Source organism: Vigna angularis, chromosome 2 (assembly GCF_016808095.1).
Source record: "Vigna angularis cultivar LongXiaoDou No.4 chromosome 2, ASM1680809v1, whole genome shotgun sequence".
In the NCBI taxonomy this organism is placed as follows: domain Eukaryota; kingdom Viridiplantae; phylum Streptophyta; class Magnoliopsida; order Fabales; family Fabaceae; genus Vigna; species Vigna angularis.
In genome coordinates this window covers 37,110,010-37,235,712 of record NC_068971.1, presented here as the reverse complement: position 1 = coordinate 37,235,712, position 125,703 = coordinate 37,110,010, and the positions used below count along the sequence as shown (strand labels likewise).

At 30.9% G+C, this 125,703-nt stretch overlaps 5 protein-coding genes and 2 long non-coding RNA genes across 9 annotated transcripts; 2 read left to right on the top strand and 5 right to left on the bottom strand.

Moving 5' to 3' along the window:
- Window positions 1-15,049: 15,049 nt before the first annotated feature.
- LOC128195607 (uncharacterized) lies at window positions 15,050-15,906 on the top strand. Its single transcript, XR_008247282.1, has 2 exons — window positions 15,050-15,199; window positions 15,370-15,906. It is a non-coding gene; the product is annotated as an uncharacterized LOC128195607 (long non-coding RNA).
- Window positions 15,907-39,970: 24,064 nt separating this feature from the next.
- LOC108328874 (ferredoxin-dependent glutamate synthase, chloroplastic) lies at window positions 39,971-68,945 on the bottom strand. 2 transcript variants are annotated; one of them, XM_017562756.2, is made up of 33 exons: window positions 68,479-68,945; window positions 65,769-66,096; window positions 62,374-62,816; window positions 62,165-62,296; window positions 61,304-61,402; window positions 59,035-59,105; window positions 58,312-58,408; window positions 57,643-57,735; window positions 55,585-55,730; window positions 53,395-53,554; window positions 51,787-51,897; window positions 51,467-51,682; window positions 50,187-50,344; window positions 47,820-47,949; window positions 47,057-47,115; window positions 46,791-46,896; window positions 46,041-46,137; window positions 45,749-45,864; window positions 45,472-45,669; window positions 45,213-45,323; window positions 44,385-44,624; window positions 44,213-44,311; window positions 44,004-44,099; window positions 43,711-43,908; window positions 43,549-43,623; window positions 43,266-43,394; window positions 43,069-43,167; window positions 42,294-42,436; window positions 42,119-42,212; window positions 41,488-41,726; window positions 41,123-41,201; window positions 40,585-40,668; window positions 39,971-40,448 (listed from the first exon to the last, which is right to left on the bottom strand). In XM_017562756.2, exons 1-33 carry the CDS (start codon window positions 68,737-68,739, stop codon window positions 40,287-40,289), a joined length of 4,869 nt encoding a protein of 1,622 aa, XP_017418245.1. In that variant the 5' UTR covers window positions 68,740-68,945; the 3' UTR covers window positions 39,971-40,286. The 2 variants fall into 2 exon arrangements, with proteins under 2 accessions (XP_017418245.1, XP_017418246.1); XM_017562757.2 differs by having other exon boundaries at window positions 65,769-66,081; window positions 68,479-68,943.
- A 9,691-nt stretch (window positions 68,946-78,636) lies between these two features.
- LOC108328402 (phosphatidylinositol 4-phosphate 5-kinase 5) lies at window positions 78,637-82,609 on the bottom strand. The gene is made up of 8 exons (XM_017562268.2): window positions 81,344-82,609; window positions 81,062-81,229; window positions 80,626-80,791; window positions 80,419-80,535; window positions 79,999-80,192; window positions 79,587-79,717; window positions 79,406-79,478; window positions 78,637-79,191 (listed from the first exon to the last, which is right to left on the bottom strand). The coding sequence occupies exons 1-8, from the start codon at window positions 82,546-82,548 to the stop codon at window positions 78,912-78,914; spliced, it is 2,334 nt and encodes a 777-aa protein (XP_017417757.1). The 5' UTR covers window positions 82,549-82,609; the 3' UTR covers window positions 78,637-78,911.
- A 1,626-nt stretch (window positions 82,610-84,235) lies between these two features.
- On the bottom strand, window positions 84,236-85,740 carry LOC108328603 (uncharacterized). Of its 2 annotated transcripts, none has more exons than XM_017562486.2 (4): window positions 85,570-85,740; window positions 85,266-85,389; window positions 85,068-85,140; window positions 84,236-84,597 (listed from the first exon to the last, which is right to left on the bottom strand). In XM_017562486.2, exons 1-4 carry the CDS (start codon window positions 85,598-85,600, stop codon window positions 84,340-84,342), a joined length of 486 nt encoding a protein of 161 aa, XP_017417975.1. In that variant the 5' UTR covers window positions 85,601-85,740; the 3' UTR covers window positions 84,236-84,339. The 2 variants fall into 2 exon arrangements, with proteins under 2 accessions (XP_017417975.1, XP_017417974.1); XM_017562485.2 differs by having other exon boundaries at window positions 85,266-85,393; window positions 85,570-85,729.
- Window positions 85,741-93,657: 7,917 nt separating this feature from the next.
- Window positions 93,658-98,651, top strand: LOC108327539 (amino acid transporter AVT1A). Its single transcript, XM_017561229.1, has 12 exons — window positions 93,658-93,848; window positions 94,625-94,899; window positions 95,253-95,467; window positions 95,582-95,605; window positions 95,701-95,881; window positions 95,966-96,185; window positions 96,323-96,458; window positions 96,546-96,562; window positions 96,661-96,809; window positions 96,974-97,017; window positions 98,172-98,234; window positions 98,562-98,651. Exons 1-12 carry the CDS (start codon window positions 93,658-93,660, stop codon window positions 98,649-98,651), a joined length of 1,605 nt encoding a protein of 534 aa, XP_017416718.1.
- Window positions 98,652-106,425: 7,774 nt separating this feature from the next.
- LOC108328429 (sigma factor binding protein 1, chloroplastic) lies at window positions 106,426-107,203 on the bottom strand. Its single transcript, XM_017562296.2, has one exon. The coding sequence runs from the start codon at window positions 107,028-107,030 to the stop codon at window positions 106,584-106,586; it is 447 nt and encodes a 148-aa protein (XP_017417785.1). The 5' UTR covers window positions 107,031-107,203; the 3' UTR covers window positions 106,426-106,583.
- A 14,328-nt stretch (window positions 107,204-121,531) lies between these two features.
- LOC128195575 (uncharacterized) lies at window positions 121,532-124,936 on the bottom strand. Its single transcript, XR_008247226.1, has 2 exons — window positions 124,542-124,936; window positions 121,532-121,783 (listed from the first exon to the last, which is right to left on the bottom strand). It is a non-coding gene; the product is annotated as an uncharacterized LOC128195575 (long non-coding RNA).
- Between the last annotated feature and the right edge of the window lie 767 nt (window positions 124,937-125,703).

The window sequence follows — 125,703 nt, the reverse complement described above, 5'->3', positions numbered from 1 at the left end:
TAGACTTGCCTTTCTAGATTCACCTCATTTAATGTCAAAGTTATAAATCTCAGTCTGATTTCCAATTCTCTTAATATTAAAATATTATATTTAACAAATACAAATAATCATAAAAGAAAAAAAATAATATTATTTATGGTCGTTAAAAGGGGCAGTATAAGAAAATATATTTTCAAACTACAACATAATCAGAAGCATTGCCTTCCTCCACTACAAGAGAAGACTAAAACATCATGGGAATTTCTGAGATGGGTTTCAGCTTCAGGTGTAAACCAGAATCCACCAAAAAGGGTCCCACACAAACCTCAAACTCCTCACACAAGACACAAACTTAACCTCAGTGATACTTTTAACATCATGTTCTGATGTTCTTAACTGCTACACTAATTCAGTAGGCATGTCATTTATTAACTTCAAATAAAGGAACTAATGAACCTAACTAAACACACTTTAAACATATGATTTGGCTAAGGACATGAACACAATCATGTTTTTAATCAAACCTGCCTTTGACACTTATACAGTGAATTACAGTTAACGTGAAAAAAGACATCTTTTTGCGTCAAGGAGCTTTGCATGATTAAAGTAACTTCATATTCAACTTACTTCCTTTTCTCACCACTCAGTGAAACCTAAAGTTCCTGCCTTTACGTGCATCTATAAATTTTTGTCTCTGTAAATATATTTATATGTTTAGGAGGTCAGAGGGTGTTAATCTTGTTGGTTAATGTTTTTTAAACAAAACAAGAGAATCTTTTATGTTCAAGAGGATGGATACATAAATCAATGATACTGTTTATATATATATATATATATATATATATATATATATATATATATATATATATATATATATATATATATATATATATATATATATATATATATATATGATATGAGGTTGTGAAGTGGTTATTTTATTGGGAAGCCACGCATTGATGAAGTTTTAGTCACAATGGGCCAAATTCAGACACCACTTCCTCTTGTCCTAACGTGTCTATTTTATTTTGAAATCATTTGTGTTGGGAAAGTTGCAGAGAATTAGGTATGTTTGGTGGAAGTCAGAGAATAAAATGAAATATTATATATGTTTTTTTTTTCATTTCATATATTTCATATTAAAAAAAAATTGTTCCTTATTTTCCAATGATAAAAATAAATTTTAGGAGAATTTCTTAGTCTCATTCTTTGCGAGTACTAATCCATTTTCGTGTTCAATTTTTCTTATTTTTTATCATAAACCTTAAAACTGAAATGAGGTTATTTTAAATCAGTACTGATCATACACGTCGATGAATCATGGTAGTTTGAAAATTTGACTCAATTCATCTGCTTTATTTTATTTTTTAATTGGAATAAAATGTTTTTAAATGAGAAGGACACTACCCATCAATCAGTTACGGAAACCTTACACTCAAATCTAAAAAAAAAAGTCAAACAAATCCAATTTCATAAAAAAAAAAACATGAAAAGTGTTTGATTCACACACACACACTTCAATGAAATTGATTTTCAAGTATATTGATCAAAATATATAGTATAACAAAACCTATTCACATATATCAGGAAATTGTGCGTATCATTCAACAAGCCGGTAGTTCTCTTTTTCTTTTAATTTTTAAATTTTCTAAAGCAAATGTTAAAATTAACTATTAAACAAAATAATAGTTTTACCATACATGTATTTGTCTTTTAAGCAAAAATTTATATATCAGCTTTGTTAAATATAAAAATTTGCATAACATTTTTCTCTTCTTTTCGTATATGGGAAGCCAGAAAATGACTAAGAATAGAAAAAAACTTTACAAAATGAATTCTTGAATATTTTATTATTAAATCGTGTTAAGTATAAGTAGAATTTTATAATAAAAAAAATTCATTTTATGAAAAGCCTTTGTCTTTTTAGAACTTTTTTCTAAAATTTTTTATGCCTTCCATTTAGAAATTTAATTAATCTTTTTTTAGAGATTTGGTTAGATATGGGTATGCATTATTGTCTGGAATTATAGAAAAAATAGGTGTGAGAATTCACTAGTACAAAAACACCATATAACGTTGTTGTTTTTTGGTCTTTCACATTGAATTCGAAGACGATATCATATCGAAAAACGTTAAATTAACGTCGAACATAGAACAATTCGACGTTAAGCAAATTAACGTCAAAATTTGTCAATATTCGACGTTAATCAATTTTTTTAATTAATTATGATGCTTTTATCACTTAAGAGACCATACATATAACCACTTGTAAGCATTATCTTAAAATTCTTTCATTGTTCATCAACATATGAAATTCATCTCGTCCATAACAGTGAACTGTTTAGGACATCATATGTGACCTATACATTAAGAATCAATTAGATATGTTTTAAATCTGTTATATATGTTCATAATAAATTATATAAGTTAAGATTTCATACCAGGAAACTTTGTCAAATCTAGTTCTTCAAATTCTCTAAAAATGGTTCCAATCATCAGAAAGACGGAATATGTCGCTTCTACCAAGCAAGGCTACATAACTAGTTAATTAAGTCATATTCTTTCCCGACGCTTTACAAGTCTGCACATCAAAATGGATTAACAATCTCTAATTAGCACTACGACTGACTGTCAAGTCAGAAAGTTGAAATTGAAAAGTTGGTGCAAAAAATGCTTGATGAAGGCATAATACAACCTAACAAGAGTCTATTTTCTTCTCCAATCATTGTAGTCAAGAAGAAGGATAGATCATGAAAGGCATCTACTGACTATGGAGCCCTTAATGTTATTACCATTAAAGATACATTTCCTTTTTCTACTGTTAATGAACTTATAGATGAGTTATTTGAAGTCACTTTCTTTTCTAAGCTAGATTTAAGATCTAGCTACCACCAAATTTTGTTGAATCTGGAAGATAGACATAAAACTGCATTTAGAACCCATCATCGACATTATGAATGACTTGTAATGCCATTTAGGTTAACTAATGCACATGCCTCCTTCCACAGCTTAATGAATGATATTTTCAAAGAGTACTTAAGAAAATTTGTACTAGTTCTTTTTTATGATATTTTGGTGTTTAGTGCCATATGGAAGGATTATTTTTATCATCTGGAGTTAACATTGAAAACCTTACAACAACAACAATTATATGCTAGACTTTTAAAATGTTCATTTGGTGTGAAGGAAATTGGTTACTTAGGCCATAAATTATCAAGAAAAGGTGTTGCCATGGAAACTTCTAAACTAGAAGCTGTTAAAATTGGCCTATACCCACTACAGTGAAACAATTCAAAGGTTTGTTTAGGCCTCACATGTTACTATAAGAGATTTGTTAAGTGTTATTTTGCAATAGTTGCCCCTCTTATAGGCTTGCTGAAAAAGGAATCATTTTAATGAACTGAAAATGCATCTCTAGCTTTTGAAAAGTTGAAGGACGATATGAATTTTATTCATGTACTTTCCATTCCTAACTTTAAAGAGCCAATGATTGTGGAAACTGATGCATCCAACTCTAGAATTGGAGTTGTCCTTAGCCAAGCTCAACATGTAATTGCTTATTTTTCCAAGAAAATTTCTCTTAGAATGCATAAACAGTTTGTTTATACCAAAAAATTCTATGCCATCATAGAGGCTTTGGATAAGTTTAGACATTATTTACTGGGAAACAAGTTCAATATAACATATGAGAGCTTTAAAGAGTTGCTTGAGCAGCAGTTACAAACTCCTGAACAACAATAATGGCTACCTAAGTTTTACGATATGACTTCACTATACAATATAAGCCTTGTAATTGATAGGCTCTCTAAGTTTAGGCATTTCATTCCTTTAAAAGTTGACTTTAATTGGTAAAAGTGTGGTAGAAGCTTTTATTAATCATGTGGTAAAGATCCATGGTTTTCCCATAACCATCGTGTCTAATAGAGGTAGAGTCTTTATCAATTCATTTTGGCAACAATTATTCAAAGCTTAAGGCACAACTTTGGCGATGAGCTCAACATATCATCCCCAAAGGAATGGACAAATAGAGGTACTTAACAAGACATTGGAGATGTATTTGAGGTGTTATGTTTTTTAAAGCCTAAAGCTTTGGTACTTTATGCTTCCTTGGACACAATATTGGTACAACTCTTCCTATCATCACAACATATGAATAAGTCCCTTTAAAGTTGTATTTGGTAGGGAACTTTCTTTGATTATTCCTTATGAAGTCAATTCCAAAGATCCTCCTACTATTCAAAAGTCCTTAACCAATAGAGACAAAGTGTTGCAATAACTCAACAACAACTTGATGAGGGCTCTAAATTATATGAAACTACAAGCAGATAAAGATAGTTTTAACTGCAAATTGGTGATCTAGCATAAGTGAAATTGTAGCCATGTAGACAACTTTTTATGGCTCTTAGAAAGAATAAAAAACTATGCATGATATGCTTTGGATCATTTGAAGTGGTGGAGAAGATAGGTACGGGTTCTTACAAGTTAAAGCTCCTTGATATAACTTGAATTCATCCTATTTTGCACATTTCCTTTCTCAAAAAGTTAGTGGGAAACTAGTCCAAACAATACTTACCACTACTGAGTTTGGACTTGTCATAAGCCAATGAAAATGCTGGATAAAAGAGTTATAAGGGGTAATTCCACTGAAATACAACATGTGTTGGTGCAATGACAATCTAATGAACCTAATGAAGCTACTTAGGAAGATCTTGATGATTTTCAACAAGCTTATCCTCAAATCAACCTTGAGAATAAATTTGTTGTTAGAGAGAAAGTATTGTAACAAGTAGAATGGAGAAATCAAATTGCACTAAAAATTCAGTTAAAAAAATTAAACAAGTGGAAGAAGATCTGCAAAAAAGAAAAACATGAGGAAAAGCACAAGACCACACAAGGAAAATGTGTTTTTAAGAGATTTTGATCATTGAGAGAGATGATTTAGAGCGATTTGGAGTGTTTATTGCTTCTTCATTTACATTTCTATTGTTTTATGTTATATTTTTTTTTTCAGTTTTCCATATAATCAAAACTCATAATATTTCCATTTTGATAATAATATAATTTTTCTGTTTCAGTGTATAGTTTAAAATATTATGAAATTGTTTTTTTGTTATTTTTAAATTCAATATAATTATCACTACATATAAGATTGATTCTAATTATGAGGATTGTATCAAATTATCGATCACACAGATTCGTAGTTCTAAAATGTAGGTCAGTATGTTTTATATGAATATAATATAGCGTCGTTGTAAAAGAAAATACACGATTAATCAGATAAAAATCATTTTAAACAATATTTTTTCATAATAATATGTTATTAAAAGACATTATTAAGGCATATAAAACAGTTTATTTTTCCAAATTCCTAGTAACATTAATATTTTCCACCTAGTTTATATAATATATTTTGGTTGTTTGTATTCTTTAGAGTGGTAATATTATTTTATTCAACTGGTTTTCTACCTACCGTGAGTCACAGATGACAAGGAACCACAATAATAACAATATTATGTACTTGTACCTTTTTCCAAAGTAAATTTGAATTTTATTCAATCATTATATATATAACCAATGTTGTGTTTGGAGAGTTGCCTAAAAAATGGAAAGGTAAAAAATGTTATAGAAGACAAAGATTAGTTATACACAACGTGATGCATGTTTCAAATTTTGTAATCAATATTATTAATTAACCCTTTACCAACCAACCCAGGGAATGCTTGGCAATTAAGGTATACATACGCTTTTGGTTTTTCTCCCAAAAGAAAAAATTATTACACCTCCTGAACTACAACAAAATTTTTCATTAATTATCAGTATGATAAAATAGATTTATCAATTATATACACCAAACTCTCCCAAGTAATTTAGAGTTTCAAATAATAAGTTAACCAATCAATCATAATTATCATTCGCTTCAATTTAAAAACTAATCAAATTAAAATCTTTAGTTTCATTTCGGAAAGGAACCCAAATCTTTAGTGAACTTATTATAAAAATATATGTATTAAGTTTATGCTTAACATATTAAAAAGTTTATACTATATAATATATGTAAAGACTAGGAAAAAGGTCAGCTTCTGGATGGGTACAAGTGGCAGCAGATAATGGCACTAGTGTAATAAAGAGAAATGACATCGGTTAATTTCGTTTATAGGTAACGGTTCTGCAACCGAGACATATACAGGCGAAGTAAAAAGGATAAGTTTAATGTCTCAATTGTGAACTGAGTAAAAAAGGGATCGATTTTCGCCTCGATCCTCTTTTGAACCGAGACCGTATCTTAGAAAATTCAATAAAAAAAAATTCAAAAAACTGCTGAACCTGCTGGGTCCTTTTCCTCAAACCTTTAATAGTTCAAAAAATCACTCCAGGGATTCATTACAAAGCATCAAAGTTCAGATACATTACAGAGCATATAACAAAAGCCACTGGGATGAAAGAATCAATGTTCTTCATTACAGAGCATATAACAAATGGAAAAAAAATCAGAAAATAGAATTCGAAAATCATTATAGAGCATCAAAGTTCAGATACATCAGAAAATTAGAAAATAATAGTTCAGATACATTACAGAGCATATAACAAATGGAAAAAAAATCAAAGAAACCAAGGATTCATACTTTTGAAATTGCACACTCAAAGTACTCAATAACCTCCTCATTTTCATGCTTCAGCAATAGAATCCGTCCCAGCCTCAAACCCAGCCTCAAACCCCATTTCACAGTTTCTGAAAATCGTCAACCGCAAGCGGCTCCCGACGGCAAGCGGGAAGCGGGAAGCGACTCCCGACAGCAAGCGACAAGTGGGTGCTAGGCCAGCGACTCCACCACTGGCACGGGCCGCACCAAGCGGTCCACGAACAACACCATATGAGAAACAAAAAGAAAAGGGATCGGGATCTGGATCTGGATTAGGACCATAAAAGCTGTTATCGAGAAGCTTCTTCACTCTCAACGACCACCGCTTGCTCTTCACTCTAGAGGCGATGCACTCGCAGGCGAGGTGGAAGCCGCACTCAAAGCCGTCGCACACAACGAGGTGGTGGTGGCTCCCGATGGCGGCAAGGCGAAAGGTGGCGTGGAGAAGGAAGAAGAAAGCTATCGATGCGTGGTCGCGGCCTCCATGGAGTTTGGACGAGAACGAAGGCGTTGTGGTGGCGGCTTGCGGGTTTGCGCGTGGTGGCCGGCGACGTGGTTGAATGGCGGTGCTTGTGGCGACCGTAATGGCTGGTAATGGTGGCGGTCTGATGATGGGGTTTAGTGAAGAGGAGAAATCGTGACGGAGGGAGGGAGGCAAAGATGAGAGCGAGAGCACGAGAGATGAGAGCGAGAGTGCGAGAGTCTGAGAGAGGGTTTTTTATTTTAACCTAAGGGTATACTACCTCGGTTATATTTAAAACCGATGCCTAAACCCTTTAAGTGCATCAGTTACACAGCGAACCGGTGCCTAAACCATTTAAAATTTATATTATATGCCTCGGTTGGCCTTTTACTCGAGACAGTAACATCTATAAGCATCGGTTCAAATATAACCGAGGCATATAACTGCTCAATATTTACCGAAATGCCACGGCACTTTTATACGCTTCGGTTTCAGTAGAACCGAGGCATATATAGCGCGTTAAAAAAGTCTTTTTTTTACTAGTGTGAGATTGGGTCATTAATAATAAAACAATGATAATGTAAAGTTTGGACTCCAGACCATTTCATTATCTGAGGAAAACTTTGTTACTCTTCAGAGCCCTAGTTCCTCTTCTCTGCCTTCTCTATACCAAGTCTTTGCCTTCTATCTTCCATTTCTCTTTACTAAGCCAATGGATTTCCGATCAGGTGGCGTCCAAGCATCCGCAACGTAGAGTGCTCACAACTGACCGATTCATTTTGGGTTCTAGGCTGGTAAGTCCTTACATGCAGTTTCTTCATTGTTCTTAAACCTAGCACATGCAATCTTTGCTGGTTGCATGTGTCTTGTGCTTTCCTCATTTTCATTTTCCACTCCTTCCTAGCACTAAGAGTTGTTTCCATCACCATTTCGGTGGTCATAGGGCATTGTTTAAGTTCTTCACCGAGTAGGGTACTGTGGAAGTGGTGTTGTGAGCTGGGCTGTTCGACTTTGAGGTAAGGGGAGTTAGGATATTTTATTAAATTGGTCGTATGTGGTGTATGTATATTGAGTTCTTGTACTGCTATGTTGTTGGTGTTTTGTTTTGGTTTTGGGAAGATTGAGTTGCATGTGTTGACTGTATGATTTGTAGAACTAGAGTGTGATGCTTGTAAATTGTTTTGGATGTATCTGATTTCTGTAATTAATCTTGTGGATGGTGCTTGGGGTGAGAAATCTGTTATAACGTTGTTTGGATGGAAGCATAGTGATTTGATAGTGTTTCACGTTATTTTAGAAGAAGTGGGATAGTGAATTGGAGAGTTAGTGGTTAAAGGATCTTGTGGTATGTTAGGGCAGTCTTAACAAGTGTATTGTGACTTGCTTGAGTCACCAAAGTGGTCCAAATAGGTGCAAAGTGTTAGAATTGGGTTTGGGGTCCTCAAGCTGTAGATATTGATGTTAAGAGGTAAAGGTTGAGTGTAATCACCTTAGAATTGTAGTAGGAAGGTTTAGGAACATCTAGATAAGTCTAATTAGGTGTAAAACATGAATTAAGGGTGTTAGAAATTGGAGAAAAGACCTAGAAATGGTAAGGGTTTGTGTGAATGCATAATTCTGCAGATGATGAAGAGTCGTTATGCGAGTTGTCTCGCATAGCGAGTTCTTGTAGAGGGTGCTCTCTGTTTGAGTCATTCGCTGTGCGAGCTGGTGCGCTGTGCAAATGACTGGAAGGTGTTGCTCTCTGTCTGGTGATTCACATAGCGAATCATGTAGCTATGCGACTTGTGATGGTTTGGAAATTTTAATATTTTAATTCGAAAGGCGAGTTTGGACGCAAAGCGAGTCTTTGGGAGGGGTAGTCTCTGTCTAGGCTCTCGCATAGCGACCTGAGTGCGCTATGCGAGAGGTTTGAAGTGTGGTGCATGCTGCGAGTTAATTAACATGGCGAATTGGGGTGCGTTGTACGAGGCTTTCCTGTCTCACCTTGCGAGTAGGATGTACTCTATGAATCCTCTGAGTCCGTATTTCTCTTTTGCTCTTGCTTTGGTTCAATTAAGTGTGTGGAATGATTGAAATGCATAGTATGATGGTGGTAGTGTGATTACATTACATTGAAAGTATGTGAATGTATGAGACATGTTTGGTGGTTGAATGTAACAAAGTGTGGTTGACGGACTTAATTCCATGGATCTCAAAGGGAGGTTACATGGTGGTGCCTTATGTTATGGATGTAATTCCATGATCCTCAAGGAGAGGATCCATGGTGGTGCCCTTGGTGTGTTTTAGAATGATTTGCATGGAAGCTTAGTCTTGGGGGTTATCCTAAAACTACAATGGTCAATCATTCTCAAGTAGAGAGGATTGAACCATGTCATGAGTAGTAGAAGGAGGTCTTAGTCTTGAAGGCTTCCAGTATGCTCCAAGGCGCGGTACAGACTAACCTCGTGAGTGTGGTAGGGTGAAACCCATTGGCAACAGCTTTGCAAAGCAGTAGAAGCCATCACGAGTGCATGATCCGCCATAGCTCAACAATCATTCTAAGTCCGGACGAGTCAAGTTTAAAGTATAACATGTTATGATGTGTGATCAAGTTTACTTGAATTAAACATGAATGTTGTGTGCTATTGTAATAGTATGATCTTTGTATATCTAGCTCACCCTTGCTTCTGTGTTTGTCTTTCTGTGTATTGTTTTCTCTTTTGCGATGATCACCTTAATGTTGCGAGCTTAGGGATGCAATCTTTTGAGTTGGCTAAACGGGAAGTTAGATGAGAAGTTTGAAGTGTAGGTTGTGCTTTTGGTCCTTCAAGTGAAGAATTTTATTCTTCACAAATCTATAGTTTGTTGTATCATTATCTATGTAATGTTCATTTTAGTAGTTTCATAGTACTAAATTGGAATGTTACAGAATATATATATATATATATATATATATATATATATATATATATATATATATATATATATATATATATATATATATATATATATATATATATATATAAAAGTAAACTACCTAACATAAAAGTATATGTGAACCCCTATTAAATTCCTTTCATTGTAGTTCTTAAATAATACTTTATTCATGTGTCAAGATTATTACAAAGTTCACAAACATAAGTAGAATTATCAGTGAACTACCAATTCAATTAAACATATTGCAATTATCATTAACACGTGATAATTATACAATTTATTAAAGGTTATTCATCATAACAACAAAAATATATTATGATTGACAGTATTGAGTTTAAACTTAATTCATAACAAAAATATATAGTAATTTATACTTATCATTTAGTCATTTCTTATACATCTTTTTAAATATTAGTGACTTTTACCCAAATTGATATCATCAACTTCTATTAATTCTCTATATTCTATATAACATTCCAAAAATATAGTATTAAACTATAAAGAAGTATCATAATCAATATAATAGATAAGGTAACATGTGAAAATATAAAGTCCAGTTCCAATATCATAACCAAAATAAACAATATTATATACAACAAACTAAAACTAAACTATCTACTAGCTCAAAGAAAACTGCTTGTTCGTTGATCCTACCTCCAAAGTTTGATCTACAAACACCTCATCACTCTTTGCTCAAACCCACTAGATGATCGTAGCCAAGACAATCAAAGCACCAAGGCATACCAATGAAATATAGGGAAAAAAGTAAGCTAGATACAAAAAAAAAATTCATATTATACTTAAAGCAATGCATACATGAATCATATATAACATGAATCAAACTAAGCATATTAACATGCAAAGACCTAGACTGGACTATCCAGATTTAGTATGAAGGTCGAGCTATAGTGGATTATGCACTTGTGATGGCCTTTACTACTTTGCAAAGTCATTGTTAATGGGTTCCACCCTACCACACTCACAAGGTTAGTCTATACCGCGTCTTAGGCCATACTAAAAGCACCTAGACTAAGGCCTCCTACTACTCTCACCACATGTGTCAATCTTTTCCACTTGAGAATGAATAACCATTAGAGTGTTAGAATAACCCCTAAGACTAACTTTCCTCCATACATACTAACAATACTTGAAACATCCAACAAAAGGTTCCTCCTTGGAACTCATTTCCATAACTTTCATTTCCATATACAATTAAGCATACCACTTCATATATCACCATAGAACTCATAATAAACCATTACACACACATCAAAGAATACAAAACATTGCATCAGAAAAACACAACACCCTAAAACTAAAAAACCAAAATTTGGCTAAAGGACGCTCAACGCTTAGGAAAGGGACCCCCAGGCGCTAAACACACTAGAATGGGGCTCCCGGCGAGCACTCGGGCACCAAACCTCACTGGAATGAGGCACTCAATGGGCACTTTAGGACGCTTGGGCGAGTTCCTCTTGGCAAAAAGGGCGCTCAGGGGAAGCCCAACGTGACACCATATTTTAATCTACCTCTAATATGATCTTTGCTACCCTCTATACAAGTTTAATTGAATCCTAATACCTTCTAGACACTGAGAGACATCTGCAAACACATCTCTAACTCTGAATAGTTACCTCAAACCCAAATTGAATACTTTAAACTAATCTAAACTCTAATCTACAACTTATAATAACAACTTCAGCAAAGGAAAATATTAAACCAGTCCTATATGCCTCATTAACCAACTCCAAACTCCTCCATTTTGTCCCAACCACTTACTTCACTACTCAAAACCCCAAATATGCACTTAAAACCCTGTAAAACACCTACAGTGGACTATCCCCTGGTTCTATATCAGTTTTCAACCCATTGACACTTCTAACAAGTCTCAAATGACTCCACAATGGATTCCTTATGTCTTATGACTCCACATGTCCCTTTAGTAGAATTTGATTCCTTATGCTTTCTTTGGATGATATCACTTTTATTGTTAATAGTTTGTAAGATTTACAACAATTATATTCAACTGATAATAGTTCCTAATCCTTTGACATTATTAAGGTTTGTTTTGAGCAAGAATTGAAAATAGCTTCTAAATGGGTTAATATACTTAATAAGAGGAAATATTTTAACTATAAAAAGTGTTATGAGTCAGTTCAAAGAACAAGAAAATATGTAGGCTAAAGAAAGTTAATAGTAAATCCTTCAAAATAAAAATTTCTAAAAAGTAAAGATCTTTTTTAAATTGTGAGAGGATTTGCTAAATGATAAATTTTTTAATATGTTGAGGAATTTTCTTTTTTCCTTATATAAAAAGTTTAAAATATGAAATGATTTTCACGAAGGAAATTATGAATAAATTGTGTGGTGTAATTTTATTATGGTTTAGTGTGGTCGTCATATTTTTCTTTATTTTTTTAATAAAATCTTCATTATGAAAACTTTGTTTAACATGAATTTATTTAAAAATTAATTAATAAATTTATTAGTTTTAAAATTATATATTATTAACAACTTGATCTTTGCTAATTTTTTCTTTTACAAAAAAGAAATAAAATATATCCATTACTAATGTATGTGTCTTATTAAATCAATCAAGAGTTAGAAATAAGTTCCTAGAATACTTTATTAAGAATAAATTTAATATAGGTTAATCACAAGATTCTTAGCTCAAAGCATAAAATTGGAACCTGGTCCACTATTGGAGTTCTCCACGTTGGGAAATTATTCCTTTATATAAGGAACATTCCTAATATCCAAGAAACGATTCCTTATCTTACAATAATGGTTCATGCTTTTAAAAGAAGTACTCGTCATCATGTTTTGACCTATAGATGCTTACAAGTTGTTTATATGACTCAATGTTACCATTGATTTGTTCTATGGGAATAAAGGCACCATATATAGAGGAAGAATAAAGCAAAGGTTTTCATCAACAATTCCAGATTCACTGTGTTACAAAATAAACACAAGGAAAGAAACAGATATCATGGTGGAATTAGCATGAGTGAGAGGGATGGACAAATTAAGATTATGAAAAAAAGAATAGTTGAAGTTAAAAGTTTTGCCCATTGTCTTTAATCACACGCAGAAAGATAATACAAATATCGTGGAATTGATTATTATACAATATCAGAAAGCATAGAATTAATTAATTAAGATACCTGAGATAGTTTTTTTTTAATCTTTTATTCTTGTAGATATTTCAAGTATCTGTTATGCTCTATTAATGGCTATGTTGTATGTTATATATAGTTAAACAAAAGTAAATAATTTTTCATTCATTTTTAATAATTTGTAACAGATTGTTTATATTTAAGTCATATATATAATGGAGGTAAAAACATTTGTGTTTGAATGGCATATTATATATCTATGTCATAATTATGATCAATAGAACACTTTCGATATCTTCATTTACCATCGAAAACACATAAGAGTATTAATAGACAAAAAATATGGTATAATTATTGTTTACCTCTTTTTTTGTAAAAGTTCAATATAGATAGAGACATAATGATGACAAAGATTTTGCAATCAAATATATGTTACTTTGAATAATTGTCCTTTTTTTTAATAATGTTACATGTTTTAAACATGTTCATCCAAGAAACAATATACTTTTTTGGGGGATAAATTTAGAAGATTCAACAGTGAAGAATAATAAATAATTCATCCATTAAATTACAACAGTTTTACTTTAAAATAATTTGTAGGTTTTTCTTATTACATTTTACATTTTTTTTTGTTTTTATTCAATTAAAACTCAAACCAATTAAATTCATAACATTAAAACAATATTAATGTGGAATGCATGCATCGAAAAAGAAAATAATACAGCTTTCTTAATATTTTAAGTTAAATAATTGAATATGATGAACAAGATTTGTCATGTAGCTCCGGAAAAGTACTTTTACACAAAATAATCATTATAAAATTACAAACATGTCCGAAATAGCCGCATCACAAAATTTACGAATTTAACATGATTTTTTAAAATTTAAGTTCAAATAATAACGTTAAAAGCAATTATAATATTTTGTTGACATTTTGGAATATAAAGTTCTCACCATGCAGTGAATGAAACCAGTTTAATATTTGTAAGAAAAATATATAAGCTAAATGAGCTAAATTTGTCAAAACTCTTAATCAAACCTAACATATATTCAATAACATAATGTACAATGTAATTATCGAGAGTGATTCAAAAACATATATAATAATAACTTGTATTATTCTCGTTATCATTTCAATTGTTGAGGCATATAATGTGCTTTATCCCCATTTTGTAACATATTAAGAAAAAAAAACTTCTTTATATCTATTAAAAAAAATCCATTGCCAATGTTAAGTAGACTTAATACACCATATGTATGTAGATTCCAAACATAAAGATAACGAAAATAAAATTTTATTTTAACTAATGCGTATATTTATTATATTCTATATTTTATTTTGATTAAAAAATACTTCCTATATTTTTTAATTTGCAATGTTTCAAAGGTGAAATCGAATTATTATTTTAAAAAAATATGCATAAAGAACATAAAAAAATGTGGAGTACGACATACTGAAATTGTTAGTAAATTCTCTATGAACAAAAATATAGTGTAATAAACCTAAGATTAGAAAAAAAGATTGTGATGCAGTTGAAGAGATAAAAACATTATAAATGTAAGAAATAAGATGAAAATTAGAAAAGAGAAGTTGAAAGAGATGTGAGAGAGAATGAAAAAGAAGAAGAAAAAAAATGGAAAGAGGAAGACAGAAGAGGAAGGGCCCCATAATAGTTGTTAATGGTTGTAGGAGGTAACCAGTTAAAAGTATGAGATGATGATGTTTAATGATTCCAAATGATTTGACAAGACAATGAGTGAGTGCATGTGAAGGATGCGATGCAGACATTTGAACTGACGTTTCGAGCAAAGGCTACAATCATAATAATAATAATAATAATAATAAATAATATAAATAATAATAATAATAAATAATGAGTAATGAAGAGAGAAGGATGAGTCCACTAAGTAACTCTCTCTGCATTCTGAGACTCTCTCTGACTCTGCTCTGAAGCATCAACACCTACACAGTGCATGGGTAGCCTTTCCACCAGAAAACGGCTACCGTCCGTACCATTCTCTATGGAGACGTTCTTCTGATTGGGTTCTCCATTCGATCGGACCCTACACGTGTCCATGAGGTTCTCTCTCTTCCATCGACCCTCCCTGCTCTCTTTCATCTTCAACAGTCTTTGCTTTCTTGTATGTTAAGGACAAAGTACTATTTTGGAGGAGGGCAAGCATTTATATGTTTTGGGGGGTCTCTCATGCATGGCACTGACTTCCACGTGCATTCTCTCTTTTCTTGCAGATGCATACATTACACATAGATACATGGACATGCATCAGTGATCACTGATGAGCGATCAGAGAGAGCCATGGGACTTCTGTGATCAAGAGAAAGAGAGTACCTTTTCCATTTCTTGAAATTACAAAACAAACACAGAGTCATGTTGTGTTGTGTGGCCTGGTGTGGGGGCACCAACCATTTGCATTTATTCACCACTACACAATATTATAGAGTTTGTATGTGTGTGGCAGAGAGGTATCTTCATCAATGCTGCCTTCATTCATCATCACTCACAACTCTCACGTCTCTTCCTCTCTATCAAGATCAAGTCTCACTCATTCCTTTTGCTCTTATCTCTCACACTAAGCACGTCACTCCATTCTTCCATATTTTTTTTCTTTTTTTCTCTCTCTCAGGTTTTCGCCTGTTTGCTGTGATCTTCTATAGACCCCACAGTCCTAACTGCAGTTAAGCGTGTAGCCATTGGCTACCACTCGGGACTGTTGTTCAGACAGACACATCTCTCTCTTAATTACGAATAATACAAGCTGGTTTTAACTCCTGTTCTTACTGAACTTTTTTTTCAAATGGAAAAGTTACTTTTACATGCATTTTTAAAAGAAATGACACAAAGTAATGACCACTGACAATAAGTTTCTTTACAAACTCATTTATAACTAATTAATCCATCTCTTTTTTCAGTCATATTTATTATTATTATTATTGCTATGCTTTTTAAGCTTGAAGTTTATTTAGAAAGTTACCATTAAGGAAAATCAAAAAAGTAAAATAATAGCAAAATAATCTATGTAAACAATATGAATGAGAGAGGTTTTTTTGGTTGTAAAGTTATCACAGGAATCACAGCTCACAACTTATGATATCATTTACACTGTTCAAATTCCTTTAATATTAGATTGAGTAGAGAAAATTCTTTCATAATTTAAATTTATAGGTATTATTTTTAATTTGAAGGGATATTTGTATTTGAGCTGGATGCTTTAATTTTATACAAACCTTAATTTGTAGACGAATTCTTAAAACCATATGATCTTAATTAAATTTTGCATTATCTTTATGTATAGACTTCGACAATGAACTAATATTCTTTTTTATCTCGATGCTTTTTTTTTTTTACTTTTAAATAGTCAGGATAAACATCAGAAAATGAGTTTGTTTTACTTTTACTTCTAGGATATTCTTTTGTAACAATAAATAAATTATAAAATTATGGAAATAAATAGTGTTTCTGAAACATATATTTGAAAAAAAAATTCTAAATATGATTTAAAATTAATGTGTTCATTAACTTTTTAAAATTAATGTGCTTCTTAGATGTCTATGTTTTAGAAAGTGAATTACTGTTTTGTTAAAAACATATGTATAATATTGTCAAAAGAATGAAAAACAATATAAGAGAGATAAAGTTGTAAAGAAATGAAATATGAGTGTTAATTTTATTAAGTACAGGTGAAAAGAAAAATCATCATGGGAGGAAACATTCTTGTAACAAAGTTTCTAAGATGGTGTAAAAAATGCACATTAATGAAATATAATAGATTATGTGGGCTAAAACTTAGTTTAAGTATGTGTTTTTTTTTATAGTTTGACGTTTTTTAAGTATAAATGTTTTTCTTTAAATTTTTATCATTACAATAAAAAGTAAAAAACCTTAATAACATTTTGAATATTAATTAATAATATATAAATTTATCAATAAGAAATAAAATTATTTTTCTACTTATTTATCTCTCATCAAACAATTTTTCTCTCTACTCATTTTTACTTCTTTCTATCTATTTTTCTCTCTACTCATTTTTACTTCTTTCTATCTATTTTTCTCTGTGTGTAGATGGAAACATTAATAAAAATTCTCAATTGACTATTCAACCCCTATTCTTCCATTAGCACATATGTCTTGTCAATTTTTTTCATCTTTAGTTTTTTCTAATTTTTTATAATTTATAAGAAGTCATTGTCAATTATCAAAAATCTTATGATGTTATTAATTATAAGTGTTCAAAACTTAAATATATAATTAGTTATACATTAACTAGAACTACACGTAAAGCATTATTTTTTTTTTACTTTCTATTATCAGTGAAAAAGTCTCATTAACTATTTTGATTTATGATGTTTATCACACTAACACGATGAAATCCAAATACAATGGCATGTTATAAATACAACGAAATTAAAATTTTTAAAAAGCAAAATCATGACGGTTTTCTTCAAAACCACAGTGGAAGTTTAGAAAATCATAATGGTTTGACTTAAAACCATTGTGGAACGAAAAAATCATAACAGTTTGGTTACTTAACTATCGTTATATAGCTCACGAAAATTAAAAAAGTTTTATCTTTTCATTTTGCTACATGTGTACAGTTCTTCTCTCGTCTTCCTATTGTCAAAACCCACTTCACCACCATCATATCTTCATTGCAATCCAACTCCATAGTTTGTCACTTTTGTTTCTTCTTTCTGTCACTTCTTTCGTCATTGTTACTCCTCGTTCTTCTACATAATCACCTCATTTCATTGAACCAGCAAAGTCATCACCTCTCTTGTTCTCTTCAAAACCAATAAAGGATCCTTGTTGTCTTCACTCTAGCCTAGTGTCTCATCCACTCTCTTTAGTTCAGCGTAGTGTCGTTGTGGTATTCTAGGCACACAAGTCTCATTTCTTTACTCTCTTGACTTTTCTCATAGTGTTATTCTCCATTCCAAGGAAGTTGAATTTTTTATTTTATTTTTGAATTTGGTAAGTATTTTTTATTTTTAAATTATAAATTATGCATGATTTAGATTAGTTGAACATGTTGATATTGAGTCAATAGATGTCTGACTCTTGACAAATATTATTTACTATTATTTTTCTTGCATTATTTTATTGAGCAATCTTTAGATATACATTGATAGAAAACTAATTTCGATCATGTATATACAGAACATAAACATAGATCAAAGTTGAATTAATTTACGAAATATAAGTGATGATTACAAGAGATGATGGAAGAGTTATTACAGTTCACTCAACGTAATACTGATAATGTAGAAAATATAGTAGGGATGAAGTATCACTGTATGACTTGTTTGAATGGGAGAAGATTGGATGTTGACAAAATTAGAGAGCATCTTTTGTGTGATAGATTTCTGAAGAATTATATAAAATGAATGTCACATGGTGGGTTGTTAACATTTCAAGTGTGTTTGAAACACATGAGAGATTAGACTGGCCACATTGAGGGAAGTTGTTGCATCCATATGTATAGACCTAGCGAAGATTTCTCGGGATGCCACTAATTTTAGAAGATAAAGCGAGCTTCGATTATACATTTACCAATCTGATTTGGAGAAGATCTTAATATGAAATCAAGAGTTAACCATATTTTTTGTCGAGTTATGGATGATGTAAGTTAATTTTTAATCATATTTTTTTCGTTACTATATACAGAATGAAAATGTTATTAATGTATAAAATTTAGGTACTTGCATGGTTTGTACTTGGAAATGGGGAAAGATGATACATATGGGTTTATAGACCCTCAAGTCACGTAACCAGTCGATAGCTCCCGTATAGAAAGACGAATGTACATCAACAAAGCATTACTAGATGAAAATAAACAAATTTACATTGCTCAATATATAGTGAAGTAAGTCTATCCTTATTTAATAAGTTATATTTTAGTCTTTTAAATATGTTTTTAACTAATTTTCAATGTAGTCGTTATTAACACTTGTTAGTTATATCAATATCAGATCGCACCATTGTATGGTTTTGCTCCTTGCATAAAAAGTCTCATAGTGCATTGAAAAATGTAATAGATACGTAAGTCTATTTTAAGAAAATCCTATGACTTTATTGACTTTGAACTTAATGAGTTGTAGATCAAGCGCCACAAATCAACAAATCACATGGAAATTCCTTAAGGTATTTATAATACTATATCATTAGCTTATTATGTATTATCATATAATTTATCTCATAGTTTAACTATGGTGTACTACAATAAAAAAAATTGGTGGCTTTGAGGTTGGCTACTATGTCATGCAATACCATTGTAGAAGTTGGTTATAAAAGGGTTTGAGATGAGGTTATATGATATATCTTATTTAAAAGTATGTTGTACTTCATTTTCATATATAATAATTTTAACTTCAATTTACTTTTATGAAATTTTGTTCATGAACAACCAATGGATTCAAAAACATTATCCTATGTTCAAAAAACATGGGCAAAGTATTTTATTTGTAGATATAAGAATTTAGAAGTTGATAGTTAGATTGAGTTTAGTAGTTTTAAATGTTTAAAAACTTTATTCAAAGATTATATAATTATTACACTTGTTTGTGAACTGAGTGCATTTTTAAAAGTTTTAATAGGTTTTTGGTAAAACGAAATTGTAAATAGGTTATTTAAAAAAAAATACCAACTTCCATGAATGTTGTTGCGATAATCGTCATGATATATGGTACTTCCATGACGTTTATGACACAAACCGTTATGATATAGGCTCGCCAGAACAAAATACTTTTAATTTCAAAATCAAAAATATCATAATGGTTTGGTGCTTAACCATCATAATAATTTAATTTCTGATTTTAAATTTTTTATGTAATTTATTTGTATAACGACGGTGAATAACATTGTCATAGTTTACAAGAATCATGATTTTAGTTAATTTTTTCACGATAGTGTGACGAATAACAAGAAGGAATCTATAATAAAAAGACTCTTTTGACCATCGAATTACAATTTTCTTTTTTACACTAGTATATACAATTATATCTTGAACAATTATATACTACAAGCAAAATTCCTTTCTTAATTTTATGACATCAATATGTTGGTTTTAGCTCATCTCTTCTAAACTATTTTGTTTAATTTTGTGAATCTTAGTTTACTAAATGTTTTACCACTCTATAATATTTTCTTAAACAAAAGAAAATTTTAATGTAGTAACAAGTCCTAAACAAGAGGAATTGAATAAGTAAGTAGAATGATACTATAATATAATAGAATTGTATGCAAAAGACATGAAAAAAAAACGGTACACACATCAAACAATTCAGCATAAAATTTCACAAAAATATGATTGTTATAGTATAAGATTTATAAAAGTAATTTGTTCGCATACCGTTGCCTAATTAGTAGTGATTTGTAACAATAGTTCAAAATGATATTGTAGGTTTGATGAGAAGTAGATTCACAGGGTGACACCAATTGTAGATTCTATGAGTAAACTGCTTAATTTCTTTATTATAAAGATAGCATATATACCTCACTTATTCAATGATCACGGAAAGTTTATAACATAAAAGTTTACACATAAACTAAAACAAAAAGAGTAAAAGTTAGAGAATAAGAAAATGCTCTGGGCAGTTTATAATTTTATTTTTATAAAATGTTTTCGTAAATTTAAATTAATTTATATATGACATAAAACTAAAGATTTTAAAAAATTATAAATGAAAGTTGCTTCCAATTAACTTATATAAAAGTTAATTTTAGTTTATAGAAAAGTTAAACTGTTTTTTTCAAATTCTCCCATGAAGAATGTGTAAAGAAGCTTTTTCAAATATATTTTAATATAAGTGAACACATGTTGTTAGACAATAATATTTTCTTAACCATTTAAGCAAAAGGGTTGTATTAAATCAAAGTTAAAGGAATGAAAGTAAAGAACACCACGTTCGATATAAAAAGAATTCGGCAGTTAAAATATGAAAAAAGTGTCTAACATAATATAGATATTTTCTAATCCGCATTAATGACGACAATTAGTATAAAAAATATTTAGTAATAGATAATAGGTTTAATAATTAAGTTTTAAATTTTTAATAAATTTGAATATTTTAAGAATTTTTATTAAACATTTTATCTACTAAGCTTTAAAAATAAATCAGTTATGTATTTGTCGTTCAATATCTTAGCTAAGTATATTTTTTTATTATTTTGTTTGCTTGTCTTTATTTAAGATATTTGAGGTCATATGATTAATATAAATTAAAAAAATATTACAGTTAATTTAAAATGGTTAAAGATTATTATTATTTTAATTGAAAGCTTATTTAATAATTAGATTATCATCTTCTTCGATAACTTTCATGCAATCATCTACTGTAACAACAAGGAAATGCTAAATTATCGAAAAAAAGTCATTGATAAAAACCATTCGTGGATAACATAAGATTTACAAATTAATTTTACTATGAATTTCAGAATTCTAAATACAAAATGAAATATTTGGCAACAATGGGTGCATAAAATATATATTGAGTATAAATTTATCAATAACATCAATTAATAAAATTCATCAATAATTTAAAATGTTTATTATTGATAAAAAATTTGTCGATAGATTTTGTTAATAAAATAGACATCAAACTTTTTGCTCTAAGCTTTGACCACGTGCGAATTAGTAATTGAAAATTTTAAAAATTCATCACCAAATTCATTTGTAATGGATTTGTTTTGAAAAACCATCGATAATTCAATTTTTGTAAGATTTATGGGTTAATCCATTAATAATTGTATTTTTTTAAATATGTTATTATTTTTAATGTTATATTTGTCAAATTTAATGAAATATTTGTTATACATTAATTGGAGAAGAAGTAGATATGAAGAAGAGGAGAAGAAGGACGATAAGAAAAGGAAGGAAGAGAAATAGGAGTAGAGGAAGAAAAGAAGGTAGTAGTAACAGTCGTGGAGGTGATGTTGACAACGAGGTGATAACTAATTATGTAAGAGAAAGAAAAGGAAGAATTAATAATGATAATGATAGACTTGTCAATTTGACTCACCTCAGAGAGGGTTGGCCCTAACCCATGTGAGTTGGGGCCAAAGAGACCAACATGGCAAAAAAAAAGTCTCAATTGAAAAAAATCTCATTTCAATCAAATTTCACACATCAATCACAAACGTCATCATACAAATATCAATTATAACATGTACCAATCAAATTCAATTAAACTAGCTTCCCTTAACTGATTGACACTCCAACGGTTCTAAAAATGCTAAAGTTACTCCTACCATTCCAAGATCTCTATTTGCGCCTACAATAGTTTCATCATAGCATACCCTCATTACCATTGATCAATAGAAAGTCTTATAAAATACTCAGGCCTCAAAGAATTTACAAACCACGTACATGCAAAGAGACTAAAATCAATGAAAAAAGTGTAGCAATCAACTTACTCTTTAACTGAAATCAATCGGATAAGAAGTAAGATCTCACCTCAAGGATATCTTAGACAATTTTTTATCTCAAGATAAATGAATAGGGAGTGAGATTCGCTATAGAGATAATAGAGGAAACTTAAAAAAGAGAATTCTAGAAAGATAAAACTTTTAGATAATGAAAGTCTTGATTATAAAATTTTATTTTTTGATATTTTTAAAAGAAAAATATGAAGTATCATTATTTAAAACACTCTATCACCTCTAATATTCAATTTTCCGAGTGACTTACATAATATCTATTTATATTTATGAGCACCATTAGTTTAGTTATTCATATATAGTTATTATAACTTATGGTTTGGTTATTGATTTTCAATGCGTTCATATGATTATTAAAAAAATTATATCTTATATCTTGAAGATATTATTAATTCATTATATGATTCCTGTTATTTGTAATTAAGGATGACTTCATATAAAAGGTAAAAAGTAGATTCAACCACCTATATATCTTCAATAAGTTTAAATTGTAATGGTGTAAAAGATGTAATTTTATATTTCTTATATGGATTAACAAGGATTTAGTTACTTTTTCTCCCTTTATTGGGAAACTTGTGTAAATATGTATTTTTATATTAAAATCAATCGATTCTAAAATAATATTAAAAGGAAGAAATAATGTTTGAAAAGAAAACTATACATGTAAGAGTAGGCTTGAAAATAAATTTAACTTTGTCAATTTTGTAAGTTGTGTTTTAATTTACAATGAATTAAAATACGACTTGTTTTTATATATTTTATGAAATTTATTCTGGAAATCTCGTTTATTAACATAACTTTTGAAATTTCTAAAAAAACAAAAACAAAAAGTATGTTTGTTAGAATTATTTTTTCTTTCAAAAATTGTTTTTTAAAATATTAATTAAAATAAACATTACAAAACCCACTTTTAAAAAGAAAAATAAAAATAAATAAGCAAATTATAAAATTGTGTTTCGAAATACAATTTTTTCTATTCTAAATCATTGATCTTTGGAACACATATTTTTTTTTCAAATTCTTCTGAGATGTGTACTTGGATAAACTTAAAATGAAAACAGAAACTCGGCCTTTAAGTGCTTGATGTACTTGTCAGTTATTATCAATAAAAGTTGTGGAAAAGACTTTGTATGATTTGCCACGTCACAGAATCTTCTCCCACTTGCCTAATCCTTTAATTTATGCTTCTTTCTAAGCTCACCTTTAGAAAGTGATTATGATTCTAATGAAGTCTTTGGGTGTTGAAAAAACAAATTAGTATAGTGATGATTATATTACTAAAATAATATATAATTAATTATGCTTTAATGTGTCAAAATCGAAGTTTAAGAGCCACTTTACTGTCTTTTGGGACATAAAAAAAAGATAGAAGCTTATGAAACTTGGAAAGTAATAGGTGAGTAGGTGACACTACAAATTGTTTAAGCTTGTCCATGACTTTTGGGAACACCAAATTCTTTCACCTAATTTTGTTTAAAGGATCAAAATCAACCCCAAAGTTTTAGGGAACTTTAGGAAAAAAGCATCAAGGAAAGACCATAAGAATGGAGAGAAGTAAGTAAACTTAATTGCTTAATTGCATTGACTGAAAAGTGCTTTTTATTTTTCTCTCACTTTTTTTTTATAAAAATTTAATAGGTTAATCATTTGGAAAGAAAGGATGAAGATGTTAATGATTATTCATGCACACAATTCAATCTTACCTCTAATGAATGAGTTTTTTTTATAAATATTTTATATTTGTGTAAATTTTGGACAAAACAATATATTCCATGAGATAGACTCTGAGTGCACCAAAGAATTGAAAAAAATAATAGTATACTATTCCATAGTTAGACAGGTTTTTTCTTTATAAATTTCCTTGATTTTTAATTATATTTTCTTCTTAAACTTTTATTTTTATTTCAGTTAATAATGAAATACTGTATTTGCATATAGTCATTGGTTTTATTTTTTATTCATGTTATGAAATTATTAGTAATTCATTATATATTGTAATGATGACTGTAGGAACCATATTAGAAAGGTGACAACATGTTATAATGAGTTTTTTTTATTTGAGTCAATTCAAGAAAATATTGCAGTTTGTACTAATTAATTTTAAAATTAAAAAGAAAATATTGCATCGATAATTAGATGAGATATTAAGACTCGGGAATAACATATACTATCTCTAATAATGCATGATAAAAGAAGAAAAGAAAATTTCACGGCACAAAATTCATTTGTGTAATAAATAAGAATTATCTTAGATTATTTTGAGAGAGAGAGATCCCTAATTAAAATCTTAAGATTTTATACATTATGGATAAAATCTTCATCGCAAACAATTATAAAAAAAAATATTTTAAAAATATCACAAAAAGAATTTATTATTAGAAATAAAAAAGTTACTTAAAATTGTATATGAGTTATATTATTAAAATAAAAATTAAACGAAATCCTTTTGTGTATAACTCGAAAGAATCTACCAAAAAATAATATAAAATCTCAAAATAGGAACTTATATGAAAAGTTTTTTAAGAATTTTTATTCATTTTCTTTATTTTTTAAAATCTTGAACATAATATATATTTGAATAAAAAATATTTTTCTTCCGAAATTGAAATTACCTTTATTCAATTCTATTGATTCAACTGCCAATGTAGTGGCATATAAAATAATATTGATAAAAGTTATATATAGTTAAAAAGAGAACGTTGTACTGTATTTTAATTATAGTATATTTATTATGAGATTCTAAGATATTGCTGAGTTGACAGTGGGCCTTTCTTTGCCTAACACATACCACAATAATGAATCTTTCCTTATAAATAATTAATTGTATATTATCTTTTCCATCATCTCTTTTGCAAAGCACAACCCTTTTATTAGATGTCCCCAAAGAGGAAATATTTGACTTTAGATCAAATCATGAAAGTAAAGCAAGAATTAACTAAATTAGCAAGTGGGGTAGTGCACACAGTAATATATAATATATACTTACAATTCTAATGTTATTTATTTAATTGCTGAATACATATATACTGATTACATGTTGCATAGAAATCTGATAATGGCTATAAGCATGTGATTAATGAAAGCAAACAATGATAATGTTTTTTATTTATTTAAATTGATTGATATTTTCAGTTTTAATAAAATCTTTTATTTATAAATTTCCAATCAATTATTATTTTAAATTCATGTAAAAAAAAAAACTTAAAACAGTTATTATATTATGAAACGAAAGTGGTATATCTTTTGTTTTGTGTATTTAAAAGGTCATTATTTATGATTGTGCAATAGTCATGCAAAAGAATGATTCAGTGATAATAACAAGTGATATTTAGTCTATAGACAGGCCTGATATTCAGCAAAGTGTACAAAAACAAGAAATGGCTGGTTGTGGAGACATCGAAAGCTACTCTGACTATCTTCATATACGAATCAGAGAGCTTGATTGAAGGTTCTTTGAGAAAAATCTGGGTTTTAGAGTTATGGATTATGAAAATAGGTAAGAAGAATGATAAAGGAGCACGGGGAAATCCAGTGGATGATGAAATTGAGCACGATGGAATTGAAATCCCTCACGCGTGGAAATCCAGAAATATTTGTACACAATGATGAGTAGTCAAGTCAAGCATGATCTGATGAACACACATAGATGCATGCAGACACAGTGATAATGTTTTCTTGCTTCTGACCTCATGTGATTGCCATATAAACCAGCACAGATTTAACAATAGAAGAAGGGAAGTAGTTGTGTTTCCTCATGTGTGGTGACAATCGACAACACAGGCACAAGTACTGAATCCTTAAAACCCTTCAAGGGGAAAAAATATAAAAAATAAGGTATTGCAGAAGCAGAAGCAGATGGAAAAAAGCAGTGCCATGCATTATATAATATTAATTGAAAGAATGCATGGCATGGGATGGCAGAGAGAGGATTGTGTACTGGGGAGACATGGACGGTGCTGTCTTGTCATGTCACCTTCGATTTTGTCTCCCATTTATATGTTACCAAGTCTTGCTTACGTTGCTTGGTTCTTTCTTTTACCTTGTTGCCCTCTTCTCTATCTTATCATATCATATCATATCAACTTCACGTTCCTTTATGGGACAACTTATTATTAAACTTACCTTCCTTCTCTTTATCCATCTGCACAAGCTTAATTCTTCACCTGCAGTTTCGCCTCACACATATAAAATAGAGTGTGTTCATCCTTTTGTCTGCATGCACTTTCCCAGCACAAACAGCTTTTGAGGTCAAACAATGAATCGTGTTCTCTAGGATACTACCACCATACTAGACCCTGCTATTTCTTGTCACATTCCATGACATCTAAATGATGCAATCACTACCTGATTTCTCAGTGCTTTCTCTAGGTATAGCCTTCATTATCATAAAACAAAAAACATGAAATATTACCCTTCTCAACTTATCCATCTTATTTCTATCACATTCAACAATCTTAAGTTTAGGAATCAAACTTTCAAAAAATTTAAATATTTTTTCTTCTTCTTTTGAAACATTTTTTTAAAAATAAAATAGTGATAGATAAAACTCTAATGAGCATTTTTCTTCTAAATAAAATTAAAGTATACACATGATAATAAAATATTGATATTTATTTTATTATTGATTATAGTACTCTAATTCATAAACCGTTTTAAATATCAAACAATGAAGTTAAGAGATTGGATTTTTTTTTTGACATGAACATAACTTGTAGTATTCATGTCATTCAAATCTCTCCCTTTTATAATACGTGTAATTTTTGTCAAAACACAATTTTAATTATTTTTGTGCTCTTAACTTAGTATAGAAATATACATATGTTTTCTGTAAATATTATATTTTATGTACTTATATTAATGCATATTGGTTAAAACTATTCAATTCAGTTAGTCGAATAAGGTATGTGAATTGTTATAACTTTTTTACTTGTGTTCAACTTTTCTTAATAAGAAAAAATAATATACACAGGCATTCCGATCTACTTTTCCGATTTTTCGTTAGCAATTTGGACGTAAATATGATTAATTTTTAGTAATAAAAAGTATTGTGTTGAGACAAATTATTTAAAAGATATAAAAATAGAAGGCCAAATGTAAATATAATTAGGGTATAGTACACAAAGTGACATACACAATCAAAACTAAAAACAAATATTAATTAATAAGAAATTATCATTTGTATTTGTGAGATGATATTATAAAAGTTAGGAAATTATCCTATTTATAATCAAATCACTATATGAAATACTTTTAACAGAAATTTATATATTATTTACTAATAATTACAAAACATATCTTGCAAAACATTTATTTAGAAAATATGTATGTATTAAAATTTTATATGTTCTGAATATTAAAAATTAAATTAAAATTTTAATAGATTATTTTGTATATGACATCACTATTTGAGTTAATAGAAATACATTGGACAAAATTTATAAAAAATTTCTTCGGATATTATTGTTGTTTTCCAATTAAAATGTCAGCCCAATAATATATATATATATATATATAATGAAGAATTTTGTTAAATATAAATGCAGATTACCTAGGTAAAATTCTAATTCTAATGAAAAAGCAATACCATTTGTAACAGTAAAACTACAAGTAAGCTATCTCTAATATCAAACCTCACCTATATGAATATCTAATTAAATTAATGTATGATATTCAATTAAATAAAATATAATTTCTGATAATGTTATTCGATGAAACTATTAGAATTTATAAACATTTGCAAATGTTTATGTATAATATATTAATTCTTAACGAAGTTATGTAAGGAAATAGATTAATCGAGTTAGCAAATGGTTCAAGCTAAGGGTTTACCACCACTTCAGAAGCTACACATGTATATAGCTGGGCTTGGGTGGCCCATAAGAGGGACCATCCTTTTTAAGTTGGGCTCATCAAGTTACTTTAAAACTAGAGGATTAGTCCCTACACCACTCCAAATTGCTCCCTACACCACTACATTTTCTTAAAATTATAAAATTAACTTTTATATTTTAAAAAATTCTACACCTCCACTTCTTTTTTTCAATGGATGTCGATATTCGTTGAAGGTGAAATGGATGTTGACATTCATTTTATAACAAGGATAAATTAGGTATGAAGTGGTGCGGGAAGGATTTGGTGGTGGTGGAAGGAACAACACTTTTAAAACTAAGGCGATTCCTTCTTTTGCATCTACGATTACTAATTCTACCCCCAAAATAAGAGGAAAAAGTCGAACATCCTTTGTCACTGCATATCGAAAAAAGAAAAAGAGAGAAAATATGGATAAAAAACTCATATCGAAAAACTCTTTTCAAAATGTATTTAATGTGTTAACTCTTTCCGAAACACATTTTATAAAAAAAACATCATTTCAAAAGAAATTATATGTACTCCAAAAAGTTTGTTCCGGAAATTTCATTATGGAAAACTTATTTCATATGTTCTGAAAATTATATTCCATAAATCTCGTTTTGAACATTTTATATAAAAGTTATATTTTAGAAATTTTTTCCTGAAAATCTTGTTTTGAAAATTGAAAAATTAAAAGTATTCTGAAAAGTTTCTGGAATATATAGTGCAAAGTCACTTTTCCAGAAAACAAAGTGGTCATTTTAAAAATTTGAGGAATGCAGGAAGTAAAAGCCTATAACTAATAATTTCCTAAATAATCCAGCTACGGTGCTGGTCCATTGACCCATAAACTCATTTTTCTTGTAAATTTACTTTTTTTTTAAATAATTAATTTTATATGATATAATATAGATAAATATATGAGACACAATATAATGATATCAAGAGAGTATATATGTGTATGGTACACAAATAAAAATTTAATAACTAAATTAAGTTGATATAAGAAAAGATGAAAAAGAATATGAAAAAAATGTGTGAAAAAGCTGAGTGGAAAGATTTGATGAGTGGTAGGTGTGTATGATGATAAGTTGTGGATAAGATGAGGATGGTTGTCACCTGATATAGAGACAAGATAAATTAGATAGTGCTAAATACCACAAAATAATAATATTTATGATGTCAATTGTAAAATCTTATGAATCATCAAAACCTCCAATCATAAACGCCAGATAAGATGGTCCTCCATCTTCTATGCACTATTTCCCTGCATCAACTATGATTCATTACTCAAATATAAAAATTATTTATATTTTTATATTTGAGATTGAGGTTATGAGTTCTATACTATTAAATTATTTGCCAAATTAAAGAAATTAAAGAAATAAGAGAGTAGAAGAATATTGATCACTAATTATATAATTATTGTAGAAAAAAATAAACTACAAATAAAAGAGGAAAAATAGAGATCTATTACAATTCTAGAAGAAAACGGATCACCTTTAAATAAAGGGAAAAAATAATTGTTATGAATTGTGGTAAAACTATGTGACTCCATTTTCTAGTTTCTTTTCAATTATAAATTATTGTCATACGTTATGAGTTTATTAGTATATTTTTAGTAATTATATTATTTTCTAATTATTTCTTTTAAGAATGTTTTACACATTAAATTAATTTTTTTCTAAAATAAAAAGGTTATCTTTATGAAAATGTCATCTTTGACATATTAATAAGGTTGATAATTCAAAGTCATCTATCATTTATTTAAGAGAAAAAGTTCATGAAAAAAAAATATCTTTGAATATTCACATCAAACACATACAATAATAAAAATCAAAACCAATTTCTAAAGAAATCTTTTCTATTACAAATCGATAATCTATCAAGTCAAATAAACTCAATCCAAAAATCAAGTCTCATGTAAGTTAACTTATCAACACATTTATTATCCTCTTGTAAACATGAGATATAAAACAAATTAATAATCCTACACATTGTTAAACAATAATCCCACCTTCCATTAGTAGCCAAGGAATAATGGAAGGATTTCTAGGTAGCAATGACCAAGGTAGTTACACTGTAACAATAAAGAAGACCATTCTATAGAAATTGTCAATTCAATAACAAAATGAGTCACCATTTTTAAGGCTATATAACAACACCAAAAAAAGGATAAAACACTTCTTATAAAATCTCAACACTCCCTTTGAAAATACCTTTACATACAACAAGTCCTAGAGCACCTACCTAATCACATCAATGTTATATTTCACAATATCAAAGATAAATTTTTTTTCCAAATAATTGAGATTATGTTAGGAGTTTTCATAATATGACCAATGACGTTGAAATGCTTTAAAATGGTGAAATCTCTAACACAATTATCTGTCACCTCCTTTGGTAGGTTATTGAACAAACCAATACTACCTATATTTAAAGGGCATTGGTTTATCAAACCTCAAACCATCTTATATTTTCCAAACCATCCAAATGATGTTGGTGAGAACACTTAGACGAACATACTTTAAATTATCATTGCAATTACTATCTAACAAACCGATTACATTAGAAAAATACTTCATGCAACCATGTCCAAAATTTCCCAGCAAGCATGCAATCCAAGTTGCATACTTTCTTAATATTCACAAAAACTAAAAATGAGCTAAAAAACAAACCACACTTTGGCAAGTTATCATTGAAAGGCAATCTATAATGCATGAATTTGCCCATAACCAAACTTAACCCTTTTTATATCCTACTTATTAATTAAGTTGGAAACAAAATTAACCCTTTAAGGTTAGTTCTTATCGAAATAAGGGACAAAGATCTTATGAGATTAATGGAGAACAAAGGACAAATCATAATAAGACTCATATGTTTAAAGGGATGAAAACAAATGATGACAACATTCTTTGAATCCTACCATATCGACATGAATGACAACAATTATATTTCCTATGATGTTGATTAGAAGGAGAAGAAATATAGGATGACTTATTAGATAGTGTAGAGTTAAACAATGAAGATGAGTTCTTCATTCTAATAAAGAAATCAAACAAAATTTCGAAAAATAAAGGTGGTTGCAAAAGTAAGAAGATGTATCATAACAAAGACTATATGGATTGAAAAGAAGGAACAAGAACTATGTTATGACTAAGTACAATCTTACATATGGTGGTTCTCAAATTGTAAAAAAGATAGACAAAAATAATAAAATTTTTGGAACGAGGATGGTAATATGAAAGTGTATTATAGTAAATTTTCCTTTTCATAAGAAAAAACTTATAAATGTATGTATATAGAAAAGATAAGTTAGATTATAATATTGAATTAATTTATCAAGTATGTTGCTTTAAATTAAGAAGTCCAAAAGATTTTGATAATTATTGATGGCTTATGCGTATAACTTCATTTTATCTTCAAATCTTAATAGCTAGAATGTGGGTGGTGGTTTTCAAGTTGTAGAATAAGTGCAAATAAGTGCAACCAGTTCGCCTCTACACAACAAAAAGAACACAAGACATTAGTCACATTAATGATGATGTTGAAGATATCAATATTTAATGATCAATTTACAAACCATTATAATTTTTTATTCATAATAGAGACTATTTTAGATATCAATATTTTTAGTTTATAAATTGGTATCTAAATTGGTCAATATAATGACTAATTATTTTTTGCCTCTAAAGTTTATTACTATTTAGACGTTTTTTTATAGTGTTATGACTCAAAGTGTCTTATGTTGGGTTAATTTTTTACAATTAACTAGGTCATGCCAATAAAAGAATTAAGGAATGGGATAAGGAACATTTAGCCCTATTTTTTAATTATGGAGTAACAAAAGAGGGAGTTGTGTACATTTAGGGAACACGTATTGGTAATAGCTAAAAGGTGAGAATAAGTTGCATGATTTAGGTGGAAATTTTATCATGTCATTGTCCAATTTATTTAGACAAGTTGATTCATATGCGAAAGGAGATGACTCGGCACATGCCAAACAATATAGTAGGACATATCATCGACCTTGACAACAAATATGTGAAATATATAAAGATGAAGGTTGAAATTAATCTAACATGAGGACTTCTTTCCTTACCAATTTATGTTGATGTTATCTTGTAGTTGAATTCTAACCTGTTTAACTTTCATGCATAGAATGCAACACACCAACATGCTTAAAATGAGAAGATTCACACTTAGTAGGTTTTGCAATTTTATTAACATGTCTCTTTTATGAACCTTTTGTTTTAACTTTGTTCAAATGTGCATAGGATGATGTCCAATCTATTTATGCAGTTTTACAAAGCTTATATATGTTTACCTTCTTAGTAATATAACCTTTTTTTAAAGAGTCAAAAAAATATCGAGATATGCAAAAATACTTAGCCTTGTCTAGAGTATGTGCACTCAAGAGAGTGGTATGCTACTGAGACCATATTTAGCCAATTCACAAGCATAAGGAAGACCATAGATAAATTTAAATGTGCATTGTCAATGACCATTGTCAATCTTGACATACTTAACTTCGTCATGCTCTTTTATAATTTGGCTTAATGAATATTTTGAGACAAAGTCCTACAACCTTTAGTATAATATGGTGTCAAGAGTATAACTCATAACATGAAAACTTTTTTGAAATGAGAATTTAATTTTATTATGTTGTGTGTCATTATTCATTGAATTTCAACAATTACACAAGTCTCTTGAACTACTTTGAAACAACATCCTTAGGCTTTAATGGACAACCTTAACCTTACACATTAAACCATATAGAACAATAATCTTTGCAATAAAATAAATGACTTTGATGTGAATTAACATCATGTTACTTGTTTTGTTCCCTAAGTGCATCACCTTATCACACCAAGCCTTAAAAAACTTTTTCTTGTAAGAAGTTACCCATGTCCTACACATAATCACTAACTATAAAAGCTATGGTGAACAAATTACTTCAAATGTAGTAAGAACAATTCATAACATTTTCTCATCAATTTCTCCCACATCTTCCTAGGATGCACTAAAATTTAACCTTTTGGTTTGACATTTTTTGTTTATGTGAAAACGACATAGAAGGTTGATTGTATCAAGAAACACAAATGTAATTGCATTCATTAATGTTACATTCCCATCAATGACCAAAACCCAATGCATTGAATCAATTCTAAAAAAAATAACCCTAGTAAAATAATTTTTAAAAAATTCTTCAAGAGTACAAACAAAAATGTTTTCATGATCAAATTCCATTAAGACAAACATCACAGAAAATGTGATCCTAGTGAACGTTGCACCAATAGTTCTCAACTAATATTAACATATACCTATTAATTTCATATGTATTATCATTCAACAATCTTATATTAAATGTAATTAACAATTTCAGTGAATCAAGGTGTATTTGAAAAATATTTATCACAACTCTTGAACTATCATTGAATCCATGTCAGTTGTTTGATATTTCATTATTTTCTTAAGTAGCAACATTGTGTATTTGTTTGTTGTTGGTGAATTTGTAGTTAGGTGGATAATCATGCTTTTTATAGCATACATCCACAAGATTTTGTTGTCATGCACTTTTATATTGGCAACAAGATTTCCACCAGCCAATTGTCATGTATCACGCTTTGTCTAATATATGCAGATAAAGACAAACTTGTTAGGGTTATTAAGAGAAGAAAATAACTGGGGAAACACAACACCAATGATATCTAAGTCCAACTACATAAGGGATTGATTTCACTCTCAACCCAAAACCTTAAGACAATAGGCTAATGAGTCTTCACCTTTATATAGTGTTTCACTTTCTTATTTCTACCCAATGTGAAATTTAGACTCACATTTGAATTCCTCATTATCATGAGCAAGGAATGACTCCGTATGAATGATAATTTTTATTGTCCAACACTAGTTAAATAAGAGAAATAGTGCGATTTTCGTTAGGAGGAATGTAGACATAGGATGAGGAGTTATTGTTTTCTACCATAGGAAAAGGATGCACAACCAAAGAACAAGAACAAGAAGAAAGACCAAAGAACAACAAAAGTCAAGAAAGCGAGAAAAGAAGGGCAAAGGATAAAAAATAACATTGTTATGCAACAAAGCTCTAATACACAGGATTATTCTAATATACATTAGCCACCAAAAGTGCTCCTATAACAGAGAAACATGTTCCTACAACAGAAAAACCAAACACTCTTAAAACAAAAAAATAACTAAAAGACGTGCTTGAGCATGAGATACTAAAAAACCAACTTATATTATTAATAATTGTTTGTTAATTCTCTTGTATCATTTATATTTACTATTTTTATTTTCACAATCTATCAAAATGTATGTCTTCCTTCTTTATCTAACATCAATATGACAATATCAGTCCAACTTAAAGATAATTACTCAACTTTAGAAAGTCATTTCTCTTAACAAAAACATATGTAATTTTTTAATAGATATATAAAAACAATTATAGAAAAGTATATTACTTCATTTATTGGGAAATCATCTCTACAATACCCTTTTTATTATTTCATATATATAGAAAATCAAAAGTTACACAATGCTTAACTCCAACAACAACGTCTATACCGAGAAACATACCCACTTCATTTGATAACTTCCTCCGATACTCCTTCTACCACAACTATATGAAAAGTGTTAAACTTATGCAAGGAAAACAATTTTCAAGGTTTCCAAAAGAAAAAATAGTCTAAAATGTTTCTTCTGTTACATTGTGGAAATGTATTTCCGGAGCAGGAAAAACATTAAACATTACTTATTCCAAAACATATAATTGTGGACAAGATATTAAGAAGTAGATTTTAAGTCATATTAGAAAGTGATTTTTAAGTCCACTTAGATCTCGCCAGAAAAGATTCCAATCATGATTCTGATACCATGTTAAGAATTGAGATTTAAGCCTAACTCAACCTCACAAAACCAGTTTGTATAGTGAGCTTTGCACCATATATTATAATTTGGCCTTATCTAGTCAATGTGAGACTTCCAACTTTTTTAGTTGACGTGGAACTTTCAATAAAGGGGCAGGGTTTTATTTTTTTTTTCCATGGATTATCTAATCTAGAACATTCTCACATTCTTGCTTCCGAAATTCATGATGTTTAAAGTCAAAAATTCGCACTGCGTACAATATTATGGATACCTTTCTCGATAATAGTACAATTAACGCGAATATCATTTCCTAATGTCAAGGACTAGCAGTAGCTTAGTAAAATGAGAAATTATGTGTTTATCAATATTCATAATTAAATTAGTTGATCAATGTCTATACTTTCATAAAAATAAATTTATATAAATTTATGTATGTAGGAAGCATATCGAATGGGAGCAATAACTTTCTTGTCATTCTCATTTGTTTAGTAATATTAAGAACTGAATTTTGACACATACAAAGTAAAAAACCCATAAATATGAATATAATAATGGGGAACCGAAATTACTTTCTTCCTACATGTTTTTCCTTTCTTGTCTTTTAATACAAAATTTAATTACCTCAAAGAAAGGAATTGACTTTTAACAACGTAAAATTTTGTTTTACTGCATGGTATGAAACGAAAAAGGTTAATGTATTATTTCTATTGGATGGTGCAATGTATCTCTCAAGTGTCATATAAGTTATAACACCACAATATTGGTAACTGCTAAATGTATAAATTGTGTTAATTGGTGATCGTATTTGTCATTAATCGAAGCATTGACAAAAGAAATGAATTAATATGATGCACACTCGCAGTTTCAACTAATTGAGTCAAAAGAAAATCCACATGATATTAGTTTAGCCATCAAAGGGAGCTTGGTTGCCATATTGGAGAATGCCAGAAAAGTAGGAAAGTCTGAGAAAAGAAAAGAAAATTGATGACTGCTATGTTTTAGCATAACTACAAAAATACGTCTCTTCGGGTGGAACCAGGACAGTGACGCTGCTACAAGAAAATAAAAGAGAGAGGCAGTGACAAAATCTCATCTTTTCTGTCTTTTCAAATTCAAAACAATAAAACACCAAGAGGGTTGTGATCACATAGAAGGAGGGAGATCAAAGATTTGTTTAACTGGATTCGGGTAGATCGATGACCATTTGGTTGGTTCAGTGAAAGAGGAGTTTCATCAGCTTCTCATCAGCATTTATGAGAAGGCTTTTCGGGTGTAGATCAATCATGTTTATGGTGGTGCTGACCGTAGCAATCTTGGTTCTGCCACTGATTCTGCCACCTCTGCCGCCGCCGCCAATGATTCTCATGTTGGTGCCTGCTGTGATAATGCTGCTTCTGGTGATGCTGGCGGTGTCTTCCAAACATGACCCAGGAGTGATTCATCTGTGTAATTTTACTTGGTAGCTACCTATACCTATATGCAAACATTGTCAAGGCATGCTTCTCTGGTTATGCTCTTCTGCATAATGTCTGCATGCATGCTTGGTGATAACTGACGAATGTGTGAGTTTTGAATACTCTCTTCTTCTGACATTTTTTCTTTCATTAGTCGACCTTTAACCCACAAATCAGAGCAATGTGAGTAAATTTACCCAGAAAGAAAACAGCATTTGTTTCATAATATTATATACAGTTATGTATGGTGTGTGTTCATACATGATGTGTTTATCCAGACAAAGAAGATTGTATATTTGTGTGGACATGAAATTGAAGAACAAGTATAAGGAATCTGATAGTGTATATCTTATTGTTATTCAGATTGTCTTTAACTCTCCCTAAAATTAGAATAAGTTATAGTATCAATATCTGAAATATTTGACACCATGCAATACAGCCTATAATTACTTTTATTGTTCGTATAATTTTCCTTTATAAATAATTTTAAGTTTTTTTAGTGAAACTCGTAAACTTTATCCAATAAAAAATGTGTCGATAGCTTCATCTTGTCGTATTGCAATCTTTCAATAAAGTTTGTAGATTTTTCTCATTAGAAATTAATAAAAAGAATAGACAAATAGGTAGAAGATTAGTTCGATATCAAATAGAAACTCCCGTTCTATCCAATATTAAAAAAAAAAAAACAAAGAATTAGAGAGAGAATCGCTTTGGGAATTCATTGTTTAACATTTGTTATTCGGATTTCAACAGCATAAGCCGACATTTGGTGGGTATACATAGAATTTGGTTGGTTTGTTTTGTTTTCAAAGAAAAAGGAAAAGAAAAGCAATTGAAGCGTGATTGCAACTACACACATTTACCCTTCTTATCTATCATTCATCATCATCATCATCATCTTCATCTTTCCTTTCCTTAAAGTCTAACACCATAATTTGACTCTGTCATTTTCAGCAATTTCCTTACGGTATTTATGGTATTCCATACCAAACAGGAATAACACAGATGGTACGTGCTATTTTGTTAGTTAAATTTAATGATTAATTTTGCATAAGTTTTATTTGCTAAGAAAGTTAGGGATGATTAAATTGAGGTAATTGGAAAGGAAGTTAAAATTGAAAAGGATGATGGCTGGGATAGTAATTGGGTTGGTGAAAAAGGTTTATTATATTCGGTTGGTAAAGCAGAGATGGGGAGAAAGTAGCGAAAATGACAAATTCATTTTCCCTGGTTTTCTCGATTAGGATCATTTTTCACGTTTAAAATTGATTAGTTGAAAGTTGAAGGAAACAGGCAGAGGAACTGACAAATTTGTTACAGCGTAAAACAGCTTGGTTTTGGTTCCATGAAGCTCTTAGTAGGAAGTTTCGGCCATTGGAAACACACAAAATGGGTCATCATAGTTTACTTTTGATTGTAGACGTCAATATTGAAACGTAACATTGAATATATAGTATAGGGTGTGGAAAACATAAACCATGTTTCTCAGAATCTCAGAAGAAAAAGAGCCCAAGTTTGGTGAACAATTTTCCGTACAATGAATTTGGTGAACAATTTTCCGTACTCAGAGTGTCAACCTTCCACGTGAACAACAGGATCTCCTTCTTTATTGCCCTCATAGGGTTTTATGCCGTGTGACGTCACTTTATATATATTGATTTGTTTGTGAAATTTTATTTACTATTTATAATTTTTAAATATAGTTTTAGCTAGGAAAATATAATTCTGTCTGTTCTATTTAGAATATATTTTAAGTACATAATTCAATTAAGTAATATATTTATTACTTAGCTTTTCTATGATATAGATGAGATATAATTGTGGAAGACATAAATTTATTTTGGTTTAATAATAAACATTTGCACATATAATATATTTAAATTTATGAAGAAAAAAAATCATATTTTCACTTAATTTATTCTTTTTTTTTCTTCTCCTTTTTTTTCTATCTACTTGTTTTTCTTCTTCTCTTCTTCTTTATTTAACAATTCTAAACTTAATTAAATATCCAATATAAACAAAAGATTATAAAACTCACACTCAAGACAAACAGTCATGCGCACCAATACTATATAAAGAAGAATAAGAAACAAATGTAAAAAAAAATATTTAGAGGAAAAGATGTTTCTAGTGAAGCACATAAGAATGGATAAAAATATAACTTTTGATCAACAATGAAAACCATACCTCACACAATATGATTGTCGTTGTTGAAATGAAGTTTTGCACAAAGGAGAAAATGATGAACAATAAGTGTTGTAAGTTGTTTTTAAGTGCATTTAACACAATCATATTTAATTACAAAAATTGCGCAATTTTTTTTCCACATGTGTTCTCTTCATATCAAACATAAATTTAGTTACCTAGTAAGCTCTTTTTGTATTAATTATGTATAGTATTCTTACGTTTTCATTCAATAATTTACATTTAATATCGAATTTTTATTAAAGTTAATTGTAATTTACTCAAATACTTGTAATTGATTTTCTATACATTAGTTTTGATATAAGATAGAATTATTGTAATATGATTTATATTTTAACTTATCACTATTTTATTTCTAAACAGAAAATGATAAAAACAACAAATTTTACTTTTAGAATTATCAATGATAATGTTTTATAAAATTGTTATCTAACAAATACTTATTACTCTACTTTTTCTATCCTCACAATTCAAAATTAATAAAAAGAAATAACTTTTTCATACTAAATTACATATATTTGTTACTCATCAATTCTTACGTATAAATGGCAATATATATATATATATATATATATATATATATATATATATATATATATATAAAATGTGATAAATTTAAATACAGAATACATCATTGCTAAATAGTACTAAGAGGCAATTTTCAGAACTTAAATTCTTCAAATACTAAATTTAATAAAAAAATATTGAAGATGTCATGTTCACATAGGTTAAACCATATTTAAATATTATTTTTCATAATTGAGGAACAATTGTTGATATAATGTGGGGAAATAATAACAATACAAAACATCCTAGAATGTGAAGATTATAAAATTTTAAATTGGTGACTTGGTCTTCAGCTATTGAAAATTCATGTATAGTATTGTGTCATCAATGTATATTTTATCAATATTATCCTATTTTATTAAATGCAGAGAAGGAACGCATTTTGATGGTGCAAGGAGAAAACTAAATTTTCACGACCGCAAGAGAACAAAGATGACAAGGCGTATCAGGCCCCAACTAACTTATTTTCATCGTCCGTCAGACTCGAATCAAGTGCATTTTATTTACAGGTTTTCTTTCACACGGCTATACAAAAACTAAGGTAAAAGAAGACTAATGCTAGTGTATAGGGGGCCTTTTAGGCAAAAATGATCTTGAGAATCAATGCAGCAGCACCATGATTTCAAGGGATAGTTGAATCCCATAATGTGGCTATCATTTTCACCTTATTGATAGCCTCTCCCTTTCCTGTACACAGTAGGTACATAGCCTCTATCGTTCGTAATCAATCCAATCTTGCCATTGGTACCCTAAGCAGACTGAAAACTGACCTGCTCTGCGGTAGTTGTGTCATACTTGGCATTTGCCTCAGGCGTATCCTCTTCACTAGGTGGAACCAGCTGCCAAAACAGTGATAAATACTTATCCCAGTCCTTCAGAATAGCCGCACCTTTGGTACTACCGGTTTTTTCCTTCATACAGAGAGGATAAAATTTAATTGTACATTATCATAATCAATTGATATCAAATTCTAAAAACAAGAACACGATTCTGCCTACTACATGATTGTACATGCTTAAACTCTTGTTTGTAAATAGGAGGACTTACAACATGAGCTTCAATCAGGCTCTTCAGTTGCATCTGCCCAACAGGGGCTGATACCCGTTGGATTTTTACAATTTCTCTGTTTACCTGTGAATTGATCTTAGATATAAGCATAACAAAACAATAGCATGGTTCCTTTCAAGCAGCATAAATAAAAGGCTTTCTAGATTTTATTATTATGAAGCATTTTCTTTCAACGAGGAGGGGCAGTCTAAAATCGTTTGTTTGAGAAAAATTCAGGTAAACTAAATAACTACTGCTACAAGACTTGTTAGAGCTTACAAGCAAAGTTTTAAAGGAAGTTTTGGCGTTCCATGCATAGGCACTTCTGAGATTTGGGAAGATCTCCAAACAGTAGTACAGTATAATGGTTTTCTTAAACAGTTGAAAATGCTTCCCAAACCCATTGATTTATTGTTCTTTCTTTTTGCTTACATTAGATGGGGCAATAAGCAAATCCAGATAAGAACAAGAATTTTAATATCCATGCATGCACTTATTTATAAAAAATAAAACAGTAAAGTAAAGGTCTCGCACAAACCTTGGGAATGAGAGTGTCATCCTCGTCAAGAATGTAAGCCAATCCTCCTGTCATTCCAGCAGCCACATTTCTACCCACTCTGTTAAGGTATGAAATATGTGATAGCCTCAGTATACCACAATTTTTTCCAAAATAACAGATTTATTTTGTTTGTGCTTAAAAGAGTGATTGCAGAGAAAGAGAAGCAGAAAGCAAACTGCTTTTTTAAATGTTTACCCAAACATATAAAAATTTCTACTAAGTGATTATTTTATTATAAAGGTACTTTTTCTTGAAAAAAAGTTTAAACAAACAGACCTAATTACACAATGCGGGATGGGGAAGAAGAAAAGAGTGGTACAGCTTGGATAAGAAATATTACTCACTTTCCCAAGACAACCACACAGCCACCTGTCATGTACTCACAACAATGATCTCCTGTGCCTTCAACCACAGCTTCAGCAAGTGAGTTTCTGACAGCAAATCTCTCCCCAGCTCTCCCTCTGACGAAGACCTGTCCACCAGTTGCCCCATACAAGCAAGTATTCCCCACAATAGCTGCATCCTCAGGTTCAAACCCCGTCTTGTCAACAGGAGTGATAACCAACTCACCTCCAGCAATGCCCTGGCAACAGTCATAAATAAACATCAGAACATTATGCCTCAATTTCGTATCTAACTAAAAACATTCATAACAGATACCTCAAAAGAAAAGCGTCCATTTCATTCATTATGGTCACAAAAGGGGTTTAAATTCAAGATAAATCTATAGTGCACAACTAAATTACATTTGTCAAAGAACTATATCATTAAATCCTCACTTTAATAAAGAAATTTGTCAAGAATTTTACTGATTGAGTACAGTACCTCGCTGATAAAATAACACTAGGATAAAATAACCAAGTAACCAGGCCCCAAACTCTCCATCACCAAATAAATGAATCATAGGCACAACTTTCATGTTTAATTTCCAAAACCAGATCTTAGGCAACCCAAAGCAGAGTTTTAGTAAGATACCTTCCCAACATAATCATTAGCCTCTCCTACCAGTCGAATGTTCATTCCAGGTGTCAGAAAGCAAGCAAATGACTGCCCAGCACTTCCTGTAAATCTGGAAGCAGGGAAAACACCTTTGTTAACTTTAATTTAAATACAAATATTGGATTTTAAGCTGTAAATTTAGACATCTTACGTTATATTCAACTGTCCTGCAAAACCGGTGTCACCATACTTCTTTGCAATGACACCAGCTATACGCCCACAAACAGCACGATCAATGTTGTATATGTTTACAGTCTTGTTAACCACCTTTTCGTTTTCAATGGCATCTGCAATCTGGAAAATAACGTATTTAATATTTCTGCCTTGTGTGACTTTTTCCTATAAATCACAGACAACTATTTTCCTCATCTCATTCCTATATTTTTTCAAAAAGAAAAAGACACAGTTAATTAAAAAGGGAAAAACTGGCACGTTTCAGAATTATAGGTGTTGGGAATTTGGCTCCATGAGAAAGTCAACTAGGAATATTTTCACCATTCAACACTTCAGACTCTCAATTTTCACTTTTTACCCTTTTTATGAATTAAATTATCTTCACGAGACATAGATTGTTAAATTGTTAGGTGTTTTTTTAATCAAGGAATAAACATTTGTTTCAATAAAAAAAATTGAGAATTATGAAATCAACTCCAGGGAAATTAGATAACAAGCACTTCTTCCACGTGTAATACTACTTTAATAAGATAGAAATATAAGAGAAAATAAAATTTGTATTAAGTAAATTTTAGAATGATGGCAAGTGCAAACTCTGGCAAGTCATTATCCTGTCTACAATCTAGAACACAGGAATCCTAGCATTTGAGCACTGAATATGATTGACATACAAACTGATCTAAAGAAGAAATATTGCCAAAACGACGTCAATAATACTTTTAAATTTTAATAACATCTATAGTTGTTTTTACCTCTGGATCTGCTAGCAAACCATCATCCAGAACAGGACCATTGGTATGAGGCTCCTGGTTCCTAATTTCTGTACTGCTCCATTTAGATAATCCAGCACTCTGAAAATGAAAGGTTAATCACACAAAAAGTAGAGATGCAGCCAATTCAACTTAAAGGAAATTAAATAAAAGATATATATGACGTAGGCAATTCGTACAGAGAGGATATAACTCAGATCTAGATGCTGAGTCTTTGCTAGAGATATGTCTCTTGGTTGCAACAAATCAGTGCGGCCAATAACATCATCCAATTTCTCATACCCTAGTTGTGCCAATATGCCTCTTACCTGAGAAAAAAAACAATTTATTATGGAAAGGATGAGGAAATCATAACATAATCCAAATTTCAAAGTGGTAAACGAAAATTAAATCAATAACAGCAAGTCCGAAACAAGAAAAACTAAGATGAACTTGAAAGATATCAAAAGTGCCCCAAAATACCTCCTCAGCTACATACAAAAAGTAGTTGACAAGATCACCGGGTACACCAGGAAAGCGTGCCCGCAATTCTTCCCTCTGAAATGCAATGATAAATTCATATTAGAAAAATGAACAGAAATGATTATATTTAAGTATGAAATAACAAATCAGTCTTTTAAGTACCTGACTGGCAACACCAACTGGGCAATTATTGGTGTGGCAAATGCGAGCCATAACACATCCAGTAGCGATCATTGCCACAGAACCAAAGCCATATTCATCAGCACCCATTATTGCTGCCATCATGACATCAACTCCGCTTCTAAATCCACCATCAACTCTGAGAATAACCCTTTCTCTAAGTCCATTTTCAATCAGTGTCTGCAAGAAAAATCATTCACAATCAAATAGCACATAAATAGGCGGACATAATGAAAATATATTTTAATCACACAATTTCATGATTCAATTATGACCTGGTGAGATTCTGTAAGACCAAGTTCCCAAGGACCTCCTGCATGCTTGATGGAACTAATAGGGCTTGCTCCAGTTCCCCCATCATGTCCTGAAATCTGTAAATTAATCACATTATGATATGTTATGCTTCACAAAGGAGAAATGCATATCCAAGAAACATAAATTGAAGAAGCTAAAAAGATGTAATGAATTACAGGTCAAAGTAGACCTGTATAATGTCAGCATTGCCCTTTGCAACTCCAGATGCAACAGTGCCAATTCCAGCTTCAGCCACCAGTTTTACAGACACCTTTGCCCTTGGATTCACCTGTTCAACCATAGATTTTTCTTCAGTATCTAATTACTAAATTCCAACGAATACAGAAAGCAAAGAGTGCCACCTGATGAAGATCAAAGATCAATTGAGCAAGGTCCTCAATAGAATAAATGTCATGATGAGGAGGTGGAGATATAAGAGGAACTCCCGGTTTAGAATTTCTCAACCTTGCAATATACATGCTAACTTTTTTTCCAGGTAATTGTCCACCTTCACCGGGTTTTGCGCCTTGTGCAATCTTGATTTCTAACTGATCAGCATTTGCCAAGAATGTTGGAGTGACACCAAACCTTCCTGAAGCAACCTGGATAAACACAATACGTTTGAGGGAGGTTGTTAGTATACAGTTAATAGTTGTTAGTGTACGTCTAATAGTTAGTGGTCAGTTATGGTCAATGGTCAACCACAATCTATGCTCAACCACAGTCAATGGTTGACCATAGTCAATCATTATTAGTGTTATATTCCTGTATAGTTTTACTCTCTGCATCCTGCAGTATAAATATATAGATGTACAGAACTCTTGTATGACACTTTTGATAATTCAATAAATTCAACTCAGTTAAACACGCCTCCTTTAACTTGCTCTCGTAATTCAACAATTCATGACCATCAAATTAAAACCACATACATGCAAGGCATCAGCTAAACAAATCAGATCAATGTATATAATTAGGTTGACTAAATGTCAACATTCAGCAGGGAATAATAGTTTCCATAGAGTTGTATGCTTTAAAGATCTTGTACAATGGTTAAATAATTTAACTATAAAAAGAACTAAAGGGCTTAGTTCGTCCATCCAACGTATTTCCCAGCATTACACAATTGGAATAATAATATTCCTACAGTAAATAAAAGTCATTGAATATGCTTTAATTTTCAGTGAACTAACCTGCTTTATGGCACTAGTAGCAGTGTCCCCATTTTGAAGACCCTTAAGATGTGGAAGTGTGGGAGAGTAACCATCAACAACATCTGTAAGTGGTTTCCAGCGAACAGGATCCTGAACGCAATACATGAATACATTGGATCATAGTTGAAATGCAAATTAGTTCAGTAAATAAAAAATGTAAAAAATAAATAAATTGCTTGTTGCTGAATATTAATGTATCAACACCATAGTTATACTGGAACAGAAGTTATTATATTACCTCGCCACCTTCCCCTGAATTTGATTTTCCACCTAATCTGTTCATGGCAATTGCGATTGCTTCATGAGTTTCTCTGGAAATAGCTCCAAGGGACATTCCCCCAGTGCAAAACCTTTGCACAATAGACGAAGCAGGTTCAACCTTCCCCACAGGAATTGCAGCACGATCACTCTTGAATTCAAGAAGATCACGGAGAACCTGAAATGAATAATGGATACATTAACCTGTGTATTAAAATGTATTTTAGCAGTAAGAAAGTAGAATCTCCAGGAATCACATTCGCAGGTCGATTAGCCAAATATTGCTGATAAACTGAAAAGGCGCTTTGACTTTTCTGACGAACAGCTTTGTGGAGCAACTTTGACATTTCTGGGTTATTTGCATGATACTCCCCTTTGAGAATGTAAACCAAAACCAGTCAATATATATAGCACCCAGAACAACAGTATAGTGAAAGAATGAGATTCCATTGATAAAGAAATGACACTCATTCAGTTTTGTTCAAAAGCATGAAACAAAAAGACAACTGATTCCTTAAATTTAAATGAGAATCAGCACTGAACACATACCTCCTGGTCTAGACTGTATAAATCCAAAATTTTCCAACCTTTTAGCTGTATCTTCAGAGAATGCCTTCACCCAGAAAGACAAAGTCTCTCTTGCCACCTGCACCGCATCAGAAGAGCAAAGTTTCAGAGTGATATTCATTACAATGAAAATTCAGAAATACAAGTCCACTCTTCCATTGATGCTCTGTACATGAACACAGTCACAAACTCTTGTGAAAAAGAAACAGTTCATGATTGTACCAGGGTGTTGACTAACATAAGATTTTATAAGCTTGAAGATGCAGTCCAATTATTAAAAATGAAGCTGTGAAAGTAACTGCTGCATATGAACATTTATCATACTCTGATTCAGAAGTCAGTTCATTCTTTCCTCGTACTGTACATGTAACTGTAGACTGTACCGTCCAATCGCTCAACAGTTTGTGAATTATGTTCAGTAAAGGAATACAAAGGAAACTGAAGCATATCCAGATTTGAGTCTACAATGCAGTTCAAAAATGCACCGCAGAAAAATTTGTGACTGTCCTTTTTTCAGTAACAGATAAATTAACAAAATGATACATTAGATAAAAGTTTCAAACAACAAATAAGCTGAAATAAAAGGGGAAAGGTCTAACAAAATTGGCAATGTGTAGCTAGCTGTAACAACTATGATGATCTAGTGTTACCAGGCACAGTGAACTAATTCATATTGCTAGGTATAAGAATTTGAATTTTCATTCTCAGGCTTTAGTCAGTAATGTTCCTCACCTCATCAAAAGTCAATCCACCAATTTTTGACACACTTCCTCTGAATGCAAGATCAACAATTTCCTTTCCTAGTCCATAGACTTCAAATATTTGTGCACCACAGTAACTATAAACAAGGAATTGAACATTAAATTTTCCAAAAGCATATCAGTAAGGCAAGGAAAGAAAATAAATCAATAAAATATTATATAAGCTACGTATCAAAAAGAAATTATTATACCAGCAGTATCTGGCATTAGTTGCCCTCTATTTCATTTATCACTTACCTTGAAAGCAATGAGATGCCCATTTTGGAAAGAATTTTAAGAAGACCTGCTTTTACAGCCTGAAATGCATAGAAAAACACGTATTAAACATGCTAGTATTCCGTGTACTATACTATATTTGATCTGTATTATTAGCATAAAAAATAGATGTATGAAATTAGTGAGTTGTCAAATAAAATTTATCATTCAGAGACCTACTTTTCACATTTTTACTTTCCCACGTTTACTAATGTTAAAAATAAATCTCCCTTTTTCTACGTAATTATTAGGGAAAATTCATTTTGTATCCTACTTACTCTATTTTCCGTAATATGTTTAGATTTTCACTATTTCGTATAAAAGACCAGGGGTGAGGGTGGTTAGTGTTTGTACTGCAAACCCACCAAATTATTTCATGTTTTTCTGTCGTTTAAGTTCAATTTCAGAGGAATGTAACCAGGTCTTTCTCGGTTTCTTTGATATTTCATCTCCAATTTCCCTTCAATCTCACATAATCTTGATTCACTTTTCCCTTCTGTAAAAATGTGTTTATCTCATTCACAGTTATTGAATAAAACTCATTTTTCATGTATTAGTCAATCATTCTCTACCTACGCAGATCTCCCATGTTTTCCCTATTTAAAATACAAATTAAATAACCAGGGAATATACATGCCCATCATAATTACAAATAGATACACAAAAAAGGAATGAAAAAGAATTAAGTTTATTACTTTCATATCTGAAATAAAGCCAAAAGAGTGGTTTGAATTTGAGGACTAACTTTGCAATAGTTCTTTTGTGCCTGCTCAATTGATACAGTGGGCATCTTTCCATTCCTCATCAGATTAACAGTTTTATTACTCAAACGCCATTGCCGACATGTCTCCAATGCCAAGTATGGAGACACAGCACTGAAATAAACAAAACAATATATCACATTATGCATAAGAAAAGGTAAATGGATTTATATATGCATTATTCCCATCTTCCATTGCTGCCATCAACGGGTAGAATTAATTTCAATAACACCAGTACACAATTGCTTAGTGTGGGGAAAAAAATTAGATTTGTTCAAGTTTAAATGAAAAAATGGCTTCTTCACAAATGTATGAATATTGCAAAGTTAGTGTTTTGCAATATTTTCTCACCTGGGTTACTGTAACATAAACCCTGGGTTATTATTATTTTGTCAATGTCATCTTTAGTGTTTTGTTTTATTTTCTCACCTTTATTTGATGATATTTGAGGTCCTATTTGAGTTAATTTCTAACACCAGTAAAAAATTGTTCAGTGTAGGGAAAAGAATTAGATTTATTCAACTTTAAATGAAAATGTGACTTCTTGACAAGTGTAAGAATATAACTGTAACATAAACCCTAGGTTGCTTTTATTTTATCAACATCATCTTCAGTGTTTTCTTTTATTGCGTCTCCTTTATTTGGTGATATTTGAGGTCTTATTTGAGTTTGTCCAACCTATGGTTTTTTGTATTTTGTACCTTTTCCTGTTAATATTCTTGGTGTGGTTGGGTATTTTTTATTTTCTATTGAAAACTACTTTTGATGTTTTTTTCCAAATTAATGGAATTCATAATTAGTTCATCTCTTGAATTAAAAAATTTCATGTTAACAATTCCAAATGCAACAACTGCCATTTGGTTGAAACAATTCATGATCTTCCTTCCCTAATGTTCCTCTTTGCTTCTAGGGTGATGTACTTCTTACAGTGTGCTACTGTCTTTGCTAGTGTTACCGTCTTTGCTAGAGTTACCGTCTTTGCTAGAGTTAGCATCTTCAAGGGCAACCTGTTCTTCTTTTGCACCATTAAAGAAGGTTATCTGAATACTCCCCCCATTGTTCAGACTACAAATGTTGCCTCTAATCCACCTCCTCAAATCACCTACCATAGGTGGGCATAATCCTCACCAATAGTCTCGCCTATTGTTCCTACAACAATTTTCTGTTCTAGATGCCCTTTCAGCAATGTTACTTCCACCTAACCTTTCTATTGTCCTAACCTTTCTATTGTCCTTTGTAGATGTATTTGATTTCCTTGTAATTATAAAACCCTTTAGAAGAGTTCACCCAACAAACCCACTTAGCCGAACTAGACATCTGGAGTGTGGGGTTAGATATTCATAGGTAGTCCAGCAAGTGGCGTAATAGACCCCACAAGTCTTGCAAGGATAAACTTTGATACCATTTTAAAAAGTGAATTTCAAGTCCAACTTAACATTATAAAATTGGCTTGTAAATTGTGGAATTGTGGATTGTGGAATCTCAAACACTCCTTAATCTCAATTTTAGATTTTGTCTCCTCTAAAGTCTATAGAAGAAATCATGCCTATTCCTTTTGGGCAACAAATTGATCCCCTCTTTTGATAAGGACATATTGTCCTTGTGGCCAACATCACCTCTGGTAGGCTATTTCTTGCTATGGGTTATCCTTTATGTTGAGTTGCCAGAGGTTGATATGGATGAGCCCCAAGGTTTTTAAACTTTAGATGACTCTTTTTTATCAACTCCAACGTTTCCTTTATGGTTTGAAGTTGCATCCTTAGGTCTTGGTTGACTATAACACTATCTTGCATTATTTTAGCATGACTCATTGTGAAGCTAATCACTCAATAATATTTATTAAAAAGTAGACTTTAAGTCTAACTCAACTCAAAAAAATCGGTTTGTAAAGTGAAGTTTCCATGAGCAGACTGAATACATTGACTGACATGTTCACTAAAGCTGTCAAAATCTCACATGTTGAATATTAGTAACAAGTTTGGCTCAAATGACATATATTATTAGGCTTGAGGGAGAGTGTTGGACATGCTTTAATTATACGTAAAAATAAAAATATAGACAAATTTTATTTCTAGTGATTATTCCTTGCATTTTATTTCCTTAATTATATCCCTGGTTGTATCAGTATTAGATTATAAATAATGAATTATATATCTGGGCACACGATATTTATACATTGTCAAAGAAATAGAAAATAAAATTCGTCAACCTATACTAGGCCAAGCAACATTGAGACTAGTAAATGAAAATTAGATCACCTAACATACTCCAAATATAAAATTAAAATCACGAAGAAACCACAAATGAAAACACTGCATCTAACAGAGACTTGAGTGAGGACATTAAATAACCTTGCACCATATCCTATTAAGCATGCAAATTGATGAGTGCTAAAGCACTGGGCAGTATCTGCTATAATTGACGCTGATGTCCGCAGGCCATTCAAGATAAGATGCTGATGAACAGTACCAACAGCAAGAAGAATTGGAATTGCCGGATGAGTTGGTTCCTAGGACCAAAAAGAAGGGAACACATTATTAGTTCAGATACACAAATCCAACAACGTATTATATGTACCATATACGAAGCATATAAGGATTCATGCATGCATGAGAGGTGCTAATCTTGACCACACAATCATAATGGAGGGTTAAACTTAGACTTAAAAATAAAACAATCTTGACAATGAATGCATAGCCAAGATTTTCTCTTATCACTATATATCCCTTATGTATGTATAAAGGAAGTCAACTAAAGAGCCAACTGCTCAAAGGGAATCTAAATGAATAAAACTACTTTCCAGCTAAATGATATATCAGATATTTCCCATTATTAGATATTGATTTTGTTCGTTATTATTGTATCTCTTTTCCAGTATAAATAAGAATAACATGTGCGTATACAACACACGGAATTCATTATATTCCTTCTCAATTTATAATGGGTTGTTTGTGCATGGAAAAATACATATGCTGAGGGTCTAGCCATCTGAGAAGGATGAACAATCATTGGACAGGACAACTCAAGTTGACAAATTTTACGGTTAGGCATCGTTTAGGCCATGACTCTGCCTCATGTGAGATTAATAGCACTTCAATTGTGAAGCAGTAAGAGAACTTTATAATTGTGGGAGGTAACAGCCAGGTTAAGGTTGTATAAAGTTATAGCAGAGGAATGAGTTTCGAGGTGAAAGGAAAAGCAATGATGAAGAGAACGAAGTTATTATGTTTGGATGAAATGTTTGTAATGAAAGAGGAAATATGTTGCATATGGTATTTCTAATGCATGCTATGGGATTGGCTTCGAGACTATTTATAGGAGCCAGGTTGATAGGAATCATGGAATTCTAATAGGAAGTTAGGTGATAGGGGATGGATGCCTAAGTCTCACGTTGAGTAGTAAGGGATGTTCGATATTATATTTAAATGTTTAGTTTTTCCCCCTAAATAGCTAGCTTTTGAGGATGAGTTCCCCGCTGATTGAATAACCCACCCAGCATCCCATACTACTCGATGGAAGACTTTGCACCTCATAGCACTCAGGTTCAGATGAGTTCTTTTAGGTAGGTCCCTACACAAGGAATGTTGAGGATTCATAAATATAAGAGGAATGCCTATTAGACGGTCCTTACCAGTGCATCTGAACGGTCTGATAGAACAAGCAACTGCGACCCGTTTCTGACAGCTTCATCTGCAGCCTCACAAAGCTTATTTAATGCTTTCTCCAAAGAACCTTCAATGCCCTTAGTTATATCAAAAAATGTAGGTAACACTTGTGGATTTAACTGGGAGTCTTTTAGTAATGATTCAAGCTCCCCTTCGTTCAATACTGGACTGGATAACATAACCTGCTCCAAAACACACCATCATCTTGTGGGCAAGGAAAGATAACAAAATCACAGGTGTTACTCGGCAATGACAAACTAAATATTACAGATGCATGCTAAGATACCTGTGAAGCATTCTCTGGCCCAACTTCTAATAAATTCCCTCTTTTCCCTATATTCACTTCAAGAGACATAACCAATCCTTCTCGAAGAGGATCAATTGCAGGATTCGTAACCTGTACTTTGGAAAACAGAAAATTGGGGTGGTGGCATCAGAGTGAATTAAAGAACATTATCAAGAAATTTTACATGCAAATATCAATAAGAATAGTAAATCCAAACCAAAGACTTATACAACATCAAACATAACTTCCCAATATGGTTCTGTAAATATGCATATTAAACCCCATCTCAGCAGTGCCATCTTTCTTTAGTCAGTCACTGAATATAGTATACAGAAGCAACAAAAATCAGGATGCACAAGACTTGTCTTTTTAAACCAATATGGTCAACCCTACTCACTAATTTAGAGATTCTATAGATCCAGGAATGACGCAGAAAAATAATAAAGCGCTATTGATATTTTATCAAGTCAAGTAAATGTACTTATTCCTAGAACTGCTGAAGAGTATATGGTTTTCTGTATTTCATGAGTTATTAAAGCCTAAAAAAGTGAACCATTGTAATTGGGGATACAATTGATTATGGGCAGTCCAAAAGTGAGTCAAAGGTCATAAATTTAGTATACCAAGTCCAATCAGTTCAAGAGTCATGTGCAGTATACAAATAGTCATTTCACTTTTCTCTGAACAACATTCAGTAAAATATATTCAAAAAATATATTCCTTTGTTAGTTTTCAACACTGGATTGAAATTCTTACAATACTGATTTCTTTACAAGGAGATGGATTTCTCCCACATATCCTTTATCCAAACACCTACCCAACCCATACCAACCTTACCCTTACAATCCAACTCTAATTATATATATAAAGCTAGGCCGCATCAACAAAGCATATGAAATTTGTCCAAGTCATCTGTATGGATACATGCATTTGGAATGCAACCAACCATAATTCTTTGACACTGCAAAAGACATACTCCACTGCACAATCTATACCTGAATGTCAATTACGAGTCCCAGATTGAGTAGCATAAGCTACTTAATGAGGCACTTAAGCCTAGAGGTTCTACCACCTAATAGCCTAGTCCTTTTTGGGTTGGACTCACCTATTGTGCTAAAGTCTTCACAGTCAAGGCACCCAAATCCCAGTGATCATGTCCATGGCTTTCTTAGTTCATAATTCACTTCAACAAGATCATCTAACATGACTTAAGTGATTCATATTAGCAAGCTCTTTCATCAAAACAGTTTTCCATGTGTCCACATCCCACCCCCAAAAAACAAATAAGAATGAAAATAGACCATTTTCAAAACAAATGCACAGAAAATGTGAGAATGCTTGCCAACACGGTACCTCAGCTCTACATTGAAACACACAAACAGACAGGGATATGCAAGAGTGCCTGCGCAGTGACATAGAACATAGACAACACAACAGTATCATGCAATGACAAAAATCCCATGACTTTGTGAGAAAACAATAACACATTTTACAGTAAACATGATCAAGACAAATGACATAAGTAACTTTCCACTACCATAGGAAAACTGTCAGAGAACAGAGAAAATAAATTTATAAAAGAAATTGTGGGAAAGTACTCCAGCTTACCTGCGCAAACCGTTGCTTGAAATAGTCAAAAAGCATGTGAGGTTTCTGAGACAATGCTGCCAGTGGAATATCATCTCCCATGCAAAATGTGGGCTCCTTTCCTTGAGAAGCCATACTTTCAATCACCATCTGGACATCTTCACTAGAGTAGCCAAATGCCCTGGAAGTAGCACAAAAGATCAGAAAGGTAATAGCCATATGGGATGTTGTATTCTAAGCATCAACAAAAAAAGCAAACACTCTCTTATCGACATGCTATAGAACATTAGCTGGTAGGACATTCAGCATTAGCTTATGGAAATCAGCCACAATCTACTAATGTTGGTCCTGATCAAACAAAAGACAATAGCAACAACAATAATACCGTCAGGTGAGGTTTTTCATATGAATTAGGCAATGCCATAATGCCCTATCAATAATAAGTCATCTCTATAGACAAACTACTGACTTCTAAATCTTTCTTAACAGTTTCACTATCAGGTTTTCTCACTCTCCCTCTGCTGCTAGAGAAGGATCTACCCGCAATGTGCTACACCATTGTTTTCTCCATTTCGTTCATTCCTAATTATGTCTTGTCCAGTAAGCCGATCATCAAAAAAGCAATATTCTCATGTTTGCAACATTAAGTTTCTTCCTTATGGCTTTTCATTACCCAACATTCATATATATTATGAAGTGGACTTTAAATCTAATTTAACTCCACAAAACAATAATTAGGCTCTGATATCATGTTAAGAAGTGGACTTTTAAACCTAATTCAACCCAAAAAATCGGTTTATAAAGTGAGATTTGCACTCACTTATATACTTTAAACTAGCCTTATTTCTAATCAATGTAGGACTTCCAACAATATCCATACAACATTGTTAGTCGTATAAAACACAATAAATTTTTCTTCTAAACTTGAGTAATAGACCTTTCCGTCACAGCTCCCAGAGCACCTCTCCATTCAATCCATCCACTTGAATCGTGAGGTTTAAATCTGCCTCTACTTCTACGTCGTTCTGTATAATGGACCCCAAATACTTAAAACTTTGTAACTTCTGATAAAGTATGTTTCCTAAATTTTACCTTTTAAGTCAGGAATTTAGAAATTCTTAAACATTCCACACTCTGCAGTTAGAGAAGGGACTTCCCACAATGTGAGCCCACAGTCTTAATCTCTGCTAGATTACATTTTCTCATAAGTCAAAGTATAAGTCATCAACTTTATCCCCTTATAATTTTACCAATTTTTGTATTTATCCGTTGTTCTTACAAATAGAGATTAAGAAAACTACTCCTCCACTCTTCCAACATTTTCTTAGACTACAATTCCGTCATCTAAATTTGTCAGCAAACTAATACCTTTCTCACCCAAATCCTTCCATAGCTCAACGAGTAAGTTATTTGAGTCAACTACTTTTCTGTTTGGCACCCTTAATACCTTGTTTTGTAACCAAGACTTTATCCTCTTCATCCTTATTGCATAGGACTTCAGTCAAGTACACTTTCTTTCCCTAAAATAAGCAAGCCTACAATTACCCCTCACATCTCTGGCGCCCAAGGATTGGCATAACCCATCAAAGCCCTAGCTCGCAGCCTTTTGGTATCTATCTTGGCTACAACATTTCCCCCCAATATTTTTTGCATTCTTACACAGACAATGCTTCATGAAAATTTCTTTTTACCAGGACTTTATCTAGCACACCTACATACCACCACCAAGATTCTTTACCATAGGTCCTCAGCCTTTTTTATTCACCAAGAGTCTCTTTAGCACCTTCCTGAATCCCTTTAGTTATCTTGTCCCAAGTATAAGAATTTCCTAAGGCTTCCCCACACCATCCTCCATAACTCTTCGCTGAAGACACCTAACTTGCCTTTGCTGCAGCCTCTTTAGGGCTGCTAGTCTCACGTCAACTATATATGTGGCTAAAATAGAAGTTATAAAACCCAAATGGTCCTCACCTTAGAAGTCAATTTCGTGAGGTTTGGTTTAGCTCTAAGCCCAAATTCTAAGAGTTTAAATCACAATTCATGATCCTCACAAATAGTATGAAAAACAGAGAACCACAGCACATAGAATGCTTCAGCAATAACAGTGTGTAAAGCAACGGGGTTTGATAGGATTTATAAATATAAACACTTAAAAACAAGCATTTTGTCATTAAGGATAAAAGCTAAGTAATTTCTGCATAGATCTCTCACTGTTGGTTTCTTAATACTGCCTCATTGTCCATCAGAGAGGCTGAAAGGAAGTTCCCAGGCTTCAAAGAGCGCAAATTTTCCTTGATCCACTTCCCGTATGGGTTTGATAAAGCTACTCGTTTTTTGACCTCTGTATTCTCATAGACCTACCACAAAAAACATTTGGAATGTGAAATATGCCACAAGAAAGTATATACTATTTTATACAGCAAAACAAAACATTCACTATTTAACAAAATTACTATAAGAACAAAGGGATGAGCAACCACAATTTCAAATTCACAGACCGTGACGCCCCACCCCATATAATACTATTTAATCATAACTGATATAAAATTATAAATTGATTTTATTAATCAATCAGCTTATATAAGTATGAAAAAACGAGGTTAGTGAAGTTCTCATAGGTAGAATGATAGAAACCATGATATGATGATTTTAGTATATAAAATTCAAAGATACAAAAAGAATACTAAAACTCTGTTTACAGAAAACTATATATAACAAAGCTCAGTTACGAGATAAATCAGTTATAACTAACTCAAACAGTTATACTAATCACACACGAAACGAACTATAGTTACGGTCTCCAAGCAATCACACTTAAACAAAACGCAAATTGAGTTGTAAAAACATAACCAGCCAATAACATAGTCAAACAAAAGATACACTCATGTAGAATTTCTTGAAATTTGAAAACCTAATTCATTTGCTTTGACAAGAAATTCTTAAACCTCGTATACGACTGAATATCATATGTAGACTTAACCATACAACAAAAATCATGAAATTAAGCGAAAGCATCCAAGTGGGATGCTACAACTGTGTTAGGAGGTCCAATCCAATGAAAATTGGGAGAAAACATCAGAACAGAACATACATATTGAACAGATGGTGTCAGCAGAACAGAATGACGACCTACAGTAACAGAATAAAGGCAGATGAAGAACACAAACCTTTCACAAGACTTCCATTAGAATTAAAGGAACAGAGGATATGCAAACAATCGACAGAACAAAGTGTATGCAAAAAGACAAGGTGGATTGGAGATTTTACTAAACCATTAATTATAAATTCAACAATTGAGATTGTAACTAGCTTTAGAGTTGGTTGTGTGTGTATATGTATATATGTATGTTTATGCATATATGTATTTGATCTTATCACGATTTTCAACTGCTAATTTTATTATCAATGATTGTGAGATTACTTTATCCTCCAAAATGCATCTACTTGCTTTAAGACGAGTAAGATTTGAGTACGCCTAAGCCTTGGCCAAAAGCACTGGGCCTGGTCAGAAACAGCATCTCTAAGCATAGGGAACTCATGGTTTGTCACAAAACAGGTGAGAGCAATGCATGTTGCATGAATTAAGGTTCAAACAAGGTTTGTGAAAGTCATCAGAGTCACTCTGCTATAGCATGCAAAATAATGTGACTTTAGCCCCAATGGTTGCTTAAAACAGAGCTCCGTTGTTTGTATCCTATAGCATCCCAAGGCTATGACGCTATTAATAAGTACATTATTGACTATGTTTTCCCCATTCTTTTATAGGGCCACAAACCCCCAGGAATTTTTTTAAATGTACTGGAAATAATAATAGTTAATGCACTAAGCTAGGAAATAGTATGTTCATGTATCCCGTGATAAATGCATCTAAATAATGGCCGAGGAAACAGTCTCCAATGTGAGGGTGTGTGTCTGTGTATGTATTTCACATGGATGATATGCAGAACCTGTACACTACTATGTTCTCTTGAATAAGTGTTTTCATTTCTCCCTAAGCTCTGCCTCTTTAAATCCAACAGAATAAGTAGAAGAAAGTTTAGCTTCATACACTAAATTTCAGATTTAATAGAAAAGGCCAAGTAGAATGTGATTCAATGAATGACTTTATGTCACTTGGGAACATGGAACATTGCATCAAATAAAAGAAATTTTCTAAGTTGGACAAATATTTAAATCAATACTAATAATGCAATAACAAGCAGACACTAAAAGATAATGGAACAAGTTCAGGAGTAGACCAAGCGAAATAAGAAAAACTCCAGTACAAACCTGACCACCAGGTAAATCAACCGTTATCATCATGCCTGGACCTAATCGGCCTTTCAAGACAACCTTTGAATCATCCACTGGCACAACACCAACCTAAAAGTGAACAACACAAGGTAAAATATCTTAAATACAACAATTGAAATTCATGAAAGGAACTTATGGCTTCAGAACTGTGATTGTTATACTGCAAATAAGATCAGGAGATGCCAATTTTCAAACAAATGTTTTAAACAAACTAAATTGTTCTATATTGATCATTATCTTTTAAGAAAGAATAGTAAGATAAAGTAAAAACATCATAAGCAAAGCAAGATCATAATCACAGGATGTGCACAAAGAAAACAATAGAAGACAGGTCAGATACTAATATCTGAAATATTGTTCATCTCTGTTTAATTTAAACACTTAATGTGGTATTAATTGGAAAGCCACCAGCAAAAGGGACGTAACAGTTTGATTTTAATGTACCAAAGAAAATGACACAAGGTGAGATAACAGAAGATTTAGTGAGATGAAGTTTAACAAATCTTGGCTTTTGCCAGTTCAAATGGAGCCAAAACACATATTCACCTAAAATTCTAAATTTAGAAAATAGAGTAAGACTGCATCTAAAAGGCGACATCATACAACAATATATTAATTAGAGGGGATAAAGGTTTGGGACTTCACCTCAGAGGCAACATAGACCATATTGTCTGATGTTCGCCAATACCTTGCAGGTCTAAGTCCATTACGATCAAGGCATGCACCAACAGTTTTCCCATCACTGTGACAACAATGGGATTACCATCAACCACCGAAAAATGATAACTTCAGGTTAAATTAAAAAGGAAATGAAATAAAAGTATTATTTATTCCTATGTACTAGAAGTAAATTTACTGAGCAATGGAGAAACTGTTTGTTAAGGAAAATGAACAGCCCATAATAAAATTCAAACCAACAGTGATTTTCTATAATAAAAAAAAATCAATGGCATAATGTAAAGAAATGACAAAACAGAAAGATACAAACAATAATTTTTTTCCTAACTTCTACATTATGCTCACACTGAATATCCCATTAAATACTACTATAGCAAATAACCATTAAAATCAATCAAGAGTAACACTGCAAAACAACACAGAATCAAGAACAATTAGTTCATTAAAGAAGAGTTGCTACATGAGAGTAAAACAATAATCACGTGGAAATTTTTTCATGGACACCTAACCCTCTCTTCCACAAGACTTTGCATGGATTAGGAGGACCATTAAATTCTGGTTTTGGTATAGTAACCACACTTTGCAGACTAGTGCTACTTACATTTTTTTTGTCACTTGATATGAATAGGATAAAATGACGGGCGAATAAGTCAATCATGTTCCAATGGATTACTTTTTAAGCATTTATACCTGAACAAAAGCAAGGCTGGTCCATCCCAAGCTTCCATCTGACCCTTGTAGTAGTCATAGAAGTCAAGCGCCTAAGAAGTAAAAGCAACATTAAGGACACTCTCATGCAGAATTTGAAAAGAATTGGTTCAGAAGATTGTAAGAAATATAAGATGCAACAAACATGACAGACTCTTCATTTTTAAGTCTTTTTACCTGAATGGTGTAGTTTTGCAAATAAATTTGGGCATATTTCATTTTTATTACAGCTTTTGGGTAAGTCGGGCATGAGTGAGACAACTTTAGGTTAAGTCCCATGCACATGATTTCAAACTAGCCTGAAAAGTAAAACTGAAGTCATGTCCTGGGAGAACGACTTCCTTTTTTTCATTTTTTTTTTCTGAAAATCAGAAGTCGTTGAAAAGGGAGATGACTTCACTTCAGTGTATCTGCAAAAAAGTCATGCTGCACCAGAACAACTTCCAAAGCATGAAATTAGAAGTTGTGCCCCACAACACGAGTTCAGTTGGAAGGTCAAAATGAAGAAGTCACTCTCAGTCATCACGGTTTTCAATTTTTTTACATGGAATTGGACGTTGTGGTGCATGTGCACGAGGTCAGTTAAGATTCAAAAATAAGTTTCACAACTTTCAATTTCGTATTTCCAATTAGAAGTCATGCAAATGGAAAACTATTTCAGAAGAAATATGCATATGATAATTTACAACAACTACCACACCTACTCATTCTTTATTCAGAAAGATATTCAGCAGCTTTTATGCTGCATCACACTTTTCTAAACTTAATATTATTTATTCCATCAATCTCACTCCTTCTGTAGTTCTATACTACTAGTGCTCTTTCCACAGTTCCACTAACCTATTCAAAGCAATGATGGAGATCCTCCTTCTCCCACTGCTTCGGTGGCACTAACTTTCATTTTGAAAATATTTTGTCTAGTTTCTTTCCCTCTGTCTAAGTCCATCAGTTCCTTCACTCGGTTACCCAACTTGGAGGAACTCACTAACTCTTCTTTATTCCCCTTCACACCCAAACCCACCTTCATTTCCTCCACCAAAATCACCTTGTTCGGCTTTTGCTCTGCATACAGAGGCCACGCCGCCATGGGCACCCCTTCACACACAGCCTCAAACACTGAGTTCCACCCACAGTGAGTCACGAACACTTTCTACAATTTCCCCTACCATTTACTTATTAAATATATTTGGTTAAAATAACTTCCAACTAACTTCTATATGTAATAAACCAAAGAGTAAACCTTTACAGACCACCTCTTGGTTTTAAAAATAAAATACAACAAAGTCGTTCCCACCCAAAATGACTTCAAACGACTTCTTCATTATATGTTTCAGCCAAAGTCGTGCTACAAAGGTACGACCTATAATTTCATAAAACCGAATTGAAAATCGTGACCCCTGTTCTAACTAACCACACTACTGTTCTAATTCTAACTGTCCACAATTACTTCTCCCTTTCTTTCTGTGCCATCAAAAACTTAATGGGATCATACAAAGAACTGAATAGGACAAGATACCAACACAAGTTGAGAACCATAAAATCAAAATCTTGCCAAATATTAAAATGGGTTTCACCCTATTTAGATTGACTAAGAAGCTATATTTCTATTTATTTTAGGACATTGTCAGCCTACAAAACAAAACATCATCAAGACCAAAATTCATTTATACGATCGAAAAAAATCTACACAGAAAGTGTGTTTTAGGCCCTCAATTTTCAGTAAAAATTAGTCTTAGTCCCTATACATTAAAACATTGAGCTTGGTCCTTTTATTTTTCACAATTGGTGAATTCTGCTCCTCACCCAAGTATCATAAGAACAATACAGAGGGACAAAATTTATCATCAATCAAAGATTAAAAAACAAAATAATAAAAAAATAAATAAAACTGAAATCTCCATTTTTAAAATATAGGAATTAAGACCTATTTTGACCAAAATTGCTAAAACACATTGTATCCAAATATATAAAACTTCCTCTGAAATTTTCTATTTCCATTAATAACTCAATATAAATAATAAGTGGCAATAAATTTCAAGCTACCCAAATTGTTCATCAATCATGCATCTATCTGCAGAATTTTGTATTATTTGAAAAACAATAAGCAATAATAGAAACTATGACTTACAGTAAGTGATAAACTGACAGAACATGTTTTTCTTATTTGGAAAAATAAAGTTCACAGAACATGCAATAAATAGCATGGATATATAACATGAGATTGGACACGTCAGCTACATAAAACAAATACCTCAGGATATTTGATTGTCAGAGTTGGATGATTTTTATAAGCCTCTGGAACAAGAATCATCATAGCTTCCTCGGGACTTCGACCACTTCTTATCAATAACTGAACCATAGTAGACCATTCATCTCAAGATATAAACATGACTATTAAAACAAGTCTAGAACTTGATACAAAGAAATTAATAATAAAAATAATTATTATAATGATGACGATGATGAGAGCAAAAGAAAATCTCAAAAACAGAGGATATTGAAAACAAAACAAAAGATGCGTTTCTATATCATAAAAAGAGGAGTCAGTAAAAAGCAATACAACCAACTCAGAGCAACCATTGCAATTTGGACTATCAATTTCTTTCTTTCCATTTTTTTGTTTCACAATGTTTTATTTTAATAGAAGACGAAATACATTAAAGAGAAAGAAGAACAATAGAAATAAAGAAGCATAAAATCCTCTCATAAAGCAAACGAAAAGAAAAAGCAAGACATGGAAACATATGAAGAGTAACTTTAAAGAGCTTAGTCCCTTGTCCATACGAAAATCATTAAAAGAAAATTGAAATAGTTACAAAAAGCCTATAAATATGTAAAATCACTTTGCTCAACCCTATTAAGCATCTTAGTCCAAACAAAAAGTAACCGTTTTAATAGGAGCATTACCTAACAAACAACTTCGATATATTGAAATTTTAAAAAATTGGATTATGAAAAATAATTTGAAATAAAAGATAACATTACAAGTATGACCGGAAGTGTAAAAGGATAATATGTTTTAAAATTTCAACAATATATTCCAAAATGAATCATTATTATCAAGATCCTCAAGCAGAAGGAATTAATAATTAATATTCGGTTATTGACATACTTCTGCAGCACTGTCAAGATTTGCTGAGTCTGATGCCTTTGGATTTCCATAAGGACGAATTTCATTTTCACGGTCTCGCCATACAGGTGACTTCAATGATGGTTCTCGTGATTGCATCCAGTTCAAGTTCCCCTGCACAAAACATGTGGCAATTTCATAAATCAATCAAAAGAAAAATTTTAGAGCGTTTTAATGTCAAAAAACGCAACCTGTATGGTGTTGATTTCTCCATTATGACCAAGAAGCCTCATAGGTTGTGCAAGAGGCCACCTGGGACTGGTATTTGTGCTGTACCTTCGATGATAAATGGCAAAAGGGGACTTGTAAAGATCATTTTGAAGATCAGAATAAAACAACCCAAGAACTTCTGAGCGAAGCATCCCTTTGTAAACTATGGTTTGATTGGATAAAGAACAGAAATAAAGCTCATTTCCCCAACTTTCTGAGCTTACAGCTTTTTCAATCAGCTTCCGACAGATGTACAGTTCTCGTTCAATGTCATCAACATTTTCTTCTTTCACAATCTTAACAAATACCTGTTGTATATTGGGCATGGTCTCCTTTGCATAATAACCTACAACAGAAGTATTTACAGGGACAGGCCTCCAACCAAGAACCTCAAGACCTTCTTGCCGAAAAATATTTACAATAACTGAACAAAAAAAGTAAAATAAAAGTCAGAACATAAATAGGTGTATTAGAGTGCAAAATTCACATTGGCCAATTTAAGAGAATGTAAACTAATATATCATATTTGACCATTTATCATGCACATAAAGTATTTATGAAGACAAGATGCACCACTAGTATTGCCCAAAGTGTGTTTGCATGGTCATATACAGGCTTCTTTTTCTTCAAAGAGGAACTAATAACAAGAAGGAAGGGTAGCAAAAATCCAGAGTTAAAAAAGAAAAAAAAAAGAGGGAGAGAAACAAAATAAACAGCAAAATTTAATATAGACATCCCTAAACTTTACCATTCTTTCATATGGCTGCTTTGAACATTTTTATATAAATAAGAGGTTAAGAAACTTTGCCAAGTCTGCAAATATTTGCTTACTCCATGAAAATTTTTCACGACATGAGTTGTCTATAGCCTTTAATTAATATATATGGGAAAGAGCATTTGCGCACATCGTTTTTTAAAACATTAACCCTTTCAACTCAACTTTTTAATTAGCCGAAGTTTATCATGCTAGTATCTTTTGTTTATTCTATAAAGAGGCAGTCATGGGCTTAAGCAATAAATAATAGGGCAAAGGGTGAGTATAAACTAGGGCAATAAACATGCTTTCCCTTTGTACCCCTCCCCCAACCAATTCTTCTTGTTCAACCTTTTTCTTTCTACTTTCATACACTAGCAGGTCTTTTATATCAAGGCCTGTTATCATTTTCGTTCCCGGTTAATCCTTTCCAACTATACACTAGCATAATGGCCCTAATGTAAAAGCTCTTGTATATTTTTATTTTATTAGAAATCTTATGTTCAGATTTTCACTGTGTTTCACTCAACCTTACAAAATTGACTTATAACTTGAGGTATACACCCACTTATATGTTTTATATCTAGTTAATGTGAGATCTCCAACGCAACTCTCACACACACACAGAGAACTAGACATCTAGAACATGAGACTAGATATTTGCAAGTGATTTGATAGTGACCAAATAACGGGTGGCATAATAGGCCCAACAACCATGCTAGAATAGACTTTGATACCATTTAAGAAAATGGATTATAAACCTAACTCAACTTCACAAAGCTAACTTATAAGGTGAGATTTACACTCGTTTATATGTTATATATTATGAGTTGATTATATCTACATTTGACGTGTGATCTACAATACATACCTTAGCATCATGGTTTAGACATTTCGAGCTTAGGATTAGATATTATGGGTGATCCAATAGCAAGTGACATGATAGGCCCAACAAATCTACTTAGGATATCCAATATAGTTTTAATTAGACAATGATCCCTTATTTTTAAAAGTAACAAAGTGAGGAAGATGCAAGGGAGGTAGGTGTTACTTCTAAAATAAGCAGGTGTTATTTCTAAAATAAGCAGGGTACAGGTGCAAATATTGCTAACCTCAAGGTCCTTCCATTGTCAAGAAGCTTCCATTCTTTGGGAAAACTTTGGCATTTTCAATTAATATTGGGTTTGTCCCAAGGATACTCAGAAGCTCTTGTTCATTAATTTGAAAGGATTTAGAACTGCACAACAGAAAGCGCTTGGCTCTCTACTTGCAATTATTTAGTGTATACGGTTGGAATAGAATTTTTTTATGAACGGAGGAATTTGACAAGTACGATGTCTAGAGTTTCATCATTTGAAGTGGTTTCGATTAAACTATGGGTATGACTAATTTTACGACTTATATTTTTGGGGAATCCATGCTATAAGGCCATAGCCAAAGGGCACTACAAAGCACCCACACATGATAAATAAAAGGTTTAAGACAACTGCATGTTTAACAATGAAAATAAAGCTCCTATATAAATTCAGTTCCTCTTCAATAAAGTAATTATACTGAAATACAAAGATACACAAAGTAAAGTGATACCAAACAGCATATGCTGTACTACACAAACTATGATGCAGCAACAAATATTTACAATGTATGAACTCTTATCATTTGTTTTATTCAATGCCTTAATCGAAACATGCTTCAACTACAAGTTCTACAAAGCTTGTGTTTCATAGGTGTTGAAGATATGATTAAAAAGGATGAGGCACATTGAAGATTGATTGTCACTTCAATAAAGAGAAAGACACGTTCAGGAAATATCAACGTTCTCTGGTCATTTTTTCTTTCTGACAGTTACCATGTCCCCTGAGCATTTTTCACTTTCCAGCAGTCACTGTCATTTATCCATTTTTGTTTCAGTAACCGTCATGCTCTCTGACCATTTTTAACAAGCTTGACTCATATGATACATAAGTTTCAGCTTGAAGGAAAGTGTTAAAAGATATGATTTAAAAGGACGAAGCATATTGAAGATTAATTGTTATTTTGACTTTCAAGTCATAAATGTAACAATAGGCTTGTATGACATTCACATGTCATCAATGACTAAGCAAATTAGAGAATACCATGCTCAATCAATGAAAAATCTTATAATGAGTTTGAATCTAAATCAGTCTCACGAAACCAACTTATAAGATTAGGGTTATCCCCTATTTATATACTCATTTCAAGCTATATTTCTAGTCAATGGGTTTTTTCCAATATATTTCCTCACAGTCCACCACCAATGCCCATGTGTGTGGATAATATGGTAGGCAACTTTTTTTGTAAGGGATGAGATAGACTTTGATACCATCTGAGTTTAGTACAATTTATCCCTACAAAATCAACTCATTAGCTTAAGGTGTTTCAACAGTCATACATACTCTTTATAGACTCTAGAATCAAGGTGAAACTCAGATTTTTTTCCTAGAAGAAATAAGAAAATTTTCGTTACACAAAAATGGGGAGAACATCATGCAGCATGCAATATGCAACAGGAATCAACAAAAGTTACAAACACTTAAACATGACAAAAGACATTATTGGAGCTCAACTAATCATCAAAATTTCAAAACAAGACACATTAACCTTTCTTTGCCTCATTGAGAAGCTGTGCATCTTTTGGTAAGAAAACCATTCCTACACCAGTATGCGACTTGTCAAAGGAAGCAATCCCTTGCTTGTTGGCCCAATTGTCAAGTAGATCCCAAGGAACTGCAGTCATCAGCCCTGAACCATCCCCAGAATCATTATCAGCTCCACAACCACCACGATGTTCCATACAACTTAAAGCATTTAAAGCATCCTTGACAATCTCATGTGATCCCTTATTTTCCAAATTGGCAATGAATCCAACCCCACACGCTCCTCTCTCTGATAGTATGTCCTCCAAGTTTGCAACCTGTCCAACAAGTGACTAGGATACTCAACATGTTATCATGTGGATTACATTACAAAATGTCTAACAGTTGATTAGCAAAACCTTTGAAAAATTAAGTTCTAAAATAACTCAGACCCCACAATGGTGGAACTTCTATGCATCAGGCCAGAGTCACCTTTAATTAATTGAAAACCAAACTGCAAATTATAAACTGAAATACAAGAAGAGAAAGATGTAACACTCATTCTATGTTCCAGTTTATTTAGAAGTTATGATGTTTCATAGAATACTTAAACCAAATTCACACCTAAACCAGATTATACTTGTTACCTGTCCATTGCTAAAGCAGCATTTAAACAAAATTGAAAGTGGACAGCATATGTTGGTTCAATTCGTAAGGAAAAGGATCTTGGTTGTATCTTGTGAGTGGACAAAATATGTATTGGGAGAGCTTTTTACTGTTAAAAGGGTCAAGCAAAGTGGCTCAAATTAGTTGTAGACGTGTGGTCCAATGTGGCTTCCAACCAAGGGTCTAATACCAAAAAAAGCCCATTGAAAAACAAGCAAACAAACAAACAAGGGTACATTCAAGTACAACTAATTGCTACCATTCTACACATGGATTTGATATTGACCAAAAAGTCGATAAGGAATTTTACACATTCATGAATTAATAAAATGACACTCACAATGACATTTGTTTTCCTGTACATTTGCTAAAGCATCATTTAAACAAAATTGAAAGAACAAACAAGGGTATGTTTAAAAGAGCACACTGGGCTGGTGGCTTGCTATCATTCTATATATGATATGATTAACATCTCCAGTACATTTCCAAAAAATGCAACTGGTAATCTGATATTGTAGAATGCATTCCATAATAATATATATAAAATAATTTAATCAACTAAAAAAAACTTCATCAGTGGTAAGCTCTAGAGCCTGGAAGCTGCATTTACATTCTTCCCACATTATTGGAATTTCTTAAAAGAGCAACTTCATAGGGAGATTGATAGTTTAAACCCAAAGGCAAGATATTCAACTGTACATGTATGAATCCAGTTCCACTGAAGTATATAGTCCAAAGTTAAGGATGAACATAATCGGTGAATTAGTCATGTAACTAGCTAATACAAACTGACCAGCAGAATCCTCTCTATGCTTTTCCAGATACAGTTTCTGACAATTAAATTGGCTTCACATCAGGCAGGCAGATTTTAGAATTTAGATACAGTTTTTCTTAATAACGAAGTGGCGGAAGATATAGAAAGGGCAAGACATCGTGGTTTGGATTTGAGAAAGCTTATGATGTAACACAGATACTAACACAACACACGTGTAGTCTCCAAAACGTAAGACACGACACGGATCTACATATTAGATCATTATATATTTACATACTCAAAAACCATATATAAACAAGATTAATCGAATATAATAATGTAAACACATATATGAAAAGTAGTGTTCATATAATGTGTTCCTTATTTCTATAATCATAATAAAAACTTATACAATAAATTTACAAGTTTATGGGGGGTTTTTAGAAAATCATTATATTTGTCGTTATTAACATTGTGTTGATGTCGGAGGCAAAAAAAATGTCTCAAATAGGACACTTCACCCATACGTGTAGTACAAATCCTACAAGCCTTAGAGTGTCGATTCATGGGGGGCACACTATTTATATTGCTAGGCAAGTCGGGAAATGTTCTTACATAAGTTGGCATTGAATAAAGACATTGGGGTTCTATTCTTCTGAACTAGCAGCTAGATTTTTCACAATTCAAAAAGTCTCCAAAGTCTTAATTTCAAGGACAGTGACGAATACGGTGAAGGAAACCTATATTGCTTGCTGTGGCCTTCGTTATTGATGCCTGGACTAGGCTTCTGGCCTCGAGTTTCCAGGTTATACAGATTCTCTTTCCAGACAAAGATAAATCACTTTTGGAATGGTCTTTTCACCTCAAAGTTCTCTGAATCTATCTCTTGTTAAAAAGAAATCAAGAGCTCCTACAAAACACTATTCCTCGTCTAAATGAACAGCAATTAAGTCAAGGAAATTCTTTACACAAAACATTCCCCAGCCAACTAAATAGCCATGGCATTTTGCTATAGAAATTTCCCCACCTATAGCGTAAAGTACTGAGTAACTTCATTTCAAGATGATCGTGAATAATCATGTCAACAAAATGAGCTTGTATATAGTTTCCTTAGAGTTCTTCTTCATTCAACTTCTATTTTCATTCTCTCGAGATTTTCTACAGTGTTGAGTTGACACGATTGACTGTAGAACAAATCTGACAGTGTTTTCCTCCACAGTTCAATCTTCCGATCCACAACTTCTCATCGCAGGAAAGATTACAAAACAGAAAAGTAATAAAAAAAATGCTACATATCAGGAAAACAAAAGCAGACCTGCGGTTGGGAAGAAGAAGAAGAAGCAGGCGATGCCTGGAGGCTATTGTCAGCCGCGGTGCGGTCGATATGGAGAACAGCTTTGACGGAAGAATGAGAGAGTGGCGACGGTGCGGGAAACGCTCTCAATTTGCGAGTTCGACGCTTGGGTTTGCGGCGGAAAGGGACGGGGTCAAGGAGGAGGTGAGCGTTGTGGAGGGAAGGAAATGGCTCAGAGAGGCGCAGCACGTGTGGAACGGAAGAGACGGAGTGCAGCGCCATGGTGAAAGAGTGATGAGAGTGAGAGAGTGAGTGTGTGGAGAATAGAAATGGAATAGAGTGGGTGAGTGAGAATTAAGATAAAAGGGAGAAGAGGGAGAGGTCAGGAAGACGCTGAGTCACAGGGGAAGTGTCTGAATCACACACACGCCACCAACTCCAAACCTCACTCTCCTCTTCCTCTCTGGACCTGATCTCATATGAGTGCGCACTCTCTCTCTCTCTCTCTCTCTCTCTCTGCGCCACTCTCCCTGCCTGGGTTTCTGCACTCTGTGCTGCGTTCCACCATTACTTCCTGCGGTGCGCGCGTGGAACACCCATCTTCCTAGATTCCCGTCTTATTGGAGGAACATGATTCGTGCTCTCCCTTCACTTTTTGTCTTGTCATTAAATTCAAATTCTCAATCATGAGGTTTATTTTATTTCCACAAAAGAAAACTCAAGAAACAATGCAATTACATAGTTGTCCCACAGTATAGTTTGGCTTTATATTCATTAATAGTTTATTACATTCAATGAAGAAATCATGTTTTAAATATATTTTAATATTTTCTTTGTATTGTGGATCTTGTCAGAAAAAAAAATATTATGAGTTTGGTTTCTCTTTGTTAAAATACGTAAAACTGTGTACATCACAATAAAAATAAGGTAAGTTTATTCAACTTTTAAATGATACCAAATCAGTTTACCATTTGTTTAATTGGAAAGGTTAATAAGAGTACTGGAAAGATAAAGAAATGTTAAAAATCAGAATCAGTTTATAACAATAAAAAAATACTTTACAAGGACATAAAATAAAATAATGCATTATTGCAGTAAGACTTATAGGTATATATGGACACAATATGGTATCGAATGCACCAGATTATTTTCTTAAGCGAAGACCTTAGGATCGGAGAATCTCTGTCGATCACACGTTTCCATTGTTATATTTCAATGATAGGATACTTTTTTTGTTTAATTTTTTATTTAGAAAAAAGAGGATAACGTCACAAGATGCCTATATTGAAACTGGCAACTTCCCGTTCGTTAACAAAAGTAACAGTGCGAAAATGACCTGTATTTCCCGGTCACCAGTTAGATTACAATATGTTTATTGATGTGCTGGAAGGGAATAATTGTAATAGAAAAATCATATGTTGACCACGTGAGAGGAGGTGTAAGCAATTCTTTATATTTTAACAAAAAACATATAACAAATGGTGTATGTATAATTAAATTATGTAAACAAATATGAAAATATTTATATTAATTGTTATGTGAAAGTGAAAAAAGAAGGGAGTTGTTAACCTATAAGAGTAAGATGTGTATCTAGAATTTTCTTTTACATATATTGCAATGAAATATATATATATATATATATATATATATATATATATATATATATATATATATATATATATATATAAAGACTACTTTAGTTTTAAGTGCAGCATTTTCAAATCATGTGTTTAGATACATATTAAAAAAATTGTGTGAAATTAATTAGTTTATTGACCAAAATTGAATTATTTTACTTTCTACGTTATGATATATGATAATACAAATATGGTTTTTTAAATGTAAATATATTTTTAATATTAAAATAATCTTAATTTTTTTCTTTAATTTTTAAATTTTAAACTTTTGAGTCTGAAAAAAATATTTTAATTCTTAGTTATAGTACTTAAAATACTTATGTACATTTGTTTGTTTGTATGGAATGTCTTGTTCATAGTAATTCATGATAAGTTATTTATGAGATTTATTGCGATCGTTTTGGCTAATATAAAAACGAATATCGGAACATATTTGAGGGATTGTAGAGATTTCGAGTTATGGCATCTTAGCTTGGATTTACGTTAATTGTGAAAGAAATGATCAAATGTCCATGAAGGTTTTATATGACTCCAAGCTTTCACCACAAAAAGCTACGAGTTATATCTAATTCTCCAAGAATGTATATTCGGTTACGAGGTAGCGTATTGGATTCCACATGAGCTATATTCTATTATAGTCCTCTTATTCGATTTCACAAGGGTATATTCGAATACATATTATTCGGTTCCAAGATCCCTTATTTAGTTTCACGATTTCAAGTAAATGTTATATAAATTCAATAATTTATTTTTCTACCAAGTTAATTATCTAAAATGTTTTAGGTCTGAAAAAATAATTTCAAAATTTTAAAAGAATTATATATATATATATATATATATATATATATATATATATATATATATATATATATATATATATATATATATTAGAATCAAAATTTCTATAAGGACTAAAATCTTCTATGCATTGTTTGGATTGGGAATAAGAATATAAATAGAAAGAAAACTAAAAAATTATAAAAAATAAAGAAAAATAGTAAAATGTGAACTTGTTTAAATTTAATAATTTAAAATTTTATATCATAATTAACCTCTATGCAAGCATGTGCATCCTTCAACTATTTTACATTTCACATATTTAAATCAAAATCTCATTCAAATATATATTATAATTAACTCTCCTTCACTATAAACGATATATCAAACCTAAAATACCACAATGTTCCTGTTAGACTATTTGATGTCTTTTTTTAATTTCTATAGAGGGAATGTTTCATCTTGTTAAAAAATTGAAAAAAAAAATAAGTAAAGTCAACTTTGAAAAATTGAATATTTATTTTGATAAATAATTTATCCAAAATATCTTGATGTATTAACTCTTATCTCTTTAGGAATATATTTTATAACTTCTAAGTCAAAAACTTTAATGAAAGTTAAATTTAAAATTCTTGAATATTTAATTTTTTAAATGAAATAAATAATACACTATAATAGTTTATTTATAGATTTTTCCTTTTTTATATCCATTATAAAGTTATATCTATAAACCACTATTGATTAGGTTAAGAAGTCGTGGCACATACTATCTCAAATATATATGGGTTATTAATTAATGCACACTTTTTTATATATTAAGAATTGATGTTTTACTAACTCTTTTACAACTACAACTCCGGGATAACTTAAAGTAGGAAAGAAAAAAAGCACATAAAATGTATGAAACTCATACATCTAATTTTGGAAATGACATATGGTCTTAAAATATTTATCTCATATACATATCATTTAAAAATAAAAAAGAATGCACCTTTCATTTATTTGGAGTGGTATGATTAGTACAGTATCAATCATTTTTGTTTCCATACAAGTTACCTACTGTGATGACTTAGTTTCAAACTATAAAAGAATGGATAAATTCCAAAATTGATTTTTGTGCGGCAAAATGTTTATGCATAGAATATAGAAGGTTTCTGGTTAATTTATACTTTTAATCTACTTGGGAATGATTTATTTTTTAACAGTAAAAAGAGAATGGAAATATTTATCACGATAAAAAAAAAGACTTTCAAAGTCCGTTTTATTTTATCATACTTCTCTAAAAGTCGTTCATTTTTATTAATTTGCATTTTATTTTTTGTTATTATTTTGTACTAAAAGAAACTAAAATAAATTTTGTTTCGTAAAGGCAAAGTTGAGGACTAAAATAATTTTGTAAATAAAAAAGTACAATGATCTATAGACAAAAATAAGAATTTAGTCAAATAGAAAAGGATGTAAACAATACTACTACTTTAATGAAAACTGATAGATAAAGTTCATTATTATCACTGCTTCTTTTGAAATCACTTTTGACTGAACCTGATGCAAAGGGAAAAAACGCAAGTCTCTTTCTTTTTTTCTTGAAAAGTACTTATTTTAGGTAAGTGATTTTAGACACTTGGAAAGCATCACATTTCTATGTTGATCCAAGTGTCTTACACTTTTATGAAAAGAGATGTTTTCGAACTAAACACGAAAGCAGTTGTTATGAATACGATGACTATAAACCAACAAGAAGAGAAATGCTTTGTTTCATCAAAAGAACCACAACTTGCTTAAATAGAAGAGAATATGTTACTTTTCTTCTTTGTAGCACATTCTTATACTATATGCGCATATACAAACTTAACTAAAAATGTGGAAATGACGACATCATATCCAGAAACAGAGTGATTTACACATGTAAGAATTACTTTAATATTTTTTAATATATAAATATCAAATTGAAAATCAATCACATGTATGTACATATTAAGTGTTTATTTATAAAGAAATTATCGTTGGCTTTTTATTTGTTTCTACTTTATATATCTGTATGTCTATTTTTGCATGTAAGATCAAAATAGCTTTGTGCCTACGGTTTTACACAAAACTAGCGCTACTATAAGAAAACACTTTATTATTCATATACCTACTTTTGTTTTTTTTTTTTGGTATAAAATTATCAAAGAAATCATCACTATAAGATTTGATATACAAGTAAACAATCATATGCTTTTAAATCACTTATAGCACACAAAAATATATAACCAAAATATAGAAAACCAAACAAAAATTCATATACCAAATTATGAAAATTTAAATAACAGTACCATAATCAACGAAATCTAAGTTACAGATATGATTTTAGGCATGAGAAGTTATATTGAAATGTTTTAAACAACAAAATCAGCATCATTCCTCTAAATATATGTTACTTGTCATAACAATAAACTGCAACAAAAAGATAGGTTTAGCTGAATTTAGAGACGGCGATCCCTAATGTCTTAACATTCCTCTTAAGTAAAAAACTACCACTAAAACCTGGTAATTTTATAACCTTAATTTGAGTATTTTCTTTCAAACTTTTATGCATATAGTCATTCTCAGATAGAATTTATTTTACTAATTCAAATCATGGTTACATCATGACAAGTGTAAGGTAGTGGAGTTTTGTTATTATAAATACACCCAAATTTGTATTAATGTGAACTAGATGAGAACAACAATAAAAAAAAGTTGGATAAGAGACACGTCAAGAAGTGAATACTCAAAGATCATGATGTTGGAGAATATTTTAGTTCTTATCTACAAGTAACAAGGAAAATTATATTTTGACACTCTCGTTTCTTTTACTTTATTACAACCCTTGAAAATAAAATATTATACTTAACTAATAAAAATAAATATGAATAAAACTTTAGGATAAAATAATATTTTTGTCAAATGAGAGTATAGGATGTCAACATATTTTCACCCTATATCAACAAAACAAAAACAAAAGGAAAGATGATAAATATGACAAAAGAAAATTCTCATATGTTACTCAAAATTATATTTAAGAGACTCAACTTTTCTTAGAAAGACAATTTGAGAGATGCAACTTGTTATCGAACTTATATTAATAAGATATATGAATAAATAATTATAATAAAAGTATAAATCATCTATTATTTTTGTCTTTTTTCAAAAAATTTAATTAGGTTTTCAAAATTTATTCGTCTCAATTAACTCTTCTTTTTAAATGTGTAAGTAATAGGCTTGAATAGTTAATGTTATTTAAATCATTAACAAGTAGTGCATTTTTTATTAGCAAACGAGTCAACCAGAAACACAATTTAATACATAGTGACACCAATAAAAGCAACACACTCTATTGAGCAATTATTTCATGTTGTTGTCATTCCACTTTAATACTCATCAAGAGGTAGACCAAACATCAAGAACAAACTGAAGGCTAGGATAAGATGTCTTTTGAAGCCATGACCTTAGATATGCAATGTTTATTTTGTGGCTTTGTTAGCATATTTATTTTGTGGAGACTTAGTTGGATGCATTTACTTTGAGCTTGTATTTCCTTTATGTATTAGGAGGGGATGTATTCCTATGTGTTACTTTGTGCCTCCCTTAATCTGTATTAGTAGCTTCATTTTGATGTAATTATTAAGTGAAACTATTGAAGTTCCCTGTTTTTAGTAGACAATAAAGTTTAAGTTGATGAACCAATATGTATTGCTTCTTGATACGTCAATTTCTTTTTAGCTTTAACAAATTCCAAACATGATGTTTTAACAAATATTGAAATTGTCTCATTGAAAAACATTACATTAACTACTTTAACTTTTTACAACACACTAGCAACATTGATTTTACAATTATATTAACTACAAACAACAAACATCATCCTTATTAACCATTTTCCCAACATAAAAATAAATTTATTAAATTTGATATTTTCATCCTTTCATCATCCCTTTCTTCTATCTTCATCACAATTTCATCATTTCTTTATTCTTCGAACTTTCTTTAATTCCTTATTTACTGCACCATTATAGTCAACCAATTATTTACACCCACTTTGTTCAACAAAACAACAAAAATTCACTTCAAATGTTGTGAATATACACTTTTGGTTTTTAATAACAAAAAAAGACAATGAATTTTGCTTCTCTTACCTTGAACTAAGTGCAACCCAAAAAATGTTTCCTCTTTTTCTTAGGAGTTCTACCAGTTCTCAAGCATTGTTACCATAATAGCAAATGGATTTTACACCCAACCTCCTCCCCCACCACCATGAGAAGACACGTTAGGATTTTATGTCCTTAAAGATGAACAAGAATGATAGTGAGACATACCTCAACTGAACAATCAAAAATGGGGAAGACAATATTTTCTTTCAAAGCCAGAACATTTAAATGTTAGGGAAAACACAACAATCTCTTAAAAGGGTAGATTAAACATGTCAACTACAATGAATTTTAAAACCAAATGACACGTATCTCATCAATTATTACAGCTCATCAAGTACAAACATCATTTCACTCAAACAATGAAAATGACCTATTTATTAAATATTGTCTTTTTTTATAAAAAAGTACCCGACGAATCAAAATTTGAAGATATAACTGAGATTTAAAAAAAAAATGACCAAATGAGGATTTAGACTTATAATATATTAAAGTCAATTTTTTTCTCAAAGTTTAGTGAAAATGAATTATACCGAACTTCAAACTCTAAAATGCTATCATAACTTATTGTAACAATTTTTGTTATGTCTATCATATAAACTATAATTAATAAATTCATAAATATCTAATTTTAGAAATAAAATCTACATGTTTCGGTACCAAAACAATATATTAAATCAAACTATAATATATAAGAAAAGCAAATTTCTTCGTACTAATCCAATTATTGATATATAGTTCCTTAAAACATTATATATGATTTAGTTGCAATTTTTTTTCAAAGATTTTTACGAATCTTATTTTTGAGTTATTTCAATTTAATACTAATATCTTCTAATCAATTTTATAAAAGTAATGAAAGAGACTATATAATTATAGAATTGAGCGTATTTTGTTTAAATTATTATTATTATAAATAGAAATTTTGGATATATAATATGTTTTAGTGGTATATTTTAAACCATATATACCATATTAAAATTTAAAATAAGCAAAATGATTAGTTAAAAGAGTCCACAAACCTCATTTGTTTTTTTATTAATAAATATATTCTGTCGAAAAAAAAAACATAAACAAGTCGTCTACAATCAAATAAACTCAATTACATATTTTTTAAAGAAAAAAACTATACGTGCCAAACACTTAAATTAATGTCATTTTATACATTTTTTGGGCAATTTATGTGATGTGTGGACATGGCTTCCCTTCTGAAATGATAACACAAAATTGTTATATATATAGTGGCTTTTCCAGCATCCTAAAGTCGACCCATTTGTCCTTTACTTATATCTGAACATAACAATACATTCCTTCCTGTTCCACACTTTTTCTTCTGCATAACCTCATCCACAAACTACATTTGAAAGGTATATATCCTTCCATCTAGATTATCAACTATTTCTATGTATTTTCATGCTATCTCAATGTTTTTGGGAAATTTATTCCCTCAATTAAATAATACACATATTGAATTTTGGTCAATGTCATTCAAATTCTATTGTTATTACTTAGATCTTTTCATTGAGGATTTTTTTTCTTCAAGGATATATGTGATATAACTCATGACAAGTTAAGGGAGATTATTGTCATAACCATGTGTCCAAGGTTTCAACAAATTTTCATAACACAATTAATAAAAAAGACAATAATTTACAAAAAAATAAATAAAAATCATTTAAAAATTACTTAACATTGAGACCATCTTATATTTAGATCACTTAATATTTTTCAACACTCACGTAATATTAATAGACTTTCATTTAAAAAAAATCTATAACTTACTTAAGTAGTATAAGTTGTAAACTAAATATGATTGTGTTATTAGAAGAAGCACCTTCTTTCCGTGCAATTAATCTCAATGATAATTTGGATACATTTATAAAAATAAAAACGATTACATACAAAACTTCTAAAAAATAAAAACAATAGATTATATTATTCAATACCTTAGTATAGAAAAAGAAATATGTTAAAGACAAGAGAATAATATTTTAACATGATAATAATATACATGTCTAATAAATACTAACAATAGATGATTCTATCAATTATGATTAACATTAAGATCCTACAAATAAATAAATTAATGTTTTAGAACCGTAAACAAGAATTTGATTAGTCGATGGAACAAGAAATATAATTGGGAACACATTTTTTTGAACAGATTTCCTGAACACAATTTTCGGAATAAATTCTCAGAACAAATTTTTCGAAACATACATAATTTCTTCCAAAATAAACTTTCCTAAACACTCTTCCAAAATAATTTTTTAATGTAAATTTATATTTCAAATATTTGAATCCATAGTACAAATTTAGAAGAAAATCCATAATATAATTACATTCTGAATTATACTATCTATAACATAAATTTGAAAGACATTTGAAAATGTAAATTATATTCTAAATTGTGTTGTATAATTCATAGAAATTTGAAAAAAAAAAATCTGAGATGTAAATTATATTTCAGATTCTATGATTCATATTGTAAATTTACACTTTAGATTATATAAATGTGAATTTGAAAGTCAACATGACCGTGCAAATTTTTTATTAAGGGGTGTAACTAATTCATTTCACCAAAACTATGGGATATAAGAAGAAAGCATGGAAGTGCGAGAAAAAATTATTAAAGTTAAACACTTTGTAAAAAACTCATAAATTGAAGGCCTCAATATTGTCATATATATATATATATATATATATATATATATATATATATATATATATATATATATATATATATATATATATATATATATATATATATATATATAATTTCTTCATGATAAACATCACATACAAAGTGAGTAAGTTGAGAATGTTTTGCCTTCCATATTCCACCACTTTGTTCTCTTTTATATTCTTTCTATTATATTATTTTCTGTTTTAGTTTATTTTTTTATCCACCCTCTTTTTCATTGTTTTATCATTGATTTTTTCTTTTATGTTGGATGAGTTTTGTTTTAAATTTATTTTAATTTTTCTGTTTCTATTTCATGTTTAAATGTATAAATTTTAAAATGTTTAAAAACAGAACTAGTTCAAATTCTACTTTTAGATGGACATATTTGATATTGATAATATATTTTTTCATGTTAACATTCTTTATGTATATATGAGAAAACAATTTGGTAGTGATCATAATAATTTTAGGAATAATAATATCATTAGATAATTGAAGACAAAAATTTGAAAACATTTTTTCAATTTTATTTATTTAATAGTTATTATTTCCTCAAGAACTTACATTTTGTAATTGCATGAACATATATATTTAAATGTAGTTTCTTATTAATTATATAATAGTAATTTACTATAAAACTTTAGAATTACAAATTTATTGTTTATTATTTCCATAAACTGTGGTTTTGAAATGTTGATGGTATGATATTATATTCATGGTGACTCACTCTCATGAGAATCTAGAAGTTGAGTTTACAAGTACACGTGACAACCCTGTTCTGACAGAAAAACCCGCATCAAACAGAAGTGAGAGAAACAAAAATAGTAAACATATACATTGATCCATTTAGTATATACATTCCAATCAGATAGGAATTCCATGTCATCTCTTAGAAAAGAATTACTAATAAACGATACAGTAATATATTCTAGCTACAAAATACACATACATAGTCGCTCTTGTTAGAGTGTTCTCCATCATGTATTCACTTACGCTATTTATACTGTACGTCCGAACTATACAAAGAATGTAGGAAATTAAGAAGGTACAATAAAGAATAATGTCCAAAATCATCTTAATCTCGATTGTATAAACAAAATTTCCCTTCCCAACGTTGCTATTTCTGCAGTGGATATTTGCAACCATGCTGCACTCATAAGGAAATGAAAGAACCATGTATACCTTTCAAGAGTTTCCAGTGAATACTCTAAGTATGAAATCACGAAAACGCCTTGAATATTGTATAGGATCAACGGCTGATATTGAAGTCGGGTCATATTGAATGGATTTGTAGGCATGCTCAAGCTTCTTGCTAATGTCATAGTCTTGAAGTATGTCTATGATTCCAAAAGTCAACGAAACATTATAGAACTCTCCAATTGGTTCTCCTATAAGCTGTAATTCACAACCACTTCTTCTCACCGTCCTTTCAACCCTTGCTGGCATGTTCACACCCAACTTCACACTGCAGATACCCAGATAGACACAGACAACCATAATAAGCTTTAAGCTTTTCATGTTGAAGGAGTGATAAATTCTTACATAACATAGAAAGCAACATTAGACAATGACAGAAAATGGTAAAATGTTATATACTATACATTCTTAACGTAGTATAAGGCTAAATCCATATAACAGTATATTTATGTATGATAAAACAACTTTAAACAAACATTCACCTAGAAGGATCAGAAGGAGGTTCATCTTTGGCTTCACTTGTGGTATCGGGAGTTCCTTCATTTTCTAAATCACCTGAAGTTGGAGAGAGAAATGGTCTTCATTGGATTGTCAAAGCTCATATACTCACACATTTATTTAAATATAAGGTTAGACATAGTTCATTTAGGATAAGAAAATTACCAGCAGGAGTTCGAGATTGTATAGGAATAATTTCCCCGTCTGGCGAAATATCTTTGAAATAAATGCCCACCAGAAGACTATAGTCCATAACTCCCTCCTGTTCCAGAATCTCACAGTCCAAATCAACTTGTCTGCAGAACAAAATATATGCTTAGTTTAATTTGACATAAGACAATGAATTAAAACTGCGGAACTAATGTTGATTCCCAATTGTTTAACTTAGTTATTTGCTACAAAAAATTATAACCAATCATTGGAAAATCAAGTGAGTGAATTTTAACTCCATTTGTTAAACATATACGTGTATTTGATCACAATTGAAATAACTGATTTTCAAAACCCCCAATTGTAGTCCAATTTAACTTTTTCATACAAAATTATAAATTAAGGTATTACAGCCAGCCCTTATCACCTGCAAAATTCTTCAAAATGTGACTTCTCCAGTTGAAATATGAAATTAAGATCAAGATCCTTAAGTATAGTGGTTTCACTAATTTCTGTCTCAGGCTTATCTGAGGTGCGTCCAAGTGAAGAACCCTTCAGATCGTAGCGTCTATGGGTGATAAACTCAGAACAGAAGAGGTTGCCCATTATGATAAACCGAACCTGGAAAGCCAAACATATTAAGAAGCTTATTATAGAAACTTCACAGAAATACCTATTTTCATACAAGAATAAACACTAGTTAACTCAATGCCAAAAGTTTGAAGTTTGTACAACATAAGATATATTCAAAGTTTAATCTGGAAAGGAAGCAAACGAGTCATCGCCGTTTCATACAAATTTCTGTTAGAGGGGACTTCGTGTGTTGACACTAACAATATGAACGTACCTTCTTCTGAATAGGTCCATTTAACTTCACACAATGCAGGCCATAATACTTTGTCAAAAGAGTATTTTTGTAGTCTCGAAAGTGATTGTAATAGGATGGAAGAAGTCTCAATAGAACCTGAACACAAATCAAGCAGGGCCAAATTTTAAGAAATGTATCTTGGTTCCTGAGAAATTTCAAATACGGAAAGACCAGAGTGGAACTCACTTTCACTTCAGCTTTCTTCATTGTCTTAATCATGTATTTGTCGTCATTGGTCAAGTAAAAGAAGCTGCCACTTTTTCCAGGAGAGGAAAGTTCGCGAAGGGCATCATTTCCACATAAGGATAACATGTAATCAGCTGGATCCACCATGAATAGCTTCCTAAGAGTTCTGAGGACAGAGTGCAATCTATGAGCGTTAATCTCATTCAGTAACTACATCTAACTACTTGAATATAGCTTAGTTTTGGTGGAATTCTACCATTTTTTTTATCACTTTGATTACATGTAATATAACAAAATTAAACTGGTTTATGGAAGGAGGGAACCACATATTAGCGTAATGACAAAAGGAAATGTCATAAATGTGTTAATTGGATTACTTGATTATATACGCAGAATAACTAACAGGAAGAACAGATTAATTAATAATATGGCTGACCTAAAAACTACCGGGCAATAGTCCTTCCACTTAAAGTCACAAGATGGATGTGGTGGAGTATATTTGGATCCTTCGGGTGGAAATCTTGTCCACACTTTCTCCTTAGGATCAAAAGCTGAAGGCTTCAGATCAAGTGATGCTGTGGGAGCTGGCCTTGCAATAGAATGCCTATGAAGTTGAAGAAATTATAAAATATGAAATATTTGCAAAGTCACAGGCAGGAGGAAAAGGAAAGCAATGAGAGCCTGAAATTATGAAAAATTTAAGAACAAGAACACAAACCTGAGTCCGAGCTGCAAATTGAGCATGAGCTCATAATTTTTGTGTCCTTTGCAAATGGTCTCTCCCTGCCTCTTTGACTTCTTGGGTGCTTTGAGAGGTTGGAGTTGAGCCAAATTTTCAGCAGCATCTTCTACACGTAAAGCAGTCAAGTCTTCCTCGAGATCACTCCCCATGGTTGGAGTTTTAGCACTGCCATCACTCTCCCCACCATCCAACGTTTGCAACCTATCAGCTGTTCTGTCCAAGCCAATACTGACCCTTCCATCTACTGACATTCTCCTATTTTTAGCACTCTCCCCAGTCTTTGCGGACCTCCAAACCGCAAGCCTCTTTTGTGATGGCATAACCTGAACCTTATCTCCAGGGCAAACCAAATAGCCACTCAACTCACTATACAACTCTTGAGGATCCCAATTACTATGGCCCTCCCCCTCTTCTGATTCACTTGGATGGTATGTCCCATTCGGATCCTTCCCATCCTTGCTGAAATTCCCCTCATAAGAACTTCCATCTGCCCACCTGAAAATCCCATTCCCCTTTGGCACGCCATCTTCCCAAAACCCTTCAAACTTATTCCCATTAGCCCAAACAAATGACCCTTTACCACAAATACTCCCATTCCTCCATTCCCCCATATAATGGCTCTCATCTTTCCACTCATACCTCCCCTCCCCATCTTGCAAACCCTTCTTCCACTCTCCATCAAACCAATCCCCATTCGCATAACTCTTAAAACCATGACCATGTTTCAAGTTCAGTTCCCAGTGCCCCTTATAAGTATCCCCACTACACCCTGTGTAAGTCCCTGTCCCACACATGTAACCACCCTTGAACTCCCCTTCATATGTTGCCCCTGAAGGCCAACTGAACCTACCCTTTCCCTTTGTCTTCCCTTTGTACCAATCTCCAACGTACATGCACCCATCCGTCCACAGGTATTTCCCCAGCCCATGTGGGAAGTTATTTGCCCATTCCCCCGTGTAGTAATCCCCATTAGGTAGAACCTTCTCTTCAAGGTATACCTCATATACCTCGTTCTCATTCTCATCTTCCTCGTCATAATCATCCTGGTTATCTTCTTCTTCCGTAACCTGTGCCAATGATATCGTCCCAAATATACTGTTAGCACGCTTCTTCGCAACTGCATGCGTCTTTCTCATCGTTGCCTCCCATGCCTTCATCACACCGCTATCTTTTCCAATCATTTTGCTCTCTCCTATCTTCCTTATATCCTCACATTTGGTACTTATCAATAATATTCACGGACACCCCACGTATTCAAATACATTCAGAGAATGATATTTTTTTCATGCATCCTTGGAAAACATGCAATAATTTGTGTAACATGCAAAGGAGGCTATCGATGAAGCGGCCATTCTGATGTTTTTTGTTTCTGATGAACCAAAACCGTCTCGGATGTTGTCGCAGGCTTTTTTGTTTCTTGGCATCTTGATTTCCATAGAGTTCGGAGACATGTTGATGTTACAGGAGATGCACGATGCCCCTCAAACTGTGTCAAACTCCTGACAGCTGTCACTTGCAAAGTAAGTTAGAGGACCTGTCCTTAATTTGGTGCACGTGCCGTGTGATTGATTCATGAAGGTATGTTTTGATATTTTTGAATGGAACATTGAAAAATTCATGTTCCTGTGGGTCACGTCTCCTACAATCTCTAAGAGCCATGACACAAATGAGATTGGTGCTAAAATCAAGTTGTTTGCATGCTATTTTTAGCCTATATTTAACAAATTTTCCAATTTGTGTTTGTTTAATGTGCGCAATCACTGTCCAACCATTGGTAATTAATGTTTCGATTTCATTAAAGGACAAAGGTTGGCAATATGGTTCATCTTTTTTTTCTTTGCATTATAAAGTATATAGAAAGTAGCCATAGAATTTCAGTGTTTTCTGATTAAGTTACAAGTTCAAGTGTACATAGCTGCATATATTTTGACCTATCAGAACCATTAGTGCAGAAGATTTTCTTCGTCCTCTTCTTTAACCAATGTTTTCACTACAACAATTGTATGTTTTTTAAATGTTGATAATCTACAACAGCCCTTTATGTGACAAATGTAAAATGAAAAAGATGTTACGGCTGATAACAGCATATACTCTCACATATCCAGCTTGAGTTACTCTTCAACCATGCATAGTTTTAATGGATATTGAAGACGCTATAATATTATGCTGAATATATAAATAGTCCATGTGAAATAAAAGGGTCAATAGCTCAATGCAATTAAGTCAACATTATTTTTCTTTGTTTCAATCCAATCCCCACTTAATCCAATTTAATTCACAAAAAAATCCAAAATCATGAACTGAATCTTAGTTTGTTATGCTATAGTTCAGAAACTGCATCAAATTTGTTACTAGTTCTGTCTAAATTCATGTAAGACTTGAACTTTAAATATTAAACATATTATATTTTAGTTTCTTTTATCTCTATTCGATCTTTCATAATCTATTTTGATCTAAGCTTGTGAAAACGTAAAATATTTCTTTTCTTCTCTGTCATGCCTTCACTCTAAATTAACACATTAGGTAAAGAGTTTTACATTTCTTTTATAAAGCATTTCAGAAGAATATTATTAGATTGAGAAGTTCTCAAAAGCTAATAAAAAGAAATAAATTTACAAACTGAAAACTGAAAAGTAGTTTTAGATTTTGAAAAATTTTAAAACTACAAAGAAAAGACCTTCACCTTTATTTTTCTGATTTTTTTTTTTCTTTCAAACTTTTGGTTTAGCCTTTTCTGTTTACATTAGATTAATTCAGTGATGAACATTGGAACATGAGAATAGCTATTTAACCATTCCGACATTCCAACAATTAGGACTCATTAATTCCAGTATCTGAGACTGAATGCAGAGAGAAGTGGGTATGAAATCATGGAACCTACGAAATGTTGCATAGATACATTGAAGTAATGAAGTTGCAAAAGTAGAGAGTAACGCAATAATAACACAATGTTGGTGGGTGTATAATATAAATCAAATCTTGTTGAGAGCAGCAAGGGTGAAAACTGTCGCAGAAGTTACTCCTGGAATGAAAAATTCATCACGAACTGCTTCAGGCATCACTTTCTGCTTTATCAACAGAGCAGCCAATGGAACACCAAAAATGCACAAGATTGCTTCCTTTGCTCCTATTCCAGTGAATCCTGATGTCTTCACCAAATTTTTCATTATCTCCTGGAATTCTGTTTTTGTCAGTGCCTTGTTTTTCCCATCTTTACTCTTTTCACGCTTCTACATTTCCCATTAAAGCAAACAATAATCAACACTGTTAATTCTATCAAAAGAGAAACACTGTGAATTGCAATTTTTTAATCTACTTTTTTAACATACCCCTTTCCAACACAGATATAAAAAAATAATCCAATGCTAAAGTATAAATAAATTTTAAAGAATTTGAAAAATAAATTCTTGTTGTAAATATCTCATTCAGCTGCTGATTATTATATAGTATTATCATATCAAACTAATGCAGATAAACTAAACAATAAAATATTAATTAAAAATCAATACAATTATAACAAATATATATATATATATATATATATATATATATATATATATATATATATATATATATATATATATATTGAATTTGTTTATTGAATTAAAAATTTCATAATAGTAACAGTGTTGCAGGAAAGATTGTACTAGCATATTTTCTTGTAGAAGTAACTTGGCTAAATCCTCACGTATGCACTTACGTTGAATTCTGTCTCTAAATCCTTGGTCGCTGGAAGTTTAATCTGCGTATTTCCGAGTTTTTCATTGAGTTTCCTGACAAAACATGACGCAAATTTGTGACAGAGAAAAGTGTTACACATAGCATAACAGAATCGTGTCACTTCATAATTAATTAAACAATAATTTGGCAAGCTTTTGATACGAAAATGGTTAAGTACTCGACAATCTCGCATACTGCTCGGTAAAAAACTGGGAATTCCACGGGGTCTTTCTCTTGGACCAATTTTTCATACCCTTCTTCTATAATCGGTTCAAGTTCTTTCAGCTTTTTTTGATCAGCCCCTGTCTCAAATTTTCAGAAAAAGAGAGATTATAATTGATGTAAGAACATGAATATGCATATAGAGCCACAAAACATGAGACAAAATAAGAAAAAGCAGAACAAAAGGTGAGATAAATATGACATGTTAAAATGTTTTTCCAAGAATAATGAAGAATAAGACAAGAAGTTGAATGTGGAACCTGGTGCAAGTTTATGCAGAGACAGGCCCATCTTTTTCTCTGGCTTTGGTTTGAAGGATGTGAGTTAAGACAATGAGGTTGGTGTTGCAGAGGTATATATATACACATAAAAAGAAACAACATTTCATGACCTTTTATGCAGAAAAAAAGCTGCAATAAAACTTGCATGGTGGGAAGAGAACATTGCATCTCTTAGGTTATAAGCAAACCTAATATATATATATAAAATAGGACGAGAGAGAGAGAGAGAGAATATGGAAATTTATTTCTCAAGAAAAGAAATGAATACTATTCGTTCAGTATAAAATTCTTGACTTGTTCCTATCACCAATATTCATCTTAAACCACTCATAAAAGACTGCTAGAAGACTCAATAAAATTTGAACAGACAAAATACAGTGTCTTGTGGAGTCAGCCATTTTTTATGGGTCTCAAACATAAAGTTAAATGTTTCTAACATTGATTGTAAGTTGGATTAGATGTCAAAAGATTCATGGTCACTAATACTTTAAGATGTAAAGTAAAAGAAACAAACATTCTGATGAAGTTTGGCGTTCTTTTTTTTCTCTACATTTGTTAGACTTAAATCTATTAACAATTGCCATTACATTAAAAAAAAATAGTTACAGCTTTCTTTGAAAGCAAATTCATCATTCCTCTTATTTCCAAATGAAAAACAAAGATATATTCAAATAATGCCTTTAAATGCTAATTTTTAACCTTTTTATATTTATTCTGTCTTTATCTCAGTTATTTAGTCAAATGATTTTTTAATGTTTTTTACATGAAGTAAGATTATATATATATATATATATATATATATATATATATATATATATATTACTATTTCTTTTTCTTTTTATATAATGCATGTTGTATAACTATGAATTTCAAAGCCCACTAATCACCTAAAATATTTTAATAGCTTTGTTTAGATTTTTATTAACTTTAAATATGATTGATTAGATCTTTGACGCGTTTAATAAAAGAAAATTAACATTAATATATAAATAAATTTTAAATAACTGTTATTGGTTATATAATTTTAAAACAAAATAAAAATTAAAGAAAGAAACCTAATTTTGTGGTCCATTAATTGCCAACACTAAAAATATCATCCACTATCTCCCTATTCCACCCTCTTCGAAACAACGTCAATTATAAGAGAGTCGAAGGTTTGTCACTATACAAAATTGAATTGCAGAAGCCAAAGGCACACTAAATTGAAATTAAGTTCCTACTTTTGTTGTTGCTTTTTGTTTTACTTTTAAAATGTCACAAAATTATACTTGCAGATGGAAACAAAATAACTACCGAAACTGTCGGAACAATCGGTACCGTTATAGAGTCGCGCAGCGGAATAAAATATTCGGAAAGCGTGTTACGGTCACAAATCAAGTTTCGATGGTCCGTTTTAGAAAAATAATTTTCTTAGAGAAAATTTATCAAACAGTTGATGTGCATAAAATAATAAAGAGAGTAGGGAGTAGAAAATTTGATACACTGGATTTTTATCCTGGTTCGATTCAAAAGAATCTACGTCCAATTGTTAATCACTATAAAAAGTGATTAACGTTTTCACTAAAATCAGTTTCACCAATTACAATAAGAGTGAATAAAAAACAGAGAGATAAAATCTTCCTTCGACGAACGAACCGGAAGATGACCACCTTGCCAACTCGAAGAGAACCGCTCCGACTATTGACACACGAAACGCGAGCTTCTCCTATTCACGAGACCAGGCAAAACATTTGAACTAGCTTTTTAGAACTTCCTCAGACAAACTGTATTCTCAAAAAGCTCAGAGTTATTCTACTAAGAGTTTTGGAACTAACTTATATAGCCAACTATTCCGAATTCGCAGAGATGAATTATAACTGCCACAGATAATCGATTATTGTTAGTGATAATCGATTATTTGAGTCCGTTACAGGGTTTTTCAAAAAGTGATAATCGATTATCCTGAGGAATAATTGATTATTCCAGAGACTTTGGCAGTTCTCATAAGAACCAGTGATAATCGATTATTTGGAGTAATAATCGATTATTCCAAACCAACAAGGTTTTCAGAAAAGCTCAGGATAATCGATTATAGCTTCTAATAATCGATTAAATGCGTAGCAGTTCTAGAAATACGAATTTTTCTAAGTATTACATGTTTAAGGCTTTTCCTAATACATTTATAATCTACAAAGTGCTTTTAAAACAACTATAACAATCTATCTTCTTGCAGCAGCATCAAAATCATTTATCTTTAAATTTACCAATGTTCCTCATTGGTAACAATCTCCCCCTTTTTGATGATGATCAAAAATCACTTTTTAAAAGCAACTTTGGGTTATCTGCAAAAGATACAAACTGACAGACAACAAAAAGAGTTAGTAGTAACTGCACATATTTCTCCCCCTTTTTGATCATAAGCAAAAAGATTTATAATGCTCCCCCTGAAGATATGCTCACCCCTCAACAAAAGAATAGGTGTATTTTAAACTTTCATAACATGAAAGAACAAAGTTCATCATAGAACACAGAAATTTAGCTCTTAATCAAGAAATACAAGTAAGACTTTAAAAAGGAGGGGTTGAAGAATAATCAGGAGGTAGAAGATGTCAACCAAAATTTTCTCTCCCTAAATGTAATATTCCCCTTTTTTAAAAAAATTCCAAAAATTTAAGATTTATTCAGTCCAATGCAATGCATGAATTTGTAACAGTCAGTTCAGATTAGGCTTTGTAATACTAAAATAGTTTAACATGAAAGCATTACAGCTAGCACAATTAGTTTAAAACTAACTTTGACAGCACAATTTACAACTTCCTAGACAACAATTGTCATACATGCATTCTCATATCACAATCTGCTCAATCCCATAAATTTAGCTATACATATCAAAACAACATATACAAAAATTCAATCACAAGAGCTGATTCATATTTTATCTTTCAACAGTCTTAAACAAAATAATTTACATCAAAATTATGCAAATTTGATCAGTTCATTTTCTGCATCCAGGCTCTCAATGTATATTATCATAGCTCATTCGTTATGCATTTGAACTTAAAAACAAATCTCCACAGAATCAACTTTGAAATAGAAATGTCAATTTAATTTTCACATGTCTTAATCATCCAAAAATGCTAATGAAAATCTGTCAGCCAACTCATTGAAATGATTTTTTCATAGTTTTGATGCTTGACAGAGATTACAACAAAGGTAACTTCAAAGTACTCATGAAATTGAATACTAAGCCAGTTAAACACAAATTCAATAGATAATTATTAACAAAGTACTGAAATAACAATGCACATGGCTTTACATGACATGGATGAAATTCAAAACATGAATATCTTAAATAGATGAATTTCACTTGATCAAAATGTGTAAACAGACAAGAACACACCACAGGATGAATAAAATAGTGATGAAAATATCATTTGCCTAACTAGAAATGAATATAACAGTAATTAAATAATGGAAGATCAAGTAAAAACAAGATGCAACATCACACTTTAAACAACACTTAACTCAAATACTTGGTGCTTGAACGAAGGCTTTTGGATACCACTTGATGGAGTTACATCCTGGCTTGTAGTATCAATTCAAAGAGCAGAATATCATAGATCTCTCTTATCCTTTTGAAAACTTAACCTGCAAAGTAAAAACAATATAGTTTTTGTACCCATAATCTCATTTGGGTCCTTTGAGGTTAGAGACATATTATTTTATAACAGGAATCCAAGCATATTTTCCATTTGGAACATCAAAATGTTTAATTCTACATTTGTTTGAAGTATGTCCCTTTTTCATGCAATAAAAACAACAAACATCATGCACTTTATTTTTCACAAAAGTCCCTTTCTCAACCCAAACTCTATGAGTTCTCTTAACTTTAGACCTTTTATGATGATGCATGTTTATATTGCTAACATTGCTCTTTCTAAAAACATTTTGAACATGTGAGATAGGCTTGATTCCTTTAGAAAGTAAATTTTCCAGTATATCAATGTCAAACATGTGACTTTTACAAGATAAACACTCAACAGGTGGTACAATAACATCAGATTCAGATAATTTAGTTTCTAGATTACTAACTTTGTTTCTCAAAACAACTTCGTCATCTAGTACTTTTTCATACTTCAATTTCAATTCATTATGCTCTTTCTTTAGCTTTTTATGAGCAAGATCAAGTTTTTCAGATTCATTTAACAAATCAAGAAATGCCTTTTGTAAATCAAATTCATCACTTGACTCTAAGCTAGAATCACTTACTTGGCTTCCTGCATCTTCTGAGTTTGCCATTAAGCACAAATTAGCTTCTTCATCTGAATTGTTTGAACTTGAAGAACTAGAAGCATTCTCTTCCCAAGCTATGTAAGCTTTCTTCTCCTTTGGAAACTTTCTTTCTTTCTTTTCTTCACTTTTCCTATTCTTAGGACAATCAGTCTTCACATGTCCTCTTTCTCCACATCCATAGCATTTAACACTTGATGGAGATCCTTGATTTTCTTTCCTTTCTTGACGGTATTTGTCTTTTCCCTTTGCTTTCATAAATTTAGCAAACTTCTTAATCATAAGACTCATATTTTCCTCAGGGGTCCAGTTAAAGTATGGTTTTTCATCTTCTACACCATCAACAGTTCTTTTAGGAATATAGGGACCATTTAGCACAGCTTCCCAGATGCCTCTGTCAACAGACCCCATAAAAATTTCCATTCTGACTTTCCAGAATGCATAGTTATCACCAGTAAAAAGAGGTGGTCTGTTGATGGATGCACCCTCAGCATATACTTGATTTTGATGACCGGCCATTTTCGCAAAAGTTTGAAGGAATATCAAAGCAAGGTCTGATACCAATTGTCGGAACAATCGATACCGTTATAGAGTCGCGCAGCGGAATAAAATATTCGGAAAGCGTGTTACGGTCACAAATCAAGTTTCGATGGTCCGTTTTAGAAAAACAATTTTCTTAGAAAAAATTTATCAAACAGTTGATGCGCATAAAATAATAAAGAGAGTAGGGAGTAGAAAAATTGATACACTGGATTTTTATCCTGGTTCGATTCAAAAGAATCTACGTCCAGTTGTTAATCACTATAGTTTTCACTAAAATCAGTTTCACCAATTACAATAAGAGTGAATAAAAAACAGAGAGATAAAACCTTCCTTCGATGAACGAACCGGAAGATGACCACCTTGCCAACTCGAAGAGAACCGCTCCGACTATCGACACACGAAACGCGAGCTTCTCCTATTCACGAGACCAGACAAAGCACTTGAACTAGCTTTTTAGAACTTCCTCAGACAAACTGTATTCTCAAAAAGCTCAGAGTTATTCTACTAAGAGTTTTGGAACTAACTTATATAGCCAACTATTCTGAATTCGCAGAGATGAATTATAATTGCCATAGATAATCGATTATTGTTAATGATAATCGATTATTTGAGTCCGTTACAGGGTTTTTCAAAAAGTGATAATCGATTATCCTGAGGAATAATTGATTATTCCAGAGACTTTGGCAGTTCTCATAAGAACTAGTGATAATCGATTATTTGGAGTAATAATCGATTATTCCAGACCAACAAGGTTTTCAGAAAAGCTCAGGATAATTGATTATAGCTTCTAATAATCGATTAAATGCGTAACCGTTGTAGAAATACGAATTTTTCTAAGTATTACATGTTTAAGGCTTTTCCTAATACATTTATAATCTACAAAGTGCTTTTAAAACAACTATAACAATCTATCTTCTTGCAGCAACATCAAAATCATTTATCTTTAAATTTACCAATGCTCCTCGTTGGTAACAGAAACTAATCCATTTTCGTTTTGCACTTTGTTTCAGTATTTTTATTTGACTTACCTGTTCATTTAATCCTCAAGTTATAGCTCACTATCGAGCTAGCGTTTAAAATTAGAAAGATAAACAAAATCATACGTTCCTAACTTTCTAAATATGATATATGATTTCTTCCTATTTACAGGTAGTACGATAGTATACCAAACAATATACTTCTTTTGATATATTATGAAAGTACTAGAAAACTAATTTTATCTTTTATCTGCAAATAATTTATTACTTTTTAACCATAGAATTATTTTTTAATATGTGAATTATAAAAATTGTATTTAATACTCTCAACTCTCTGTAATAAGTTACTAGGCACTTTTTTAAGTTATGATAATATACTTGACCTTTAAAATGAGTTTGATTCCTCATAATTTTTATTGCATTTGACTTATTTCACTTTTTTGGCCTTAATTAATTTATCTTAATCTTTGAATTGTGTCAATTTGATTTGAGTATGCCAATTTTTTGTCTGAATTAACTCAATTAGACTTTCAGTTTAGGACAACTTGTCTTGATCTTAAACCCATATCAATTTGACTTGGATTCATGGATTCAACTATGAAACCTGGTTCACCATTTTAAGTTGGGCTGGCTTATTCGGTGAGACTTGTTCCAGAATGTATGATTTGTTCCATAATTTGTTATCTTTATAAAATACAAAATAAACATATATATATATATATATATATATATATATATATATATATATATATATATATATATATATATATATATACTTTTTAATCCTTCACAAACCGTTACATTGAATTCAAATATTCACCTTACCACAAATAATTATCCTAGAACTCTTCTCGACTATTTTGAGGTTCACATGGCCTGAGTAGTTACCATCTACTAAGCTTCCAAGTCGATTGCTACTTTGTTCTCCTCGATTTATTGTTCTCTTGGATCGAATTTTGATAAAAATGAAATTGAAATGACTTTCCAATAATTGCATGTCCGTCTTATGCCATTTGTCTAATGAAGAAGCACTTGGTAAGATTGTCCTTTATCCAGACCATATCTCTAGAATATAATTCTTTATAGTTTATGACCAACGAGATCCATGAAGCACCAAATGATGCTTGGGCTAACTTTGAAAGCAATATTAGCCTTCACTAACACCATTCCAATAACTTTTAAGCACTATGAACCTTGTTTTTCAATCTTCATAATGTTTAGCTTTCGATCGATCACCTACCCTAAAGTCTGATTATCGATTACTCTTGTGTAACTTACTTTATGATAATCTTTAATCTCATAACGAATCTCAATTTCTTAAATATTTTCTTCTCATTTCTCCATATCCCAACAATAATATATATAACGAATCTCAATTTCTAAAATAATTTCTTCCCATTTCTCCATATTCCAACAATAATATATATATATTTCCAAAGAAAACAAATACTAAGATTGGAGGTTATGTGTCTTACGCATATGTGGGGTTTGTGAGTATATTCACTTTTGGTATTTTGAAACTAAAAAAGTATTGTACTCCAATATTTAAACATTATACAATGTATGAATGCAACATTAAAAGTGAATCGTGCAAATGCATTTAGATATTTAAAGAAAAAAGAAATTTAAAATACAGCAACCTCAAGTTGGTTTATTTTTTGATGAGATGGATTTTGTCTGAAAACCGATCCAAATGGATTCATGAGCACGCCACTCTCAACCATATCCTGTAAGCTGGGACCAATATTAACAATAGTAATATTAATTATAATAGTAAGAATAATATTATTTGTAATAATAATAATAGTAACAACAATATTGTAAAGTAATGCATTAAAGTAATTGAAAATAATAAGCAAAATGAATGTTCCTTGGTTTGAGCTTGTTTCCCGGAAAATTTGTATACAGAATGCTAAAAGCACTTGTTGACACATGTCAAATATTGGCTATATGGGTTCCTTCATTTATTCCTTCCGCTTCACACTGCATCTATTATGCATCCTTCATATCTATGCCTTTTACCACCTTTCTTTCCTTCAATCGTTCTTCATCATTAGAAGCAGAGACATACAAACATCTAAGTCAATTCTCATCATTACTTCCATTTCTTTTCATCTCCTGGTCGCATTACCATTTATTAATACAAAAAAACACTATACGAATCTTCGAATCCTTGTTGCCGAATGAATATCGAATAATAATATTAGTAACAAAAAAGATATAAAGAAATATTGGACTTGTTGCAAAGATTTAGTTGCATTACTGTGAAATTCTGAGAATGGCCCACAACCGAAGAGACTCCCAATCTTTCATGGATGATTTCGATGGGGATGATAACGAAGAACATAACACACAATCTGCTGATTACAGGAGTGAGCACAGTAATCAATGTGACAGTGACGAGGAGGGGCATCGTAAAACGCACCCTGAATCTTCTTTCATTTCTCAGCAGTGGCCTCAAACTTATAGGTATACCAATCTAAGTGTTTCTTTTGTAATGTACATCAAACATACATACAGCACAATTAATTTACATTCCACCTCGTTTTTACCTCTAAGATTGTTTTAATAAAATAAATTAAATTATTCGTGGAGGACCAACTTAGAAAACAAAAAAACACCATCCGACCAAGACCATAAAAGCACTGCTGCAGAACAATCGAAAAATAAATGCTACATAGGCTCACATTCTCCTTTACACAAACAACATACACCATAATCTTCCAGCTTCAATCTATCTTCAAAATGAATTCTTAAAATCTTCGAAATACATATTGTAGAACACCAAAGATCATTCTAAAAAATAATTTCATCACCCTTCCCCACTATCCAAAAAGTGTAGCACAACATCATAAAAGTCTTTTATTCCTAACCAGATTGAAGTGGATTGAAAATAAGTAATTTGTTCATATTTATGTGTAAAAAACGAGCATGCACAAGTACTGTCCAAAGTCTACTACTATACACAAATTCACAAACAAACCCAAGAAGATAAGACTTATTTTTAACTATTAAATTCGTTACCTGCCACCCACCTTCATTTGTAGTACAAATTGTCTTCCAATTGATTGTGAAAGTACCTTGCTTCTCTATATCAGCTGTCCAAATAAAGTTCCTCACTTATTTTTCTATCTCTAGATGTTGGCTTTATGTTTTCCCATTATACTAAGGACATTCACTATTTTTCTCTTATTTCTCTTTTCTTTTTTCATTATTGCTGTTTATTCTTATTATTCTTATGACAGAGATGCCATTGATTCTTACACAATATCTGTGGCTCCAAATATTGAATCAATAATACGAGCACCAAGTGTTATTTATTCAAGCTTTATCGGTGGTGGTTCAAAGAGTATGTTGGAACATGATGAAAGGACTTCTTTTCTATCTGGTGAGGAAATCATTCAAGCAGGGATATCAAGAAGACAATCAACATGGTGGGAAAAAGCTTCAATTCAAATGCAAATTCCTGAAGAGTTACCAATTGGTTATGGATGCAGCCTCAGTCAAACAATATTTAACGGTATGGTGTTTTAAGAATGGATAATCTTTAACAGTAAAGTCGATCATATCTAATACCATATACTTGGAATATCTTAGTTATATCAAGTGTTCTCAATAAACATTATGAGTTTAGTAGCTAAGGAGAAAAGTTCCTAATTTTATAATGAATTGGAGTGCATTTATGCATAGTTTTCTACTGATGCTTAGTATATAGTAAACATGTTGATTTGGAAGGCTAGTTTTTGGATTAAACTTTTGCAGAAACATGATTGATCCCTACCCAAAAAGATGTTATTTTGTTTATGAATATCCAAACCCTCTTCATTCACTTACTTGTAATTACAACTTTGAGATAAAATTGTACTTGGGCAGGGATTAATGTGATGGCTGGAGTTGGACTTCTTTCTACACCATATACAGTGAAACAAGCTGGGTGGGCAAGCATGCTTGTGATGCTTTTCTTTGCAATTGTATGTTGTTATACAGCAGATCTTATGAAACACTGCTTTGAAAGTGAAGAAGGTATCGTTAGCTACCCTGATATAGGAGAAGCTGCATTTGGAAGATATGGTCGCCTTATTGTATCAGTAAGGATTTGTTTGGTTTCAGTTACAAATTTTGCAGAACAATCGTCTTCAATATGCACATTGGTGCTTTTATTAATCAATATTTCTTAACACTAATTTTTATGTTTGTAACAGATCATTTTGTACGTTGAGTTATATGTAAGTCTTAACACTGCATTAAATCCATACATATATATCAATAATGTTTCTCATATTTCAATATATGTATGAATGAACTCTCTTCATGGACGCAGTCATATTGTGTAGAGTTTATCATCTTGGAAGGAGATAACCTCTCTGGGTTGTTCCCCGGAACATCCTTAGATTGGGGGGGTTTCCACTTGGACACCAAACACTTGTTTGGAATTTTAACTGCGCTTATCATTCTTCCGACTGTTTGGTTAAAGGATCTACGCATACTCTCGTATCTCTCAGGTTCTCCAAACTCAACAAGATTCATTTGGTTGGAGGATGTTAAAGTTTAGCAGATATTTACAATCATTTGTGATGATTCTGCAGCTGGAGGGGTTGTGTCTACTACTTTGGTTATTTTGTGTGTTTTTCTTGTTGGGACAAGAGATGATGTTGGATTCCACCACAGTGGTTCATTGGTGAATTGGAGTGGCATTCCTTTTGCTGTTGGTATCTACGGGTTTTGCTTTGCAGGACATTCAGTTTTTCCAAACATTTATCAGTCGATGGCAGACAAAAGAGAATTTACCAAGGCTGTCATTGTAAGGTAAACTTACGATCTCTCTACTTTTTGGAAGCATTATTTTCAGCACAAATATTCAATTAAGAACAATGTAAAATGTTTTCTCAAGGTGAATGAATCTTATATTCTTTTTTGGTACCTAACTGAGTTCTTTGTTACAGTTTTCTTATATGCACAGTTGTGTATGGAAGCTCAGCTGTGATGGGATTTCTAATGTTTGGTGAAGGGACTTTGTCTCAGATAACATTGAATTTACCACGTAATGCATTGGCTTCCAAAGTTGCTTTGTGGACAATAGTAAGATACTAAGATCTTGTAGAGTTTTGCTATTTTTAATTTAATTTACATTTTTCTCTAATTTTAGATTCTATTTTTTTTTTCCAGGTAATTAGCCCATTAACAAAATATCCTTTTTAATGAATTACTTGCTTTATTGAAATCCAACGTGGACTGATTGCATTGAAGATACATTTTCATTTAGCTTTTCTTTAATTTTAAACAAATATGCTTTGATGATGAACCCATTGGCAAGGAGCGTTGATGAGTTGCTACCGATTAGCATGTCAAATAGTTATTGGTGTTTCATTACTCTTAGAACAGTGTTGGTTATATCTACAGTTTGTGCCGCTTTTATGATTCCATTTTTTGGTAAGTATTACACTTTTTATGTATACAATACATTTCAAACTGCTATATATTTTTTTAAAATGTATTTAGATCAAACAATTGTTAATGAAAAACTGTTTGTACTAAATGTTAAGAGTGTAACATGTGCCATATGACCAACACGAAATTTATTATAATTATTTCAGGGCTTGTGATGGCTTTAATAGGTTCTCTCCTCAGTCTACTAGTGGTAAGCATACACCAGTTATGTTTTACAGGAATATGCACATGCTTCTGAAAAAATCCAAATACATGCTATGATTTAATGTAATAAAGTTGAACGAAAAATAATATGGATTGTCTGTCCAATAGATGTAAAAAGAAAAATACAATGATACACTTATGCTATATTTAGATTTGCATAAAAAACAAGATGAAAATAATTAAAATTAAATATATTTTTAATTTCTGAAATTTAACATTAAATTAAAATTTATTTTTATTCAAAATTTTAATATATTTTAATCTTCAAATTTTAAAAATAAATAAATAAAATTATTTTTAATTCAATTATATTAAATTTTTCCACATTTCAAATACTTTTTACATGACAAAAACTGAAACATATTTAATCTAATAAAATATTAGTTTGTTTTACCGTTATGCAAAATCACTTTCTAATATGGTATCAGAGCCATGTTAGAGTCCATCTTAGCTAGTTTTATGTGAGCATTTTTGTTTCCACCGGTCGTCGGGCTGCTATCGGACCACTATTAATTTTTAGGCTTAAATGCTTACTTCGTCCCCATGTTAAGAGGTGAATTTTTGTTTAGTACCCGGTTTTAAAAATGAAGACATTGGATCTCTATGTTATGAATAAGGTCCACAAAGAAAGAACAAGTTCAACCAATCATCAAAGAAAAAGCTTAACAAGAGAGAGAAAAAGCTGGACAGCAAAAGAGAGAAGAGAAAAAGTACGGCCACATCAGTATGGACTTAACGTCATTGCTGTCAACTTAACGAACATGACCTTATTCATACACTTCTCATAACATAGGGACCCAATGTCTTCATTTTTAAAATCGGGTACTAAACAGAAATTCACCTCTTAATATGAGGACGAAATAAGCATTTTAGCCTAATTTCTACTATCACGCTCGAGATTTCTATACCTCGACATGAAGGGAGTGTGTTGAAAGTCCCACATCGACTAGAGATAATGCCAAACTATAATATATATAAGTAGGTGCAAATCTCAATTTACAAGCTGGTTTTGTGGGGTTAAGTTAGGCTTAAAACCACTTTCTAATGCATTCTCTAACTTATCCTTTATGTTATTAACAATCATGTTTTTATTATACGAAATATGAAACTTCTACGTAACGAAATTGCCATATTTTTCAGGCAGTGGTGTTGCCATCTTTATGCTTTTTGAAAATTGTGGGAAAAAACGCTACATGTACACAGGTATGAGTCTAGCTGATCATGATCCTTTAATATATTTTTTCTTTAGCAGCATTTAGTTTATGAAAATATCAAGGTCATTATTGTGGGTATTAATTTAATCATTAATTTTAGAGAGGGAACCTTCTTTATATTGGTTGAATAGGTGACAAATTAGTAATTAAAAACAACTATTTATTTATGTTTGTTGTTACAAGTCACTTCGTTTCCTTTTTCTAATTTCTTCTCTTAACACAGTTTAAATCGTGTGATTTTGTAAAAATGAAACTTATTCTAAAATTTTGATCTTTCAGAGTTTTCTCTTTTAACATTTATTCTTGGGATCATTAGGTTGTTCTTAGCGTCATAATTGCTGTGCTTGGAATTGCTGCTGCTTTGATCGGAACATACTCATCTGTATTCAAAATTATGCAAAAATAACCAGAGTTACAGATGAGGCCTTCCATGTTTGAACATGATCTTCATCCTTTCATGGCAAGGTTTAAGTTCTTTTAGAGATTACACTCATGGAAAATTGAACTTAATGAATGTCAACATTGTTGTTCAATTAAATAACTCAAATTCTTGCTTATTTTTGTATTGTTTATACTAATATACATTATTGGTAAATTTCAAAATGCACATGTTTTTTCACTTTTCAATCATGAGTGATGTCCTAAATTCTACATAAAAGTAAAAAAGGAATGCAACTTAAAACTCTTTAAGATTTTCATACTCTCAACTCGTACCTTAAGGAAATTGATCCACATAATCTAATTTTCATTATTAGATGAACTATCAAATGAACCATGATATAAAAAAATGATAGTAGAAAATACATTTTCAATTGACACAATAATTTGATGATCTAATTTTTCAAATCATCTAACACTCGAGGGTCAATAACTTTCTTTCAAATGATATTAAAAAACATACTCAAATGTGTTATAAATCCTTCTAATAGAAACAAGTAAGATGACTTAAGTAACTATTGGTAAAAGTTATTGAATTAACACATGACAATTGTGAAACTTTAAACCAACTAACTTTAAATCTTGCATAGAAACAAAATAACTAATATTTGAAGAGTATCCTTATGAAACCTTCACACTAAAACACTTACAAAAAAAAATTCTTTTTTAGAAAGAGTGTGACAGGTTGGGAGTAGGTAGGTGCGTCTTCCAATTGATTGTGGATATAAATCAGAATAGATGTCCATGCTAGTCAAATATTGTCGTGCTTTTACTTCATCTTTTGTCTTTCTTTTTACATTTAGTAATATCCCGATGACACTATCACATACATTTTTTTCATCGTGCATCACATTTATACAATGTCGTACATCAAGTTTACACCAATATGGAAGACTAAAGAATATTGATCATTTCTTCCAAATGTTTTTCTTAGTGGTTTTCTTTTGATATTTTTCGTACACAATGTTAGCGTTTTTCACCTGGTTGTATACTTCTTCACCATTGTGAGGTCTCAACACAACTTCATCCTCAAGACTTCCATTAAATTTTTTTTTCATTGTACAATTCTATAGGATGATTTTGATGAAGAATTTTCTCTGTCTTGTTTACACATATTTATGACCATGCTTCAATTGAATATAACTCGTGTTTTTTTTTTCATAAATGGGACATGTAAAATGAGTTTTAACACTGTAACCACTCAAGTTTCCATATGATGAGAAATAATTTATGGTGCAAAACAACATTGCATGCAAACAGAAAGTTTCTTCAGAATATGAATCGAAAACCTTGATTCCTTCTTCCCACAACATTTTCAAATCATCGATTAACGACTTCAGGTACACATCAATGTCATTTTCAGGTTGTCGAGGACCTAACATCACTATAGACAACATCATATATTTTCTCTTCATGCATAACAAAAGCAGATAGATTGTAATCATCAATAAAATTGGTCATGAACTATGTTTACTACTTAAATTTTCATAAGGATTAATACCATCTATAACAAGTCCAAGTCTTAAGTTTATTGGCTCTACTCCAAATTTTGGAAATGTTTCATCAATCTTCTTCCATTATGGGGAATCAGCTAGGTGTCGAAGAAGACTATCACACTTTCTTTCATCAATGAGTCATTTCAGGTTCATCGCATCTTCTTTAATGGAAAATAACAATTTCAACCTAGGTATTATAGGCAAGTATCACGCCACCTTAGCAGGTGGATCATCTTTGTCTTCATCACCATTATTTTTACCAACTTTCTTTTTAAACTGCGATAAACCACATGTTGGACACGCCATCAGTGAAACAAACTCGTCTTTGTATAATATATAATCATTGCGGCATGCATGTATCTTTTGACATTCGAAATCCATTGGTAATAGAATTTTCTCTATCTTGTAATTACGAATAGGTAGCGTGTTATTTTATGAAAGCATCTTCTTTAGCAATCCCAACAATTCTGTGAAACTTTTATTGGTTCATCCATTCCTTGCTTTTAAACTGAACAATTTTAAAGTTTTCGACAATTGTGTAAAGTTAGAGCATCCTGGATATTCTTTCTTTGAATTGAAATTAAGATAATCATATAAATGAGGCCCAAGAAAGACCAAAGAACTACTTAGTTCACGTACCTACTCAAGAATTAAGGTTAAAAGCCAAAATTACAGTTTTTATAGAAAGCTGACTATTTTAATCGATTATGTAAATCAATAATCAATTAAATTCGAAAACTACTATTTTTCATGATGTTGTTTATTTTAATAGATTATGGAATTTATATAATCTATTAAATCTGATAAACAAGAATGACCAAAAGTACAAGCTCAAATGAAATGTAATCTTGGCCCAAATACAATGCCTAAAAAAAGACTTATTTACATATTTACAAAGCTTAAGATAAGGGAAGATAAGCTAATAAACTATTCTCCACAAGAGTAGACTTCTTTGAAGTCCTTCCTCCTCTTCCATTCTTCTAACCATGACTTATGTTGTAGCTCTCTAAATTTGTTTCCTTCAAACCCTCCTTCTTGAAGACAACTTGTTCTCAGATAAGAAAGATATCTAAGGATGCACAACTTTACCTTTATTTCCTCTAGGACCAAAGATGTACCTATAACAAATAACAAACAAAAATTGAATGAATTTTTGTATAGATAGAAAAATATATCTGAAGAAAAGAAAAAAGAAATAAGGCTTTTTATTTTTGCAAAAACCTTTTATAAGAAAAATTATTGACCTTTATTCCAAAATCATCTTTTCCTTCACTTTATTCAAAAAACCTTTTGTATTTTTTGTGAAGAAAAATCAAAATGATTACCTTTTGGTGATGAAAAGTTCAAAAGCATCCATACCTTCTTTTCTTTTCCAACATATTCTCTAGAGGGTTGTTTGTTTAACTCCTTTTTTTCTACTTTTCTCCTTTAAATTTTTATCTTCATTTTTATCTCATTCTCTCTTGCTTGTTGAGGTGTGAGAGGAATTAAAATTATTTTGCATCCTTTATGAAAGAAAGTTATTTTATCGGTGTATGCATTATGGATATGGATATATGATCATATTTCCAAGGCCTACAAAGTATAATATGCCCAATTTTCATATGATCAGTGTCACACAGAACATTTTCATCATAATTGCCTATAGGAATGGGTATACTGACTTGGTTCTTTACTACTATAACACCATCATCTTTAATTCATTCAAGTTTGTAAGGCTTTGAATGGGTTTAGTAGTCAAATATAACTTTTCTACCAACCTTGAATTACAAGAATTACAACTAGATCCATTATCCACAATAACATAACAAATGTCATAAAAAAAGTGTTACATCTCGTGTGGAAGAGATGTAGTAAATTCGTAATAAAAGTCCTTACAACCATATATTTGACTTATATTTATAGTTTTCTTCATAGGCTTTCGATTTGGATTGGTTTAATTACATATAATTTCATTTAAACCTAATTAGATTAAGTAGACAATTAGTTGATGTTGATCGCAACCAAGTGGTCTCCTTTAAGTTTGGACGATTAATGTTATTATTTCGATCAATATGTAACAAGCTATACATATAGTACACTCAAATGTTATAAAGTCATTATTAAAAGAAAAAAATGTAAAGATCTTATATTGAATATTTATTTCTTGTTAATGCATCACATCGAGTTTGAAAAGTATGAATAACATCATTCATGCTTATGAGAAATAATTTTGTATGATAAAAAGTGAGAATTATTATTTGCTACTTGTAAAAGAAAAAATTTAATTGGAAAAAAATTATACTTTTAATTATTCTAAGCTGAATTGTAGGGATGTGAGATTTTCTCAAGAAAAAAAAATGATGTTTTTACATTTTGTACTCAAGAATGGGCTAAAAAAACAACTGTTAATATTGTAGAGACAATGGAGATAAAATAATAACTTCAATAAAAAAAAAAGAAATTATAAAATCACTTTTTTTTTTATCAAGAAAGTCCTTCTGTGGGAAAGGGGTCAAGAGAAGACTCAAGGTTTCCAACATTTATTTAGCAAAATACTGCAAGAAACTTGTATTAACTATGATCACATTGAGTTTCTTCAAAAAGCTGTTTAACATTTGTTTTATATGTTAACAAGAAAATTCTTCAGATTTAAATGAGGTAGATCTTAGATCTTTTAGTGTTATACAGTGCTCGAAATCACCTAAACCTAGTGATGAACTTAATGTTTATTGAAGAATTTAACCTTGCGGGGTAAAATCATTTTGAAGATTCTTACGAAATTCAACCATATATTTTTAATATTACATATATGTATGATTAGAATAGTTAATTTAGCTCACCTTGGTTTTCACCCACGTAGGTTAGGATAAAAAAAGCCTATTTGAATAAAAAAGTTTTCCATTAAATGTCTATAAAAGTTATACGGAGTACCGTTAGTCGATATACTTTCTTTCTAAAGAATTAAATATGTTTTTCGTTCCTTAATTTTTAGTTAAAATTAGAATTAGTTTCTTTTAAAAATTTTGGTATAATTTTATTCTTTAACTTTAGAAATGTATGGATTTAATTATTTTAGCCAAATTTTGTTACATTTATTTAATGTTTAAAATGTGTTTCTTGATATAACATTTGAGTTATTTATACTATTTGATAAACGTATTTCAAAATTTAAAGGACTAAATTGGGTTAAAGTTTTAAAGATAAATTAATTCTCATTTTGACTCAAAAATAGTTGTTGGAGGAGAATTAAAGACCTTTTGAAAAATAGTTATATTTAAAACAATATTCTTAGAAATTAAGTTATGGGCTTAGCCATTTTCACCGCAACTAAAAATTGTATAATATTCTTACCAAACATTTTTATTTTTCGGAAAGAATAAAATTAAGGGGGTGAAACAAACATATTTTTCTGAAACTAAAAATAAAATAAAATACGTTATTAATCTTAAATATGTAATTCTATAAATTTAATTAGTTATTTTTGTGTAAATCACAAACTTTTTAAATCTTAAATTAAGATTATTTACAGATAGTATTTTTAGAATTTTTATTTTATTTTCTTATTTTTAGTGGTTAAAGTGACAACATTATTATACAGTTTCAAGTATATATATCTAAAAGTGTTTTATTCTAATATTCTAAGTTAGAAGTTATTTGAAGCACAACATTTTTAGGAAGGAATAAAAGTTTGGAAAAGAAGCATCCCAGAAACTGACACATAAAAAGTCTTATCACACGATCAAGACATACATAAACTGATAAAATGATCAAAGTCTGATAGCAAGTTGATAGATAGATAGAAGAAAAAGGTTCGCCCCACCAATACGAGAGAGGATCCATAAGAAGATGCAAGTTGCAGGAAATAACCCCAATTTTGTCCTTCAATTTGGTCCTGTTTGCATCACTCACACACATAACTTCCTTTTCTTTCCATCATATAGGTACTTCAAAATCTTTCTGATGAGACGCTCGCATCCTCTATTATCTTTCTCATTTAATTTAACAAAAATTCATAAAACCTTCCACCCTCTCATTCAACTCCTTTCAATCAAATTAAACCATACATAGCAGACATGATATATCATAAAATCACTGCAAAAAAATTACCAATGCAGCATGAGGAAACAACTAATTTGTAGAAACAAGATGATTAAAGGTGCAAGGGTATTAGCTTTATAGAGTTAACATGTTCTCATGAAACAAAGAATTAGTGTGCAGATCAATCATGACACCTTCTTTGATTATACATCGATTGAAACTCAAAAATATATTAAACTGTGAAATATGCGAGGATATTCATGAACATGTATAGGGTTCACTTTTTCTATGTTTGGCCGAATGCAATTGTATAATCGTCGAGAGGAAACTGAATGGGTCTTTCTCTACTCATGTTGTCTCACTGTCTGAAGTGACTACTACCTCATCTTGCCACTGTAATTCATGATCAAAGTTCTATAAGGTTGGTGCTAAATTTTCTATAAATAGATATGAAGGTTGGAAAGCTAACAGTACACAAATACCAGAACGTTCCAGTTTCAACAACGTTAAGAGTTTCATTATCCAACGTAAGGGTTTTTTATTATATGCATCATAAATAGTCAAGAAAGCTTAGGTAGTGGATATTTAATTTAGCTTGATTACTGACTAAAAAGCAGATAAGATTCAAATTATCAGAAAGTTGATTTTGCAGACACTTCAAACCGTTAGAGCTACAAGAGTTTAATTTTTATATACTGCTACTATAACCTAGACTATCAGAAATTACTTTTAATATAATTTTAACATATTATTATAAAATTAAATATATGTATACTGTATACTTATTGAATAATAATAATAATAATTAAAGACTTTTTTTAGTGAGTTTTGTTGAATTAAGTCCTATATCTAATTGTCAACTGGAACTGAAAGATATTTATATATATATATGAACATTGTTTACCTTATGTTTTCTCCATATTTTCTGTCATATCGAGTATTTTAACTCGGAATTTTCTCTATTTCCTTTTATCACTTTCTTTTTGGATGAAGTTTGTTGTACAGAACACAATTTATCTTTCTGGTTTCATAAAGTGTCATAATATAGGAAAATGTCATAGAGCTGTGGCAGAAATACACCAATATAAATATAGCGATAACTATATGCCGAAATACAGCAATTATAGGAAATATTCATACTATATATATAAAAAAGGATGAGATATTCAACATATAGGAATATCTAACTTTCAGCTTCAAACCATCGGTTTTGCGTTTGCTCATTGTAGACAAACAGTAACTGGAGCAATGTTTATGGCTGGGTAATCTGGTGTCGAGGACTCAGTGAGTAGATTTAGTATTTTTGCTACCTTTCTCAATGAGTAAATCCAAGATTTATATATGTTTTTACATGAATATTATTTAACTTAACATCATGTTACTATCTCAGCAACCAAATATCAAAAATAAGAAAACTATATCCTCTTTTATATTCATATATCAGAAAGATTTCAAGATTTCGTTTTAACAATATCTAAAAAGCATAAGGTCAAAATCACTTTTTGAATAAATAATTTAAAATATAATTAAATCACCGAAACCCAATTCTAATCGAAATCAATTGTACAGACTACAACTTATCCAAACCAAAAATGTTTTTCGTTGAAATCATAATTAGGGATTTTTCACTGTCTACTATACCAACTTGAGCAAAATGATCTTGATTAAGGAGAAAGATGTGATTAGGTATACGGGAAAAGATTTTCTCCCAAAAAACAAAAAAAAATAACTCTAGTAGTATTAGAATCATGAAACGTACTAAAAATAAGTGGTCATTGAAGTCTTCTTCAAGAGTTGGTCCCCATTTCCCTATCAGCTCTCTTTTTTACCATCAAATTCAATTCCAACCACCAAAACAATTCAATCAATTCTTGCACCCAGTTGCCTTACTTACTTATCCATCCACGAGGGTAATGAACAAAGCCGCCGGAGGAACCTCTGTGCAAAACCCTTCCAACCAAGATAAGAATCAACCTAAAAAACATGCACATTCCCGCAGCATCCCAAACCCCACATCCCAATGCCCTAATTTCCTTTTCATGATAACCAAACTCACAAAAACACCAGAACCACTTTCAAATCAACAAAAGTTAGCATCATTAAGTCACACTTAATCAACCAATCATGAGATTATCGAGTCACCTCGGTCACATAAAGTAATTAGATACGATAATTACATATAAACAAGCACATATATATCTCAGATCAAGGGTCCGAAAATCAACAATCGAAAACAACCACTCATCCATCCATTTATTAGTATATATATAGATATATAGATAGAGAGACAATCAATTAAGTTGGATTTAAATCGGAGCTTAACCTTAGCAAAGAAAAAACATAATCATAGTGATAATTAATTACACTGCATCAGTGGTATAGTATCACCAGTAATTAAGATGGGGAGATTCATAGAATAGACTTGCAGGAAGCAGGGAGGAAATGCTCTCTATCATCTGGGGAGTGAAAACGTCGTCGTCCGGAGCCTCAAAGGAAGAAGAGGGTTGCGGCTGGTGTTGAAGCTGTTGTACGGAATTGTTGGGATCCTTTGGGAGAGGGATGAAATGGTCGTCAACATTGGTAACCTTGTCAGAAGAGGAATCATCGGAGGAATCGAGCGCGTGGAAGCGTGTGGGGTTAGGCGGCGACTGGGCGTCCTGGCCGGTTAGTTCTTGCACGAGGGCACGAAACTCGGAGGCGCTGGTTTTGATTTTCATGGGGTTGGATATGTACACTACTTTGACAGGGTGTGGGGTGGTCTTCTTCTTGGGTCTGGTTTTCTTTGTGGGGGCGCGTTGTTGCACGCTGGTGGTGCGCATGGCGGTGTCCATGGAAGGGTGTCGTACTGAGTTTGTTAGAGAGGATAATGGAGAGCGTACATGGGATAGGGGGAATAAAAGGATGGGCGTTTTTTCCGTGAAGAGGAGAGAAAATGAAAGAAAATGATTTGTTGGGTGGAAGCAATGGAAAGTTAATACCAAGAGAAAGAGAGTGAGCAAGTGAGTGAGTGAAGGAAAGTGTGAGCAATGGTGCTTATGCTATAAGCGTGGGCGTGAGCACACTCCCAGCCGACACTCGGCGCGTGTTTCATTTTCTCTCTCTTTTTTATTTTGTCTTTTTCTCTTCCGTTGCCCTTTCCTTCTTCTACTTATCAATCTAAACCTAACGTATTCTATTTTATTACTTAATTACACCTTAACTCTTCTTAATTAATGCATAATATCCACTCATTTTTAGATCAGCTTTTCCTCCTAATTTTTCCATTCACGTTGCTCCTATTCCAAACCCTACTTAGTACAACCTAATCCTGTATTATTCCAACCAACCATTTCAGACTAAACCAACTTTATCAAACTTTAATCATACAGATTGATCTTCAATATTGTCAAAGGCGTGAACATAAAATTTGAGTAAATAAACCAATTTGTTATTCTCAACGAGTAATTAAGACGACCCTCTTAATTAGTCGTATTATAAATATTAAAAGGTATACCGAGTAGCTTTTTTAGTATTAAGAAAATTTAAATTAATATATGAACTTCACCAGAATGCAAAGAATACTTTATTATGTAGAGGTTATTTAGGACAAAGATATTCTGATCATCAGTATGAGGAATTTTTACGTACGGAAACGATCAAATACTAGTTTTCACTACATTGATTGTCCTTAACACTATGTAAATGTCATCTAAGTAGAAAAAATTACAGCAGCTTTTCTATGGTTAAATCACTTAATCTTTTGTTTATTAAAAAAAAACTTCCTTTTATATTTTAAAACTTTTAATTTTTATAATCTAAAAGACCCAATAAAATGCTCTAAGGTGTATAACAACAAACCACATACATACAGAATTTTGTCCAGGGATTGTTTTTAAATGTAATTTTGCCCAGGTGGAAAAATGTAATTTCTCCTTGAAACTATATATATTGCTCTATTAAATTTACATTTGTGGAAACATTTAAGTAATATTGTACGGACGAAATGGTCATTAAATTAATTAAAGTACCAGTGGAAAAATCATAATTCAACTATAATTAAATTATGGTTGATCTTATATTAACAAAATAATAACTATTAATACTATTAATGGAAAAAACTTGAAACGTAGTATCATCGCTTTATAATATTTAATAGTAAGATAAAATATGACTTAATAAAATTTTAATATTCAGATAAGAAAATTAAATTAAATGTACTATAATATTTAAACCCAAGTTTTAATAATTCAAAAGAATATTTCGACAGAATAGATTTACATATAAATAAAAAAGAAAAAGAGAACTTAACATTCCTATAATTGATTCATTCTACGAATAGACATTTTAAATTTTATTTTTGTTTTAATGATTCTGAAATTTGTCTCATTTACAAACAGAGAATCTTTTGAACATGAAAAAAAAAAAGAATTTTTCATTGCCATGAATCAGTATTTTTTTTCTTCTTAAAATCAGATTCTTATGCAAAATCATGAATCTTCAGCTGAACCAAATTTTCGCAGCAATATGAACAGTGAGTTTGTAAAAATAATTTAGACGGAGATTATATTTATAACTAAAGAGTATATTTGTAATTAAAGGGAGAGCTAGCTATGCCCACATGAAAATTTCTCCTAAAACCTAAGCTTGTTTTTAATTGGCTGGTTTGAATCTAAGTTTGGGGAGCATTCAATGCAAAAGCTATCTCCACAAGTCTAAATGTAGAACACTTCTTCGAAGGTGTAACTGCACGCGCGTCTGCGAGTAACAATGTGAGAACGAATAAACTTTTCGCCACGTGGCACACAGAGAAGGAAAGAGATAGATGTGGTGGCGTCACGGTGAAAACTTAATATGACGTCACCGGCGCAAGTTGGGTATGAGAGCTGAGCGGGCCGTGCTTGTTCGGCTTCGACAACTGGTTCAAATATCCAAGTTGTCTGGGGTAGAATCAAGTGCAGCCTATCCACTGTTTATAAATGCACCCTCTTTCTTTCTAACTACAAATACGATTCTCTCACATGGCACGGTAGGGTGGGGTAAAGAAGGTGTATTTAGTTGTTAAATTTAATTAATAGTGGTTTTTGTTTTGGAATTATAGAAATGGAAGTAAAAGAATAGTGAAAAGAAAAGAAATCATAAAAAATATGTGAAGATAATTTTAAAATGAAAGGTGTGTTTCAAACCTTTTATTTTTCACTATAAAATATGTGAAGAGAGATTGTGGAATTAATATTTTATGATAAGCTTTTAGATTATTTATAATTTTTCAATATGATCAAATAGTAACATATATTATAATCACTAACTCATGAGTCTAGTTTATTGTATTTAAAATTGGTTTTTAAATTATGATAAGTTATGTTTTCTTTTTCCTTTTTTTTTTATTTCTCTTAAATTAAAAACTCATTTTTATCCATTCTATTTATTATATTTTTTTATCTTATTATCTATTTTATTTTGCTTAAAAATGTCTCAAAAGTCAACTTTTTAGTTATTTGACATTTTTTATTTTTTGATTTATATTTATTTTATTGTGATATAGGTATGAAATTTATTTTACCTTCTATCTATTTATTTTATTTTATAAATTTTTATTTATATTTATTTTCTTGCCACATGTGCATAAAATTTATTTACTTTTTTTATCTATTCATTTTATTTTTGTATTTGTGATATTTTATTTTATTCCATACTATTTTTCTTCTTTGCTTCTCATATTCCATGATACTGAATGCATTAATTCTTGACGTCATCACCACTTGTATCCATCTCTTCATGCCTCTCATTGTTGACATCATCAAGTTTACTATAGTTGATCATGATCTTCATAACATCAAAATCTAAAGAAGCTAAATGACAATTATCTCATGAAAAGGGGGCTTTTAATAAAAGGGTTTGTTAATTACGTCGTGTGACAGAGCAAACATCAGAACCTTTTTCATCTAGTTGTAGGTCGATTTTGAGGGTATTTTTCATTTTAATTTTAAAAATAAAATTTACTTACCAGAAGAAAAAAGTCCAATATAACCCTCTTGTTGTAAAGAAAAATAGATTATACATTGTCAAAATAAGGTGAATTAGTTTTTAAAAAATATTTTATTTCATTAATAGAATCTAAAATATCTTCTTATAACATTTGATTAAGAATTGGAAAAAAGTAATTTTTTATCATTTTATACTAGTTCAAGCTTTTGAATCTATATATAGTTTTAGTTACCACAACCTTAAACTTTATTTTATTATCTTGGATATAGAATTACAAACACACTTTACACACAGAAATATAATCAGTTAAGATATACATCTTTTTTTAAACCTATTAAGAATTTTATTAAACCATGTAAAGACCTACTACATCAAACACCAAACCTAGGTGCGTAAAAAACACAATAAGAATAAAAAAGTAAATAGAAATATATCACCTGATGTGATGGATATATAAAAAAAAACGCATAAATTTATGCAAGTATATCACCCAATGCCTTCATACCAAAAGTTGTCAAGGGAAAAAACACTTTTTTTGGAAAATTCTTGAATAATAGTTGAAATTATCTTTAACTATGTAAAATTTTTCTTTTTTGATAATATATAGAAATATTTTCTTATAAAATTGCATAAAATTGATCTAATAGATTATACTTTTTGACAATCAACTATTTTGTTCTTAATTGAACATGAAAACTCAATAAAAATAATTTAATCAATCATTTCTGTGAACCAATATTCAGATGATTGATTATTGCTTAAATTAATTAATTATGCTAATTATGATAATAAATTATGATATAAGATATTTTATTATTTTTTGAAAGCAGTGCATCATTATGTTTTAACATAATAATTATTATGTTCTAAAATAGTATTTTAAAATATTTGAAAAAAAGTTTACATTTTCTAAAAAAGCATATATAATGAAATATGGAATGAATAAATCAAAACAAAGTTAGGATTAATGCATGACTCATAATCATTCCTACATGTAAGCATAACAATAGCTTATAGTTGTTTAAAATACATCATCGAAACCAAATATATCATTCTTAAAGGGTCTTCAAGAACCTTGATCAATAAATTTTTTTTTTATCGATACTTTATATCCACACAATTTTCATGTCATACGCCATACCTTTGTATAATAACAAAAATACATTTCTTCCCTTTTAAGTGTATAAAAGAGAAATAAAAAATAAAAAAGAGATGAAAAAGAATTATTTTCTTAGATAAACACAATATAAATAAAATCAACTTGACAACAAAATGCATTATAAGAAGATTATATGTTATCATTCTTTCACTCTAATGTGATTATTTTAGAGTCACCTTAAATTACTAAAAAAATCATCATTATTGTCTAAGTATATACTATAAGTTTCTTGGTAGTCTACTTATCAATTGTAGACATATCCAACTAATTAAGTAAAGACTATTCAAAAGGAGAGATAATTTTTTCTTATATTGTATTTTGTGGTTTCTTCCTTATAAAATCTCAATATCTAGAAGTTCATCCTTGTACACCCTTGACCATTTTGTTCAATTAATACTATTAATTGAAGAGTAGATTTTTTTTATTTTATTCTATTAGAACTAGTAGTAAAAACTTCATCATAAAGTCTATCTTGTTATGCTTCCAAAACTTTGAAAATGAAAACAAATAAGAAATGGGGAAGAGATCAAATTTTCTTGCCTTCGTGATGTTGTTATGATGTTTGGCCAATTAATTTCGATGTTATTCTTTAAAGCATAAATAATCAACACATCATTTTTTTTAAGAACAAGTATACATGTTGTGATAGATGTTAGTAACCTTTCATTTATCTTCATGTCACTAGTCTTGAACATGAAAAGGTTTTAAATACAAAGATCTTTGAAACAACTCCAATACACTTTGTTCTTTTTTTAAAAAAATTCTATACCAATAATAACTTTGATGTCATCCAATTTGAACCTCACAATCTTGGTCTAAATATCATCCTCGAGTACAATTCAAACTATTTTGACTTTGGAATGTATCTCTCTTTTCTTTAGTCGTTCATTTGCAAAGAATGTCCTCACCAAGTCATGGTAAAACTTACCCTTCACCGTCATAGCAGTTTTCATACCTTGATCCTAAATAAACTCTTGGAAGGTGAAGTCTTGACCTGTGAACCATTCCATCTCAAGATATTTATGGCAATAATTTTCTATTTGTTAAATAGTTCTAATCAAGTAGAGATAAAGTAAAATTATAATTTATATGCAAATTCACACCTCATCTTAAAAGCACATTTTGTGATATTGAATTAGACTCAAATCCACTTTCTTAATCATATTAGAGAGTTCCCTTGTTTGGCTCACATTTTAAGTTTGTGCTTTAAATGATCATCAAAATCAGTATAATCAAACAATAGAGATCATGTTCTTGAAATGGTAAAACTTTTAACATCATACAATAATGAGCTTGCCAAAGTAGTGTTAGAAAATACTCCTTATAATTCTAAGTATACTTCTCATGGAATTCAAATGGAAATCTTGCACATCAAAGTGAGAAGTTATATTAAAGATTCTAAATTTTGTATAATTATTGATGAGTCATATACGGAACAAACGACTATTGTTTTTTAGATTTGTAGGTAAAGGTGGATGTATATAAGAGTTCTTTTTATTCGATGCATGTTAAGGTACCACAACTATCACTTTTAAAAAGGAATTATGTAGATTTAATTCTTTACATGGTCTAGATGTCTTAGATTTATGGTCAATGGTACGATGGTACTTATGACAAGAGAGGAGAGTGAAATGGATTGCAAAAAATATTTCTCAAGAATTGTCCTATGCATATTATAAATATTACTTTTCAAATAGATAATAACTTTCTTTGGTTGGTGCTTCTAGAGAATTTACTTTAATGCATCAATTTTTTTTTCAAATTTAAATTTTGTTGTCAGTATTATGTGTTCATCTTGCAAGTGTCATAATAGTTATGCTACGTAAAGTTGGATGAAATATCACATTTACTAGATATTGACGAACTTGATATTTGTAAAGGAGGCATTTAAATTAGTGCTTTCAAAGGAATGACAGATACTCATTGGAGTTCACATTTTTCATATATTTGTAATATGATACATGTGTATGTAACTTGAAAGGTTTATCAAAAAATTAAAGTTAATGAAATAACTTATTGTCAATGTGACAATGTTAGTGTTGCCTATAATATTATGACTTTATTTGAATTTATAATAATTTTAAACTTGATGAATGAGATAATGAGAGTTATAGGTTGTTTTTGTCAAGCTTTACAACAAAAGTATCAAGATGTTTTCAATGCAATGTAGTTGTTCCAAAGTATAAAAGCTCTAATTCAAAAGGTGAGAGATGATGGTCTACAAAATTTGTTGAAGATTTTGAAAAATTTTTGTGATATTGTTTTCCTTAATTTTAATTAAACTCATATAGCATGTCAAGGCATTGTCAATATAAAAAGGACCACTTAACAATGGAACATCACTTTAAAGTGGACATCATGTCTTTTTTTATTGGTTTGTTTTTGAAGTTATAGTTAAACATTTTTTCAAATTTAACATCTTTTTAGTTTCAAATTGACAAATAATTACAAGAATTTAATAACAAGTTAAATAGAGCTTCTAACACTCGATGTCATTTGGTTCTTTAGGATATCTACAAAGATTTCAATGTGGGTGATATTATCAGTGGAAAATGACAAATGTACTGGTCACATATAGAAAGTAATAAATATCGTTCTTTTCACATGAATTTTTGCAACACATGACAACTCTCACAATTTATAACTTATTTAGACAATAAAGATCACAAAACACAAAAACTTTTTTTTTCTATTTTTATCAAACAGTTCATTCTTACGCATTCATAAACATGTCAATTTCATATTCAAGTCAAAATCAATTCACCAACATATCTAAATCATATTCATAAATCCTTTGAGATTATGATCACTCATCAAGTTTCAATACCTTGAATCCTCAACAAGTGAAATCATGCATTAATTTCAAGAATATGAGATTACTAACGAACTAAGTTTTATTCCTAGATACAAGCATTTATTAGGCATTCAATTTGAAGTCCAGATTCTAAATATTTCCCAACACCTCAAGAATCACAAATCAAGCATGGGAACAATCTACATCAAGCACTGAGCATGGAAATCAAATACTAACTTGAATTGGAAAAACATATATACATACATATATATATATATATGTATATATGTATATATATATATATATATATATATATATATATATATATATATATATATATATATATACATACATATAAAGTGTAAATTTAAACCATAAAGAAGATGAAGACCCTTTCCCAAGGCACTTAGCTACTCCAACCTTACATCGCACCTCTCCTTCACATTTTCACCTCCAATCTGCATGCCATGTTCCTTTTCAACCCTAAATGGGAGAAAACTACCATGAATGAAGGAGGAAACCCAAGGAGAAAAGTGAGAGCTTCCCAACACTCCAAACAACCTCCAAGAGTTTCTCCCAAGAACCTTAGGTGATTCTATTTGCATAAAAAAGAGAAATGTCCAAAACCCTCACACAAACATGATTAAATACCAACTTTCGTGTATCAATATCGATAGACTAGCCAAACGATTTCATTCTCACCCAACAATGACTAAAAATTAATGCTTTTTGACTTGTAACTCATTGGGCGATACATAGTTTTGCCCAATGACTAAAATACTGCAAGTTTGGGCTATCATTTTCGCTCAACAAGAAGTCAACTCACATAGGAACTCAACCTGGCACTCAATGATGGTTTTTTGGTCGTTCGGAGGTTGATCCATGACAATATAACCCTACAAGTGAGTCATTTCTTCATGTTTGTAGCACCAGATGGAATTCTAGTACACCTAGCGTGGGTATTTTGTTAGCAAAATGATGAAGATGAAGTTTTGATGATGTCCAAATCAAGTCAAGATATATCAAGATTCATGAAGATCCTTTGAAGACTTGTTTTTGTTATAAAAAGCTTTTGTAATAATTATAGTTTAAGGTTTAGAACTTAGATTTGTAGTAGGTTTTGATTCTTGTACTTTCATACTTTGTATTTGTTGTTCAGAATCAGAAACACACGATTTTAATCGATAAATCAAGTATTAATTGATTAAAACGTTGCAGGTGCTGAAAACTCAACTGGCATGGAAATAATCGATTAATACCTATTTTAATCGATTAGTTAATCGATTAATTCTTAAAATAATCGATTAAAGATGACCGTTGGAGTTTTCTGACTTTTGAAAACTAGCTGTTGTACTCATTTTAATCGATTAACACTTGTATTAATCGATTAAAAGCGTTAAATGGCTGGAAACGAAGAACGGAAGATTATTTATGTAAGTCTATAAATAGGCTCTCATTTTCCATCAACAACAACTATTCCCTTGTGCTCTAGTACTCAGAAATCATTGAGACTTGTGTGTTTTTGTTCGGCTTGTGAAACTCGTGTCTGTGGAGCTGGTGAAGTGCTGCTACGGTGATAGAGGAAATAGCTGGTTCATCCTTGGTGTGTCTAAGGAGGTGTTCGGAAGAGGAAGTTCATCCTTCGTGAAGTATTCGAAGGAGGTGTTCATCCTTTGTGAAGACTCAAAGGAGGTGCAGGTTCATCTCTTGTGGTATCAAGAGAGGTGGTTTCTAAACTTTTACAAATTGTTTCTTTGTGATTGTAATTTGTAATTGTTTTGTGAGTAGTGAACTGTTTATCTTGTTTTGAGATAAGCGACTGGACGTAGGATTGGTAAGATCCGAACCATGATAAAATCATCTGTGCAAATTTCTCTCAACCTTACTCTCTTTATTTGTCTTTATTATTTGTTTGGTAAGTTTAATTGAGTAGAAATTAAAAGGCACACGTTCGTATTAAAAACCATCTGGCTTTGTTATTCCACGCTAATCATTCCGCTGCAGCCGCTCTAACAATTGGTATCAGAGCTCGATTTGATAGTTATTCAAATGGCAGGATCATATAAATTTTTGCAGAAGGTGCTTCAATAGACCACCTCTATTCACAATGAATATTTCATTGAGTAGATGTGAATTTAATTGAATACTAGTCGTATTCAAAATGAATATTTCAAAACTTTAAGACTTAATTAATTTTGTACTTAATTAATTTTGTACTGTCTGAACTCATCTTGAAACATTCACTTCACTCCAAAATCCATTATTATACTATATTTTGAATAAACTAAAAAGAATATTGATCAACTCCCTTTACTTCAACCCTTGTGTTTCTTGAGCAAGAATATACTATAACTAAATAAAGTTAGAGAAATCATAACTTGTTTTAAGAACGTTTCATTAAGAAACTGAATAAATCACTTAAGTCCTATAGTAACAAATATCAATTTCTCTAAATCAAATCCCATTTGAAAACAAAATAAAATTTAAAAACTTAAAAGAAAAAAAAATACTCAAAAAGCAAAATTTGATTGATTTATATTTGACACTACTCTGCTTTAAACAATGTTTTCTAATCATAGAAAATATGTGAAACCATTAAAATTCTAAACACAAAGTGGAGAAAATTAAAAAAAAAAATTATATAGTGAAATTTTATAACGAAAACTAAATAATTAAAAAAAAATTATACATGAAATATAATTTATTTTAAACCATCCGTAAACTCAAAAATTAAGTTTTACAAATAATATGTTATAATGTTGATTTCGATAACATAAATAATAAATTCAAACGAAATTTTTTAAATAATAATTAATTTTAGTGACAAAAAATAATTAATTATTAAAAGTGAATAATTAAATAATAATTTATAAATTAAAAATTATTAGTATCAAATTTAGAGACCAAATCTTTAGTAGCCAAAACATTAATAATTAATATTAGTAACTAATTCACTATAATAATCAATTTAGAAATTAATTTAAAAATTATTTTAATGATTAATATTTTTAATTTATAAATTAGTATCTAAATTATCACTATAAAGACTAATTATTCTTCATCATTAAAATTGGTGATAGATTTTTTTTTTAATTATGAAGACTCATTAAAGTAAAATAAAATAATCTAGTTGCATAAATTCTAATTAATGTTGTGTACTTACAATCATGTAGCTAAATCATTTTGAAACTTGTAATTTAGACAATTTATAATCCAAGCTTGAATTTAACTCTTAAATTACAATATAAAAAGAAAAGGGAAGAAACTAAGTAAGAAATCTTAAAACATAAGCTTAGAAGCTGAAATAGATAATTTATTAAAATGAATAAGGTTAGTAAATGAGACAATTATTGACTGTGAGGAAGGAAAGGAAGATTAGCTTGACCACATGACTTGTCAGAAGACTCAGAAGCTTGCTCAGTTGTTTGAAGATTCCAAGCATTGGATAAGATAAAATTTCAAAGACTAACATGCATCAGGTATCAAACCACATATACACTCTATCTATGTTTTCTCTGCACGTGCATTGACTTTATTTCGATAGAAAAAAAAGGTGTAGAAAAATTATGTGACATTAAGTTTTTTAAATTATTAGAGCATCATGATAAGATAATGACCCAATATCTCTCATATCTCGGAGGAAAGTTTATCTAATCTATTGGATTTAATGATTAAATGAATGTGGTGGGAATTTATTTTCGAATGTTTTTCTTATTATTTTTAACACTTATAATCTTTTTGTATGACTTTGTTAGTTTTCAATTTTATGGATTAAATTGGCTTTTTAGAATTAAAACGTTGTAAATTAGATTTTAGGTCTTTAAAAATTTAACATTTTCATTTACACTTTTTTTAGAGAACTTTTTCAAGTACTCTTTTCTCTTCACATTACAATATTAATTCAAGTAGTGAATTAATATTGTACTTATTTTTTTATTTAATTTAAGTACTATTTTCTCTTCACATTCCCCTTGTCTATTTGTTTCTTATTTTATTTTTTTATTCTCTAAGTCATGACTGAAACTTCCTTAAATAAACATTTTATCATTTTCTCTAAAGGAACTTGTACAAAAACATGTCCACTCTTACTATCATAACTCATTTAGACAAGTTATACAAAAATATACAAAAACTCTTTTTTATTTTTATCAAACAATTTTGTGCAATATAAAGTTAATAGATTATTTGTAATTGTCAAGATTTGATTTCATCCACTTCACTTAAACATATTCACTTAAACATATTGGAGGTAAAAAAAACACACAATATTAACACATAAAAAGATACAAAAATAAGATAAACTCAAGGATTAAAAAAGATAAAAGCTATAAGGAGTTGATTTTATTCATGGAAATAAACACACAAAATAGGTAGATATTAACATCATCAAACTCCTTCAAACTTAAATCATTGTCCTCAAAAAAACATATAATCAATAGATGTAAAATAGCTAAGAAACAAGTTCATGCAATCATCATTCATGAATTCTCTCCTTCAAAATCAATTTCGAAAAAATATGTCTAATCTTGTAAATCCTTAACTATATACAAATTAAAAAGAAAATATATAATCAAACTTCTAAAAAATAATTTATATATAAATTAATTTAAATTTTTTCGAAACATTCATTTTTTTTCTCCTTTGTCACATTTCATTCATATATTGTGACTTATTTATGGTTATTGACTTTAATTAAGGGTCTCTTACTTTGTCAAGCAAAAATCTAATACCTTAATCCACATAAACCTTATCTTGATTGATTTCATGAAAAATTCATTCATAGTTATCAACCAATCTCTAATGCATCATCATATTTATCCTAAGTTCTAGGTTATTTGGTCTTAACATACTTCCCACTTAAGTTTTAACTCCATAAATATTTGTATAGTAATATATATATTTGATAACATTATTGATAAAGTGATCAAATTAATATTACTAAACTATAGTAATTTGTAGTCAAAATGATTAGTGTGGGAAAGATAACCCAAAGTTGTCTCTAACAAACATGAAATTTATTTCTAACAAGAAACTTATGTTCAAAGTGAGCCTTTTCAATTATGTAAAAGTGGAAAATAGGTTTAAGCTAGGGTTGCTATATGAGATTTAGATTTGCGAGGAAGATGGAGGAAGCTAATCGGAGAAAGGTGGATGAGGGTGGAAAAAGGTATCACTAAAATAAAAAAGGTTTTTTACATGTTATTTTTGGCTTTTAACGTATGTTAAATGTATGAAATTTTGCCAAAACTTATCTCTAATGAAACCATGGAAATCAATATACAATACAAAAATACATGTATCTCAAAATGGATGAAAAATAATAAGAAAATAAAAAAAAGATGGATTTTTTGAAATTTCAGACATCAATTTCTAATAACTTTCATTTTTGGAACATCTTCATCCAAAATTCGATAACTATTTGAATTTTTCACCACCAAATCTTGACAACTCTGAATTTGTGTGACCAATATCTCATATGTTAATGCTCTACATTTGACTACAATCTAATAGAAGTTATAAAAAAAATTGAGTCAAAAATCATTTTCTATATCTGGTGCGAAACTAGTGATTTGAAAACATTTTTTGTGTGTTGGTGTTAATTTAAAAGATTTCAAAGTACAGAATCACCTAAATTTTTGATAAATAACTTTTCTAAACTCTATTAATTTTAATTTAATAAAACTAAACTCTGTTGATGTTAGTTTAACATAAGGAATCAAATTTATTCTAATTAACAAATATTGAAACTAAATTAAGTAAAAAAAAATATAAAAACCAAATTAAACCATAAATTTAATTAGGTCTTTTTATTCTTTTAACTAGTGCTCATGATTTTTTTTTCAGTTAACCTTTAACTTTGGTTTTGTTCGTTTAAAAGGATTTATTATTTAAAGAGATTGAGAAAGACTTATTTGCAAAGAAATAGTGTGTTCATCTGTAAAGATTTGATATTGAATTAAAGCACGGATTTGGGGAATAAGTTCAATATCTCATCTCCCATATGGGAGGAGATTTGCGGAAGGTGAAAGAACATTTTACAATATTACTCCTATGTAATAATTTCCAACGTGCAAAGGAAATAAGAGTATTAGTTATTTAATAATTTCTAATTTAATAAATTCTAATGTGTAGAAAATAGGAATATTAGTTATTTAATTATTTAATAATAATAATATTAATAATAATAATAATAATTCTAAAAAAATATATTGTTTTAATTATTTAATAAAAATTTTAAATCTAATATTTCAAAATAAGTTTTACCATAAAATATTTTACTCACAAAAATATTTTATACCACTGAACTGAAGATAATTTAGTAATCTTTATATTTTATTTATTTAAATTTTTTTTATTCATCACATCGATCAAATTCTATACTAATTTTTATAAATTTTATTTTAAAATCCATTTCTCTCCTTTCTAAATTTTTTAAAAAAAGCAATATTCAACAATTTATTTCCGTATCCTTTCAAATTCATCATCTTTTTCTTCTTCAAATCTATTTCTTGAATTAAACCTAAAAGATAATTATTCAATTATCGTGGTATAAAGTGCACCACGTGTCTCTTCATCCAATTTAAAACCTTTTTCACCTATAATCATGTACATGTTGAATAAAGTCTATATCCAAGTCTATAATAAGATATTTTGTTGGAAAATCATATCAAGAAAAGAATAAATAGTCATAACACTAATAAAATATTCAATATTTGTCAAGGTGATCACACTAATATGTACTGATCGAAAGGAAAACCTTTTGAATGATAAACAAAAGTTAAGTGCAAACGACAAAAAATATATTGATCCAACTAATAACTTGTCATCGAGGATATTGAGATAATAATTTCAAATACATGGTTGTCATTTCTCATATTTAAATAGCAAAAACTAAAAGAAAAATATATACTTTATAAGTAATTATATAATCATGCAAAAAAATGTGATTATATCGTTATTAATTAGCTTTTAATATCAACAATTTTTATACATATGATTAATTCAAATTTTTCATTTTTATTTCTGATAATATTAAAGAAATCTCATTTGATATGTCAACTTTTATGTACAACCTATTAAATGTAAGACCTTATTTTAAAAAATGACAACTACAATTTAACTGTTAATTGCATCACATAATAATCAATATTACAAAAGATACCGACACCTTTTTATAGTAATGATGTAATTTCTATTTGAAAGTAATCGTAGATAGGAATAACAATGAGGAAAGTGAGGTTGTTTGATTATCATATCTCACTCGAAAAAATTATTTTTATTTTTAACAAGTATGAAATTTTGGCCTTATTCTATTTAAAGTATAAGTAATTTTATATTTATGTTTATATTTTTCTAAATATTAATTAAATGATTAATATTTATTATTAAATTTATAAATTTTATAAAATTTAACATTATTTAATAAAGTTGATTCGATATAAATTGTTAAATATATTATTTTTGTAACATCTCAAAAATTCTCCCTTTAAAATTCAAAATTTAAAATATTGTAATAATACAATTACATTAACACCATGTAACCTCAAACTTAAATCTATACATAAGTTTTAAGCTCATAGTTGACTGCAAAGATATCATTGAATCCCTCTAATCTGTTCTTCCAAAATCTTCCTTCATCTACACCAGATCATGTGACAATCCTTCCTCTGCTCCCGTATAACAAATACGTTATACGATCATCGCAAAAATATAATTTTCCGACACAAACAAACAAGTAAGGGTGAGCTAACATGCAACACCGCAATTATAAAACATGCATAAATGCTTTGATATAAACATCATATAAAATTTATGTCAGACATCCTCATACCATCATACCACAGTTCCTACTCGACACTCATCCGGATGATACGTTGATGAGCGGTCACAGGAGGTTATGCACTTGTGATGACTTCTACTTTTTCTTACAATTACACTTCCAAAATAATTCATACCACTCACAAGGTTAGTCCCCTCACTATGTCCAAAACCGGCACATAGACCAGGACCTCCTGCTCCTCTCACCACATAATTCATCCTTCTCTACATGAGACTGGATGATTATTAGAGTATCAGGATAACCTCCAACTACGGGACCCTCAACATCAACATACACACTAATACCATAATTTTATAGAATCTCTCCATGAGATTCATACCATACTCATATTCTTCAACTCACATTACACCTCTACAAAAAAATCTCCCCATAATAATCATTTCGTGATCAAATGCACAATTTCATATCAACATAATAAAATACATTTATCACAGTAATTTTATCACCTTTCATGCATTCACATATTTTTGTTTCACATGAATTTACCTTAGAGTATATATATATATATATATATACAAAACACATTGCACACTTAAAATAAGAGCAAAAATAACCATGGAACCAAACCCTGTTTACCGAGCACTATTTGGACGAACACTATTTGGACGAACACTATTTGAACGAACACCATCTGACCGGACGCTAACTGACCAAACGCTATTTGGTTGAATATTATACGAACCCTATTGGACGAACGCTACTGGACGAACGTTATTCAACAATATAAGGCCGACACCACTAGGACGAACGCTATGAGACCTAACCCAATCCGGCCGAACGTTCTATATTGATCATTATTTAGACGAACGCCATCTGATCGAACACTATCGGTCGAACGCTACAACCGAACGTCTCACTTGATCAAACACTATTCAGCCGAACGCTATAATCGAGTACTTAGACTGAACGCTAAACCATCGAACACCATTTTACATTGCACACTGTTGGGACGAGTGCTCAAAGATCAAGCAACATCAAGATCGAACGCTGCCTAAGGAGTGTACTACAACTCATCGAGAACGACCGTTCCATATGAATGATCACCAGAAAACATCACCAAGATTGGACGTTCACTAAGGACGATCACTAATTGCAAAACTCTAACACGACCGAACTTTCATTAACACATAATATGACTGAACACATTAAATTGAAGCCTGAGACTATCAGATTAAGACCGAACGCTTAAAATCACTGATCACATAATACTGCCGAACGCTCAAGCTCCAAACTTAAGACTTGTCAAATTAAGACCGAACGCTCAACAATGCTACCAGAGGATACTAAGTTAAACGAACGCTCACACTCACTAATATCCAAGAACGAACGCTTATGATCCAAACTTAAGAATAAGCAACTTATGACCGAACGCTATTTAATCCATCAAAACCGAACGCCAAATTTTGGACGAACGCTTATTAAACCATCAACTGACTGAACACTCCTAAACCAGCGAATGAACGAACGCTACTAACCAACACCTGAGCGATCGCTACTAAACCACAACATTGAGCGATCGTTATTTAGACCAATGACCGGACGCTATCAATATCATCCCCTTAAACCGAACGCTCTCCAGACAAGGACGAACGCTAAATGCCTAAGCCTAAACATGATTAAGACCGAACGCTACTACCAAGAACGAACGCTAACTACCAACATATTTTCTGAACACCATTTGACTGATCACTATTTGCGCTAACGCTAGAAAATCACTAATGCACTAAGGTCGAGCGTACCCTAATACATCAAAACCGAACGTCCAAGATTCAAACCTAAGAATACCAGCTTAAGGATGAACGCTCACTAACACAATTAAACCAAGGTCGAACGTTACACTCAAAATGAAGGACGAATGCTAACGCTCGCCTCATACGAAATCGAACGTTCAAAATAACAATTATGGACGAACGCTCAAAATGACAATTATGGACGAACGCCCCATATAACCCTTATGGACGAACGCCCAATATAACACTTATGGACGTACGCTCACAATAACACTTAAGGACGAGCGCTTACTATAACACTTAAGGACGAACGCTCACAATAACACTTAAGGACGAACGCTCACTATAACACTTAAGGACGAACGCTCACAATAACACTTAAGGACGAACGCTCACTATAACACTTATGGACGAACGCTCACTATAACACTTAAGGACGAACGTTCAAATAACACTTATGGACGAACGCTCACTATAACACTTAAGGACGAACGTTCAAATAACATTTATGGACGAACGCTCACTATAACACTTATGGACGAACGTTCAAATAACACTTATGGACGAACGCTCACTATAACACTTAAGGACGAACGCTCAAAATAACTCTTATGGACGAATACTCAATATACTTTGGCCGACCACTATTTGGTCGAGGACGAATTGGACGAACGTCCAATTTTGACTCAGCAAAATTGGACGAGCGTGCATTCTGCAGAATTCTGCAGAATCGCACAGAATGCAGAAAAAACCCAGAAACCCCTATCTTCATCCCCTTCTTTCCAAATTTTACCCAGATTTGCAGCAACCATAACATATCTCAAAAATCAAGGAAATAAATCAAACTCCCCTTACCTCTTTGAAGACTTCCTTCAAGAACTTGATCTTCCACCATAGGTTCTCTCTCTGGTCCTTCTCGAGTGGAATCCTCCTTCTTCTCTGGTTCCCTTTTTCCCTTTTCCTTTCTCCCTTTCTCTTTCTGATTGTTGCTTCCTCCTGGCCTTCCTCTCAGTCCCAACTTCTAGTGCTCCTCCAAGTCTTCAATACATTATTCTACCCTCCATTCTCTCTCAGGTTTCCCCCTTTTTCTCCTACTGATACCTCCCTTTTCTTTTCTCTGGATCCCCTCCAACATACCAACAAGTATCCGTGACCAAAAAGTTCCTCCCCCGTGAAGAGAAGAAACGAGAGACGTTTGGAGATGAAGTTTCAAAGAGAGAAAGAATGGGTTCCTCCTCCTGTGAACTCTCCTCCTCCCCAATATGAGACCCTCCCCCCGTCTTTTTTCCCCTTCCAATAATTCCACCCAATAATGCACTCCAATAATGCAAAGAGTGGGTGTCCCTACCACTTAAAAAATGAGGTCCTTACAATTTTTAGTTAGTTTATTATTAGTTTTTATTTATATTTTAGACTTTACTTACATTTTTCCTAGAACTTCGTGTATAAATTTAACACAGAGATTAATCTCATATAATTTTCATATTATTCAACACAAATAATTAAATTAAATTTTGATAGAAATTAATATTAAGTATTGTAATAAGCTAAAATTCATATTTAAAAATAAATTAATATTAAATGTTGTTAAATTTCATTTGAATATAAATTAGTATTTTTAATTATAAAACACAATATAAAATAAAGTTGAGCAATGATATTAATAATATTTAAAGTATTTATCCTTTTTATTAGAAAATAGTAAGGTAGTGATAAAAATGAATTATTAATTTTGATATCAATAATTATAAAAATTAATAGTTTAATAATACTTAAACAATTAAATTTTTTATTAACAAATCCAATAATAATACCAATAATTAAATTTTGAAACATTAAGATATCAGTTCAGTTGAGTAGCTAAAATTTTATAATAACATCTAAAATAACTTTAATAAAAATAATAATAATTACATTAAATTTAAATATACATTCAAATTAATAATATTAATTATTAATATCAATAAAATATGTATAATTTGTATTATTAGTCCATTTCAACCTTTTCTCAATTCAT

Excerpts from the sequence above, each read along its gene's own strand:
- LOC108328874 (XM_017562756.2), bottom strand. The coding sequence starts at position 68,739 with ATGGCGCTGCACTCCGTCTCTTCCGTTCCACACGTGCTGCGCCTCTCT. Across the intron at positions 42,437-43,068 it reads GTTTGCTAGCAGATCCAGAG|ATTGCAGATGCCATTGAAAA; the intron begins GTAAAAACAACT and ends GTTATTTTCCAG. Across the intron at positions 40,449-40,584 it reads GCCTGATTGAAGCTCATGTT|GAAAAAACCGGTAGTACCAA; the intron begins GTAAGTCCTCCT and ends CTCTGTATGAAG.
- LOC108328402 (XM_017562268.2), bottom strand. The coding sequence starts at position 82,548 with ATGATTGGAAAAGATAGCGGTGTGATGAAGGCATGGGAGGCAACGATG. Across the intron at positions 80,792-81,061 it reads TATTGCCCGGTAGTTTTTAG|AACTCTTAGGAAGCTATTCA; the intron begins GTCAGCCATATT and ends CTCTGTCCTCAG. Across the intron at positions 80,536-80,625 it reads TGAAGAAAGCTGAAGTGAAA|GTTCTATTGAGACTTCTTCC; the intron begins GTGAGTTCCACT and ends ATTTGTGTTCAG.
- LOC108328603 (XM_017562485.2), bottom strand. The coding sequence starts at position 85,692 with ATGTTGTTTCTTTTTATGTGTATATATATACCTCTGCAACACCAACCT. Across the intron at positions 85,394-85,569 it reads TCTGCATAAACTTGCACCAG|ACAGGGGCTGATCAAAAAAA; the intron begins GTTCCACATTCA and ends TGAAAATTTGAG. Across the intron at positions 85,141-85,265 it reads GCAGTATGCGAGATTGTCGA|GAAACTCAATGAAAAACTCG; the intron begins GTACTTAACCAT and ends ATGTTTTGTCAG.
- LOC108327539 (XM_017561229.1), top strand. The coding sequence starts at position 93,658 with ATGGCCCACAACCGAAGAGACTCCCAATCTTTCATGGATGATTTCGAT. Across the intron at positions 95,468-95,581 it reads ATGGTCGCCTTATTGTATCA|ATCATTTTGTACGTTGAGTT; the intron begins GTAAGGATTTGT and ends TGTTTGTAACAG. Across the intron at positions 95,882-95,965 it reads CATACTCTCGTATCTCTCAG|CTGGAGGGGTTGTGTCTACT; the intron begins GTTCTCCAAACT and ends ATGATTCTGCAG.
- LOC108328429 (XM_017562296.2), bottom strand. The coding sequence starts at position 107,030 with ATGGACACCGCCATGCGCACCACCAGCGTGCAACAACGCGCCCCCACA.